The 144,179-nt window shown below is 42.4% G+C and overlaps 1 protein-coding gene across 1 annotated transcript; it reads left to right on the top strand.

Annotated features, from left to right (window-relative positions):
• Nucleotides 1–39,213: 39,213 nt before the first annotated feature.
• Nucleotides 39,214–124,238, top strand: CDH20 (cadherin 20). The gene is made up of 11 exons (XM_084850546.1): nucleotides 39,214–39,468; nucleotides 74,972–75,266; nucleotides 78,465–78,584; nucleotides 84,147–84,314; nucleotides 85,887–86,074; nucleotides 95,551–95,804; nucleotides 101,820–101,956; nucleotides 105,600–105,721; nucleotides 112,614–112,731; nucleotides 121,787–122,038; nucleotides 123,739–124,238. Exons 1-11 carry the CDS (start codon nucleotides 39,214–39,216, stop codon nucleotides 124,236–124,238), a joined length of 2,409 nt encoding a protein of 802 aa, XP_084706672.1.
• The last annotated feature ends 19,941 nt before the right edge of the window (nucleotides 124,239–144,179 follow it).

Genomic DNA, 144,179 nt, shown 5'->3' with positions numbered 1-144,179 from the left:
AAAATCATGTAGAGGTGTGATCTATTCTGAGAGGGTGGCAATTGAATGTCCTGATATATTTAGTCCCTTGAGGAAAAGAAAGATGGGATCATCCCATTGTTTATGCTACCAAAAAAGTACTTAAATGAATAACATTGGAAATGTTATCATCAGGGAAGGAGTAAATGCTACTTCCTGGCTAGCAAGGAGTGGCAGGAAAACACACCAGGAGAAAATTCAGGGATATCTTCACATGATGTCACTGGTTCTCCTTGGAAAAGAAAATGCTGTGTGAGAGAACAGAAAAGAGGGATAAAGGACTCATCAGTAACCTCTACATTCATATGAAATGTCTTTTGTTCATTGGGATACAGTAGTGTTGCTTTTGCCCACAGCACCCAAATGTCTATATGAATGTCTAATGTTTCTCATGACTGGGGCCTCATTTCTAATATTAGCATAAATGGTAGCATCAAAATCTGGCCCTTTGTGGTCTTCATGCTGTTATTTTCCCATAATAATTTGGCATATCCAAATGTTTACTAAGTGACCAGCTTGAGGTCACATGTTGCATGAAATTAGTAAATCCTTAGTGGCTGCCTTCCACAATCTTGAATGGATAGATTCTTAGCCTACAAGAACACTTTGACATTCTTTATCAGATTGGAGAGACTGTTTCAGTGCGATCGTGATGCAATACCCATTTCACTCATGAAAAGCGGCATGTCCATAACATGACTTTGCACTAGCTGTATCCAATCTATTTCTACGCTATATTGTCACCAGTTAAAATTGGTCTTGTTCTTCAGCTCTCTCCATTTTCCAACTGAAAGGGGAAGGGAACAGATAAGCTCCAGTTTAATTTGTTCTGGCAATTATTGGAAAGTTCCCACTGGGAGGGAAGCCATTGCCTATTGGTGTGGAAGGACGCTCACCCACACAGGATCCAAACAAAAGGAGAAGCAGCTTTTCTACAAGTGTATTCAGGCATGTGTCGACATATTGGCTAAAGAACCATCCCATTCGAATCCTAATGGGAAAGAGAGAGAGAAAAGAAAAAGAAGAACCTTTAAAAGTAAAGAATAAAAGCTATCAAGTGAGGACTAAAATTGAAGAAATGAGCTCAAATTGTGATCTGGTGAGAAAAGGGTTGAATCTGTTTTGTGTATTTACTTCCATAGATTACTACAATGCTTTTATATGTGATTTATAGCTATCTCAGTGATTCTGTTACTACTGATAAAGGTTACTCTAAGATTACTTTGGGAATGTGAACAGAAGTGTGTTTGCAGGCAGGGTACAGGTTAAGATTTCTTCCCTCCCCTTTTTCAGCAAATCAGAATTCCACATTAATTCAATCTTTTAAAAAGTATGTAAGGATAATATATTTCTGAGAAGCTTTCTAAAATATAATTCTGGCAAAACCCAAGTATTTTACTTTATTAAAAAGCCTTGAAATAGTCAAAAGGTGAAGGAAATATATTGGATGATTATGAAGAAAGGAACACGTTATTTAAGAAATCGCTGAAGTAGCAGTTCTTTTTAAATTGGCATGCAAGCGCTTTTTAAAAGTGTGATGACAAGGGTAGCTTTTTCCTTTAAAGCTTTTTTTTTTACATTCAGCTCCTGAGCAAAACAGGGGGGAAAGCTTTTGCCAATGAAATCACATGAAATTCTTGGTTTGTTCTGCTTCTGCTTGAATTTTCCTTACTTTCCTCCCGTTTAACAAGTTTGACAATTGTTCTGTCCATATGACATCCTGAAAACAGTTGTTAGGAAGAGACGTGGAAGTTAGGTTCATGACATACAAGTAATAGGCCCCCACTGTGCTAATACCATACATTTCAAAGGGAAAGCAGTGATGTGAACTGAAAGCTAATGAACAGAATCTACCTCCGTAGGAAACAGTGACCTCCTCCAAAGGCCATCAAAGTGACAAGTGAAACTTCCATCAGGCACCTTGTTTAGAATGATAAGCATTGCAATCTTACACTTTTTGAAGAGGGGGAGGAGAGATTACTCTATTTTAAATTGTAAAGTGTTTTACATTATCATCTGCCCTCTCTTCCTACAACCAAGATATTTCAAAGGGAGGGAACCTCCTAGTGATCCAGCCCTCTGACTGTCCTTTGGTCTATTTGTGCAAAACAAAAACAATCAAAAAGCCATTTCGGCTGAGCAGAAGAGAGCAAAGAATGTTCTCAGCCAGCTCCAAAAATGTAAGAAGGAACCTAGCAGAAATACATTTGATGCTGCTTTTAGTAACTAGTTTGCTTAAGCTTTCAGCGCCTGGGGGGAACTTAATAAACCAGTTCCACGCTGCTGTTAATGAGAGATTTCTCAGGGAACATTACTTAATTAACGATACTTTGAAAGGGCAGTTCAGCTGAGATGGCACATTTAGACTGCAATCTTATGGGCATTTACTGGGGAACTCAAATGGGACTTGCTTCTGAGTAGACACAGATAGGATTGCACTGTTAGTAAAGTAGGCTAGCTGAATGTTAAAAACTGTGGACACAGGAACAAGTTAATATTTGTTTCAGAACCAAACTTTGTCATGTGTGCAGACACATTTTCAACTGTGAAAAGCTTGGCCAAATGTCACAGAGGGCCAAGTTCCTCTTCTGTTCCGATAGTTGTGCAGCTTCTCAAGAAGGATGAGAAAAGATACATGTGCCCAAATTCCCTCCACTGCACAACTATTAAAGGTAGAGGAGACCTCTGCTACTGTTGCATCTGGCCCTCCCCTATTCCATGGGCTATTTTCTCTTTCACTGACAGCAGAACAAACTCCTGCTTAGTTTACACTTCAGTGTTTGCTATTGCCTTCTCATACTGATCAATCTATAAAGTGGTATAAATTATTTCCACTGGGATTACAGACTTGAATAGAGAATTATTGGGGCATCCTGTTTCTCTCTTTTTCAGGTCAAAATGGGGTAGCGGTTATCCCCACACATGCATTATTCATTTCCAACCATCTTGGCATAATAAAACGGTATCCTATTGTTCTCACTGTCCACCCAAGTGGCTTGTGTTTCATCAGCGTCTTCCTCATGAATGGCTTCTGTATACCTTGCCTCATGGGCTGCTGTATCCATTCAGTGTCTAGTGCTCCAGTAGAAAAGGAGGCAAAACCTTTGGATTAAAAATTCTTTTGTAGGTTTAAGATGATGCTTCCTCCCTGAAAGTGGACAGAGCCTTATATTACAAATGAAGCACTCTTTTTTCCCATTTTCTTTCTCTACTTGGTTAAAGCTACGGTGTGATGATAAAAAGAAAGAATTGCTGAGGCTCCTGCCAGAGAAGCTGTCGAATGAGGTATCTAACTATAACCCCAACTGCAGCAGTAAGTGACAGGAGCATAGAGAAAAGGCCAACAGAGTGACATCAGTAAAAGAAACAGAAAGGTATGATACAATGTTATTTTTGTCTGGCATAACATGCTCTGAATCCCGCCTTTTTCCAGACAAAAAATGTGTTAAAATTCAGTCAGTTGCCCAGAAATAAATGTATTTATTGAGTTTAACTATAAGATCCAAAAGAAGCTGCTGAAATAGTTTGTTTTTCTTTAATGTGTGTTAATTTTCATGCATACTAATCCTATGCAAGTTTATTGAGATATACATCCCACTACATTCAGTGGGGCTTAATCCCAATTATGTGTGAGCAGGAGTGCATCCTTAAATGGTCTACAAGCTTTAAGAACAGAAGTGCAAAATTTCTTTTTGAAATAAGATTTCAAAACTGCCAATCTTCCCTGGAAAAATAAGAATTTGGAAAGGAAACTGAAATATTTCTAGTGTTATTTCACTATGAATGATCACTTGGAAATATCCTTAAGGCTCAGAAATTATGTGCAAATTTCACAAAGGTAATACTTTGCTGTACAGAATCACCCAACTTTGTTTCAATAGGATAGACTCAAAAGTTTGAAAAGGTAAATGTGGATTAGATTTTTTAAAAATCTAAACAGTATCCAAAGAATCACCAATGTTGTAAGTGAAAGTCCTGTGTTTCGATAACTTACAGTGCATTAAGTTCTGAAATGTAAATATATGAATTGAAACCAGTTTCTCAGTTATTTCACATGACAGCCTGCCTGTATCCCACAGTTCCTTCGACATTGCAAATGGAGGAATTTGAGGCCAATAAGAAGGATCAGTGGTTGCTTGGTACAAAGAGATACATAGCCTACTAGCTATATATGCTAGGAGGCTATATATAGGAACTGTTAGATATGCTATGTTTTATATAAAAGCTTAAATCCAATGGTGTCCTGTATGAGTGCAACGGCACTCCCATTCATGCAAGGGAACCTGCCAGTTTTTTCCAATGTTTCCTCCTTGCTACACCAACTATGCCACATCTTGTGCAGTTCTGGAGGGTCTCCCAAATGTCAGAGTCAGGTCTGGGGGTGGGGGGTTTGCTGGAAGCAAGAACCAGGAAAGTCCTGTACTTATTTAAATATATATATATATATATATATATATATATATATATTTGAACCCCAGCATGTTTAATACAAAGGCTCTCACTCTGGCTTATACCAGGGGTGGGAAGAAAGTAGATCAGGAAGGTAGATACCTGGGTGATCTGTAGTAGATGGGGTTTCTGACTTGAAATTGACAATAGCAATAATTAAAAAGCTCTCCCCTCCCCCCCCCTTCAAAATTAGGTTGCTGAAAAAGAATGCTTGGGGGGAAACCAGGAATAGATTTCTGGGTATGGGGCAGGGCCAGCCCAAGGCATTTTGCTGCCCGAGGAGAAAAACAAGATGGCACCCCCTCCTATTCCATGTACAAAATTCGACTGGACTGGCAGAGTAACCTGTCTTCAGCGCTGATGATGAGACTGCATCCTCCACGGCAGCAGAAGGCCAGTGTGGTGTAGTGGCTAGAGTGATGAACTGGGAGTAGGGAGATCCAGGTTCTATTCCCCACTTGGCCATGGAAGCTCACTGGGTGACTTTGGGTCAGTCACTGACTGACTCTCAGCCCAAGCTACCTCACAGGGTTGTTGTTGTGATTTAGAAACTTCTTCATCTGACCTTCAGAAAAAATACAGAATGTAGCAGGATATTTTAAGTGATATTGTAAGTTCATTTGTTTTGCCATATTGCCTTCTTTTATCAGCAACTTCTTTGGTGTAATCCAGAAATAACATAAATTTATCTTGTTTCCAAAAAAGAATTCTGCCCTCTCTTGCCAAACACAGGATATAATTTTTTGTGGAGATTCTTGCAAATTGGACTATAATCGTATAACCAGTCCCTTTGGCATTTGACAGACAGAGTGCCTGCTCAATATCAAGTGAATAATCAGATGGCACAGGGAGTATCTCATGCAAAAGCTTATCTACAAAAGTAGACAAATTTACATCAGTAGGTAAATCTTTAATATCAATGATACGTACATTTGCCCTGTGCATAAAAGCCTCCAGTTGAGAGATTCTGACAGAAAAATTGTTGAAAAAAAGTTGTCTCATTCACTGCCACCCGATCTTGCAGTTCATTAACCTTCACCTCCATTTTTTTGCCAAAAAGTGTTGATTAAATCCACAGCCCCTTGCAGGATGGTGATGGAATTTTGAATTGTATCCAGCCTCTTAGCCTGTTCAGCAAATTGCGAAGACAAAGTTTTTTCAGAGGAAGTAACTCCCCTGTATCTTCAGTTCTCAGAGCCTTTGTCAAGGGAGGTATGGGGTGGGGGCTAGGCAGAGAACCTTTTTTTTCTCCTTGATGTAGCCATCCTTCTTTTCAAACAGATCTTGCAGGTCCTCAAATATTGTTGATATTTCTTAATCCATAAACTACAATGGAGCATGTCAGCCCTGATTTCTCCTAATTAGATAGGAAGTTCAAAACAACTTTGAACAATGATTAAGTTCTGGCAGACTAGTTTCGGAGCCCAGCCCCCCTGCTAATTCGCACAGAGGACTAATCTTCCAAAACTTCATCCAGATGTTGTTCTTGTCTCCCCTTTTAATTCCAGGGGAGAGATGAAAAGGTTTTTCAACCTTTTAAAAAGCTGTTTGAGATAGCATTCCATGGAGGCTCTACAGAATGCTGCCAGGGCGACATTGACTCCGACCGGAAGTCTCCAACCAGAAGTCTCGGGCTGTCTCCAATAATGTTGAATGACCTAGGGGTTATGCAACTTCTTTCCACACCATTGTTGCTCCTCCTAAAGCTGGTATGGGAAGGAACCTCATCATAGGCCCTTCCCTGTGCCCTAAATCTTCTGAAGTTATTGAAACAGTGTAGGAAAAGCACACACCGCTGAAGCTGTTAATGTTGCTAAGATAACATCAGAAGGAGCCTCAAGCTTAAAAACCATGACTCCAGTGCAAAGTTGCTCATGTACAGACTGTGTTAATACTATCTATGAATATCTCATCAGCCAAATAGATAATTTGTGGTATTAATTCTGACCCCCATTTTAGGTGGAGAGAGCAGTGCCAAGGTTTAGCTCCAATCCCCATTCTGACCCCCATTTTAGGTGGAGAGGGCAGTGCCAAGGTTTAGCTCCAATCCCCATTCTGACCCCCATTTTAGGTGGAGAGGGCAGTGCCAAGTTTAGCTCCAATCCCCACCCACTCACCTTTCGCACTATCGTTTTCTATGGGGATGACTAGATTCGAAAAGGAAAGCCATGTATGGAAGCCTCTTTTCAGGCACAGGTCATCCTTTTAAGATCAGAACAAACACATGTAGGCAAATGCTTTAGAAATCATGGGGGGGGGCCTTGGGGAGGGTTTGGGACCAAAATCATCAATTCTCATATGTCAAGTAAACTTAATGGTTGCCTATATTTAGAAAAATATTAGCAACATAATCCCCAAGGAGCTTCTCCAGCATGAAGCCTCCACTGGCAACAGGTGTGAGAACTGCACAAGAGCAGGTACCCCTTTACTGCATTCTTGTGCACAACTTTCCTTTGTTGCATTGGGGCTGGACACAAGAACATCCCCAACTGGATTTACAAAAGCACTGGTAAAAACAAAACAAAAATTGACTTCCAATGTGGATTTAGATTGATTATAATGACACAGAAATTCTCCATGTTGCATTTTGATGGCTTAAAGAATTTTTTAGCTGAATTAACTTCAAAGTAGCCCTTCCAAATAAATATGTGAGTGTTATTTTATCTTGGGGCATGCCTTGTTATATAGGATGTAATCAGGCTGATATGGTATCACACATGGACGTGTGCCTGTTCTTTTGAAATATGCCTCATAGCAAAAGAAAAGAAGGATATATAACAATGTATGTATTTCTTTGAAAAGGGAGACAAATTACAATGACTCAATGGAGCCCTGCTATGCTAATTAAACGTTAGACATTAGACTGGTCTTGAAATACTGAATACATAGGGCCGATCTACACTTACAGTTTTTTCCACCTCCAATGAGGTTCCACCACCCATCTTTCACACTACGCAACACCTCCCTCATGTTGGAACCAGAATTTCCCACTTCCGTGCTCCCGCTTTCAATACCCTGTTATTCCGGTATTTCCTATCAATGTGCTCTGCTCTTCTGTGCTCATTATCATATAAGGTCATAGTCTTCTCCCACGCCTGCCCATATACGGTGGTGTTTGTATTTCCCTCCTGTCCAATCACATCTGTAGATGCTCCCATGCGGTGTTCCTGCTACTGATTGCATAGGTTCCTCAGCACTCAAAGGTTTATCACCAACAAGGAAATGGCTGGAGGTGCATGCTCTTGTCTGATGTCGGAAGCTCAGCAGGGTCAGCTCTGGTCAGTACTTGGATGGGCACCCTGTAAGTGATCTTTAAAAAAAAAAAAAAATTAAGGCATTATCTTCAACTCTTCAGATGTTCAAATCTTCGAAGAATAGTGGCTTCTCCAGCCTGATTTCTCAGCACACAAGCATAATTTTTTTTCACTGGGCAGTCTTCAACGATGCAAGCAGCCCCCCCCCCCCGACCTGAGCATCTCCTTCCTCTGCATTTCTCAGTCGGAGGGAGAAGAGGGTAAAATGCCTCCCTGCAATGAAGGGAGACATGTCTGTTCCCTCACCCCACCAAGCTCAGAAGCAATGTCCTCTTTTGTTCCAGAGCACCTTATGGGGCTTACTCGAGGCTTGCAGACTTACAAGGTGATCTTATGTCTACTCAGTAATAAGTGCTATTGAGTTCAATGTGGCTTGCTCCCAAGTGAGTGCCCAAGATTGGGACTGCGAGAAGCACAAGTTAAGCTACTGGGAGAATGGGGGGGAAGGGTGGGGGAAGGCAACATCTGTAAAGGCACTTAGTTGTGATCCTTAATTTAAAAAAAAGAAAGGCAAAGCAAGGGATAGAAGGAGGTAAAACTTAATGTAATTTGAAGGGATAGGACAACGCCCTGTTCAGTGCAGGAAGCCTGATTCCCAGGCAGTCACCCATCCAAGTACTGACCAGAGCTGACCCTGCTGAGCTTCCAAGATGAGACAAGAGCATACACCTCCAGCCATTTCTTTGTTGAACCTTTGAGTGCTGAGGAACCTATGCAATGCCATCTCATGAGCGGTGGACAAAAACAGGGCAGTCTTTGAAGCTGTGCAGCTTTGAAGCTTCGAAGTTGCTCGCAGCTCCCCCACCCAAATCTGATTGCTGGGTGCCGTCGCCGCTGCCCCTCTTCCTCGCACCAGCTGCAAAGGGCTGGCACGGGGAAAAAGAGCATTGGGAGACACCTCCCAGCCTCTTGCCCTGGCCTCCAGCACATGGGGGGGGAAGAAGAGGATAGGTGCCTCCTTCTTCCCTCCACCCCCACCTGCTACAGTGGTGGCAGCAAGAGACAAGCTGGTCATTTTCCCTAAGGAAGGCCATGAAAAGTTATGGAAAACAACCAGCCTCTCCCATGCCACTGCCGCAGTAGCAATGATGGGGGAGGATGAAAGGCACTGCCTTCTTCCCCTCTTCTTTCTGAGGGAACTGGTGTCTGGGGGGGTGTATTGGCAACTTCTTGCCAGGCTTCAAGCCCCAACAGGATGCTCACACCATCCCTACACACACACACACACAGAGACACACACACACAGAGGGATAGAGGAAGAGAAGGACAGTGGACAGGGAATCAGCAGAAAGAGGAACAGTTTCTGCTCCTCCAATGAGAGCTGCCCTCTTTAAGAGCAGGAAAGCAGCACAGCACTCGAGTGTGAACCATGCTTCCACATTCGATGAAGTTCTGGAACGGGGAAACAGGGTGAGTGTGGATAGTCACATTTTAATGCAAGTGCGTTTAACCTGAGAGTATGCCGACTTCATTGCAATGGCAGGCACAATGTGGAATGGCCCATATAGAACAATATAGAAAGAAGTTTTACTCCCTTAATAAACTCTTTTAAGATTTTAATGCATTCTTTTGGTGTTAATTCCTACACTCTCCCATTCAGCCCTTAATAACTACCAAACTTAAGAACAAAAATTAAAACCTGGTCAAAACATCTAAATAAAACTTGTAACTAAGCTTCTTCTTTTAACATCTTGGTTTTGCTTTGTTTTTACTGGGATATACCCTGGGTCAGACTTTAATGAGATAATTCCAGAGATAATTCCCTGGGCACCATGGGTTATGTGAGGGTTAAACAACCCTCACATAACCCATGGTCTGTTGTTGGGTTATGCAAGGGTTTTCCCAGTAGTTCATAATTCTCAGAGGACTCAGTCAAGGGACCAGCTTCATTTTACTATAGAAACAGTGGGACATAGACACTGGTGCACACAACATAACCCATACTCAAGGGTGAGTATGGGTTGAGTGTGGGTTGAGTGCAGGTTGTCATTGAACCATGAGTTGCTATTGAAGCATGGATTGTTGTGTTTTGTGAATCCATTGTTTGTTAATCATGAACAAACCACAGTTCAGAATCCAACAACAAACCATGGGTTCTCTTCATGGGTTGTTCATGGTTAACAAACTATGGTTTGTTAGTGCAGCTGGGTTCAGACAACACAATAACCCATGTTTCAACAACAACCCACACTCACCCCAGACTCAACCCTTGAGTGTGGGTTATCATGTTGTCTGAACACAGCCAGTGACTGAGTAGGGAAACCTCAAGGGCCGATTCACACATGCACGCATGTACATTATTTGATAACTGGCCACTTGATTTCTCAGTATTTGGATTATGCATGTAAAGATGAAGATACACATTACATTGCTAATATGCATGCAAACTTATGAAGCAGGAAGGGAGCCTGACAAAAAATCCAGCAAATACATGTATGTGGCTAAGTAATGCATATGATTGAGCCATCACAGATCAGGCACTATAAACGGAAGTTTCAGATCACTTCTCATGACATCAAAACCAAAGCTTTTCAGCAGAGTTTATTCTCCCAGTGGGCTGCAAGTTACCAAAATGATCAGAAATCATTGTTATGAATGTGTAAGCCAGCACTTCAAAACAGGCATCTGAATGTGTGAATGGATACCACTGAATAATACAATGTTGGAGGTAACATTGGATGATGTGAAAGTTCTACCTGAGGGATTTTGATCAGTGATGGCTCATTCACCACACACAAGTTGCCCTTTGATGCTGCCATTATCAACTGATGTGCATGTACGCATGTCTGAACCAGCCCTAAGCTTTGCGATGTCCTGTGTTTTATTTATTTATTTTACATATTTGTATGCCCGCAATTTATATTGCCCAAAATTGATGTATTTGTTTTAATGGATCACTTTGCGGCAATCTAAATTGCAGGTGCAGGGCCCCCAATCTGGATCATGATCATAATGGGTGGCAGAGTGTTAAAGCCCACCTTCCTCCATATGAGGATCCTGATCCAAACTGGGTCCCTTGCACTTACTTCAAAGTAAAAGAAAAAAGAAAAAAAGCAATGTGTAGTTTGGCCCTAATGTTTTGTGCACCAGGCTCTCATTGGTGGATCTCAGGGTTCCAATAAAGAGCAAAGTATATATGGAAGCTTAAAGTCTGCCCACATATGTTCTAGGTATTGCAGATGCTGCCTTCTATACTCAGGCTTCATCCGCACTACCATTTTCACATAGTAAGGGTACCAGTAATTGATTAACTTTGGGAGAGAAGAATTAGTGGTCTTACGAATCCTCTGGCATGTGAGCACTTTGAGCAAATTAATACAATCACTAGAATCAATTTATAAAGTTCTGTCCATGCTACTTGAAACTGATGCGAGCATGGAATTGCATATTTTGATGTTTCCTCACAAGAAACTGCCAGCATGTAGAAATTTACCATGTTTGGCAGAAGAACTTTGCCTTTCTGCTGATATCCCATTTTTCTATTGCGGGCAATTGGGAGGAGGGAAGCATAACACACTCCCCCTTCACAGACACACACCTGCTATCTCAAGTAGTAGAATCCAGCAAAGCCTTTATCACTCATTTCTGCTGATCGTATAAACTAGCCCATTGTGGCACTTCCTGAAGGTTTTTGGGGGTTGTGGCACATCGAGGTTTTCATAATGGCAGTTTGTACTGTCATTCTCTCCTCCACACTCTGTCTGTCCTGCATTTGTGGCTAGATGGCTGATTTCGGCTGTCTAGCCAGGGTGCTCGGAAGGAGGGGGAGGCAGGACGGCACATAGGAGGCATCGTAACAGCACCTCTGCCTGCCCCGCCCCCAGGAATGTCCCCTTTCCCCACACACACACTTCTCTTACAAGTGCAGACCCAGGGACAAACTGCGCCACCTATGAGGCGGCAGGGGATGGGGCGGGGAGGTAGTTTTCTGGGAATTGACCTCGGAGCACTGGCTCTGAGCTCAGTTCCCAGAAAGTGAAAAACCTATGGCCATCTAGCCACTGTCTAGTGGCCATAAGATTGCACCCTAATTTAGCATGAATGGGATATAAGATCTGGATCTGGGAACATATCTTCAAATCTCTGCTGAAACTCATATGGGTAGCCATGCCAAATCACAATCTCTGAACTTTCATTTCCTCTCTTAATAGTAGCTGACTTCACAGTGCTTTTTGTGGTGAATGAGATAAAGCTCTTAAAGTGCTTTGCACACTGAGGAGCTAAGTAGAGCCAAAATGCTAGAGTTGGTTTGGTTTTTTTGAAGAAAAGTAGGTTCATGGAGGAGGGATTAGGAGTTAGCAGATGAGAATGCTTAAGCTTTCCCTGTCAACAAAGCAAATATTTTAAACCCTATGAGGGACAGGGGAAAGTAGTAGCTCAGAGGCTCATTTGCACATAATGCATGGTTAGCCCCTGGACATTTTACATGAAATTATTAACAATTCAAAACTAATTGATTGGATTTATATGGCCAAATATCAACAAATATTCTTTGGGCAGCCTACAGATCAAAACAGATAATATAAAATGTCACAACACAAAATCCAATAATTCAAAACAACAAACAATTAAAATGCGGAATAAAATGAAAACTTTCTGTCTAAAAGAGACATCATAAAACAATCACTCAGATTAAAAAAAAAAAAACCTCAGTAAAATGGAAAAAGCCCAAGGATTGTTTAAAAGGCCTGAATGAATTAAACACACACACGCCCCTTTATGCCTGGGTCCTTGCCTAGCTATCTGGTGAGACCATTCGGTGTTATGTGGCCAATTTAATGGAGCTTACTAAAATGATTTGAGTAGTGAATTCATGTACTCTAATAATCCTAGCCCTCACATTGATGGCCCTTGAAACAAGGACATGACTTCTGTCCGTCTTTCTACCCTAGTCCTTCCATTTGGGAGACTCAACTATCTGTTCCTGTACTGTTTAACATACCCCAATGGAAGCTCTACTATTTATGAGGCTTACAATATTCAGTCAAGGTCACTCTTAATATTATTTGAGCTTCTGACATAAATTAACCAAACTCCCATGCTTTCTTCATGCATTGAAGAGAAGTAATTATATATAATGCTATATTTCTGTAAGTTTTGTCCTCCTTTGCTTTTGTTCTTCCCAACAGTTTGCTGATGTGAACAAGGGCTGTGGGGGCATGTAATTTCTTAGAAAATGGCTAGTTAGTATCAAAAGCTCAATTTAGGTCCTCTTCCAGGTGCTTCTCCAAGTGAGGGTCAGAGGATGAAAAGGGCCTTCTTGGTGATGAAACACTGGTGAAACACTGTCCCCACTACCTGCCTGGCAGCAATGTTGTTATCCTTTCAGCAGCAGTTTAGGAGTTTCCTCTACTTGCAGGCATTTGACAGCATAAGCTTTTAACCAGTCCTGAGATTTCTACTGATGATTGCTAGTAATTGTTGTTGTATGTAAATGCTTTCTATATTATTTTTTGTATCTTTTTTTTCATATTGTATTTTTAAGGTTTTAATATTTTGTAAACTACCCAGAGAGCTTTGGCTATTGGGCAGTAAAGAAATAATAATAATAATAATAATAATAATAATAATAATTCAGTTGTTACCAGATATTGCCAACATTTGGAAGTCCAGATTACATGAGGTCACCCTAACTGCATCACTACCTGACAGAACTTGCCAAAAGTTAGTACTAAAGAAGGAGCAAGTATATAGGTTAGTGGCTAAGGCTGCAATCCTATGCATGCTGGGAGCTGTAGAACTTTTTTCTGGCCAGATCTCTACCTTGTGTCACATCATTACGATCCCATCATGGTAACACTATATCCCTCTTGTGCACTTATACCTCGTAGGATGCACAATGATATTTGTTGCAGTATTTTGGATAATGCGAAATAAAAAGCAGAAAATGACACTACAATACTGGTATATATCGCTCTATAGCTATAGATAGGGCCAATGAAACCAGTTTCAGGAAGGAGGTCCATAATCTGGGTGTCACTAATGGGAAAAACCTGCTCTCGTGTCCCCTGCACCTTTGAAGGCAGAGGAACATAGAGCAGGGCCTCAGATACTCAATACAGTGTGCCAGCAAGTTCATGTAGGAGGAAACATTCCTTGAGATAACCTGCTCCCAAGGCTTTTAGGGCTTTATAGGTAATAATAAAATATAGTTTGCATTTTATTGAAAGGGTTAGTATATTATATTCATGGGAGATATAGATTCTCCAAGGAATAAATTTGTTAGTTTTCTTCTCCCTGTGTGTATACATACACGTGATTTTAAAAGCAGTGGCATCCTACTTATCTCAATATATAAACTGTATACACACACACCCCTTTGGAGATAACCTACTCTGCTTTTCAACCTGGAAAAGTTAAGCAAAATGAACATAAAACAAGGTAGCATCAAAATTATTGTAATCCCAACCTAGTGCTACCAATTAAAAGATATTGTGCAGCTATTCCATCTTTTCCTTCTTAACAGATTTTTTTGTGGAAAGAAAAAAAATGGAAAAAGCAGTGGGTTAGCACAGGAGGTTAGAACATGACATTTGGACACACACACTCCAAATAAAATTCCATGAATAAGGCAGCCCAATTGCATGATAAAAGCCGCATCTAGAAGCACCTAATGTTTAGGCATTTATGTTTTCAGCTCAGCTTTACTAGATAAAAATCAACATGTGCAGTGGGATGAATTCTTTCTGAATAAATGCTATATCCATCTAATAAAGATGACTACACTGTGGGTTAATGTAATACTCTTATTTATACCGTTTACATGATCCAGACATTAGAATTACTTGTTCAGTGTGCATTTCCAGTAGACCCAATGATAATTTCAAAAACTGACATTTAAGCAGACACATCCTAATTCTATGAGCAAGTCATAGAATTATCATCTCATGTCATCCTTCAGTAGTCACCATTTCTGTCCTGATTGCCATGGTTCAGGAACAAAGCTTCACGGAATTAGTCAGGGTCAAGACAGTAGGCAAAGAGGTGGTACGCAAACACTGTTCCAGCACTCTGTGCCTAGCACTGAAGGCTTTTAAGCCTGAACATTCAGAACACTTCTGCATCTGACAGCCGGCTGAGCCTGAACCTTTAAACACCTGCATTCCCTGGGGCTAAGGGGCCACTTGGCATCTGCCTCAGAGTATGAGAGGGGGCTTTGTGTGTCATGAGGGGGAGGTACAATGGCCATCTCCCCTGAAGGTCCAAGATCCCTTTGATCTGCCTCAAGATACCCTGACACAGGCAGCTCCTCCGCAGTGTTGGGCTTGGGAGTCTTGAGTTCATCCTCCAAAGAGAAGTCCTCCAGACGGGGGATGGCAATTTCAAATTTATGCTCATCCATTTCCTCTCAATTTTTATGTTAGGAAAATAGAATTCCTACTCACATACACACACACAAATAGATATTAGAAATAAAGCAGGTCACTAGGCAATAAATAAGCAGCTAAAACTTTCTGAGAAGCGTGTTAAAGATACTATAACTGTAATAAATTTAGGGTGCAATCCGATGCATGTTTAGCCAGAAAAAGTCCTACAACTATGCTGGCTGGGGCATGCTGGGAGTTGTAGAACTTTTTTCTGTCTAAATATACATAGGATTACACCCTTAAAGGCAAAAGAAGGCAGGCATAAAATTGAAGATTAAGGGAAGCAGGATATTGTACCTTGTAGACATAGTCATCTTGATACAATGTCCACTTTAGTCTTTTATTCATTTTTACAGGCAGTACATTATGGAAGATTATAGCAATTATGAAGGGGCCTGTCTATTATCCATTCCTTATACTGAATGAAAGAAACTCACACCAGTCACAAGAGAAATATGGCAGGTGTTGGGTTTTTCCCCCAATCCACTTTTTAAAGTACAGGTGGGGACTACATTGCACCCTATGGCAAAGGAAACAAAGAAGTGGTATAGTTGAAGGTCTATACTGAGTCTAAGGGGAAATGGTGAGTTAAAAGAGAGGGAATGAGCATATTCACTACTAATGTTATTGTCAGATCTTAAACTTTCACCTGCTGCCCATTCAGTTCTTATCCCCAGGACAACTGATACTATTTCTATGTGTTCCATTAAATTCCTCTCTACTGTCATTGGTATACTTACCCTCTGGTGTGGTGTTTCTGAAGACACCTTTGCTAGAAACAGTTGAAAAAAGTTGAACACAGCATGTACAGAGCATCTTTGCTCATGGCATGCATGCAAATTAATTAGGCCTTATATGTTGTTAAGCTTCAGAAACCTGTAAAAGCAATTTGATCAGAAGTGCCAACAGGACAAAAAAGTGAGTGTTCACACCACTTGGCATTTATGATGGCATTATTTTATCATACTACCTTCAGCTCTCTTAAAAACCATTATCTGTGTCCTAGTTTCTCATAACAATCCAGCTTGACATTATGAAATCCATATCTCCACTTCAGCAGTACCATTTTATTCACTAAAGAGAGTGGAATAGTACATGCAACAGTTAATCATCTCTTGGCTGCTTTCATAGTTGGGTAATCCAGTGATGTGGTTCCACAGAATAACTCACTAGAGGTATAAGTAACATTACAACTGCAATCCTATACCCACTTGCGTGGGAGTAAGCTCCACTGAACACATTTGGACTTTCTTCAGAGTAAACATGCATAGGATTACTCTTTTGAAGTCTTAGAATATAAAACATTCAAAGAAATAGCTGCATGAAATGAGTATAAATAACAGTGAAGCATACAAATATAGGAAGATAATAGCACCATTTTCATGCAAATAGACTAAGGCACAAGAAATACTCTCAGATTTTTCAATGGCTTTTCAGTGTGTGTGTGTGTTGCTTGTGTCTGTATGTGAATGTGTTTAATGTCTTGGGCAAATTTTGTACAGCTCTGGGAAATACTATTAATTGTTGTTAATGGCCCTATTCAGGTGTTTGTCTACATCACACGTAGAGCTAAACTGGGGATGGAACGTATGTGAGCATGCATGCACCACCCCCAAGTGTCCCACAGATCTGGCTAGCCACTTTCCACCCTACATGCATTCACTGAACACCTAGGACCCCACAGCTTAAGAATGCAGGCTGTTTGCACAGGTATGGGTTTGATGTTCTATGTCCTCATATAATGTGCAAACCAGTTTGCATATTATTTGCACCTTATTTACATGCTAGATTGGATAGATAGGCCCAATACCAGAATACCTTTTAATGTATACAAACATCATGTAATTCCAACTTGCTCTTGGGATGTTAGTGGTACTTTAAAATACAATTTAAAACACTTCTACTGTACCCCCCCCCAAAAAAAAAATTCACATGGAGGAGGGGGAGAGAGAGAGAGAGCGCTTTAGGAAAAAGGCAAGAAATGCTGTACAATAGAAAATAAGCCTGGGTTACATACTCACTTTGAAGTGTATTTTTAGTGCTCATAATTTACAACCCTGACTAGGTCAGTTGTATATTACTTTGCGCACCTTTTCTCTAGAGCTGAGGCCACTGCTGAGCAGGAGGAACAAAATCTAGAGATTTCCATGCAAAGAGTTTTGCGGTGGCATTTGAATCTTCAGGAACATCATTTCTACAGCATTAGGACCATTCTGGGATGAATGGGGTCGAAGTGTCTTTATTTCCTTTTGCTTTATTCTTTTAGCATGAAAGACTGCTGTGAAGGCCATGGACTCATCATATTCCCAGAGGCCTTTTGAAGCCTGGATATAAGGATGAGTTAGATAGTTCTGTAGCACCTCAGATAGTTATACATACACTGTAAGACTTGCATTTCTATCCCAGGTTTGATTTCACAGACAGCTGAAAATGTTCTTTAACTTGTTGGCTAACAGTATTCCTTTATGGAGTTGAGGCAATCAGCAAGGTCAGGACGAGATAGTATAGATGTCGCTTCTGGCCAGCAGTTATAAATGTCAATTCCAAGAAAAGATAAATTAGCCCTGAGGTCACCACATATAGCAACACGGCAGGATGTAATAGCTGCAAACCTCAGATTGCAGTTCCTACACCAGCCCGCCCCTACATATAGAAATGTAAATACATAAAATAAAATGCCAGTACATATGCACAAGGTGAATGCTTGCTTGTACCTTGCGGTTATGAAAAGGAGATAAATTGCTGATAGAGGCTGAATCTACACAAAGCAGTTATACTGTTATCATACCATTATCATAACTATTGGTACACATGACAGCAATGGGCACCAATAGTTATGATAACAGTATGATAATGGTATAACTGCTATGTGTAGATTCAGCCAGAGTGGCAAGTTTGGAAACAGAAGTCACTTACCCCCACTCCACCTCAACCCACACTCACTTTCTTTTCAAAAACTATAGGAGATCTGACTAGGGTTGCCAAGTTTTCACCCAGAGAACCTTTATTTTTCTTTACCATCTCTGAAGTTGTTAAGGAGGAAGCAGGAATTACATATCCTGCCCTGCTTTCCCCCCCACCCAACTGCCCATTCTGCCCGCTCATCTACATGCTCGTGTGGGTTTGGAGACAGTCAGTTAGCCATAGAAGAAGACTCAGCTGCATCTTCCTTTGCATAGGATTGCCACATGAAGACTCTATTTAGTCCAAATGTTAACATGTTATGCAGTAGCCAGTGGAGGCTGGTGGCTCCAATGTTAGCGGGGCAGTAAATCTGCTCCGGGTTTCAGTCAGAACCAGTCAGAAATCTAAAGGAGCTATTGAATGTACTAAACCTATTTTGGAAGTTGTGTGCAGCAACTTGGATAGCACCTTTAGAGTTCTGACTGGTTCTGACTGACAACCAGAGCAGATTTACCGCCCCACTGGCATTGGAGTCACCAGCCTCCACTGGTAGTACCCTTTTAGTTGGTTTTTGTGGACTCATTTGGAGTTAATGTAAATTTCACAAAACCATTCAGACTAGCATAATGAGCTCTTTATTTCTTTGTTAAGTATTAGATGTATAACATTTACATTCACACACCCCTTCGAAAAAACCATCATTTGTAATAATTTCTAATTACAAGTCATGGTTCAAGTTACTGAAGCACCAATGCTAATCGGGTGAGTGGCAAAATGTGTGGTTGTTTTATCTTGCCTGGCATTTGGTTTGTCTTGAGTTTCTCCCTCCTGCTTGTTAGTTGTGTGTTATTGCTGTTTTTAATGTTCTGGGCTTAAAAGTGTGTTTTTTTAATTATAACTGACTCCATTCTGTTTCATAAATGCAAGCCACCTTGGGGGCACTTTTTAAGGTGGAAAGGTGGATTTTTTTATTTTTTAAGGTTAACGGTAACCAGGTTCCTTCATTATTATTGTTTGCAAATCCACTTGAAACCATGACTTCAAATACTGTTTTTATGAGACTGCCTGAAATTTGCACTCATCATCTGAGGCCGTGTTGCACATCCCACCTCCTAGAGAGGTGCGGTTGTTGGGCACTCATAGCAGAGAGTTTTGTGTAGCAGCACCCCAGTTCTGGAACTCCCTCCTAGGGAGGGTAGGCTAGCCTCCTCTGTAGAGTTATTTAGATGGTTGGTGAAGATGATATTGTTCTGCTGAACTTTTAACAGTTAATGCTTCTCTCTGTTTTTATCCTTAATCCCCAGTTTTAAAATATTTTTTAGGTTTTTGTATTTTATATATTTTAATATTTGTATTTTTACTGTATGTCACCTGAAGTGCTCATTGACTGAAGAAGCAATCCAAAAATATTCTAAATAAATATATAGTTTTTAACCATGGCTTAAGTCAGTGCGAGCCTCGTGTGGCGCAGAGTGGTAGGCAGCAGTACTGCAACTGAAACTCTCCCCATAACCTAAGTTCGATCCCACTGGGGAAGGCAATGGCAAACCACCCCGCTATAGTCTGCCATGAAAACGCCAGCAAAAGCGGCATCCCTCTAGGAGTCAGCAATGACTCGGTGCTTGCACAGGAGGAACCTTTCCTTTCCTGAGTCAGTTCACATGATATTACTCTAAACCATAGTCAATGACAACACGGGAAGGGAAATTCATTTCAGAGAGGGAAGAAGGGGAGGGAGGTTAGTTCCTGATTTGGAAACCATGGTTTCCAGAGAGATAGGGTTACATCATAAGCAGACCACTGTAGGAAAACTGACACCCTGGGTGGTTCAGCCTTTCAAATATAAGTCAGCAAAGGTCACTAGCCTGTTTGCCCACACATACCTGTGTTAGTCACACACATTCACAACCTAAATGAAAAGTGAGCCAGCTACCTTCTAATTGACAAAAGAAGTCTTGCCTGGAATCATGCATCATAGACTACTTGGCAAAGGACTATTTACAAGCTTGAACTGATGTGTAGGTATGCCTTCTTTAGGCTTAGACATTTCATATCGGATTCCTGCAGTGAAAAAGTCAAAACGGTATCCCCTCCACTGCTTGTGTTTTTCAAATGACACATAGAACAAGTAAGGTAGTCACTTGTGAATCACCAAAAAAAGAGCTCATGCATCACCAAAAAAAGAAGACAAAAAAGATGCTGATTTCCATAAAATTTACATATGTATAGATGCAAATTTAGAATTAATTATTATAATTTAACTAGAAATACAATATATCTCACCACAGTGTGGAAGACTGTGACCGGGTGACCTGTGTGCCTTGTTCAGTTTGCTGTTGATGGGAAACTTCAAGGCCCAGCTCTCCCTTCTGATGGTTCTTCATCTTTAAACTGGACCTGGGCTGGACAGCTCTTCAAATAGACAACACCTTCAAAATACAGGATAGTCCTTTAGCAGCCCTTTAAATACAGGACTGTTCTCTGTAAAAGAGGACACATGGCCACTCTACAGAAGAGAAGGCTGCCCCTCTAGAATACACCATCTGAAGTCTCTACTTCACCTTACTTCATACCTTCCATTTTCCTTCACCTCTTTGATTCTTGCGAGCCTATAATCTATATAATCTATTCTTATAGGCCTACAATACAGCTATTGTAACATAACGGCTAAACTGATCTCATCTCAACCATGAACTCACTTGGTAGCCTTAGGCATGTTACTGTCAGCCTCAGCCTCTCATATGAAGGATAATATGGAGATGATAATATCATTGATCTACCTTAAGAGAACTGTTTTAAGGATTAAAAGGTAATGTATGAGAAGGATTTGAACATTCTAAAATGCTATATGAATTCTATTATTATTAATCTGGATTTTGCAAATTATTTGGCTCCCAGACTTAAAATCACTTTAAAAATAGGTCAAATGAATTGCAAGTGTATGTACTATATTTCTCTCTGTCCGTCTCTCTCTCTATATATGTGTGTGTGTGTGTGTACACACAGAATACACACAAAGAGAGAGAATACACATACACACACATCTTACCAACCAACTCCCTTTTAGAGGACATTTGCAGGAATATTCTCAGCTGGTAAAAGTCATGACATGGCTCCATATGAAGAACTTTTGAAAAGAAAAGAAAAGAAAAAGTGATAATATGCATATGGTCCTGTCAGTATTCCTCTGGGTTTTATGGTTGTAAGAGGCATTCTCCCTCCCTCTCTCCCCACCCACACACACCCTTTTTAAAAATAGATGTAATACTTTGAATATTGAGTGGAATGAGTTCCTGATGTTTCCCAAGAGAATCTGCTGACTGATCTGTGGTTGTAACTTTGTGACATTGGATTATATCCTAAGCTAATGCTTATGCACCATATGGTGCATTGTCAAATTTCATTGTATTTTTCCAAGATCTTAATAAAGGAAAAAGGAGTTAAAAAAACTAAAACTGGTCTTTTTCAATAATGAGAACAAATGCCCTAGGATATTTTTTTAAAGGAACTCACACTCATATACAGCAGTCAACCACCTTGAAATAATAAGCTCCAGCACCCAATGGTATGAGCACACCAGGCAGTTGTTTTCTGGTGGGGGGAAGGTGGCACCATCCCTTCTTGGCTGTCCTTCTCTCAGATCCTTTTGCTTTTTGAAGGTGTGCAGATTGCACCTGCACTGCAAACAGCAGAACAACTTGTGTTTAAGTAGCCCAGTTGGCTATGGAAAGCAGAGGGCAGGGCACTGTACTCATGATGAGCAGATGTGTTGGTAGGGAGGACTCCCATTTAAAAGGGAGCCATTCCCAGCTAAGAGATTTGCACCCAGGAGAAGGCTGCTACAGATCTGCCTGATAGGGAGGGCTTAGTTTCAAGAAGGAGACTAAAGGTCTTCCAGCTAATGTGTTGGATCGAGACTTAATCAGGTGTAGAACATAAGAAGAGCCATGCTGGATCAGACCAAGGGTCCATCTAGTCCAGCATTCTGTTCACACTGTGGCCAACCAGCTATAGATGGGAAACCCACAAGCAGGACATGAGTGCAACACCACCACCCTGCCCATGTTCCCTAGAAACTGGAGTACATAGGTATAACACCTCAGGTACTGGGGGTAGCACATAGCCATCAAGGCTAGTAGCCATTGATGGCCTTATCCTCCAGGAATTTGTCCAATCCTCTTTTAAAGCCATCCTAATTGGTAGCCATCACTACATCCTGTGGTAACAAATTCCATAGTTTAACTATGTGATGTGTGAAGAAGTACTTCCTTTTATATGTCTTGAATCTCCCATCAATCAACTTCATGGGATGACCCTGGGTTCTAGTATTTTGAGAGGAGAAAAATATCTCCCTATCCACATTCTTCACACCATGTATAATTTTGTAGACCTCTATCATGTCTCCCCTTACCCTCCATTGATTGATAGATTGATTGATAACTCACTATTTTTCCTCTTGCAAAGAACACAAGGCAGCTTACATTATCTTCCTCCTTTCCATTTTATCGTCACAACAACAACCCTGTGAGGTAGGTTGGGCTGAGAGTCTGTGATTGGCTCAAAGTCACCCAGTGAGCTTCCATGGCCAAGTGGGGACTAGAACCCAGATCTCCCAGCTTCCAGTCCTACACTTTCACCACTACACCACACTGGCTTTTCCAAGCTAAACAATCCCAGCTCATAGGAGAGATGCTCCAGCCCCTTGATCATTTTAGTTGCCCTTTTCTGCACTTTTTCAAGCTCTATGATATCTTTTTTTAGGTGTGGTGACCAGAACTGTACACAGTATTCCAAGTGTGGTCGCACCATAGATTTGTATAGGGGCGGTATGATACTGGCAGTTTTATCTGGAATTCATTTTCTAACCTAACATGCAGTTTGCCTTTTTTTACAGTGTCCGCGCACTGGGTTGATATTTTCATCCAGCTGTCCACCACAATCCCAAGATCTCTTTCCTGGTCAGTTACCAGTAGCTCAGATCCCATCAGGCTATACTTGAAGTTGGGCTTTTTTGCCCCAACGTGCATCACTTTATGCTTGCTTACATTGGACCACATTTGCCATTTAGATGCCCATTCTCCCAATTTAGGGAGATCCTTTTGGAGCTCTTCACAATCCCATTGTGTTTTAACCACCCTAAATAATTTGATGTCATCCGCAAACTTGGCCACTTCACTGCTCACACCTAATTCCAGATCATTTATGAACAGGTTGAAAAGCATTGGTCCTAATACAGATCCCTGTGGGACCCCACTATTTACTTCCCTCTATTGGGAGAATTTACCATTTATTCCTGCTCTCTGCTTTCTGTTCTTTAACCAGTTACTGATCCATAAGAGGACCTGTCCTCTGATTCCATGACTGTTAAGTTTGCTCAGGAGTGTTTGGTGAGGGACTTTGTCAAAGGCCTTTTGGAAGTCCAAGTAAACAATGTCTACCAGATCTCCCCTGTTGACATGTTTATTGACACTCTCAAAGAATTCTAAAAGGTCAGCGAGACAAGACTTACCTTTGTGGAAGCTGTGTTGATTCTTTTTCAGCAGGGCTGGTCCTTCTATATGCTTACTAATTTTGTCTTTAATAATGCCTTCAACCAATTTACCCAGAACAGATGTTAAGCTAACCAGCCTGTAATTTCCTGGATCCCCCCTCGATCCTTTTTTGAAAATTGGTGTTACATTGGCCACCTTCCAGTCCTCTGGTATAGAGGCTGACCTTAGGGACATGCATATTTTGCGTATTTTGCTTAGAAGATCAGCAATTTCATATTTGAGTTCTTTGAGAACTCTAGGATGGATACCATCTGGGTCTGGTGAGTTATTGTTTTCAATTTATCAATAACGTTGAGAACTTCATCTTTTGTCACCATTATTTGCCTCAATTCTTCAGACTCTGTTCCTGAAAACATCAGGTATTTGTCCTATATCGTCTGCAATGATATAGGACAATTTGTGCAAGCTTGTGCTCCCCTTTGTTTTCCTCACTTGAGCAAGACTTCCATTTTCTGGTTCCTTGACCAACTGTTTTAGGGCACAATTGTTTGGGGCATTGAGAAATTTAACCTCTTTGTCATGGCAGGAACATGCCTTTATCCAATCAATGTGGGGGTAATTGAAGTCGCCCATTATTACAACACTTCCTTGTTTGGAGGCCTCCCTGATTTCGTTTTCCATCTCAAGGTCACTCTGAGCATTCTGGTCTGGGGGACAATAGCATGTTCCTAGCACTAAATTGGTTTTGGAGCCTGGTATTGTCACCCACAATGCTTCTGTGAAAGAGCCTACCCCTTTTAGGTGTTCTAGTCTGCTCAACACTGCCCTCTTTGACATACAGGACAATGCCTCCCACAGCACACCCTTCCCTGTCCTTCGTATACAGTTTATATCCAGAGATGGCTGTATCCCACTGGTTCTGTCTCCTCCACCAGGTTTCTGTATATCCAGGTTTTCCTTTAAAAGCAAGCACTCCAACTCTCCCATTTTGACTTGGAGACTTCTAGCATTTGCATAAAAACACCTATACATGGTATCCATCCTCAGATGCCTTTGGTGTGTGCATCTTTTGCTGTGGGACTTTGGCCCATTTGATTGACTATTATGTTCTACCATGTACTCCTGGCCTATTTCATCCCCTTCTACATCTGGGTAATAAAAAACATTGCCATCTTCATCCTTTTGGGATGATTTAACTTGAACTGGATACTTCCCAGCTCCTGTCAGCTTTCCCCCAGGATTTAGTTTAAATGCTGCTCTGCCACCCTTTTTATATTTAGTGCCAGCAGTCTGGTTCCATTTTGGTTCAAGTGGAGTTGGTCCCTCTTGTACAGGCCCAGCTTGTCCCAAGACGTTCCCCAGTGCCTAACAAATCTGAACCCCTCCTCCCTGCACCACCATCTCATCCACTCATTGAGACTCCTCAGCTTCGCCTGTCTAGCTGGCCCTGTGCATGGAACAGATAGCATTTCAGAGAAAGTAGAGTAGACCCATTGAAATCAATGAGATAAGTTAGTCATGGTTAACTTAATTCCCATTAATTCCATTAAGTCTGCTCTAAGCATGGCTAAGTCTGGATCTGTCAGCCTCATGGCTGACCCAATCTTAGGGGAGACCTCTTCAGAGAAGGAGGATTTGGATTCCTCCACAAATCCCACTCTCACAGAAGACATGGGGCAACTTGAGGAGTCTCATTGCAGGGATCTCTTGTCTGAGGTCCCAAAGAACCCCTTCAACCTAGGCTTGCCATGGTTCCTCACTTTCCTCCCTCGTCGCACAGCTGTCTGAAGCACCACCAGCAACAGACCAGGTGAGATGCCCAGAGCCATTGTTGGAGGGCCACCTAGCCACCAGAAGTCCCTTTCACCTAGGGTTTTCTTAGAAGCAAAGGTCTACTTGAGAGCAAGGGTCTGTCTACTCATGAGGGAAAAGACCCAGCTGAATCCAGTAAAGACGCAGACCCAGCTGCAACTGGTGAATCAGGGGAAACAAGTCCTCAGTCTTTCCCCAGACCTTTGCTGGGTTAGTAGCTCTCGGCTCCAGCTATGTGCTCAGGACAGGATCTAGCCCAATGGATCTAGGATTCCCATTATATCAATTCAGACATCACAGGGAAGTGAGTTCCTTCCATGAATAAAACAAAACCTTTTAAAAAAGTACAAGAAAATGTCTCTGAATTGGTGATTCTTTTGAATAGGAGACTTTCAATATCAGGTCTACTAAAACATGTGAACTGCTTCTCTTATGCCCAAGACCTCAATCCAGCTAAAGCGAGAGCTAAACCAGATGTATCATCAGGAGACCCACCAGCTGTGGTGTTTGTTCGGTGGTAAATGCAGATATGTGAGTTCCTGACTTGGCATTTTTAAGCACTCCTCCTTACAGCCACTTTCCCAATTGGAGCTGCACCTCTGCTGAGTTGTTGTTTGCTGCTTGAGGTGGTGGGCTCTCCCACACTGGAGGCATTCAAGATGAAGCTGGACAGCCATCTGTCAGGGATGCTTTGACTTAGATTCTTGCATTGAGCAGGGGGTCGGACTCAACAGTCTTATAGGCCCCTTCCAACCCTACTATTATATGATTCTACGGGGAGGGGGGGAGGACTCCAGATACCTGTATGGTAGGGGGATAAATAGTAGCTTGGGAGAGAGGTGCTATTTGATTTTGGAAAACTGTACAAGGGAGAAGGGGTAACCACTGTGGCACCAATCTGGTTCAGGGCTACTCATGATTTTAAAAACTTTTTAAAGAACCACAAGCAGTCCTGATCATGTATCTCTCACATCATGTTTGGTTGTGCCTGAATCAGGGTCATCTAAGATTTTTCCAGCACCTAGCCATAGCATTAAACAGGTTTAATAGTAAGCCCACAAGGTGGTTGAAATAGAAAACCTGGTCCAGGTTTATTCAAGAGCACCATTACAAGAACATAAGGAAGATAATTTGCAAAGCTTTTTTTTTTCCAAAATGTTCTAGCATCTAATGAGGCACAAGCAAACCCAGAAGTAGAGCGCTGATTTGTGACTGTACCTGGAAACTGAAGAACGTTTTCTATGACATATCCCAGAAAAGAATCTAGTGCAGCAAGCCCCTGACTTGCTGTGGATGAGACATAATATACAGTTTTCCAGCTATCCTGATTTGGATGGGCTGGTGATATTCAAAAGCATGGAAATTTGCAACTGACTCATTTACCTATCCAGCACTCATATGGAGCTTCTAGGTAAGAATTACAGGACAATGGTGTTAGCATTAAAGGGTATGTAGGAGAACAGCAAAAGTAAGGAAAATATGAAAAGTAAGCTATGTAATGAAGAAAAGTACTTACCCCCTGCTCTCAGTTTTAAATATTGCAACAAATTAAAAGGCAAAATAAACAGCTCTCTTAAAGCACAATCTGCACTTTAATTTTTTCCTACTGTGTTCATTACCAAGCTGTTTGCTTTCTTTAAGGCAGGATAAGGATGGGAGAGGAAATATCTTTTTAAAAAAGTCATTACACACACAAGTCAATCTCCACTAATGTATTCCTGCAACTATGTGCTGCTAGAAACTGCTTACTATGTAAATATATATAAAAATCAAATCTAAGTATAGATACATACATATGCAATTTTATAAATTTGATTGCATCCTTCTTTCTCCTTCTCACTGCCACTTGACTCAGCTGAATGCATGGTATTGCATAGCCCCTTCTCACTGGTGCTTTTGCCCTGTGGAGCCAACCTGATGTCCATAAAGTTCCACATACATATCCAGTCAAGGTATTCAAGCATAGGTGCTGATGGGAGCTTCGCTCCTGAAGCAAACGGAAGCTTTGAAAGAGCACTTTTTCTCAGGACTGTGTTGGGGAGGAGGTCTAAATTCATCCTACTCACCATGCCCTGCAGTCTCAAACCTGATAGCAGGTCCTACTATCTGCATTTCTAAAAATATTAATGGAGCTCAGTTAGGTCTGAAACAGCATTAACATTCGAATGGCACTTAGAATCGGGTTGGATATTCATATAATTAAAGATTGCCCAGAGCTTGTACAACCACTAGGCCTGTCTAAATTAAATTATTCTGTATTCTTCTCCACCACCAACTATTTGCTACTATGTTGTTCTACAGTTCCCATTGGGAAACTCCAGTATACAAAGACCAGGGTAGAATTTCTGATACTCATGTCAAGTTAGGAAGGGAGAGAGTGCTTGTATGAAGGTGAAGAATATCAGTGGAAATAAGAGGAGTTTCCCAGGGGCATTTTAATGGCATACGGTAGGATGGGAAAGATTTGAGCAAGCAGACCTTTTTAGTAGACTAGTAAATATATACTCCAAAGCTAACAAAACAATCACTTGTGAAAGTAACTCTTGCCATGATCGGAATTTTATAAAACTTTTGATGTAATGCTAGAAGAAGTGATCTGATCATATCAGCAAGAGCTTGCCTTTGACTTTAATGGATCCAAAATCTATTTCTCCTAATCTCTTCGTATGTTGAGATATTTCTTTGAGCCACTGTGACTCAATTTTTTGAATTACAGATTTAGATGAGTGGCCACAATCTAGAAAGGTCCTTGAGGGCACAATCCTATGCATGTTTAGACATTTAGGGAGCAATCCTTTGGCCACTAGACAGCAGCTAGACAGCCATAGAATGTGCTGTTTTCCGTGAACCAACCTTGGAGCTCGCGCTATGAGGTCAGTTCCCAGAGAACTGACCTCCCCCCACTTCTGCGCTGCCTCGGAGGCAGTGCAGAACAGCCCCATCCTCCACGCTCTCAAGAGGAGTGCGGAGAGGCCGAAAAGGGCCGTGGCTGGGGGCGTTCTGGGGCAGGGAGATAGTAACTGCCTGTATGACACATCCTATGTGTCGTACAGCAGCCTCCTTCCCCGCTCCATGCTCCCGCGGCTCGACAGCCTCAATCGGCTGTCTAGCCAAAAATGCTGGGCAGGAGAAGCATGGAGGGAACAATCCCCTCCATGCTTCTCCTGCCCTGCTTTGGATAGGCAGTTGCCTCGGAGTTCAGAGGCGGCCATGTATCTAGATAAGATTGCTCCCTAAAAGTCCTGCAACTCCTAGCATGCCCCAGTGATAGGACTTTTGTCTGTCTCAACATCCATAATATTGTGCTGTTACTGTGCCAAGGGGTTTACACACACCAGCTGGGCAGATTTCTTTTCCTTGAAATGTGTCACATCTCCAGTGTGCAATACTATGTGGTGCAATGTGGGGCTGCTACTTAGGTGTGAGACACTACAAGGCTTCTGGTGGAACCAGTTCTCTAAATCATCATCTCTATTTTTAAAAAAGGAGTGTCTGTTTTTGTGCTTTACATGGATTTATTATTCTCAAGAGAACAGGCTTTAAACTGAAATTGTGACCAGTTTTGTTCTTGCAGGTCCAAATCCATACAAACACACATCTGCTGAACCATACAGAATCTTAGTAAAAGAATTTAACAGAAGTGCATTTGAAAATCATAGAATCAGCTGCTAGTAAAAAGACAACAACTACAATACACATTGCTGTGTGTTTAATAAATATGATATGCTGATAGCGGTTAATTTAGTGACATAGGCCCCTTAAAAATGCCTAACTTGCAGTGTAGAAAACCTGTGCATTCTTTTGCAAGAAGGTAATTTATGGTTCACTGTGTGGTCACACACCAACCAAATGCCCATCATCCGGAAGAAAACCTGCAATTATTTTTATTTTTAAATTATTGCTACCCTTTCTTCCATGTGAATTGCAAGATCCTGCTTGCATGTGCCTCTAATTTATGGGTAGGCCCTATCATCTTATGGATGTGGGTGGGGGATGGGAGAGTGCTTTTAGCTCTGCCTCATAGCACTTGAACAGTAAGTAAGGATTTGCCAAATTAAGAACATCTTATAGCTGAGCGAGAGGACTCCATTTCTGAATTGTACCTAAAGGTAACATTGCTAAATGCAGAAAAGAATATGGCTTTTGCACACTAACCCATCATTAATGGTGAAGCTCAGTTCTATGCCGTTACACCCCTCCTAGTCCCAAAGATACATGATAATGGTCTGCTGAATATTGGCATAGTGGAAATGTTGCCAGAATAAACATTGCCTGCCACCACTTTAATGTATTTTTCCTCTCCTTTGGCAACATACATACAACATAATATGATGTCAATGCAAAAGGTTATTGTTTTTAAAATGATTATAAGAGTGTATGGATTGGCCTGCAATCGCTTTTTGTTGTTGTTCAGTCGTTCAGTCGTGTCCGACTCTCCGTGAACCCATGAACCATAGCATGCCAGGCCTTCCTGCCCTGCCCTGCGCTCTCTCCCACAGTGTGCTCAAGTTCATATTCATTGCATCGGTGATGCTATCTAGCCATCTCATCCTCTGCCGTCCCCTTCTCCTTTTGCCTTCAGTCTTTCCCAGCATCACGGTCTTTTCCAGAGAGTTTTCTCTTCACATTAGGTGGCCAAAATATTTGAGCTTCAGCTTCAGTATCTGTCCTTCCAATGAGCACTCAGGGTTGATTTCCTTTAGGATGGACTGATTTGACCTCCTTGCAGTCCAGGGGACTCGTAAGAGTCTTCTCCAGCACCACAGTTCGAAAGCATCAATTCTTCGGTGCTCAGCCTTTCTTATAGTCCAGCTCTCACAGCCATACATTACTACTGGGAAAACCATAGCTTTGATTAGACGGACCTTTGTCGGCAAGGTGATGTCTCTGCTTCTTACTAGGCTGTCTAGGTTTGCCATAGCTTTCCTCCCAAGGAGCAAGCGTCTTTTAATTTCATGGCTACAGTCACCGTCTGCGGTGATCTTGGAGCCCAAGAAAGTAAAATCTGTCACTGCTTCCATTTCTTCCCCTTCTATATGCCAGGAAGTGATGGGGCCAGATGCCATGATCTTCGTTTTTTTAATGTTGAGTTTCAAACCAGCTTTTGCACTCTCCTCTTTCACCCTCAACAAAAGGCTCTTGAGATCCTCTTCGCTTTCTGCCATTAGGGTGGTATCGTCTGCATATCGGAGGTTGTTGATAATTCTCCCAGCAATCTTAATTCCGACCTCTGATTCATCCAACCCGGCGTTTCTCATGATGTACTCTGCATATAAGTTAAATAAGCAGGGTGACAATATGCAGCCTTGTCGTACTCCTTTCCCAATTTTGAACCACTCGGTTGTTCCATCTCTGGTTCTTACTGTTGCTTCTTGACCCTCGTACAGGTTTCTCAGGAGACAGGTAAGGTGGTCTGGTACTCCCATCACTTTAAGAATTTGCCACAGTTTGTTGTGATCCACACCATCAAAGGCTTTAGCGTAGTCAATGAAACAGAAATAGACGTTTTTCTGGAATTCTCTTGCTTTCTCCATGATGCAGCGAATGTTGGCGATTTGATCTCTAGTTCCTCTGCCTCTTTGAAACCCAGCTTGTACTTCCGGTAGTTCTCGGTTCGCATCCTGCTGAATCCTAGCTTGTAGGATTTTGAGCATCAGCTTGCTGGCATGTGAAATGAGCGCAATTGTGCGGTAGTTTGAACACTCTTTGGCGTTGCCCTTCTTTGGAATTGGAATGTAAACTGACCTTTTCCAGTCTTGTGGCCACTGTTGAGTGTTCCAAATTTGTTGGCATATTGAGTGCAGCACTTTAACAGCATCATCTTTTAGGATTTTAAATAGCTCAGCTGGAATACTGTCATCTCCGCTAGCTTTGTTGTTACTAATGCTTCCTAAGGCCCACTTGACTTCACTCTCGAGGATGTCTGGCTCAAGTTCAGTGACCACACTATCATGGCTATCAGGGACATTAAGATCTTTCCTGTAGAGTTCTTCTGTGTATTCTTGCCACCTCTTCTTAATCTCATCTGCTTCTGTTAGGTCCCTGCCTTCTTTGTCCTTTATCATGCCCGTCTTTGCACAAAACGTTCCCTTGAGATCTCCAATTTTCTTGAAGAGATCTCTAGTCTTTCCCATTCTGTTGTTTTCCTCGACTTCTTTGCATTGTTCATTTAAGAAGGCCTTCTTGTCTCTCCTTGCTATTCTCTGGAACTCTGCATTCAGTTGGATATATCTTCCCCTTTCTCCCTTGCTTTTCACTTCCCTTCTTTCCTCAGCGACTTGTAAAGCCTCATCAGACAGCCACTTGGCTTTCTTGCATTTCTTTTTCTTTGGGATGGATTTCGTTGCTGCCTCCTGAACAATGTTTCGGACCTCCGTCCATAGTTCCTCAGGCACTCTGTCTATCAGGTTTAATCCCTGAAATCTATTCCTCACCTCCACTGTATATTCATAAGGGATATGATTTAGGTCATACCTGAATGGTTTAGTGGTTTTCCCGACGTTCTTCAATTTCAGCCGAAATTTTGCAACAAGAAGCTCATGATCTGAGCCACAGTCAGCTCCAGGTCTTGTTTTCACTGACTGTATAGAGCTTCTCCATCTTTGGCTGCAAAGGACATAATCAATCTGATTTCGATATTGACCATCTGGTGATGTCCATGTGTAGAGTCGCCTCTTGTGCTGTTGGAAAAGAGTGTTTGCTATGATCAGCGTGTTCTCCTGGCAAAACTCTATTAGCTTTTGTCCTGCTTCATTTTGTGCACCAAGGCCATGCCTGCCTGTTATCCCGGTGATTTCTTGACTTCCTACATTAGCATTCCAATCCCCTATGATGACGAGGACATCTTTTTTTGGTGTTAGTTCTAGAAGGTGTTGTAGGTCTTCATAGAACCGATCAACCTCAGCTCCTTCGGCCTCAGTGGTTGGGGCATAGACTTGAATTACTGTGATGTTGAATGGTTTGCCTTGGATTCGTACTGAGATCATTCTATCATTTTTAAGATTGTACCCCAGTACTGCTTTTCCCACCCTTTTGTTGACTATGAGTGCTACTCCATTTCTTCTAAGGGATTCTTGCCCACAGTAGTAGATATGATGGTCACCTGAATTAAATTTGCCCATGCCTGTCCATTTTAGTTCGCTGATTCCCAAGATGTCAATGTTCAATCTTGCCATCTCATGTTTGACCACCTCCAGCTTACCTTGATTCATTGATCTGACATTCCAGGTTCCTAAACAATATTGTTCTTTACAGCATCGGATTTTCTTTTCACCGCCAGACACATCCACAGCTGAGTGTCCTTTCGGGTTTGGCCCAGCTGCTTCACTCTTTCTGGCGCTACTTGGAAATACCCTGTGCTCTTCCCCAGTAGTATATTGGACACCTTCCGACCTGAGGGGCTCATCTTCCGGCGTCATATCTTTTAGCCTTGTGATACGTTCCATGGGGTTTTCTTGGCAAGAATACTGGAGTGGGTTGCCATTTCCTTCTCCAGTGGACCACATTTTGTCAGAACTCTCTGCCATGACCTGTCAGTCTTGGGTGGCCCTGCATGGCATAGCTTATGGCTTCACTGAGTTACGCAAGCCCCTTCACCACAACAAGGCAGTGATCCATGAAGGATCACTGCAAAAAATTGCAGTAAAAATTGCTTTTTACTACCCAACTAAATGGCTACATTAATCATGCATGCATACAGAGTGCATCTTACCTTTGCTCTGCTAATTAAACAAAACAACAACAACAATAATAATCATACTGATGTAGGAGCTTGATTCTATAAGGCGTATGAGTGCTCTGTATCCAGTCCACCAATGCACTGAAAGTTTCTCTTCAAGTTAATGCAGCCATTCACATTAACATGCAAGGTACTGACTGCTTGGTGTTTGGCAGGAATAAGCAAACATTGCACACATGAGACAGATGATTTTCAAAAGGTATGTGTAATCCAGTTAATCAAAGCCAATGTGTACTTATGCTCTTCTCAATGAGGTTTCTTGTCATGATGGATGTAAAAAAATGCATCTAGTTTTGTGTAAAAGCAGATTGTAGTTTTTAAGGAAACAGCAAGGCTTTTATTATAACTGGGTACAAAATATTTTACTGTATTTAAACAGTGAAACATTTACCTGGAAGTAAGTCACACTTTGTTCAATAGAGCTTGGAAAGGAAAGGTTCCTCCTGTGCAAGCACCGAGTCATTGCTGACTCCTAGAGGGATGCTGCTTTCGCTGGCATTTTCATGACAGACTGTAGCGGGGTGGTTTGCCATTGCCTTCCCCAGTCATGACTACCTTTCCCCCAGCAAGCTGGGTACTCATTTTACATTTTTACCGACCTCAGAAGGATGGAAGGCTGAGTCAAGCTGAGCCGGCTACCTGGGACCCAGCTTCTGCTGGGATTGAACTCAGGTCGTGGGGAGAGTTTCAGTTGCAATACTGCTACCTACCACTCTGCGCCACACGAAGCTCTTCAATAGAGCTTACTCCAAGGTAAATTTGCATAGGATTGAAACCTTAATTGAGATGACTGGGGGGAGGGGATCCTCATGACAATGGAATGAGAAGTGTGTTGGAGTATTATCTGGATTTTCATGGAATCAGCTTTGGCCCATCTGGGACATATGAAGCAAGATAAGCTGAGTGTAGCGTACCTTGAAAATTTGGTTTTCAGTGCTTGAATGGAACATACTTCCAGGTGGGGTAGGGGGAATAGAACTGAACATCATCAAACTGGCAGGGGCTGCTCAACCAATGAGTAGGGGTGAGCGGATCATTTACCCGGTTCTGATCCAGGGCATCTGCTGGGGGGGGGAGGCAATCCTCCCCTCCCCCCTGGAATCCTCCCCTCCCCCCTGGAATCCTCCCCGGCTGGTTTCGCTACGTGGCAAAGCTGCAGAGCCACCAGCTGGGGCCGGCCACAGCCGGACTTCCGGCTCCTGCTGCCGCGCTGCGGGCACAAATGGCAGCTGCTACACTGGCTGCTATTTGCATCCATGCCTTAGGCACGTATTTACGTAGCCTATCACGGCCTAAGGCACGGACGCAAATGGCAGCTGATACAACGGCCACCATTGGCAGCCGCAGCAGCCCGGCAGCAGCTGGAAGACAACCCGGAACCACCGCCACCGCGTCCGCCGCTGCCAGGTAGGTCCGTTCCAGGGGGGATTTCGGGGGGTGGCGGGGGGGTAGTCCGTTCCGTCATGGACTCCAGGAGTCCACTGGAGTCTGTGGCAGAATTCTCCAACATCCCTACCGATGAGAGAGGCTTGTTTCCCACCCCTTTCCAGGCTCCCCGCTGCTACCACATTATGAATGGAAAGCAACTAATTTTCGCCATGTGTGCAGATTTCTGTGAAGAAACCCAAATCCCCAGTTCTCTAGTGCAGCATCTGAAGGCTCCTGAGAGTTCTCGCTGCATCCCAGCAATCTGCTGTGGAGTTATTGCTCCCATCCTATTTTTCCCCACGTGTGCACTTTTGCCTATTGCTTCCAGCCCACCTTCTGCCCCCCTTTCTCCCTTTCTCCTTCTCCCTGCTCGCAGTGAGAAGCTGCCATAAACCTGAAAGATAGTTACTGTGATAAAGCCGAGAAGGGACTTTACATAACAACAGAGAAACTACAGAACATCAAAGAAGCACAACATCACAATAGTGATTTAAGAGAGTATCGGAGAAGCGAAAGAGCACTTTAGAGCAAGTTACTAAAGTTAGACTTTAACCCTGTCAATACAGGGGAGAGGGGTTTATTTCTTTCTTCTGAGTAAAAATGCACAGAAGGCGGGATATGTTAAAGATTAAAAGCAGGCTAACTAAGGTGAATGGGTGTCCGCACTACTGTGGTAATGTAAGAGCTCGCTGCTGCGCTCTTGGGGATCTTCTCAGTGGGAAAAACTACTTCCATTGCAGAAACAAGAGGGAATGGGGCATCTCACCCTCTTGACCACATCACTGCTAGGTCACAGACACATGCCCAGGATTTAATGCGGGGGGGGGCATGGCATAGTGTGGTAAAACCACCAGGGAGCCATTTTCAGCAAAAAAAGTTGGAGTAAAAGGAGATGCAGAAAATGTGGCTTTTCAAGAGGGAAGTGGCTGATTGGCAGCAGATTGGTGATGATGTCATTTGTCATGAGGGAACTCAGACTGCTCTAACTTCACACTAAATCACTCGTGAAGACAACCCCCAGAGACTGAATGCTTGCCTCTCCCCTCTGAGAAATATTGATATGATGATGGTGATGGTGATGGTGATGGTGATATCATCCCTTTGGCACTTTTAAGCGAACAGCTCTTGTCAACTAGATGTCATGGATAGACATTTTATTAAAGAAGTTAAACATATAGGGTAAAGTCTGCTCCTGAAGTGGCCTGCTAACAAATTCTGTTCCCACCCTCCTCAACCCTCTCTCACTTTTTGGATGGCTGAACCTATAACTAGGTTCAGTTATAACTATAACTGAACCTATAACTAGGCAGGCGGGGGGAGATCCGTTATGTATGCAGTTCTTTAAAATTATTTTGTTTTGTATATCCATACCTTAGTATGGATATACAATTTTAGTATGATCATGTAGTTATATATATATATATATATATATATATATATATAACAAAGAAAATTAGTAAAATATTTCTCTACGTTATTCAGACTTTATATTGTAGCGGTCCTGAAATGAATTCAACTAGATCGGAATTCCATGAGAAAAAGGTTGTTCAGAAATCTTGGGGAACTGGATTTTCATGGAGAATCCAGCCACAACCATTTATCCCTTGCTCAGTGATGCAACAGAAGAATCTGGCCTTGCTAAAACTCAAATGTATGGCAATTAACTTTACCTGCAAAAGAAAACAAACTAAAGCCTTTTGTTTCCAGAGAGAATGGATTTAATACTGGCTCATTTGTTTTCTTTATTATCCTACGCTTTGTTGATGTGCACAGATGTTCAATAAACAAGACTGCTTGCAAGACGACTTCAAGCCGAACCTCTGGCGACTCATCTTCTAAGTTCCCTGCACCATGGGATTAGTAAAAGGGTTATTGCATATCTTTGAACAAGTCTCTGTTGGGAGTACAATGAGTACAATCCTTATCTACCAAAATTGGTGGAAGTTTTGAAATAAATTTCTATAAGGGATGGACTACAAATGAATATATATATATATATATATATATATATATATATATATATATATGAATGATGCGTGCATATATATATATATATATATATATATATATATATATGCATCACCATATGTAAGAATTTTGATAGCCCTGTCAGTAAGGGAATCAGTGATGCTTGCTCACTGACTTGAATCACTGACAGAAGCATCAAAATTCTTAAGGCATTTCCACAACAGATAGATGAAATTTTATACATGCATGGCTCAACACATCATGCTTACTCAAAAAGCATGAAAATTGTGCATTTTTACCTTTCTCTTTCCAAACTTGGGACATGAATTCTGCCTCATGGCAACACCTAGCAATCCAATACAGAGCAACCTGAGTCACAGGTAAGATGGGATATTGGATCATAGGAGTTATTTTCATCATGCATGCTTGAGGAAGTTTTAGGGCCAAACTAAACGTTCTGTCTAATACACATTGTGGAGCTATGCATGCTAGTTTTCTTCATCTCCGTGTAAGCATCTGGCCCTGATTCAGATCATTACCATGGCACTCCAGGAGGGGGGATGTTAACCCTTTCCCCCCCACCCATGTTTTTTCAAGGAATTACACACGCATACACATGGTGGGAGGGACCTTAAAAATGGGTGGGAATTTTCTTCTTTTTTTTAACAACCCCCACCCCCAGTGGTCGAGTGGCATTTAAAAAAAAACCCAGGTGGGGTGGAAAGGTTTACCTCCCGCTTCCTGGAGCACTGTGGTCCCAATCTGAATCAGGGCTATGCACAGTTACACAGAAGTAAAGAAAACTAGCACATATCACCCCATAATGCAGGCTAGAGAGAACGCTTAGTTTGAGCCTTACATTGAAGGGGAGAAGAAGGATTCCAGGTGGCATCCAGGAATATGTTTGTGTTTGTAGAATGCAAGCTGTATTTACTAGTTCTGAAATTACTCCCCTTTGTAAAACAAATTCAGCCATGTTCAGTACTGATTGCAATCAATTTTTCCCTATTCATTGGATGTGGCTGTCACTTTAGGGAAAAGGCAGTATCTGGTCTCCCTGCAAACATCTGTCTCCTGACACCTAAAGTCTATGGATGTTCATAAGTTTCCAATTGTGTTTAAACATGTGTGCTTTTTTCTGTATAGCATAATCATTTCTTAATAGGTTTTGGTTCTTTAGAGGTTTCTGTTATGAGCATGATGGGGCTGGCATCACCTGCTGTTTTTTTTTTTTTATCAACTTCTTTAGATAAAACAATTCAGTGGGTAGTCAAATCAAATTTCACAACAGCAGGTAGAGTGAAATCTTAGTAGACTTTTAAGACTTTTTAATAAGATCAATATTAAACTTTCTAAAGAATGCACTTTGCCAAAAACCATGCAAACAACATTTTTCCTCCTACCCCAAAAGAACATCTGGAACATTAAGCACACATTAAGTACAAAGCGTCTTCTGGCACCTTAATGACTAATAAATTTATTCTAGAATAAACTTTTGAGGACACTGAAGTGGACAGTGTCCACGAAAGCTTATGCTAGAATAAACTGGTTAGTCTTTAAGGTGTCACAAGGCTCTTCATTCTTTTTGCTGCCACAAGCTAACACAGCTACCCCTCTAGAAATTAAGCACATGGAGGATGTTCTTTAACTGCATTGACAGAGTAGCGAACTGCAGTGCCACCTCATTAAACCGAGCAAAACAGTGAGAGAAAAGGCTGCTACAAAGCAAGGCCTGGAGAGAGGTCACCAGCTAATCTAACTTCATGACAACAAAAGATCTTTGACTGATGAGAAAGTGTCCTCTGCTGGAGGTCAGCATTCTTTGGCCCAAATTAGTCTTTCAGGCTCAAGGAGGAAAAATTTGTTAGCTTGACTCACTGAGGCATATGCCACAATAGCATGTGACTATCAGCATTCTAAGACCTTTTGTCGATGATATAATGATTAACTGACCATTCAAAATTCTAGAAATGTCACATTAGCTGCGGTGGCCAGTTCCTCAGAGAGCAGGCAGCAGGGTGTGAAGTCTGGCTTGAAGCAGCCAAAGGTTGGGCAATAAGAGAATAAAGTCAGAAATAATTTACAGCTGCTAAAATTAAATCAAAGTATTGCAATGTCTCAGTAATATCCACATGCATGTATATGCATGTGAGGTGACAGGGAGAATTTTGCAGAAGTAGAAAAAGCAGAGGAGACCCAAATCAGTACAGGGACATTAGTTATATATTATAATTTTTATGATGCAGATCCTCTTTCTAAATATTATCAAAAGCATTTGTTCATAAATACACACACACACACACACACACACACACACGTCCTGTTAACTCAAGTCAGTCAATAATATAGTGAAATCTGGCAGCGGTCTTAGCAAAGTAGCAGTCTTCCTTTCTAGCTATTCAATCATTACCTTCATTTAAGAATGTAGTACTGCAAGTTTTAAGCAAAGAGTCTTCCTTTATATGGAACCTTGTTATCAAATTTTTATGAGGGAGATCAAACACTCCATGACACAGCTTTCTTTTAAAAAAAAGAAAGAAAAAGAACTATAGTCAGAGTTCCTTGTTAGAAACTTGAACTGTAGATTTTCTTTAACTTTACAGGAGACCATTGTCCCTAACGTGGTTGGTTTCATATCACTGAAAAGCTGCTCTTGGAAGTTCCAAAGGCCTACCTATTGGATTCTTTGAAGGACCAGCTCTAAGTCTGAAAACTACCCTAGCATGGCAATGCGGACTTCATGCAGAATGGACAGTACGACGAAGTGGCTTGGATGCAGTATATCCTTAAGTTTTTGCTTAATGATGAACCTCATTACAATTGTATTATCTGGGAGCACCAGACCATCCAGCAAAGACCAAGGAGATAGCCTTTCAGACAGCTTGCTTCTTCATCAGCGAATGAAGAGGAGCTGGGTGTGGAACCAATTCTTTGTTTTGGAAGAATACACTGGGACTGACCCTTTGTACGTGGGAAAGGTAAGCAGCTCAACATGGGATGGGGTATTAGAGTGTTGCTTACATTAAACAAAAATGTATATATGGTACATAAAATGTTATTTATTTGTTATTTCTATAGTGCCTCTGATGGCACTTCACAGAGTAGCATTAGCCACACACATACAAATAATGCACTCCCATGAGGATCTAATAGCTGGGAGAAGCAAAGGTGGCAGGATTGATATATGCAAACAAAATTTACATGCTAAGGCTTAGTTTTGGTTCTGAGGAGGTGAGTTTTGAGGAGAGATTTGAAAAAAGAGGGAGAGGTGGCACCACACAGGTTTTCTGCTCCATTTTCCTTCTGGCAGTGTATTTGTGGACATCTAATTTATTTCAGTTCATGAGAATGTCCAACTAGTCTCACTTTGAACTGTGAATAATGTCTGTTTTGAGAGGCTGTCAATGATTTGCCTTTTTCATAAAGATCAGCACTAGCAATTATCAATGGTAATTGATGTCACCATTATAAAATCTCAAACAGTCTTTATAAGAACTGCTTCAGTGTCAGAATACAGACTGGTCATATTGATACAGAGGGATTAGGTAGAGACACAGAGGTTGCAGTGGCACAAGTGTCTATGGCCAAGGTTGATGGTAAACCAAAATAAAAAAAAAATAGCCAGCAGATTTTTAAGACCAGGGCTTCATCAAAGGACTTCCTAGTTCACTAGAGTTGCTCCTTATTTCCTCAAGAATGAATGCAGGAAATTTGTGACAAGGTAGCCTGGTGAGAAATGGGTGAGAGATTTGTTGGATGGGTGAGAAATTTGGATGAAATTTGAAATAAGGATGGGTGAGAGATTTGTTGGATGGGTGAGAAATTTGGATGAAATTTGAAATAAGGATGGGTGAGAAATTTGTTGGATGGGTGAGAAATTTGGATGAAATTTGAAATAAGGATGGGTGAGAAATCTGTTCTGTCTGGATTTTTATGCAAATTTACCAGATTTACACCTGCTGAACCAATGAGCCACCCAGAACAGAGTTGAGCACAAAAATTTGCACTTTACTGAATTTAGCACTACAGTTCTCAAATGCAAACGTGAGGGGAAGTGCACACAAAAACCCTTACGCTGTGGGGAACTATGCACTGAAATGTGCACAATAGTGGAAATTACACAGGGAAATGTAGCATTATTGGGAAAATAGCTTGAAAAATGTGTACATTTGGGGAAAGTGTGCATGATGATGCATGCAAATTTTTGTGTGGACTTTTAAAAATGCTGAATCGGGCAAAACTGAACCTAAGGTCAGAAAAATGAGAAATTGAATGGAACGGACAGACTCATTCATCTCTAACCTGAGGTCGGAACTACATGCTATATTAAATGTGCAACTGCTACTGAAAACAGCATCTAATTTCCCTCTATCCCTCTGTAACATCTATTTTATTAATTCATTTATTACATTTCTATACCACCCAATAGCCAAAACTCTCTAGGCGGTTCACAGAAATTAAGACCAGAATACAGCATAAAAGCAATACAAAATATAAAAGCTTAAAATTACAGTATAAAAGTACAATCAGAATTAAACTTAGCAGCAATGCAGAGATTTAAAATACAGTAACAAATTTAAAACAGCAGAGCTAAAAGACTGGAATGCTAAAATTCCTGGGAAAATAAAAAGATCTTCACCTGGCGCTGGAAAGAGCATAACGTAGGCATCAGGTGAACCTCTCTAGGGAGCTCATTCCACAACCAGGGTGCCACAGCAGAAAAGGCTGTCTTCCTGGTAGCAACCCACCTCACTTCATTTGGCAGGGGCTCCAGGAGAAGGACCACTGACAATGATCTTAGGGTCTGGGCAGGTACATATTGGAGGAGGTGATCCATCAGATAACCTGGCCCCAAACCATTTAGGGCTTTAAATGTTAATACCAGCACTTTGGATCGGTCCCAGATGTGGACTGGCAGCCAGTGCAGCTGGAAGAGTACTAGCATCTAGAATAACGTATCTGTTTCCAGGTACCACAATGCTTTGCATTTCCTTCCCCAGCAGTGAGAGACAATGAAACACAGCAGGAGAAGGTAAATGCATGCTATTGTGATATTAAAATGACTAAGTTGCTCTAGATGTTACTGGGGGTGAGGACATGCATGATGAAATTGTCTCTTTGGTACTGGAGTTTTTGGCATGTCAATGTAATGTGCATATCCAGCCTGATTTTTTTCAGCCTTCATATGCTTTATGTTGTCCTTTCATTAATGAAAGCAAGCACGGTGTACTTTTCTGAGTTTGAATGAAAATAATCATAGTTCCTAAATGAACGGTTGGTTGGTTGGTTGGTTGGCTGGCTCAGAGGTCTGATCCAGGCCTACCAGTGGAACCAGCACACAAGCACCACCTCTGCTGTAGGCCAAAATCACACTGTCGACTGCCAAAACAAAATCCAAAAATTGACCATATGATTCTGGCTTATGCACGTATGAGTTTACATACGTAGGGTTCATTCAGACAGGCTATGCCTGTGTAGATCTCAGATCAGATCCTTGTAGCATTGATTGAACAGGCCCAGTGTTAATAATAGTGGGGAATTAGGTACAGTCTATTCTTTACTCATAAGCTAGTTATGAAACACCAGAGCCTATTTTGAGTCGTTGGGGTGTGACCAGCACCCCAGTAGCCCATTCACTCACATTTAAGGTCATAACCATTTCTAATAAGACGTTGCATGCTCCTGGGGTAGCTTAGATGGAAACTGCCACCCACTGGGAATTAATCATCATGAGGTATTTTCCTGCTTATAGAGAGAAAAATAATTTTACATTTAGGAACTGATTTTATTATTTTAAAAAAATATTTTAAAATAGTGGTTAAAAACATATAAAATTATGAAAATATTCAGATAGATAGACAGACAGAAGCAGCAGCAAGTATGGAAAAGAAAATACTCCGAGTTCATTTGTCACAAAACAGATACATTATCAGGCTCGAGTATAGAATAACACTTCGACCAAAGAGTTTTGTAAGCCACTGCTGCCTTTCTGATAAAACTCCAAAAGATGACAAGACTTGGTAGTTTCATGCAGGCCATTTCCCTCAGGCTCCCATCGCAAATCCATAAAATACTACTTCCTCAGCTCTGGTCAATTGTTTTACTTGATGCTCAAGGTCTTGATAATACTTAACATTCTCCTCAGCAACCCTCTCCAGTCCTCCCAGCAGATATTCCCAATGTAATGTTACAACTACAACTACTGCCTCATTGTTGTTCAGTCGTTCAGTCATGTCCGACTCTTCGTGACCCCATGGACCATAGCACGCCAGGCCTTCCTGTCCTGCGCTCTCTCCTGGAGTGTGCTCAAGTTCATATTCATTGCATCGGTGAGGCTATCTAGCCATCTCATCCTCTGTCATCCCCTTCTCCTTTTGCCTTCAGTCTTTCCCAGCATCAGGGTCTTTTCCAGAGAGTTTTCTCTTCGCATTAGGTGGCCAAAATATTTGAGCTTCAGCTTCAGTATCTGTCCTTCCAATGAGCACTCAGGGTTGATTTCCTTTAGGATGGACTGATTTGACCTCCTTGCAGTCCAGGGGACTCGTAGGAGTCTTCTCCAGCACCACAGTTCGAAAGCATCAATTCTTCGGTGCTCAGCCTTCCTTATAGTCCAGCTCTCACAGCCATACATTACTACTGGGAAAACCATAGCTTTGATTAGACGGACCTTTGTCAGCAAGGTGATGTCTCTGCTTCTTACTAGGCTGTCTAGGTTTGCCGTAGCTTTCCTCCCAAGGAGCAAGCATCTTTTAATTTCATGGCTACAGTCATCATCTGCGGTGATCTTGGAGCCCAAGGAAGTAAACTTTGTCACTGCTTCCATTTCTTCCCCTTCTATATGCCAGGAAGTGATGGAGCCAGATGCCATGATCTTCGTTTTTTTAATGTTGAGTTTCAAATCAGCTTTTGCACTCTCCTCTTTCACCCTCAACAAGAGGCTCTTGAGATCCTCTTCACTTTCTGCCATTAGGGTGGTATCGTCTGCATATCGGAGGTTGTTGATAATTCTCCCAGCAATCTTAATTCCGACCTGTGATTCATCCAACCCGGCGTTTCTCATGATGTACTCTGCATATAAGTTAAATAAGCAGGGTGACAATATGCAGCCTTGTCGTACTCCTTTCCCAATTTTGAACCACTCGGTTGTTCCATCTCTGGTTCTTACTGTTGCTTCTTGACCCTCGTACAGGTTTCTCAGGAGACAGGTAAGGTGGTCTGGTACTCCCATCACTTTAAGAATTTGCCACAGTTTGTTGTGATCCACACAATCAAAGGCTTTAGCGTAGTCAATGAAGCAGAAATAGACGTTTTTCTGGAATTCTCTTGCTTTCTCCATGATCCAGCGAATTGATCTCTAGTTCCTCTGCCTCTTTGAAACCCAGCTTGTACTTCCGGTAGTTCTCGGTTCGCATACTGCTGAAGCCTAGCTTGTAGAATTTTGAGCATCACCTTGCTGGCATGTGAAATGAGCGCAATTGTGCGGTAGTTTGAACACTCTTTGGCATTGCCCTTCTTTGGAATTGGAATGTAAACTGACCTTTTCCAGTCTTGCGGCCATTGTTGAGTGTTCCAAATTTGTTGGCATATTGAATGCAGCACTTTAACAGCATCATCTTTTAGGATTTTAAATAGCTCAGCTGGAATACTGTCATCTCCGCTAGCTTTGTTGTTACTAATGCTTCCAAAGGCCCACTTGACTTCACTCTCGAGGATGTCCGGCTCAAGTTCAGTGGCCGCACTATCATGGCTATCAGGGACATTAAGATCTTTCCTGTATAGTTCTTCTGTGTATTCTTGCCACCTCTTCTTCATCTCATCTGCTTCTGTTAGGTCCCTGCCTTCTTTGTCCTTTATCATGCCCGTCTTTGCACAAAACGTTCCCTTGAGATCTCCAATTTTCTTGAAGAGATCTCTAGTCTTTCCCATTCTGTTGTTTTCCTCGACTTCTTTGCATTGTTCATTTAAGAAGGCCTTCTCGTCTCTCCTTGCTATTCTCTGGAACTCTGCATTCAGTTGGATATATCTTCCCCTTTACTCCTTGCTTTTCGCTTCTCTTCTTTCTTCAGCTACTTGTAAAGCCTCATCAGACAGCCACTTGGCTTTCTTGCATTTCTTTTTCTTTGGGATGGATTTCGTTGCTGCCTCCTGAACAATGTTACGGACCTCCGTCCATAGTTCCTCAGGCACTCTGTCTATCAGGTTTAATCCCTGAAATCTATTCCTCACCTCCACTGTATATTCATCAGGGATATGATTTAGGTCATACCTGAATGGTTTAGTGGTTTTCCCTACGTTCTTCAATTTCAGCTGAAATTTTGCAACAAGAAGCTCATGATCTGAGCCACAGTCAGCTCCAGGTCTTGTTTTCACTGACTGTATAGAGCTTCTCCATCTTTGACTGCAAAGGACATAATCAATCTGATTTCGATATTGACCATCTGGTGATGTCCATGTGTAGAGTCGCCTCTTGTGCTGTTGGAAAAGAGTGTTTGCTATGATCAGCGTGTTCTCCTGGCAAAACTCTATTAGCTTTTGTCCTGCTTCATTTTGTGCACCAAGGCCATGCCTGCCTGTTATCCCGGTGATTTCTTGACTTCCTACATTAGCATTCCAATCCTCTATGATGAAGAGGACATCTTTTTTTGGTGTTAGTTCTAGAAGGTGTTGTAGGTCTTCATAGAACCGATCAACCTCAGCTTCTTCGGCCTCAGTGGTTGGGGCATAGACTTGAATTACTGTGATGTTGAATGGTTTGCCTTGGATTCGTACTGAGATCATTCTATCATTTTTAAGATTGTACCCCAGTACTGCTTTTCCCACCCTTTTGTTGACTATGAGTGCTACTCCATTTCTTCTTAGGGATTCTTGCCCACAGTAGTAGATATGATGGTCACCTGAATTAAATTTGCCCATGCCTGTCCATTTTAGTTCGCTGATTCCCAAGATGTCGATGTTCAATCTTGCCATCTCATGTTTGACCACCTCTAGCTTACCTTGATTCATTGATCTGACATTCCAGGTTCCTAAACAATATTGTTCTTTACAGCATTGGATTTTCTTTTCACCACCAGACACATCCACAGCTGAGTGTCCTTTCGGGTTTGGCCCAGCCGCTTCACTCTTTCTGGCGCTACTTGGAAATACCCTGTGCTCTTCCCCAGTAGTATATTGGACACCTTCCGACCTGAGGGGCTCATCTTCCGGCGTCATATCTTTTAGCCTTGTGATATGTTCCATGGGGTTTTCTTGGCAAGGATACTGGAGTGGGTTGCCATTTCCTTCTCCAGTGGACCACATTTTGTCAGAACTCTCTGCCATGACCTGTCCACCTTGGGTGGCCCTGCACAGCAAAGCTTATGGCTTCACTGAGTTACGCAAGCCCCTTCGCCACAACAAGGCAGTGATCCTTCGCCAATGCCTCATAGTCATGGACAAAAATTAAATCCAGCTTTCTAAGCTGTTCATGCCTATTTCTCAAGTGGGGCTCATAATACACTACCCACTTGAGTTTGGGGCCCCATCAGCAAGGAGATGACCCCGTTTGTTGTGCCACTGAATCCTGGCATCCTGCACAACTGGACACTGTCCCAGTATGTGCGGACAAGTCTCATACTGAGCTGGGCAGTTTCTACAACTTCTCACCGTGGAGTTGTTTCCCCTGCTGAGGAATTACCTCATTGGGTATACATCAGCACGAAGCTGAAGGCCTGTTATATAGTGTGTCAGTTGTGCCCCTCTGTGACTTGATCCAGTCATTATTAACTGTATCGTTTCAAAAGAAACCTACACTGTTCCCTTGGCATGGATATTTTTGCCACTCCAGAAGCTCTGTCACCTTGCAGTCTAAGGGACTTGGATAAATCTTCCTCTTCCTTGATCTAACACCAGTTTCCAAATACCCCTCTCTCTTTTCCTCCACTGAAACTGGCCACCAAATATCTGGCATGTGTTCCTTTTCCCCTCCAGCCATTAACAGGAGCTTTTTCAACACTTTCCCCAGACCAAGTTTTCTAGCCATCTTTTGTGTAATATCATCAGAAGAATCTGCTATTCTCTGTAATAATTTGGCCTGGATTACTGAAATACTGCTTTCTAGTCGACGCAGACCCAACCCCCCATCTTTGTTCCATACATACATAAGATTTGAATTTAGCTGATAAATTCAGCCACCATTTGACTGCCATTCTGACTTCGTTATCTATCCTTCTTAGTGCAGTTTCCTTTGAACCTGCATGGTTACTAAGAGAGGTCAAGTGGGCAAGCATATATCTTCGTATTGACTCCAGCCACTGGGTTGGTTTTAAGGCCACCCTCTCAACTCTCTCCAGCCAGTTCCTCACCTCAGCCTCATCATCCTATTTGCATAAACCCACCCAGGGGTCCAACTTGATGCCCAGATATTTCTTGACCTCCCCTGGCTGGATCATATGCACCTCTTCTCTGTCTCTCTTCCATGCTGGACAGTTGTTAATTACATACGATTCCTTCACTGGCATAATGGCAAATCCGTGGCACTTCTTGGACTGTATCTTCAGAACAGAAAACTGACAGAGGCTCTGTACTACTTGTAGATTTGTTGTCATACCTTTGTAGCTGTTGCTAACTCTCGCTAGGTCATCAGCGGATGCAAGAGCACATAGCTCCCAATCTGCCCTTTTCACCTACTTTCTCCAGTTTTGTTATTAGCAGATCCATGGGTAAATTAAATAGCAGGGGAGACAATGGATCTTCCTGTTTCACCCCTGTCTGAAGTCTAATTGGTGGGGTATTCTTTCCACCCACCCTTAAAGTTGTTGTCACATCTGTGTAAGAGTCTACAATTAATACTATTATGTGGTCATCCATCTTCTGTTGCATGAGAACCCATTCAATACGATCATGCAAGATTGAATTGAAGGCCTTTGCTTTATCGATGAGAACAACTTCAAGATCCTTTTTGCAACCTTTTGTCCACTTTATAAGATGTGCCAGCCGTAGATTTTATGGACAGTTGGCCAAGGCAAAAAAGCCATGTTGTCTCTTATTATAAGGCATGCACTCCCAATCCTTGCCGTCAAGATCTTCAAAAATAACAGTAATAACAAAGACCCAATAGTTAGGGGTTTCCATTTCCCAATGGATTTCAGTGTTTTCATCCATTGTCTTTGGGATTAGCGTCGATTGATTAGTTTTAATAACTGAAAACTAATCACCCCTATTACAAGGCATAAGTTAAATAGCTCGGCCAGTTTTCCTCCATAAGGGTCATATTTTTTAGATCTTTCACTGTAATGCCATCTGGCCCTGAAGCAGTTTTCCCATTTATCTCACCTGTACACTCTTCAACTTCCTTGTTTGTAATTAGATCTTGAAAGACCATATTGTCTGTTTCTCTCCACAGATAGAAATCTTCCAGTCCACAAAGAGGTGTCACTGACTCTCACTTGTTCTTACAAGCTGTATACACTTCCTCCATAGGAACCTCACACCTAGCCTTTCTTCAGTTGTCCAATATATAGGTGGCTAATGCAGCCCTGTCCATAGAAGGCTCTTGCCCCTGATTATAAGTATACCTCCTCACAGCCCTTTCTCAACCATTTATATCCTTTCTTTCCTCATTTTCTCTTAATTCTCTTCTGTTTCTATTACTCCCTCTCCTAACTGGTTCCGTCTTGGCCCATGGTTGTAACACTGCCAAGGTAACTTCATTAACCAGAGTTCGTATATTCCCACCACCCTGTAGCCAGCAATTTAGCACCACCCCAATACCAGCATGCTGGATTACCTTCCTTTAAGCATCTCCTTAACCTTCCTCCTAAAAACTTATCCTAAACCTTCTACCACTTCCACTGTCTTTTTCTTCTACTTCCCTTACCTCACAGGCTCCTCCACCCTCCTGCTTCTTATCCACTTTCGCTAACAACCTCCTCTTCTCAGATATCTGTTTCGCTGTCTTACACTTCATTTCATCTTCAGTCATCTTACTGATGTTCCTACAGTCAGGGCCAGAAATATTGGAACAAGGATAACTGTTTTGGCAGGTGGCCTCTGTACACCACCACATTGAAGTTGAAAGGAAACACACCCAGATGGGAGCGAAGTCAGGACTGTCACCTGTAATTCAAGGGGTTTGACAAAAGTGAGGCACTAACCATTCAGGATGTACAGCCAGTGGCATGCACACACACACACACACATCGTTGGGGGCTCAGAAGTAATGGAACGAATGGCTGACAAGCAGCTGCATGGCCAGGTGTGACCTGTTTCCTGGGTACTCCATGACCAATCAAGCAGATAAAAGGCCTGGAGGTGGTTCTGAGTGTTACATTTGCATTTGGTAGCTGTTCACTGGAACTCCCAACATGAGGTCCAAAGAGGTGTCCACATGAGTGAAGGAGGCCATCATTAGGCTGAGGAAACAAAATAAACCCATCAGAGAGATAGCAAAAACAGTGGGAGTGGCCAACACAACAGTTTGGAACATCCTGAAAAAGAAGGAATTACCTGGCAAGCTCAGCAACAGCAAAAGGTCTGGCAGACCACGGAAGACAACTAAAGTGGCCAGGACAAGAACGCTCTTGAGGAGGTAGGCATGTCCTTGTCAACATCTACAGTCAAGAGAGGGCTTTATGAATGTAAATACAGAGGCTCCACAACAAGGTGCAAACCACTGGTAACGCTCAAGAACAGACAGGCCAGATTAGCCTTTGCCAGCAAACACCTAAAAAAGCCTGCCCAGTTCTGGAATAAGATTCTTTGGACTGATGAAACCAAAATTAACTTGTACCGGAATGATGGGAAGAGAAAAGTATGGAGAAGGAAAGGAACAGCTCATGATCCAAAGCATACCACATCATCTGTCAAACCTGGTGGAGGCAGTGTTATGGCATGGGCGTGTATGGCTGCCAACAGAGCTGGGTCACTGGTGTTTATTGATGACCTGACTGCTGATAAAAGCAGCAGCAGGATGAATTCTGAAGTGTATAGGGCTATACTTTCTGCTCAGATTCAGCCAAATGCTGCCAAACTGATAGGACGCCGCTTCATATTGCAGATGGATAATGGCCCAAAACATACAGCAAAAGCTACCCAAGAGTTTCTCCAGGCAAAGAAGTGGGCTGTTCTTCAATGGCCAAGTCAGTCACGTGATCACCCAATACAGCATGCTTTTCACTTACTGAAGACAAGACTGAAGGCAGAAAGACCCACAAACAAGCAGCAGCTCTAGACAGCTGCAGTAAAGGCCTGGCAAAGCATCTTGAGGGAGGAAACTCAACATCTGGTCATGTCCATGGGTTCCAGACTTCAGGCAGTCATTGACTGCAAAGGATTTTCATCCAGGTATTAAAGGCGATCCTTAATTTTGAGATGATGTTGGTTTGTTCCATTACTTATGAGCCACCAACGATGGGTGTGTGTGTATGCCACTGGCTGTCCTTCCTGAAGGGTTACAGGCAGCCCCACTTTTGTCAATCCCCTTGAATTACAGCTGAAAGTCCTGACTTCGCTTCCATCTGGGTGTGTTTCCTTTCAACTTCCATGTGGTGGTGTACAGAGGCCAACTGCCAAAACAGTTATCCTTGTTCCAATATTTCTGGCCCTGACTGTATAACCTTCATGCTTAGCACATAACTGAACCAGTATCCCTACCTCTTCCTCAGTCCAGCACTCTTATGCTTCTCCCCTCTGACTGATCTTAAATTCCTTAATTCTTTCCTCATTCTGCAGATTTGGATGCATGTGTCTCTTATGCTGCAACAGTCTACTCTTTGTTCTAAAGTTATCTTCACACAAGTCACATATAAAACTCCCTTTTGAGCTCTTATCTTCCTTTACATGTTGGAATGTGAGTTGATATTGAGTGCACCTTCTCATATAGGCAACAAGACATAGAGAATTCAGTGTTCCTGTGCACTCCTCTCAGGTATCTGTCTAGGGCATTGGGCTTCCCAATTATCTCCTGACTTACCGGACATTTCAGTTTATCATCTGGGAGCCAGATTATTTTAATTAGATCTTTGTCTTCTACTTGCTCTTCTTCCTGCTCTTCCACCTGCTCTTCTACTACTTCAGTCTTTTCTCTCCATTATCATTTGCATCAGTCCTAATAGTCACATAATCTTGATTGATGTTGGTATGTCTTCCCTTGATTGGCAGGAATCTGGTCTGGGCTCATCACTGTCTCTGGGTCTTCTGTATTATGCTCCAGTCTGGAGAGTCCATTCTTCAGTACGCCTCCCAATTCCATCATCAAATGAGTTTCCCTCTGCATGATGCTCCCTTCATACAGCATCCAATTGGGGCTTCCAGCTTGTATTCCCACCAATCTCCATTGATTATCAAGCTTAATCAGTACTCTGTCACTTCCAATATCTGCCCTCTTCCACAGCAGTGAGGCAGATATGCCACCTACCTTCCTAGCAAGGTATAAAGACATAGACACCATACTTGCTGAATTAAAAACAAGGTGGGTGGTGCAATCATTCAACTTGGCCGAGTCTTTTAACAGGGCCACAAAGAAGCAGGGCCACAAGGAGGTAGAGGATCAAAATTATTGGCACCACCCAGTAACTAAGAGAGTCATACTTACTCCTGCCATTACCACCCCATTCTGTTCTCTAATAAAATTCTGTTAAGTTTAAGAATGACAGAACAAATTTAAGAACGTAGTTCAGTAGAGCTCAAGGTTTGCTTCTAGCCTCTATGAATTGATTAGGGATGGATGAATCCATCTATTTCTGATCTGTGTCACTTTCACATATGTTTACCCATAAATCTGCTGGGGCAGGGTTGCTTTAATCTGGAAATTCTCATTGAAGTAGTATTTAAATATGTATTTTAAATTGTATTTTCTCTCAAAATATGTTTTTCCTCAAAATACACATTTATAAATGTATTTTGAAACTGCCAAGAACTGTGTTAGGATATTCAGGAATTGCAAAAGCCCATCATAACCAAGTTCTGATTCACACCTTAATCCAGGAGATACAGGTCAGGTCAGTTAACATCGGAATTCGCAAATATTGAATTCTACAAGTATCGCTACTCTAGATGTAAAGAGTGAGGATCTCTAAGGACCATTCCAGCCAATCTTTATATGCTTCAATAATACACAATGGTATCTAATTTGTGCAAAATCAAGATGTCTTCCTTGCACTAGAGATCTCTTGTAGGGATATTGCATTTTACTGCACGCAAACAGAAATATGTTGCTGGGAGATATGATTCTTCCACAGTTAGTGCATCCATTACTCTTGAGAGAAAGAAAAGTGGGAACTCACCAATCACAGGGAAAGGAAGGAAATAGACCTCCACATGTGTATATATATATATATACACACACACACACACACACACACCAGTTGAGCCTAATGTGTTTTGAAGAGAAGTCTTCCTCAGGGGCACACTTCAACCATTTTGACTGGCAGCACAGCGCCAAACAGGTTTCATGTTTTTACCTCACTGTATAGAAAGGTTTCTCCCCATTGCTTCTTTTAGAATTAAGTTACAACAGTGTACAGGTTGAAATTGATTGTTCAGGAATGCCCCGGAGGAAGACCTCTGTTCAAAACATTGGCTTCCTTTCTTCTTTTTCCTCCGTTGCTCTTGAGGCTGTTGTGCAGATCGAGGTTGCATGAGTGTCACAGGAGCCCACTGGATAGTTCCAGTGACATCACTGGTGATGGGCAAATCAGCATCCCTTCCTTCATACCTGCACCACATTTCTTTTTCTTTTAATATTCCCACAATGGCTGTGTGCTCCTTCAATGTGTTACTGCAGACCTTGAGCTCTGATCTTACGCTTGGCAGCACTGCTACCCTCTCTCTAAAGTTGCTAGTATGTGGCAGCTTAGAACAACCTTTCTCAACCTGGCAACCTCCAGATGTGTTAGTCTGCAGCTCCCGTAACTCCCAGTCTGTATGACCATCAGGGTGATAGGAGTTGTCATCCAACACATCTGGAGTGCACCAGGTTGGGGAAGGCTGGCTTAGAGAGACAAAACACAGCTACCAAGTACCCAGAACAAAAGCTAAAGATCACAAGTTTTTGTTCTGTCCAATCCATGGGCTGATGGAATATTATTAATTGCTAATATATAAAATTATGTGGAGAGAGGGACTAGTTGTCTGAGGCCAAACAAGAGGGGAAGGCCATCATATTCATGCCCTGCTTCTGAAGGCATCCAGCTGTTGCACTAGAATCCAGGGACTAGATGTTGTTATTGTTTATTCGGTCAGTCGCTTCCGACTCTTCGTGACTTCATGGACCAGCCCACACCAGAGCTTCCTGTCGGCTGTCGCCACCCCCAGCTCCCCCAAGGTCGAGTCCGTCACCTCCAGAATATCATCCATCCACCTTGCCCTTGGTCGGCCCCTCTTCCTTTTGCCTTCCACTTTCCCTAGCATCAGCATCTTCTCCAGGGTATCCTGTCTTCTCATTATGTGGCCAAAGTACTTCAGTTTTGCCTTTAAGATCATTCCCTCAAGTTGAGCAGTCTGGCTTTATTTCCTGGAGTATGGACTGGTTTGATCTTCTTGCAGTCCAAGGCAGTCTCAGAATTTTCCTCCAGCACCACAGTTCAAAACCATCTATCTTCCTTTGCTCAGCCTTCCGTATGGTCCAACTCTCACAGCCAAAGGTTTTTAGGGGAATACCATTGCTTGAACTATGCGGACCTTTGTTGTCAGTGTGATGTCTCTGCTCTTCACTATTTTATCAAGGTTTGTCATTGCTCTCCTCCCAAAAGTAAACGTCTTCTGATTTCCTGGCTGCAGTCAGCGTCTGCAGTAATCTTTGTGCCTAGAAAGACAAAGTCTGTCACTGCCTCCACGTTTTCTCCCTCTATTTGCCAGTTATCAATCAAGCTGGTTGCCATAATCTTGGTTTTTTTGAGGTTTAACTGCAACCCAGCTTTTGCACTTCCTTCTTTCACCTTCATCATGAGGTTCCTCAGCTCCTCCTCGCTTCCAGCCATCAAAGTGGTATCATCTGCATATCTAAGATTGTTAATGTTTCTTCCAGCGATTTTAACTCCAGCCTTGGCTTCATCAAGCCCAGCACGTCGCATGATGTGTTCTGCGTACAGGTTGAATAGGTAGGGTGAAAGTATACAACCCTGCCGTACTCTTTTCCCAATCTTAAACCAGTCCGTTGTTCCGTGGTCTGTTGTTACCGTTGCTACTTGGTCGTTATACAGATTCCTCAGGAGGCAGACAAGATGCCTTGGTATCCCCATACCACCAAGAACTTGCCACAATTTGTGATGATCCACACAGTCAAAGGCTTTAGAATAGTCAGTGAAACAGAAATAGATGTTTTTCTGAAACTCCCTGGCTTTCTCCATTATCCAGCAGATATTGGCAATTTGGTCTCTAGTTCCTCTGCCTTTTCTAAACCCAGCTTGTACATCTGGCAATTCTCGTTCCATGAATTACTGGAGTCTACCTTGCAAGATCTTGAGCATTACCTTACTGGCATGTGAAATAAGCGCCACTGTTTGAAAGTTTGAACATTCTTTGGTGCTTCCCTTTTTTGGTATGGGGATATAAGTTGATTTTTTCCAATCAGTTGGCCATTCTTGTGTTTTCCAAATTTGCTGGCATATGGCATGCATCACCTTGACAGCATCATCTTGCAAGATTTTAAACAGTTCAGCTGGGATACCATCATCTCCTGCTGCCTTGTTATTAGCAATGCTTCTTAAGGCCCATTCAACCTCACTCTTCAGGATGTCTGGCTCTAGCTCACTGACCACACCATCAAATCTATCCCCGATATTATTATCCTTCCTATACAGATCTTCCGTATATTCTTGCCATCTTTTCTTGATCTCTTCTGCTTCTGTTAGGTCCTTGCCATCTTTGTTTTTTATCATACCCACTTTTGCCTGGAATTTACCTCTGATGTTTCTGATTTTCTGGAAGAGGTCTCTTGTCCTTCCTATTCTATTACCTTCTTCCGCTTCTGCGCATTGCTTGTTTAAAAATAATTCCTTATCTCTTCTGGCTAACCTCTGGAATTTTGCATTTAATTGGGCATATCTCCCCCTATCACTGTTGCCTTTTGCTTTCCTTCTTTCTTGGGCTGCTTCCAGTGTCTCAGCAGACAGCCATCTTGCCTTCTTGGTTTTCTTTTTCTTTGGGACGTTTTTTGTTGCCGCCTCCTGAACAATGTTGCAAACTTCTGTCCATAGTTCTCCCGGGACCCTATCTACTAAATCTAGTCCCTTAAATTTATTCTTCACCTTCACTGCATATTCATGAGGAATATTAGTGAGCTCATATCTAACTGATCTGTGGGTCTTCCCTATTCTCTTTAGTCTGATTCTAAATTGTGCAATAAGAAGTTCATGAGCAATTCTTATGGGGATCTGATCCTCAGAATTACTTCATCAAGCCTGCAATTCAGACTACCACTTTCTGTGCTTGTTGATGGCTCTTCTTGTCAACTTCACTTAAGTGTCATTGTACGGGGAAATCTGAAGGCTAAAATTTCAGGGTCCCTGTTATTGGATACCTAGGGACACTTATTTTAGACAGCCTCAGCTTGGCCAGAATTTTGCAGGTGAGGCTCCTTCAAGAACTTGAGCTAGAATGTTCATGTCCATTCAGATTTACTTCAATTCTATAAATAAGGACTAAAACAATGACATAAGCTAAATGCATTCATTAAGAAAGATAAAGGAAGTTGAACACACTTGCAAACCTTTCAGCCAAGCCAAACAAATACATACTCACACATCCTACAGCTGTACGCGTGTCATTCACACCATACTTTACCAGTAAAGGAAGGATCTTCTCTCACTGGCAAAGGGAACCTTCTCACAATACAGGACCCCCAAGGGGCCCTGAACTGGGAGGGACTCATTTTTGTCTTCATTATACTCAGACTTAAATTCATTTCCAAACTTGGTAACCTCCTTATTACATGTTATAAAATTCTGAAATCGATTGGCCTGTGTCACATTTAAGGTCCCTCTCTCTTCATAATTCAACCTTTCCCCAAAGTACTCCTCCCTATTTCTGACCCATGTTGTTCTAGACTTAGTTCTGCTTTCAGCTTCTTTTTACTTCTCTCTTTTTCCTAGACAGGGGATTCTGAAACCACAATATGTTCTTTTCTATGAACCCTTACCTGTTACCTAATTCCCTTATAAGGATACAGACAGTTGGAAGGTTATCAAGACATCTGTTATCAATTTATATATAGCATCTAGCAAGCTTCTAATACAATAACTCTTGTTCCCCTATCTGCCCCGTTACACATTAAAGCATTACCTCCACTTATAGGTACTATCTCTTAATCCCCCTTCAGCATGCTCTCACAGCCCTTAAACCCCCCTGCACCCCAAAAGCTGTGCCTCCCCCATATATGCATACTCCTCATAATTAAAAAAAGGTAAAGGTGTCCCCAACCAGTCGTGTCCGACTCTAGGGTGTGGTGCTCATCTCCATTTGTAAGCCGAAGAGCCAGCGCTGTCCGAAGACGCTTCCGTGGTCATGTGGCTGGCATGAATGAACACCAAGGTGCACGGAACACTGTTACCTTTCCCGCTGAAGCGGTACCTATTTATCTACTTGCAATTTCTTGCTTTTGAACTGCTAGGTTGGCAGAAGCTGGGACTGAAGACGGGAGCTCACTCCGTCACGCAGCACTCGGGTCTCGAACTGCTGTCCTGCCGACCTTCCGGTCTTCAGTTCAGCATCTTAACCACTAAGCCACCGTGGCCATACTCCTCATAATAGCTCTATATTAAATGAAAAAAAAAAAACAAGGAACAAAAAATCCTTACATCATGGATTAAATTCTGACTTAGCACACCAGTATTAAAACTTCAAAATTATGATTTGGTTGGCACATTATTAAATTAGAATCAGTTGGGTGAGTTGATATAACTCTCAAATGACCACCAGGCAATGAAAATAAACACAAAATATGATAGTTTGGATCACCCCAGATTGCATATTCCTTCTCCTTTTATGAATGTTTGAGTTCACTTTATTCTTATGACAGCAGAATCCAATTCAGATATATTACTTATGACAGTACTTTTGTGTTCTGCATGCAAAATAGAGGATGATTTTCCACTTAAGTTTTATTTTGAGACCTAGGAACAACACACACTGTGTTTCCTATATAATTTGGAAAGTGTTTAGATAAAACTAGAGCTAGGGTATTTTTTGTTTGTCAGCCAGCTTCAATTCTTGCCTTTTTGTTCCAAGACTCAAAAGTCTTGCCTAGTACAAACATCGCATGCTTGCTTGCTTGCGTGGTGGTGGTGGTGGTATGTGTGTGTGTGCATTGCAGCATTCTTTTTTTATAACAAATATGCCCTGAAAACCTACATAGTTCATTTTACAATCTTGCATACTGTTTGCCAGAGCAATCATCTCATAAATTCTTAGACTGTATTTTCAGCACATACTGGGATCATAATATGAACTAAAAGGCATCTGTACGATTGCTTTATTTATATATTATACTAGTGTTGTGCCAAAAATTTCTCCCACATTTTTTTCGACCATTCTCATTCAATTTGATAGAGAAGACATTGCTTTCAAAAAGAAATTCAAAGGAGAAGAAATTTCAGAGAAATTATCATGGGTTGGGTTTGGGGTTCTTGGGCTTACCTTACTTACAGCATGGCTGAGGAGTGTGCATGAGTGTCCTGTCTGTCATTGTACAGTAAACTCTGTGGCAGCCTGTAGCCTCCTCAGCTTCAGTTGAAGCCATCATGAGGCTATTCTTCCCATGAGGTCTTTTCAGTTCAGGAAATGCAATGGCCTGGGAGGCTGCAGAGCAATGGAAAGACGTGTAACACAGAGAGAAAAAACACAGAGCACCCTCAGCCATCTTGCAGTGGTTAGGTAAGTTCAAAAATACCACCAAAAGAAATTCAAAATTCTGTCTCAGGAAACTGGGAGCCTCAACACAGTTGATGCCTTTGCCACTTACAGAAGCAGTGCAATAAACAAAAAACACTTAGGGAAAAAAAGAGAAGCTGTGCTACAAGCCCTGCCAATAGTGAGCCGTATCTGTGAGAAACTGCTGGAGAATTTCTCCTCCGCCAGGAGAAATGCAGTTCAATTGTCTCCCCAGTTTCTCTGCCCACAAATAGGCTAGAGAATTTTGAGAGGCCATTTGTGCGCAGCTCTATATTATACGAAGGATGGGATACAAAGATCTATGTAAGGCCTGCCAATGGGCCTGAGTGTGTCTACTGAGATGGTGTGTGTTTTTTCTTTTAAAAAAACAGCTTTGGAAAGTTGCCTTCTACATTTCAGAAGTGGCTCAATATGGAGCATAAGAGGCTGCTGTCCAAGAAACACAAGCCTAAAGTCTCCTTGGTCATGTGGCACTAGTTGTGTGGTTCTTGGGAGCCAGGTTCCATCATTAGCATCTGAGTTAAAAGGATCTCGAGTCCTGGGGAAATAACTCTGCCTGAGCCTTGGAGAATTGCTGCCCATCAGTCTAGAGAGTATGGGGTACCGGACACCATGGTACAGCAGCCTTCCCCTGCTGGTGTCCTCCAGATGTTGTGTACTTCAACTCCCATCAGCCCCAGCCAGCATGGGCAATGATCAGGAATGTTGGGAGTTGTAGTCCAGAACATTTGGAGGTCACCAGGTCAGGGAAGACAAAGACACTCTGGGAAGGTGCAGAGCAGATCCTGTTCTGCTAAAGTTCACATGAACAAAGAGTTCAGGAGTAAAAGTATATTAATACTTGATTGTGTACTCCTCTTCCCCTGTTGGGACTTGAAGAGATATGCAGTGAGAAGGTGATACTCAAGAATACTCCTATTAAGGCGACCCTGGACATCAGCTGATCACAATGCCACTGTTCTACGCCATGTATACATATACTAAGATGACCCTACTTTTCAAGATCATATATGATCATGTTTACTAAATTCCACATAAACAGTAATAGTGAGTCATTTTTTAAATAGAATTACACTTCTGTAAAACCTATCTCACAAAACCCTTCATCTGGATGTATCCAGTATTACATCAAAGGCTGGCTTGGTTAAAAATAAACCCCCAAACCAACATTTTTAAGGCTTCTTAATAGAACAAAACAAATCTTACTGTATTTCTTAATGGGTCATGTCCTCCCCACAGATTACTCAAGTGGTCTTATTGATTTTAAATAGAGTTCTTTTCTAGGACAGCAGATCAGCAGTGGCTATTTGCTTCCGTGATTTAAGTGCAGCATTAAAACCTTCTAAAATACTGGCTACACAAAGGCATAAAACAGTGGCTACATAGAGGCATAAATATAAATAAGTGTGTGTGTATTGATGTTTTTTTTAAAAAAAATCACAGGTGGACACTACTATGGCATCAAAATTGCTGTAACAAGCAATTTTGTAAAAAAGCATGCATAGATTTACTTTTTGCAAACATAGCTTTTCTTCCCATTTTGTAGCAGTACCTGTGTATGCAAATAAAAGTGTTCACTAATATTGAGAAGGAAGCTCATTCAATTTTTATTTTACCAGAGTTTTCATTCAATTCTGAAGAGAAATGCCTGAATTTAACCCTGAAAGCTTCAATATTTCTACAATATGATCGAGACAAAGCTACTTATTGGGGGTAAAATCCAATTAACTGAAAGAATGGCTTCCATCAGCAGAATGGGGAGAGAGGCAATTCCCCAGTCCACCTTCAAAAACTTATCTGGAGAGTTGGGGGACCCACCAGGCCAGATTTGGGGGAATTTGGTGGTTGTGGGATCATACTTACTTTGCCAAAAAAAAAAAAAAAGCTCTTCCCATTCTTAGCAAAACACATTCATAGTTTTTCAGTACTGTTCTTCACAGCACCATTTTCCTTTTTCTTCTTTGCCCTCTTTTTACCCACATTAATCCTATATTGGCTTTTGCACCCCACATAATTTCATCAATAATACCATGATGCTGCATATGAGGCCAGGGGAACCACGGGGGACTAGACTGGGACCCCAGGAGGGCAAGATTTAGTTTCCTGGCTTGAGGTTCTTCACCCCTGCATTTAAGGGTGGTGGGTACAAATAAGAATGAAAATGGTGCCAAGAAAGAGCCTTAGAGTATGTGGGTGCCAGATGTTCCTATTATGTACTCGGGCACCCGGCAAAATGATACAGGGTCCATAGCATCTGGGATGCTGCCATTTCTGGAGATAGGAAGCAATAAAGGTCTCTATTTCACTGCAGCTAGATAAAAGAAGGGGCAGTTGTGGTGGCAGAGAGTGATGACAACAGGGTGAGTTCCTGATGAGCTGAGCCTAAACCTTGTTGTAGTTTGGGCTTGGCTTGTAATTAGTTTCAAACTCATACATTCACCATTACAAGCTCCCTAATTTCAAACTGTACTAATTATAAGATGTCACTACCTGTATCCTGCACAGGGGGCAGTCAGTATTCGAGTGCCTGTGTCTGGCTATTCAGCATCATAGATTCATAAGCTATGTCTGTGCTGCAGACCACGTTACTGCAGTTTAGTTAGCTGTTGGTTCAAATAATAATAAACAAATACTGTCAATAGCCAATTATGTCCATACATGCTTGAATCCTGTCAATTACAAAACAGAACTAGATTCTGCATACTAAAAGGAACACCAGTAGTTTTTAACAGCCTCAAGTGAAAAACTATAGCAGCAGTGAGTATGATGAAGACTTAGAGGGGAGGGGAAAAGAGGGAAGTCATTGTAGAAGACCTCCTCTGGCAGAATTGACAACACTTCCATCACATTCCTCCTGTTTATCTCAGTAAATTGGAGGGCCTTTCAGTTTCACAAGAAAGCCTGAACTTGTAGAAGACTCAGTTAGTAAAAGTTCAGTACTTAGAACAACAACAAAAAGTTAGAAGAAAAGTTTGAATACAGTTCCCATTATATGTTTGAACCGTTACCACAAAATAGAGAGGCAGTACAAAGGGTTAACATTCTGCCCAGTAGTAGAGCTGGATGATATCAGGATGATGTCATCAAGAGGACCATGACATCAGCCTTGTTTGTGACTTAGCAAAGCACTTGGAAAAGCCAGACCTATCTCTCTTAATGATACAAATGCCATTCTCCCAACCTTGTTTCTTTGCTAAGGAAACTTTTGAGACCATAGGAGGATCTTGTATGCTTGCAATTGAAGGGGGGAAAGACAAAGGGTGGGTGGGGTTTTTTTTCCTATCTAGGGACCAAATTTCATTTCATTACATTCTACACACCTCGGCATAAGAATTGTCTTCATGGATCACCATCTAGTCTACCATTTTGTCTCTAATAGGCCATCCAGATACCTGTGAACACTCAGAACCAGGACACAGTGGCTTTTCCCTGTTGTTACCCCCAGCAACTTGTATTCAGAAACAGACTGCCTCTGACTTTGCCCCATGTTTTCTGCCTCTAACCCATATCTCCCTGGTAAAGTCTGGCTAAAAAAATGCATGATGTGGCAGCATCACATTCAGTATTTCCTTCTCTTCCATAGAAGACAGGAGAGCACTGAACACAAAAACATCCAAACATTACCTGGAAAATATAGTATGTAGATGGTAGGAATACATGGGTTGGTGGCATCCATTTGTCCCCCTGTCAACTCTAGTTCAGCCCAAAGTCATTATAGGCCAGCGGTAGGCAGCCCAGTGACCTGATGTTTTGGACTACAACTCCTACAATCCCTTAACATTGTCCTTCCTGGGAATTATAGCCCAAAGGATCTGGAGGGCCCCAGGTTGCTTACCCCTGCTATAGGCTCTTTTATGAAAGGAGATGTCAGCTCTAAATGTAGAACTAGTAGTCTGCCCTTCATCTATTCCTGTCACTAGCTCTTCTTTTTTTCCTTTTCCTTTTTGGTATTTGCTGGTACAGCTCAGGTGTTTATGATCGTGTTTTGAGCCTTAGGGCCAAGCAATATGTGACTGTAACTGTATAGTTCAATGCTCTGACTTGGTCTAAGAGAACTTCCTAATCCACCTTGAACTTCTATATGCAGCATATCTGCTGGGGAGGAATCCAAATAATTTTTTTCTCTTTTTTCCAAAGAGCACATACTCTCGCACTGCCTGAACGCAACAGAACTTGTTTGGAACACAGATCTCATAATGTGGTATAACCTTGATTGCAGAGTAAAATGCTGATCCTACATTCTTATTTTGACATTTTAGTCATCTTGATCTATTCCAAGGGAATGCACTAGCAACGAGCTTAGAACACAGGCCTTAGCTAAACAGAAATATATGGAGTTTTGTAATATATTTCCTCAATCCCAGCTGCAGTATTGCTGATTCAGGGTATGACCTACACAATGTCTTCTGAATTCAATAAAAGCAGGAGCAGAGTTTATGTGGACCAAAAGCAGGATGTGGATTGGTTGGGAAGAACAACATTCCCCAAAGATGCATTGAGTCATTAGGTCAGGCCTTCTGCTTACCGTGACTTGGTATTCACCTCTTTCAGTCAATAAAACCCCACCGTCACAGAACCAGTGATAATTTGATCCCTCATAGGGATATAAGGATGATCAGACAAGGGGTATGATGCAGTCTATTGGTTTATGAATCAGGAAAATTTGTAAAATTATTTTGAGTCTGATTATAAGTGTCCCAAGAGATGTGGCTATACATTTCTTCTTTTTTGCATTAGTATTTCATAGTCTTGGTTTGGTTCCCATTTTCCAGCAGGTTTTCTCCTTCTTAAGTTCTTAAGCCGTTTCCATAATGTAGCATTGGTATGAATTTACCTCTCATCTCCTCCTCTGTGTTTCCTGCATTTGGGACAGCATGCTGTTCTAAGGATATGTTGAAAGTTGTTATACAATGGCTTATTATATGGGATGCAAAGGACTGAGCATCCATTCTGCGCCAACCTCCAGTATAGTGGGATGCTTCATTCATGTAATCCAAAGGACTGGGGGTGGGGGGAGAGCCTCATTCATATGTAATTCAGATTTAATAAATAAATATTAATAAATAATAAATAAAATTAACAAGCTTAAGCTTTTCTTCTTTTAGATTTCCCTTTCAGAATTATTGCGCTTCAGTTTAATGGTTTGTGTTGCATTGCTTGGCAGCTGGAAAAAGTTGAAACAATGGGTCAGAAGTTCCATAAAGGGGGGTGGGGAGACACAGCCCTGAAAATGAGGAAATTCTTCAGTGTGCACCAGGAACACATTTGCCTCATTTGTACCTAAAAGGTCCTGTCTGGGAGGTATGTCTCCTGTCACAAGGTATGCCTCCCAGATCAAAAGAGACATATCCCTTTCTCCTAGTCTCATCTGAAATGAATAATGTGACCATGTAAATGCAGCTACTATAGACTTTATTAATCCTTGTTACAACATAGGATCATTCAAGTCAGTAGCTGCAGGATCAGGATCACTTCTTGGGAATTATAATAAGTAGTTGTAGGATAAAGCCTAAAATCTCTGGAGCAATAAAGTGGCTGCAGGGGCTAGGATGAAAAATCACAGAGTGTGGTAAGTAGCTTCAGGACCAGGATGGATGCATGCTGGGTGATAAGGGTAAGTGTCTGCAGGATCAGGCTGGATGCCTATTTCATAATACAAGTAAGTATTGACAGAATGAGGATGATGTCTACAGTGCAGGTAAATAGCTGCAGGGCTAGAGTAAATGTTCATGGAGCAATAAAGGTAAGTAGCTGTAGGGTCAGAGAGAAAGTTTACATAATTATGCTAGATGTTGATGAGTAGCTGTAGAGTCAGGATGATGCTGCTGAGCATGCTGGGGAATTGAGCAAGTCTTTTTGTTGTCTCCTGACTGCGCTGGAATGCCTCTCCTGTGTTTCCTAGCAGCTGTTCCTCTGCTTCCGCTCTTTGGCCTTCTAGGGAGCCAGCTACTCTTTTCCCCTTTCTATTATATCCCTCCTTACCTTCTGTTCTTCAGCTGCACTTTCCAGCCACTCCTCCTCAGTCTTTTTGCACTAGCTCTGTCATTCTTCTCTCTCTGAACTTCTAGCATTCAGAGTTTTATCCTGTGCTTCTGCCCCATCCCCTCCTTCTCCCTCAGAATCCTTGAGCCATTTAAAGATTCCCTGCCCTGATTCCCTTTCCTTCTGTTTAACTAGCCCTAACTGTGGCTGGCTACATTTACTGGCCAACAAGGAATACCTGGGGGATTGTACAGTGACCTGCAATGGCTCCTCACAGCCTTCAAATACCTGCTAGATGAAGAGGGCTTGGTTTCTCATTAAATGTAATCATGTTTACGGGAACTTTTTCTCCATCACCCCTAACACTGACAACGTAGCTCCAATCTTTTCCAAATGTGGGAGGTATGATACTCAGAGGGACTACTAGAAGCCCCTGAAAATATGTCATTTGGATGCAGAGCTCCAAAGTTATATATCCATGTCAGTTCAAAGAATGATAGCCAGACTAATTCATTCCCTGAACTTTTCACCCAAGATTTCAAGCTGAGAAAATTAAAAGGTTTTACCTCCCTCCCTGCTTTGTCTCTGATATGAGCATTCCTTGTCTGATCTTTCTGAAACTTGACAGGTATGATGCTGTTGTTGAGTATTGCAAATTTGTTGCCATTTGGGTGCAAACCTCCAGAGCCGTACATGGCAAAATTGGCTTGGTCTGTCATTGAAAATAATGCGTTTCTGGCTATTACCCCTTTTTAATTGTTCCTCAGATGGGGGACTTTTTCTCTATGCTCCCTGATGTTTGGCAGGCATATAGTCGAACACCTGCAAATTTCATTCCATTCATATTTGAAATGTCAGAGTTATAGGTGGTAGAAGATAGGATGGATCTCCCATTGAATATAATGATTTCCCCGAAAAAATGAATTGAAATCCTAATGATAAATGAAGTAATACCAAATTAAATAACTACAAATGAAAATCTTATAAATGAAAGAAATTATAAGAATACTTTTAAATCCAAAAAATGAAAGGGGGAAAAAACAGAAAAATTTCCAGTGCACATCTCAACAGTACACATACATATACACATAAATTGGGTGAGTGCCAGCATCTAAACTAGGGCAACCTAAGACTTTCCAGATGTTTTGACCTACCATGTTTCTGGGATTTGGATGGCAGCATTTAGAGGTTGATTAAGAAATGGCTGAAACATTTGCAGTTTATGAGTTTTGTAGCACACTTCCTTACTCCATATCCCAGGCCCATTTCAGAGTTTAGAATAGTTGCAATGGTAGCAGACACACCAAGCAAGTGGAAACTACCTTATACTATGTTTCTGGATTTCAGAGGAAAGAAGACAGTTCTCTAGAATGAGTCAACCGATGGGTTCTTAGGAAGCATCCTTGCTAAAATCTCTGTTTGGTACTCATAGAAACTGAAAAAAGGCCTAACAAGCTGTGTACATTTCGCTGCTCGGACTGGGTGGTGGGACCATTTGACCCAGCAGTTTTATACACCCATTTAATTGTTCTAGGCTGTGCTTCGGTGAGGCATTTCCATATGTGTGGCTGTGTCTTCCTCAGTCTTCACTGGCAGCTACAGCAAGGTTCTGTGTATTAACAAAGCTCCATCAGACGGATTGCATGGACACATCAGACCTTGTACAGTGGTCCTAGAGGATTGTCTAGACTAGCAGCTGCCCTGGGGTCAATAGGATGTAAACAGATTCTCTCCCCTTCTCTCAACTCCACTACCAGCAAGCCACTACTTGGAACATCTTAGGGAGAATTAGCTAAGTGGAATGTGTGCCAGAACCTTTTTAGAGTAAACATATCTCTGAAAGGTACCTGGACTGTATGGATGTTTATAGACAGGCAGACAGACAGACAGACAGACTTCTTCTGATGGAGAAAGTTAGAAGTGAGGAAACAATCCAGTAGAATATGTTTTACCAATATTCAGTTCTCAAAGCATTGTTGCTATTGTTGACAGCGACCTGGTGCGCACAACATGATAGCTTAATCTAGCTGCGGTGGCTACTATATCATGCCAGGTGCCCATGGGCACCCCTGCTTGCCATGGTTTTCTGTGTTGTGCGTACCCAGCATCTTGGGTTGTTTGACAGGTTAGGCAACACTCAAATAACCCTAAAATGAGGTATAGGTTTTTTGTGGGTTGTCTACTGCCTCATACAACTCAAGACACTGGGTTTGCATGACATGGCAAGCTATGAGCCCGCCGCTACCACTATTTACATATTCAAAATGGTGGCCAGCATGCTCTGCTAAGCCCCATGGGGAAAATAACCTATAGTGGCTTAGTGCTAGATGTGAACAGCCCCATTGACTAAAGGCCAAACTACATGTTATGAGAATTGCATAGCGTGTAACTATGTGTCATAGTTTTCTTTATTCTCGTGTAAATTTGTGTGGCCCCAATTTGGATCAGGACCATGGCACCCCTTTCCCCACACATACCTATCTTTTTCCTGAAATTCCACAACCACCACCCCATGGCGGGGAAAGGTGAAAAAAGTCTCCATTGACTCCAATGGGGATGGAATTCTACTCCGTGGGCATAGAATTTGGGGGGAAAGCAGGGGGAAGGTTTAACACTCTCCTCACAAAGTGGCATGGTCCTAATCTGAATCAGGTCCATGCACACTTACACAAGAGATTCCAAGAAACTGGAGCAATGCTGGCATGAGAAGTAGAGATATACAGATTTTGTTCAATCCATTCTGTTTTAGTGTCATGGATTGTCAGGTGACTTTTTTCTGTTGTCTGTTCATTACCAGAATTGAATTTTTTGTATGAGAATTTACTTGGTTTGCAAATGCACATTTGCACTAAGGCAACCCAGCACTAATGCACATTAGAATAAGGGTGCATTTGCAAATGAATAAATTGTGTGAATCCCCTCCAAAAGTTTTTTTAAAAACCCATCCACAAAATCCACATGCAGCTTCACTGAGGAATCCCCAGGTCAGATTCATAGAAATCCGAATTCATTGGAATCCAATGCAGCTTTCTCTGACATCCCTAATGGGAAGTAGATATGAGTCTGCCCAGGTTTTAAGGTATTTGGGACAGGCCCTTCTGTCAGTTGCACCAACATCAGAGACATGTCTGGTGCAGACATGAGAGAGGGCCTTCTTGGTGGCTGCTCCCAGGCTCTGCAACTCCCGGCTGAGGGAGGGTTGGCTCCCTCTCAACTATCCTTCCACCAGCAGGCAAAGGTGGTTTTATTCAGGTAGACCTTTGGCATGTAAAGTATGCTGCTGAAGGGGCCTTTATTTGGTTGGGTGCTGTTTATTGCTTTTACTGTTGTGTTTTTAATTTATTTGTTTTAAAGTATGTTTTAATTAGGCTTTTGTTTTAATCTCAATTTTATTGTTAGCACTACTGTTACAGCCAGTGTGGTGTAGTGGCAAGAGTGTTGGACTGGGAGTTGGGAGATCCGGGTTCTAGTCCCCATTCAGCCATGGAAACTCACTGGGTGACTTTGGGCCAGTCACTGCCTCTCAGCCCAACCTACCTCACATGGTTGTTGTTGTGAGGATAAAATGGAGAGGAGGATTATATACACTGCCTCAGGTTCCTTAAAGAGGAGAAAAGTCGGGATATAAATGTAAAAATAAATTTTGATGGAAAGCTGGGATATAAATTTAATAAAAACAAAATAAAAATGTCATCAGCTCCTCCCATGTGAGCTCAGGCTTACCAGAGCAGCATGCAAAGGAGCTGGGCTGCAGCAGCTCCCAAAGCATTGAGATAATGTTGGGACCAGCCCTTAAAAGCCTAACAGCAGTTCCTTCTAATTGCACAAAGAGCCACTTATTTGCAGCCTACAGTCATTTGCAGTGAATTAAAATGGACAGGCATGGGCAAATTTAATTCAGGTGACCATCATATCTACTATTGCGTGCAAGAATCCCTTAGAAGAAATGGAGTAGCACTCATAGTCAACAAAAGGGGTGAGAAAAGCAGTACTGGGGTACAATATAAAAACAATAGAATGATCTCAGTACGAATCCAAGGCAAACCATTCAATATCACAGTAATTCAAGTCTATGCCCCAACCACTGATGCCGAAGAAGCTGAGGTTGATCGATTCTATGAAGACCTACAACACCTTCTAGAACTAACACCAAAAAAAGATGTCCTCATCATAGGGGATTGGAATGCTAAAGTAGGAAGTCAAGAAATCACCGGGATAACAGGCAGGCATGGCCTTGGTGTACAAAATGAAGCAGGACAAAAGCTAATAGAGTTTTGCCAAGAGAACACGCTGATCATAGCAAACACTCTTTTCCAACAGCACAAGAGGCGACTCTACACATGGACATCACCAGATGGTCAATATCGAAATCAGATTGATTATGTCCTTTGCAGCCAAAGATGGAGAAGCTCTATACAGTCAGTAAAAACAAGACCTGGAGCTGACTGTGGCTCAGATCATGAGCTTCTTGTTGCAAAATTTCAGCTTAAATTGAAGAACGTAGGGAAAACCACTAAACCATTCAGGTATGACCTAAATCATATCCCTTATGAATATACGGTGGAGGTGATGAATAGATTTAAAGGATTAGACCTGATAGACAGAGTGCCTGAGGAACTATGGATGGAGGTCCGTAACATTGTTCAGGAGGCAGCAACTCAATCCATCCCAAAGAAAAAGAAATGCAAGAAAGCCAAGTGGCTGTCTGATGAGGCTTTACAAGTCGCTGACGAAAGAAGGGAAGCGAAAAGCAAGGGAGAAAGGGGAAGATATATCCAACTGAATGCAGAGTTCCAGAGAATAGCAAGGAGAGACAAGAAGGCCTTCTTAAATGAACAATGCAAAGAAATCGAGGAAAACAACAGAATGGGAAAGACTAGAGATCTCTTCAAGAAAATTGGAGATCTCAAGGGAACGTTTTGTGCAAAGACGGGCATGATAAAGGACAAAGAAGGCAGGGACCTAACAGAAGCAGATGAGATGAAGAAGAGGTGGCAAGAATACACAGAAGAACTATACAGGAAAGATCTTAATGTCCCTGATAGCCATGATAGTGCGGCCACTGAACTTGAGCCGGACATCCTCGAGAGTGAAGTCAAGTGGGCCTTAGGAAGCATTAGTAACAACAAAGCTAGCAGAGATGACAGTATTCCAGCTGAGCTATTTAAAATCCTAAAAGATGATGCTGTTAAAGTGCTGCATTCAATATGCCAACAAATTTGGAACACTCAACAATGGCCGCAAGACTGGAAAAGGTCAGTTTACATTCCAATTCCAAAGAAGGGCAACGCCAAAGAGTGTTCAAACTACCGCACAATTGCGCTCATTTCACATGCCAGCAAGGTCAAAATCAAAATCAAAAATGCTCAAAATCCTACAAGCTAGGCTTCAGCAGTATGCGAACCGAGAACTACCGGAAGTACAAGCTGGGTTTCAAAGAGGCAGAGGAACGAGAGATCAAATCGCCAACATTCGCTGGATCATGGAGAAAGCAAGAGAATTCCAGAAAAACGTCTATTTCTGCTTCATTGACTACGCTAAAGCCTTTGATTGTGTGGATCACAACAAACTGTGGCAAATTCTTAAAGTGATGGGAGTACCAGACCACCTTACCTGTCTCCTGAGAAACCTGTCAAGAAGCAACAGTAAGAACCAGACATGGAACAACCGATTGGTTCAAAATTGGGAAAGGAGTACGACAAGGCTGCATATTGTCACCCTGCTTATTTAACTTATATGCAGAGTACATCATGAGAAACGCCGGGTTGGATGAATCACAGGTCAGAATTAAGATTGCTGGGAGAATTATCAACAACCTCCGATATGCAGACGATACCACCCTAATGGCAGAAAGCGAAGAGGATCTCAAGAGCCTCTTGTTGAGGGTGAAAGAGGAGAGTGCAAAAGCTGGTTTGAAACTCAACATTAAAAAAATGAAGATCATGGCATCTGGCCCCATCACTTCCTGGCATATAGAAGGGGAAGAAATGGAAGCAGTGACAGATTTTAGTTTCTTGGGCTCCAAGATCACCGCAGACGGTGACTGTAGCCATGAAATTAAAAGACGCTTGCTCCTTGGGAGGAAAGCTATGGCAAACCTAGACAGCATAGTAAGAAGCAGAGACATCACCTTGCCGACAAAGGTCCATCTAATCAAAGCTATGCTTTTCCCAGTAGTAATGTATGGCTGTGAGAGCTGGACTATAAGGAAGGCTGAGCACCGAAGAATTGATGCTTTCGAACTGTGGTGCTGGAGAAGACTCCTACGAGTCCCCTGGACTGCAAGGAGGTCAAATCAGTCCATCCTAAAGGAAATCAACCCTGAGTGCTCATTGGAAGGACAGATACTGAAGCTGAAGCTCAAATATTTTGGCCACCTAATGCAAAGAGAAAACTCTCTGGAAAAGACCCTGAAGCTGGGAAAGACTGAAGGCAAAAGGAGAAGGGGACGACAGAGGATGAGATGGCTGGATAGCATCACCAATGCAATGAATATGAACTTGAGCACACTCCGGGAGAGAGCGCAGGACAGGAAGGCCTAGCATGCTATGGTCCATGGGGTCACAAAGAGTCGGACACGACTGAACGACTGAACAACAACAACAAAGCAGCATCACACCTTCCGTTTCCTGGCATGGCAATAGTTGCCTCACTGAGTGACAGGAGGACACCATTGTGCCTCGTCTTCAGGGACCATCATGTTTCAGTGTCAAAAAACAGGAGAGAAGATATTCTCAAGTGCCTGAAAATGCTTCAAGAAGCCTGACGCATTTCGGAAAGATATTTCCTTTCTTAAGGGGTCAAATAAAATTTCATTGCAAACCATTATGGACATTCTAAAACCATACTAAAAACTAAAAATATATGCAAACTTGCAACAATTAATTTTCATAACTCCATCTGAAGTTCCTATTGCTGATAACCCATGTTAACAAGTGACGGAGAGAAGGTGGAACTACTCAACTCCTACTTTGCCTCAGTCTCCTTCTGAGACATGCCTGGCTTATCAAAGCATTTTCAGGCACTTGAGAATACCTTCTCTCCTGGTTGTTTTTGGGGTTTTTTTTTTACATAATCTGTGCCTTTCCATCTCATTGGGTTTGTTTGTTTTTTCTTTTCTTCATGCTTCAACAGTCATGTGATTTCACCCTCTTTTTCTGCCTGACGCAAAAGACACAATTGTCCACACACACCACCATTCCATGTACAGAAGCCAACTTGTACAGGCAGTTGACTCTTCCTTCAACAGTAGCAACAGGATAGCATCCTCCACTGCACCTGGAGGCAGCAAACTAGCTTAGGGGTTGCATGGCACACACAGCGCTGCCTTCTAACACCTCACCATTTCTCCCCACTCCCACGTCTGCTGCCTGAGGCAGTTGCCTCACTCTGCTTAATGGTCATCCAGCCCTGGGATGAGGGAGTCACTGAAGCATGTGGCTCACAATGTGTGGGTTAATCTACCTCTTTGTGAAGATAAAATGGAATCACTCCTATGTACACTGTTCTAAGATCTTTGGAGGGAAGGTGAGATACAAATGTGCTAGACAACCTGCTGACCTACTCTGGTTATGTACACTGGTGTAGTGGAGGCAGGGCTCACAGGGACACCGCCCTGGCACTTTCTCATTAGCAGGGACTCTGATGTCATTTGCCACCCCCCTCAGAATTCCCTGTTCCCTCTGAGCTTAGCTGCGATCCTCACTGTAGCTGTGGGGGGAATGAGTTTTCCAAGCAACAATATATTGTTCCATGTTGGAATGCAAAGTATTTGGGATGACTTGGTATGGAATGGGCAATTAAGACTTATTCGCTTTACCAAAGACATGTTCCTGGTGGAGATGAAAACTCCTAGAACTGGTTTGTTAAGATGGATCGACACAGCTGCCTGAAATTTTTGGACTGCCCTTGGAGATTGTCACAAAGAGCTCCTGCATTTCTAAATTTACCACTTCACCACTGGTTATGTAAGAAGATGTAGGCCATGTGGAAGATGTGGTTCTCTCCTACATCAGTGGTGTACTTCTTGGGAACTGGGGCATTAAGAAGGTGTTTCTTCCCACATTTATTCTTTCTTTCTTTTCTTTTATTCATTATATTTTATATTTCTCCTTTCCTCCAACAATTTCAAGGTGCATACATGGTCCTTCCCTCCTACCATATTATCCTTCCAACAACCCTGTGAGGTAGGTTACACTGAGAGAGAGTGACAGGTCCAAAGTCACCCAGTGAGCTTCATGGCAGAGTAGGGATTTGAACCTGGGTTTTTCCACTCCTAGTCTACACATGGCCTAGAATCTACTGGAGTGGGGAAGGGAAGGCACGTGTTGCAATGAAGTTATCTAACTGGTGATGGGTGTTCTGTCATATCAGGGACACCACAGCTACAGTAGTAAAAATGCACTTTCAAGGAAGTGAGTCCCACTGATCTCAGTAGAATTTACATCTGAGTAAAACTATTCAGGCTTTGGTTTTTCCACTTTTTCCACTGTTTTTTTTCCAGCCCCACCAAGAAAAGCAGGCAGGTTTTACAGGGAAGAAATCTTCCTGAACTTATTCTGACTGTTGCTACTTGTGGTTCCATAAGCCATTTGATGAAGCCTCAAGTGATTTTGCTCTTAATATTGTTCAGTTATTTCGCAAGGCAAAGGTGTTTAGCAGACTTGTAACTAATTGAATCATTATTCTTGCCTTTTATAAAAGATAATTGATACTGCATTTGCTTGTCTGTGTTCTGTTGCCTCCCAAATTATCAGTGCCTACTCAGAACTAATTAGCCACCATGCAGTGCATTAATTTGCTAATTCCCTTTAATATTCTACGATGCATTATCATCTCCAGCAGCTGTGCTAGTGTGTATATTCAGATGTTCCAAGCTGCTTACCTTGGCCTGCTCTTTTACAGTGTCTATATTATAACTTTCTCATTTCATGTAGTCAAGCTGTATTTTTTCCCTCCCATAGTTATCATGAATTTATTTTATTGCTTTAATGCTGGAAATCACCCTTAAACATATTTCTATTTAGAGTGAGTTGGATCCAGCCAGTTAGTTCCTGTTGAAATGAATGGTACAAGTTAGTAATCACTGAACTTAAATCCCATTAATGTGCAACTAATTTAGTCTGCATCAAACCCTTTATGTATATATTTATATATATATGAGAGAGGGCAGTGGTTCCCATCTGAAATAAGTTGCCTTCTGGAATCCACCAGGCCCCAACAGTTGCAGGCTTTCTCAAAGGCCCTGAAAACTTACTACCCTACTCTGGGTTTCCCCTGATTATGTTTTATCAGACTGGGTTGTGGCTTCAGTTGTGTGCTGTAAGTTTTATTTTATGCTGGTGTTTGTTTTTTAGAATGTCTGCTGCTGTTGCTGTTTTTACTGTTTTTATTACTGCACTGGTTTTTATTATATGTTTTATTGTTGCATGCCACCTTGGGAGGGCTCCTGCCTTGAAAGGCAGCCAATAAATAGTTTAAATAAATAAATAAAATATTGAAGGGAGGGATATAAATTCATAAAATTCAGTAAGGAGGCAAATAAATATTCACCAAACTGAACACAGCCTTCAGGTCCTAGAGAGGAGAAAAGGAATGCTTCTCCCCATTCCCAATCCAGGCATTGGGTTACCTCTTTCCCTTCTGTCCCAGCCTGTTTTAGAAAGGGCAGAGTCAGAGAAATGCCCTAACCCCGGCGCCAGCTTGTCTGGCAAAAGGGGGGGATGTTGCGGGCGGGTGGGGTGAGAAGAGGTGGCTGCTGCCTATTGGGTGCCCCCCCCATGGCACCACCAGGCAGGGGAGGGGTCGGCAGAGCCCTCTTAAGCTCTGCACCCCCTCCCAAACCAGCTCTCGCGGCTCCCTCCCACCCTCCCTTAAGCATTGTGGGCTTATGCCGGTTGCACTTTTGGGAGCCATGTAGGAATTTTTGGCTCACAGTTAAAATTGGCCATTTACTGTGTGTCTTTTTGCCTACTTCACACTATTATTGGGGCTAGGGTGCGTCCAGTAGGCGAATACAGTCCAATCTCTCATAGGTCACATTTCAGTTGGCGGTTAGGACGGGCAAAAGCAGAAAGAGATTAGGGACGGTGTGCATGCAGAGGCACCTTATGGTGACAGGTGATGCCTGAGGCCCCCCGAATGGGTTGTGCAGCTCGGCGGGGGGATAAGGGTTGCCTGGGAGACCAACCCTCCTCACTCACCCAGGTGTTGTGCGGCACCGGGTTGGGGGTGACAGGGGAAGGTCTACCTCCCCCAGAAGGGGCAGTCCAGAGGGGTGGCGAGATCAACGAGATCAGGCTGGGTGTGCTTTCGCCCAAGAAGTGCCAACTAGTCGCTGGCACAGTCAGCTGCCCTTCCTAGGTTCCCCTTTGCAGATATTTTCAATAAATGTGGCCCAATTTTCAACCCAAGCCTTGTTGTCTGACTCTTCTTTGACCCATCTCCGCTCGCAACTACCAGCCTTAGAGCTGCCTTCAGGAGGAGAAGGTGGTAACTAGGTCACCCAGTGACCCGGATAGTGAGCAGCTTTTGTCTCCACCATAACGTTGTTCCTAACTGCCATGTTTTGCTATCCTGTATAGGAATGACTGACTGACAGCCATTCATTAAACTTCCTCTCTGTTCCTAGTGAGCCCAGAGAGAAGCAGGCTTTTCCCCAGCTGTGTTCCAGATTGCAGCCTATTTACTTTGTTCCATAGAACCTAGCCATCTCATATCTGCATCCTGACCATTTGTTATGTTCCTTGGTTACACTGCAGCGTGACAGAATGTTGGCAGACTGGGATGGAATCTTGGGAACTAGTTTTCATCCACACAGGTAGATACAGCACCACCAAAATACATGTTGCTTTACAGCATCAAAAACAATGAAAAGATAGATCTCTGGTCCAAGGAACATACAAAGGAAACTTTGCTAGGGAGGTCTGCAGAGAACAGGGGATAGGAATGGCAAGGGTAAAAAGCGGTTCCATAAATGTGAGCAAAAGCAACTACAGGTGTTTAGACTTTGTTTTGCTTGGTGATGGGCAGTCAAGGAAAGAATATTCATTTTATTCCCTACCTCATTCACCAGCATAATGAACAGCATCTAAAGCTTAAGTGTTTAGATTTTCTGAATTTCTAAATTTTATCTGTGCTTTGTCATCCAGTTCCACATCAGGAGAACACTATGAAAATTCTACTTCCATTTATTCAAATTTCTATATCCAAAGGTTTAAGAACAATCACAAAAGTAGGTTTTGTACCTTGCCTTGAATCTCTCCTATCTCACCCCACCCCACCTGAACTGAAACACAAAATAGCACCTTTGCAAACATGGGGAAACTGAGTGTAAATCCCACTTATGGATGGCCTCAGTTCCCCATCTGTAAAATGGGAGCATTAATTATTAATCTCAGTGTGTGTTATAAGGGAGAGTCATGAGTGCAATATAGATTAGAAATCCGCTTGTCAGCTAAAACAAGTGGCATAGAGATTATGGAGGTGGTGGTGGTGATGATGCTGATAAGAAGATCTAATGTTATTAGGCTTTCTCTACCATAAGATCAAAAATGTCCAGAAGCAAATCCATTAATCATTTCCCCAAATATAATGTGTGCTAAAGCCCCAACTACATCTGGTTACTTTTTGCAGCTCCATTCTGATATGGACAGAGGAGACGGATCAATCAAATATATTCTGTCCGGAGAAGGAGCAGGTGTTGTATTTACCATCGATGACACTACTGGGGATATCCATGCCATTCAGAGACTAGACCGAGAAGAGAGATCCCAATATACTCTAAGGGCTCAAGCCTTGGATAGACGGACAGGCAGGCCAATGGAACCGGAATCTGAATTTATCATCAAAATCCAAGATATCAATGACAATGAACCCAAGTTCCTGGATGGACCATATGTTGCTTCAGTACCAGAAATGTCACCAGTGGGTAAGGGGGACTTTAAGAACACACTTTTAATGCATAATAAACTGGTCACTAAATACATTAGAGTATTTGTTCAAGTCCTTGGTCTTTGTTCAAGCCACTTAACAAAAACAATGCAGAAGGAAGGATGGAGATTAGATGTACAATTAGACTTTAATTTCAGCCAGTCAAAGCACAAAGCAGGAAGTGGGAGATTTTTTGTTTGTTTGTGTTTCCCCCACTCCATACTCTGCTTTTCCTAGCAATGTACAAGAGATGGGGAAGGACCAGAAAATGTATGACCCTAAACATACAACACTTTCCCATCAGCAAAACTGGCTATTTAGTTTGGGTAAAGAGGTTACTGTGACCCAATGCTGCTTCATGCTGTGTCTGCTGATGTGGGAAGCCTCTCCTGATGTGGGGGTGTAGGGATGACCATCATGGGGAAATTCACCCCTTTGGGGGCTCGTCGGATTTCACTCGAGTCCCTGGCTTGGCTTGTATTTGCGAACTGGGGGCTTTTTCCCCAAAATCTATGAACCTTCTTTTTTTTAACTGCCATTTACACAAATTGCAGGTGCGATTTGTTTAATTTGCACAAAATGCAGCCATAATATGCTTAATTTTGTGCAGATTGCACCCACAAATTGTACAAATTGCAGGCAAAATTTCTGCAAATTAAGCATATCACAGCTGCAATTTGTGCAAATTAAGCAAATTACGGCCAAAATATGTGTTAATTACACAAATTGCAGTTGCAATTTGTTTAAGTGACAATTGTAAAAAAAAAAAAATCCAGAGATCCGTGAGCTGGCCCAACGTGATACAGGTTGAGTCAGACCAGCTCACAGATAAGCAAGCCAGAGTCCAGGGACCGGGGGCTCTGTGCTTTCTCTTTTGCCAGCAAATTCTATAAATTGGACTTGTGTGGCTGTGTAAAGGCAAACACATCCAACAGGCCATGCTTTGGGTGCCCTGGGAAACAGCCCCCTCTGAGAAGCCAGGGGACTGGATGTTCATTTGAGCCTCACCCCCTTTTTTCTCACCGCATCTTGTATAATTTTTTTTCTCGGTTGGGGTGTACCATTCATCAGTGTTGATTTGGCTCCTTCTATATGTGAGAGTTGAGACAATGCCTCCATTGCACCACCTTAATAAAGGGCCTGGAGCTTGAGCCCCACACCTGTCCTGAAGTTCCAGGCAGATGGCTCAAACATAGGAAGTTTAGCAAACCACCATACATTCCAGGGGAGGGGGAGATAGTTAGTTGTGTTCTGCTTCTTGATTGCACTGGTCTGCTATAGGCTATGGCTACAGACAAGCACTAGTCTGCTGTAAGCTATATCGGCTAAAAGGGATGCGGGGACACACTCTGCTGCTCAGTCAGGGGATGCTGCTACCTGCCATCCATATGCCCACAACAAAGCGCAAAGAGCCATAAGGACAAGATGAGACCCTGGAGATCTGTAGCAACAAGCTTTGTGCTCCATTGATTTTCAAGCTGTTTAGCAAAGCCCAGGGGCCCATCATCATCCTGTGTAAATTAGATCAGTCATGAGCCTTGGCCAGTTTTACACCAGGAGCTAAAAGAGACTTTGACTGCCCATAGATCAGGGAAGAGCAAAGGTGCTTTTAAAACACCTTAAACATGGAAGGTATATGAGATAAGGAATCCACGGGTCTTTTTGAAATATCAAGCATAGAACAAAATGTAACCTCCAGACCCTTCACAGTTTCTAAAACAATATTGAAATGCTGCCTTCCTGATCTCAAATACTATTCACATATATCATATATTATCATAAAGAGGGGCACATATGATACATAATTATAGTTTTACATTAATGTTTCTTATTTTTCTCACTACATTTCTGTTCCTATTTACGGTAGCATTGGCCAAGTCTACATGCATGTGCATTTTATGATAGTGTGAGCCCATTCTCTTCTCCAGCTTCCAATTTGTTGTTGCTTTTTTTGTCCAACATATGCTTAAATGTTCTTTGGAATGATGACTGTGTGATTGCTCTGTTAACCACCAGGCATGCTTATAGTTTTGTGTATGCCTGTGTGTGCTCTTATTAGAATCCCACAAAACCAACTTTTGCATTTTAAAAGAGGTTCTAGTCCCTAAAATTGCAAAGATAAATTTGGGAAAAGGCATGCCCAGAAATACTACGTACTGCTACACAGTATTATGTAACGCAGCCAAAGTTAAGTACCTTTGATTTGAGTAGGAGAAAATTGAACATATGCTCAACTCTGTTATTAACCAGTGAGACTTAAAACTGCTTATATTTGTCTGGATCATGTCCCACAAAATTACTAGCATTGCAGGTGTAATATTAGTATTCACGCATAAAAATACATTTTGACAGGGTTGCCAGAGTCCAGAACGAATAAAAAGTCCCCCCGCACGCACGCACACACAAAGAAAATGTGCAATTCTCAGAATTCTAATCTTCACTTAAATACCAAGGTTTTTCAAAGACTAAGGCTACAATCCTATGCACACTTATGTGGGAGAAAGTCCCATTGATCTCAATGGATCTTACTTCTGAGTAGATGTGCATAGAATTGCATGGTAACTCTTACATTTTTTCACATTCTGAGGATGACAAAATGAGTAGCAATAGCTTGGAATAAGTGCAATTTATCCACCAGCTGTAATTTGGAACCTACTATATTCATGGTTTTGAGTTTACATTCCTGAAGGTATGTTTCACTGATATTTCACGGGGTAGGGGTGGGGGAGAGTTAAGAGGATTTTGTTCACATACCTTTTTCTTCCCCATCACAATCTGTCCTTCAGTTCTCCTTTCTTCTGCAACATATAATTTTCAGTGGCCTATCCCAGCAATTTCTTCTTTTTTCCCATTAGCAAAATACTGAGTGGATTTTTAAAATGTATTTTAAAGCTGCAAGACATACAGGATAGAAAGAAGGTGGCAAATGAACACCATGTGATGCTTAAAAGAATGCCAACAAATGTTGTTTCTGTACAGGTCATTTACTGTCCCACTGATTTCTGATGGATTTGTGTCTGTCACTCCCATTAGTGCTAATAAGTTGTATGTGTTGATCCCTCAAACATCAGAAAGAGATAGGCTCCTAAGCAAAGGTTCTGTGCAGCGGAGCATTTATAATTCACTGAACCTCATTAGATCCGTGTCCTCTCTCCACAGCTACAAATCTAACAAGGTTCTGCACTGTTTTTCTCAGGCACCTCTGTTATCCAAGTGACAGCAACAGATGCTGATGATCCTACCTATGGGAACAGTGCCAGGGTAGTCTACAGCATTCTCCAAGGACAGCCATATTTCTCTGTGGACTCCAGAACAGGTAATTTCACTCAAGAGAAAAATCCGCCAAGAATGTGACATTTTCCATTTGCTTTCATTCAGGATTCATCTTAGGATTCATCTTCAAATATCCGAGTCATCAATGCCTGTGCATCCCATTGTTTTTCAATAAAGCACCATTAAAAACATGAATGAGAAACAGTGTGTCTACTCAAGCAACAATTGTAGGCTGGTGCAGTGGAACTATTAACTTCAGTGGACATTGCACCTCACTCCAGGAAAGCAAACGCATAAGTAAAATGAAGGTTAAAAAAAATCAGGGCTGTGCACTGTTGTTGTTGTTCAGTCGTTCAGTCGTGTCCAACTCTTCGTGACCCCATGGACCGCACTGCTTCGGTCCAAATTCCAAATACCGAAGCGAAGCCAGCTGCTTCAGAGGTGCCTTGTTGTGATCTGAAATGGATCAGAACAGCACCAAGGCTCCCCAAAGCAAAACGGCTCATCACCAAGGTGCCTTGGAGATTTGGAGCTACTGAAGCCATTCCCAGACAGTCTGTCTCTCAATGTATCAACTTGTGCAAGATCAGGGAGGGCGCAAGAAGGAGAATGGAGGGAGGGGGGGAGGAGGGAGGGGAAAATGGTGAGCCTTGGCAAATGGTAACTCTAGTTGCCAAATGAGAGCTGAACTTAATGCAACAGTCTCCAATCCATAACAGTGGTGGAGGAGGAGGGGGGAATACTGCATATATTGGAGAGATCAGCCTGCTTTCATTTCATTGTGTGAGACAGAGCACTGGTTAGAGTTGGAGGTGGTGGTTTACTTGTTAGAGGAAGTTGGCTAGGTATCTGTGTGTGTGTATGGGGGGTTATACTGCAGCGTTGTTTTTCTTCTTCCTTCCCAATTCAACTTTTCCCTTTCTTTTGTAGATTCTTTCTTTTAAAAACCAAAAATTTAAAAAGTACTTAGTTTGAGTATCCTCCTTTCCTTGCCTGGTTCTTTGTCACCCCACCTTCTCTAATAGGTTTTACCTTTCATTCTTTTCTTGATTGTTTATTTAAAAATTTAAAAAAATTAAAAGTACTTTAGTTTTCCTAGCCTTACCTTGTTCTTTAGCTTCCCCACCCCCACCCTTCTCAATTCTCAACCTTTAGTTTTCCCTTACTTTCTATCTAGTGTATATATATAATCTTTCCTTGTTCTTGGCTACCCTCCACCCACACCCACACCCGCCCTTCTCAATTTGTGTATTCCTTCCCTTCCTAATTTTTTATCTCTTTTCCCTAAAAACAAAATTAAAACCCCTTTTCTCTTCTGTTAGGATTATAGATAGTCCTCCCCCCATGCTTTGCTTGTAGGTAGTTCAGTATTTGCTTTTCTTTTGCTCGTGTGTATGTGTGTGTGCTTGCTTATGTTGTGGACAAGCAAACAGTGTGTGGCAAAGCACTAAACAGTCCACATGTCAAAAAACAGTGAGGAAAGCACCACACACATTAACATATATTATTTAAATTTTATACTACACTGTGTGGCAAAGCAAGCCCAATATGACGCAACTTCAGGGCCTTGGCAGGGGCAGAGGTGGGCAAGGTGCTGGTGGTACCAGCAGCACTGGTAGCCAAGCTGGGTCGCCCCCAGTCTGGATAGTGTGTCCTGGTGTAGGGCAGCAGAGTGCCTCTGTCAGTCCAGGAGACAACTGTCATTGCTCTCCATTCAAGTCAATGTGCCTGCCTGACAGGGTGGCTGTGTTTGCTTCCCGCCTACCAGCCACTGTTTTTCCAGGCAATTCAGTCAAAGATAGCCTGAGGTCATCAACTGTGATTCTGAATAGGAAAGCAGTACTAGGGGAAAGGGGTTGTTTTGTACTTCAAAGAAACCTATAGCAGCAATTAGGGATAGTGACCTCCTCCTAATCACTGCTTCAACCCCTAACTTCTCTGCCCTTTATGCCCTTTGGTTTGAGTTTCTGAGAACAGCACATTTTATCTGTGCCTAGCACAAAAACTACTGGGCCAGACTGTCTGGAATTTGGCATGTAGAATCCCCTCCATGAGGGCTGACAGGTTGCCAAATTTCATGCACTTCTGTGGAAACAGTAAAAAGTTATAGCTCTTTGTTTTGAGAGTTTTTGTTGAAAAACTCTAATTTCACCTGTACCTAACACAAAAACTATTGGGCCAAGCTATCTGAAATTTGGGAGGTGGGATCCGATCCAAGGGGGCTCCTAGGTCCCCACATTTCATGTATTTATCATGAAAACTGAAAATGTTATGGCCGTTAATGTTTTCCAATGCAAGTCAATGGGAAAAGTCAAATCCAAATCTCACTTCGGATCCGAATGTGAAGCAAAGCGAATTGAGTCCAAATCAGTGCAGAGTGGGGCTGCTACATGTACCGGCACAATCTCAGTTCCATATCATGGGTTAAACCCAGATATGGGTTTAATATGGGGTCCACAAATTCATAGCAGTCTTTCACTCATATGAAGGGTTGCACCTAGTTTTCAACTACAAATTATAGCACAAACATGTGTTCAAGTTATTTTTATTTCCAACAAGTGAATAGCAGATATATTTGATATTAAAGAGCAGATAACAAAATGATCTAGTGTAGTTTGGTGGCTACTGAGTATTGAGTTTTTACAGGGGGAATCCAGGTTCATATCCTACACAGCCATGAAGCTGCCAGGGTGGCCTGCTACTCACTGTAGGCTAAGCTGCCTCATGTGGCTGGTGTGAGGTTAAGGCATCTTGGAGGAATGATGGATCACACACATCATCAGCATCAAACACCAAGCCAATTCAATGAAGATGTAAAGTCCATAGACATTTGCTTTAATTCATTGAAAGTTGAAAGTGCACAACAGTTTACCTGAGGACACAAAAACTACAAAGATTGTAAGTAGGAAGGTTGCTCTACGTGCGAGTTGCTTTTTTAATTCTTTCCTTTATCTGAGATTATTGTGGCTTGCATGATAACATTTAACAGCTGTTTTGTCACATCCACAGATATTGTGTAAAAAAAAATTAAAACAACACTTTATGTTTTATATTCTTTGTTTCTTAGTTTTGCTGGACATAGTGGAAGGTTTATGAAAACCCAGAGAGGGAGAGGGGTGGAAAGAGAATGAAGGTGGTTGGAAACTAAAGTGAGAACAAAAGTAAACAGATCATCTATTCCACCAGGGTCCTTGGAGCATGAGGCAAAAAGTGAGATAATAAAATATTACCTGGAAGTCCAAACAGGTTTAGACCTAGGAGTCTACACTTCTACAACAATGAGCAATAGTATTCAGCAAAGGTAGTAATTGTACTTGGAAGCTCTTGACAAGCTTGATCAGAAAAACCTTGCTGCCACCTCATGTTCTGTTTCAGTAAAGCTCTTAGAAAGGAAAATTGATTTCACTGACCCTGGATATTAACAGGGACGAGGGAACCCTGTCTCCATTTCTATGATTTTTTCCATCTTCACATATCCACAAGAGTGGCTATGCAGTTTTTGTAGTGCACATCCAATCACTGTTGTGCATGAAATGTCATGCTGGATATCTATTACCTAGTATCGGAGGCAGTGTGCTTCTGTATGCTAGCTGCTGGGGAAGACAAGTGGGAGGGTGTTATTGCATTCATCTCCTTCAAATGGTTTCCCACAGGCATCTGGTTGGCCACTGTGTGAACAGAATGCTGGACTAGATAGGCCTTTCCAGCATGGCTTTTCTTATGTTCTTATGTATATGTTAATTGCAATTGGCTTAGAGCGCAATCCTATGGGTTGTGCCCCAGGTACTCATAAACCCCTGAACTCGGAGGCTTCTGAGTATCCTATACAGAGAGGGAGGCACCTCACGCCTGCCTCTCTGCATTTTAGATGGGTGGGCAATTTTGCCCATCTAGCAGAGGCTTTGGGCAGGGAGAAGGAAGGAGGCTGGGGAAGCCATAGGGAAGTTTGTAAGAATGCCACCCCAGTCTCCTCCCCTTCCCTCCCCCAGGAACGCCACCTTCTCCCCATTTCTGCACTCCATTTTATGAGTGTGGAGAAGCAGCCAGTGTGGTTCTCTCCACGTTGGCTACAAGGAGGAGGGGGAGTCAGCAGGGAGCGCAGTTTCCTGGCTCTAAGCTCGCAGCCCTGTCTCTGAGCTCGGAGTCAGGAAACAGAAAAAATCTTATGTTCCCCAGACACTGTCAAGGGGACATAGGATTGCTCCCTCCATTGCAATCATGTTTCATGTTGAAAAGCACAGGCATCTCTTGAAGCAGTACAATAAAGACCTGAATGAATGTTTCGCATTCGGCGTACAACTGGTTTAATTGCGTAACAGCTTGCGCCTCCAGTCGCTCCTTTTCATGGATCTAGCAATCATGCTCTGTAATGTGCTTGCAACAACAAATATACACTTTTTATGTCAAGAGCACAGCATCACAGATACATGCCTAGTGTTAACATGATTACAAAAGAGTAATTACTGGAACTGCCCAGTGCCCACCATTTAAATTATTCTTGCTGATTGAACAATTTGCCTTTTAACAAATTAATTGATTAATTCACTGTTAATTTTAAATATATTTACATATTATCAAAACCTTGTTGCCACTTTTTAGATATTGCAGTGTGAGATAACTTAGGGCTCAGTCCTATGGGTTGCATCCTGGGTGCTCATAAGCCCCCAAATGCGGAGACTTACAAGTATCCTATGCAGATGTGCTGCATTTTAGCTAGATGGGCAATTTTGCCTGTCTAGCGGAGGTTTCAGAGATGGGGAGGGAAGTAAGCTGGGGCAGTGATAGAACAAGGCATAAGCCAGCCACCCTGGTCTCTTCCCCTCCCTGCCCCAAGAAATGCTTTCTTTCCTCCATCTCCATGTTCCATTTACCAAGCGCAGAGAGGCAGCCACAGAGTTCTGTCTGCGCTGGCTACGAGGAAGAGGAGGAGGGGTGGGGAGTGTGGTTTCCTGGTTTCGAGCTCAGAGCCCTGTCTTCAGGCATGAAGCCAGGAATCTGAAAAATCCTATGCTCCCCAGATGCTGTTTAGGGGACATAGGATTGCTCCCATAAAATGTCAGAAATAGTAGCTACTGCTCAATGTTAGAAGGAAACGTTTCTAGTTTTTTCTTTTGCATTCCCTATTACAGAACTAGAACAGCCTCCAAAAAAAAAAATAGACACCTGTTCTTGCTCAGCCTAAAATTGTCCCCCCCACCCCCGATCCAAATTTATGACAAAAATATATGAGCGAAGAATGAACTCTTTCCTACTAGCATCTCTTAAAAAGCAAAAGAAAGAACTGGGGCCAACTTCTTCTTTCACTAACTCTTGAGTGCATCCTTCACAGCAATTTCTTCAATGAATCAAGAATGACATCAATGGAGGTCAGCACTGACATCTAAGCCATGATGATCTGAGAGCACAGCCTGTCTTTATTCTGTAAAGGGGCAGACCTTTCTTGGAGGTTGCCAAGAAATCTTGTTGTTTTTTTCATTTTGAAAAGGAAGTCTTTTCAAACAAATGTTAGTACATTTATTATCTAGTCTGGTATTATTACACTAATAATTTTTATTATCAGTGAAATGTCTTTTTGTTTCTTTGTTTTACCCTGCCATTTTCATAGGCTTAATTAGGACAGCACTAATGAACATGGATAGAGAAGCAAAAGAATATTATGAAGTGATTATCCAGGCCAAAGATATGGGTGGACAGCTGGGAGGATTAGCCGGAACAACTACAGTTAATATCACTCTCTCTGATGTCAATGACAATCCACCCAGATTTCCACAGAGTAAGTGCCCACTATGGCTCAGAATTCTGGGGTGCCCCAACTGAGATTTCTCAATTCCGGGACAGACCTCACCTGGTGCACTATTATTTCCCTACCCAGCTCTCCTCACAGTAAGTATTGGCCGTAATATGCAGATATCTGGAATATTACCCAAGTAAAAAGAAGTGACAAAATACTTGCACAATAAACATTTGTATATATTAGTTATTATTTATAATATATTACCATCAGTCTGTGTAACAAGACAAATCCCTACACCAAGGAGCTTACAACATGTCCTCCTCTGAAGGTCCCGTTTCCCCACCCCTGCCATGTAGTGGCAGAAAGTTCCATCAGTATCCTGCCAGTGGTGGGGGCTGAAATGGGGCATTGGGGGGGGGGGTGTCGGGGAAGACTGGATTCACAGAACCCAAAGCCTTCTCATTCCCCAATACACTCCCAAACAGGCCCCCAAACTATGCCAGCCCTGGAGCTGATGTAGTTAATTCCCTCCCATTGCAGTCAAGGAGGGGGCCAATGGAGAGGAAACAGAAATGGAAAAATAGAAAGAGCCATACCCCACTTCCTGCCCTGGCTGGAGCAGGCCAGCAGGGCTTGAGATACGATATTTGCTCCACCACAGAATCATCCCACCATTTTAGGATTGCTCTCTTCCTGTAGCATCAGTTTTTGAGAACTAAGCCCACTTTGTCAGTTTTGGTACTCGTACCTGTTTCAGTGATGTAGCAGAGCTGATGGTGAGAGGAGAAATACTTATGTGGTTCTCATGGGAAGTTATGTGATTTCCAGTGGGAACCAGCTCCAAGCCTAAATCCCCTACATTTAAAAATAGCATCGCTCATCTACATTTTAAAATAACATCGCTCATCTGTCCCAACTTTGTTTTCTTTTCAGTAAAATAATTCTACTTGGCCATTTCCCCCTGCTGTTTTCTAGTCCAAGTTCCTATAGTAATAAATCATATCATTGTCAATGTCTGAAGACAATAAATAGTGCAGCTCTTGAGTTAAAAAATTGTATAACAAGAGATGGTAGCAAAAGGAATCAATTCAAACTACAGTGTATTCATAAGAGTCAAGGGGGGCTTTTAACACTGTAGATTCATCTTTCCCCAGGCCTGCCATTAGAACAAATCAGTTATGCATCAGTTTTGCTCTCAGTTCAAGTTGCCACAGGAAGCATGGATGCTTTGATGAGAACCATTTAAATATGCCCCTGATATGCTGAAATGCTTATTGAATCTCAGCAAGGGAAATTTAAATTTGTTTGGGCTTTCTCCTCTGGAGCTGACTGTGTGCTTTCTCGGCCCAGCATAAGGAACTTTCAGATCTAATTCCCTATGGACTTCCTGACAGTGGCCAGTGCATTTCATTTCTGTAAGACTTTTAATTTATTTATATATTTAAGGCACCATCCAGCTAAATTTAAGCACTGTTCGGGCGTATTGATTTAATTTTCCCATTAAAATCAACATGGGGCTTTAAAGTGTTTAACCTTTGCTGTATTATTCATTTTTTTATTTGTTGTTTGCACTCATTTCTTTTTCTTCCATAATTAATGTCTTTTTTCCAGAACATTATCAGATGACCGTACTGGAGTCTGCTCCAATCAGCTCTACCGTGGGCCGTGTTCTTGCTAAAGACTTGGATGAAGGCATTAATGCCGAAATGAAATACAGCTTTGTCGATGGAGATGGACTGGATGCCTTTGATATTACCACTGACCCTAATTACCAAGTTGGCATAATTACAGTGAGAAAGGTAATAAGTATATATATATCAGCAATGTACAACTTACATTGCTTACAACAATTACTGGACAGAGCTGTCTGCAGCAGCTGGGGGCTGGGGTCGGTGAAATTCAAGTAGGCATTTTTCTCCCTCTGAGGTTGTAGCTTTGTCTATGGCCTGGGGAGAAGAAATCCATACTATCCCATGGCTCCTGGGACACTCTCCCAGGGACCGCAGGATTACACTCTAAAAGGATTGCCCAAATGGGAGATTATTACTTTTTCCTTAAACTCCCAACAGCTTTTGGCATCTTTGGGTCTTGCTAGGGAGGTCATTCCATTACACTTCTGTTACTGCTGACAGAGCTGTCAATTAGTTTCTCTAACTGAAAAGCTCTCTTCATGTTATAACAGCCCTGTAATAGGGCCTGGGGCCTCCTCTGGGGCTGCAGCAATGGTATGGCTCACTGTTATGTGTTGTGTCTCCATCTTTGATTGCCTTTTGCTGACTTGTAAGACCTCTTTAATTTGAGAAGACTTTTAATTTATCAGGTTGAGTTGGTCTTAGTGCAAAGTTGTGTTCTCTTTGCTGTTCCTGTCCTTGTCAAATGCTGATATGGTTGTTATACTTTGAATTTGTAATTGACATGTTGTAATTTTTCCATTTCCATCTTGTGTAATGCATGTATATTAGAAAGGCAGGATATAAGTGTGTGTGTGTGTGTGTGTGTGGTATGGACAAAACTACCCTAGAAGAGAATTATGTTATCAGCCTCCCCACAAAAGGCATCATGGTCAGCAACCTTTTAAATAAATCTGTAGGTGATTGGTTTGTTCAGTATTTGCATTTGAACTGTATCCACATTTTTCATTCTAGTGGCAAATAAACACTCATAAAGTGAGCCATACAGTTAAAAATAAACCTGTAAAAACTTTGTTTAAAAAACCTGAAACTTGAAGATTCCTAATTGCCAATTAGGCTAAGAGATGCTTACTGTCTTTAAGCTGTGAACTGCTATTATGTGGTGCTGCATACGCGGATACCATTTGTTAAGGCTGCCAGTCCTCTGTTACCGATCCTCAAGGCAGTTTAATACACTAACATGTTATTTAGGGCTGTGCACTGCCTCATCACAAAGCCCAAATAATGAGGCGAAGCAGGCTTATTTGGAGCAAAATCCTCATGATACGAGGTGGGTCAGAGCAGTACCGAAGCACCCCAGGACGAAGCGCCTCCCTCCCTCTACCTCGTATATTCAGAGCTCTACTTAATACTTGAGCAGTCCAGACAGGCTTTCTCCAAAATTTATCAATTTCTGAAAGCTCACATGGTGGGGAGGGAGGGGGAAGGTGGGGGAAGGCAGGGAGGCAAGTGCAAGAGGAGGAGGAAGTGTGCTTTGGCAAATAGGAACTCTCAGACAGAACTAACGCCAGCAGTCTCCAATCAGAGAGAGTGGTGGAGGAAGGGGGTATATATACTTCAACGAAAGGCTGCATTTGGTTATTGCTCTAGGTGTGTCTTTGGACAAGGGCTGGTGTATGGGTAGATGATCGTGTGTGTGTGTGCATGTGCATTCCTTGGAGTTGTTCCTTCTATTTCTTCATTTTTGATCACCATTAGGTTTTCCTCAATATTTAAATTAAAAGGAAACAGCTTGGTTATAGTGGGATCCTTCCCTTGCTCCTTGCTCATCTGTCCCCTTTGGGACGGTGTCTTTGCAGCACCCCTTCCAGCCACCTTTTCCTATTTCTTTCTACCTCAAACTCATTCGTTATTTGTATTAGATATATTAATCTCTCCTTTCCATATTTTTTCAAACTAACATAGCTTTTCCTCACTTGTTGCTGCTGCGGTCCCCCCTCCACTGCCATTCCTGTGTGTGTTTGTTTGTTTATGTTGCTTGGACTCTGGAAAAGGCTGCGTTTGTTGTTTAAGGTCGACCTCACTTCTGCTTTCTCCATTCTATTTCCTTACCATTTTTGTCTGTCAACTCTTGTCACTTTTAGATTTTTTAAAACCCAGTCTTATTTTGATTTTTAAAAGCAAACATTGACTTCTGGGCATGTTCCTCCTCCTCCCTCCCCTTTTAAGTCATATTCAAGCATTTAGTTTTTTCTTGCTTTCTAACTTCTTAAAGGAAGGCATATTATAGCAGCCTATGTGTGTAGTGGTTGGTTCCCTCCGCCCCGCCCTGTGCTGAAGTGAACCGTGTGTGTCTTCTCTGTGTTAATCCTCCCAAAACAGAAAATAAAGAAGCAGTGTTTTTTTTGATTATTGTTCTCTTGCTCTTGGCTCTTACCTTATTGCCTGTGCTGTCATCCTGTATTTCTTGAAGTTACCCTGCCTTCCATAAAATAACATGAAATATAAAACAATAAATTAAAGACACCCATCATTTGCTTAGGTAGTTCTGCTTTTCTTTAGCACTTGTGTGTCTGTGTGTGTGTGTGTGTGCGCGTGCGCGTGCATGTGTGCGTGCATGCGTGCTAGGTTGTTGTTCCACCAACACATCCAAATTTCAAGACAGTGTTGAACAAGCATAACACACATAGTATTTATATTAATTACTTTCTTATTCCAGTAATACTCCACTGTGTGACAAAGAAATCCAGTGCAATATGAGGCATCTTTGGGGTGTTGGCAGGGGCAGAGGTGGGCGGGGTGCTGCTGTCAGTAGCAGCACCATTAGGCAAGTTGTCTGTCCCCTAGTCCAGATAGTGTGTCCCAGTGCAGTAGGGCAGCAGAGCGTGGAGGCCAGTTGCAGTGCTCAGAGGTCACTGTTCATAGAGGCTGGCATGGGCAGGTGGAGTAGTCACACTCTTGCCCAAGGCGGAGCAGCATCTCCTTCTGTAGTGGAAGAGGGGAGCCTCCTGATGGACATTAGGTCAGAGGTGTCTGACGTCCTCAGTGTGGTGGAGGGCGAAGAGGAGGAGATGCTCCAGGGTGTGTTGGAGGAGGAGGAGCAGGCACAGGCTCCAGCCCCCGACCCCTCTTCATTGTCCCCCTGTTCATGTGGTGCCCTCCCAGAGTCAAGGCAGGCAGTCTGCCTCTCCCCCTCCCCCAAAACATCAGGGCAGCATTGTGTGGGACCACTTTGAGTTGGGAGTGGATCCCAGCACTGCCATGTGCTGCCACTGCAAGGTGACTCTGAGCAGGGGAAAACATCCAGGGCACTACAGCACCAGCAGCCTGCTCCTGCACTTAAGGAGGCAGCACCAATCGTTCTTGCTCGGGGAAGAGGCCCCCACATCCCAGCAGGCAAGCAGAATGGGCAAGCAGAAGCCTGGTAGTGCCTCCAGAACTCCTGTAAGCTCTCCATCTCTCACCCCCAAGAGGTTTAGGCAGGCCACTATGGAGGAGATGGGGTGGGGGAAGTATGGGTCCACCAGGTGGAGGTTTCCACCATTCAAAAATCAGTGGCCCTTCTGGGATAGGCACAGACCATGTTCATTCAAGATATATTCAAAATACACATTTAGTGTGTGCTAGAAATAAACAAAAGCAGATAAAAAATGACCTCTTCCAGCCTGCCTGCCAGGTAATGTATGCATTCATTCAGCCATAAAGAGGCTGAGCCAGTGATTCTTCTGAAAAAGGGGCGTTTTGCACTTCAAAGAAACCTACAGCACATCCTCTCAAACCACACTTGCTTCTCAAACTGAGACAACCACTTAAAGAAGCCCACATATTGTTCTGATCAATCACAAGGATTCCATTTTGCTAATATTCAGCACTAAACTACCCATTATGTAAAAGTAAAGAGCATATAACCGTTGCATTCTTGGAAATTAAATTATCAGCAGGCGGCCTCATAATGTTCTATAAGACTCTTGCAACCATTTCCATATCCACTTTTATGAAGTTTCTTTGGTCATTCCTAGGCCTTGCTTTGCTGTTGTCACTAACTTTCTTTTTAATTATCATTTTATCGTTACACATAAAAGGCACACATTAAGTATCACTGCAGTACAATTATCAGCATTGATTTCCTTCCTATGTAAAATGTACCCCTCCCCCAAAAAGGGCATGAAAACTCAGCATGGAACAGAATTTCATCTGCAAAAGGGAGATGTTAGCGTAGTGCTTTCCAGGATCAGATTTGCTATGTAATAAAGGCCTCCTCTAAAATTTCAGCAATAATAATAAAGTGCTTAAAACCACGCAAAGTAGAACATATTTGAGTCTCACTGATTTCAGTGTAATACTCAAGCTACCTAAGTATTAGATAGTTTAACTATCTCACACTGTAACTATCTCACACTGAAATCAACAAGATTAACAGTGTTTAACCATGGGCTGGATTATAGCTATTACAGTATAATATGTCATCTATCCCCTTCATGGATCACTGCCTTGTTGTGGCGAAGGGGCTTGCGTAACTCAGTGAAGCCATAAGCTATGCCGTGCAGGGCCACCCAAGACGGACAGGTCATGGCAGAGAGTTCTGACAAAATGTGGTCCACTGGAGAAGGAAATGGCAACCCACTCCAGTATTCTTGCCAAGAAAACCCCATGGAACCTATCACAAGGCTAAAAGATATGACGCCGGAAGATGAGCCCCTCAGGTCGGAAGGTGTCCAATATGCTACTGGGGAAGAGCAGAGGGTATTTCCAAGTAGCGCCAGAAAGAGTGAAGCAGCTGGGCCAAACCCGAAAGGACACTCAGCTGTGGATGTGTCTGGTGGTGAAAAGAAAATCCGATGCTGTAAAGAACAATATTGTTTAGGAACCTGGAATGTCAGATCAATGAATCAAGGTAAGCTGGAGGTGGTCAAACATGAGATGGCAAGATTGAACATTGACATCTTGGGAATCAGCGAACTCAAATGGACAGGCATGGGCGAATTTAATTCAGGTGACCATCATATCTACTATTGTGGGCAAGAATCCCTTAGAAGAAATGGAGTAGCACTCATAGTCAACAAAAGGGTGGGAAAAGCAGTACTGGGGTACAATCTTAAAAATGATAGAATGATCTCAGTACGAATCCAAGGCAAACCATTCAACATCACAGTAATTCAAGTCTATGCCCCAACCACTGAGGCCAAAGAAGCTGAGGTTGATCGGTTCTATGAAGACCTACAACACCTTCTAGAACTAACACCAAAAAAAGATGTCCTCTTCATCATAGGGGATTGGAATGCTAAAGTAGGAAGTCAAGAAATCACCGGGATAACAGGCAGGCATGGCCTTGGTGTACAAAATGAAGCAGGACAAAAGCTAATAGAGTTTTGCCAAGAGAACATGCTGATCATAGCAAACACTCTTTTCCAACAGCACAAGAGGCGACTCTACACATGGACGTCACCAGATGGTCAATATCGAAATCAGATTGATTATGTCCTTTGCAGCCAAAGATGGAGAAGCTCTATACAGTCAGTAAAAACAAGACCTGGAGCTGACTGTGGCTCAGATCATGAGCTGCTTCTTGCAAAATTTTGGCTTAAATTGAAGAATGTCGGGAAAACCACTAAACCGTTCAGGTATGACCTAAATCATATCCCTGATGAATTTACAGTGGAGGTGAGGAATAGATTTCAGGGATTAGACCTGATAGACAGAGTGCCTGAGGAACTATGGACGGAGGTCCGTAACATTGTTCAGGAGGCAGCAACGAAATCCGTCCCAAAGAAAAAGAAATGCAAGAAAGCCAAGTGGCTGTCTGATGAGGCTTTACAAGTAGCTCATGAAAGAAGGGAAGCGAAAAGCAAGGGAGAAAGGGGAAGATATACCCAACTGAATGCAGAGTTCCAGAGAATAGCAAGGAGAGACAAGAAGGCCTTCTTAAATGAACAATGCAAAGAAATCGAGGAAAACAACAGAATGGGAAAGACTAGAGATCTCTTCAAGAAAATTGGAGATCTCAAGGGTACGTTTTGTGCAAAGATGGGCATGATAAAGGACAAAGAAGGCAGGGACCTAACAGAAGCAGATGAGATGAAGAAGAGGTGGCAAGAATACACAGAAGAACTATACAGGAAAGATCTGAATGTCCCTGATAGCCATGATAGTGCGGTCACTGAACTTGAGCCGGACATCCTCGAGAGTGAAGTCAAGTGGGCCTTAGGAAGCATTAGTAACAACAAAGCTAGCGGAGATGACAGTATTCCAGCTGAGCTATTTAAAATCCTAAAAGATGATGCTGTTAAAGTGCTGCATTCAATATGCCAACAAATCTGGAACACTCAACAGTGGCCACAAGACTGGAAAAGGTCAGTTTACATTCCAATTCCAAAGAAGGGCAACGCCAAAGAGTGTTCAAACTACCGCACAATTGCGCTCATTTCACATGCCAGCAAGGTGATGCTCAAAATCCTACAAGCTAGGCTTCAGCAGTATGTGAACCGAGAACTACCGGAAGTACAAGCTGGGTTTAGAAGAGGCAGAGGAACTAGAGATCAAATCGCCAACATTCGCTGCATCATGGAGAAAGCAAGAGAATTCCAGAAAAACGTCTATTTCTGCTTCATTGACTACGCTAAAGCCTTTGATTGTGTGGATCACAACAAACTGTGGCAAATTCTTAAAGTGATGGGAGTACCAGACCACCTTACCTGTCTCCTGAGAAACCTGTACGAGGGTCAAGAAGCAACAGTAAGAACCAGAGATGGAACAACCGAGTGGTTCAAAATTGGGAAAGGAGTACGACAAGGCTGCATATTGTCACCCTGCTTATTTAACTTATATGCAGAGTACATCATGAGAAACGCCGGGTTGGATGAATCAGAGGTCGGAATTAAGATTGCCGGGAGAATTATCAACAACCTCCGATATGCAGACGATACCACCCTAATGGCAGAAAGCGAAGAGGATCTCAAGAGCCTCTTGTTGAGGGTGAAAGAGGAGAGTGCAAAAGCTGGTTTGAAACTCAACATTAAAAAAACGAAGATCATGGCATCTGGCCCCATCACTTCCTGGCATATAGAAGGGGAAGAAATGGAAGCAGTGACAGATTTTACTTTCTTGGGCTCCAAGATCACCGCAGATGGTGACTGTAGCCATGAAATTAAAAGACGCTTGCTCCTTGGGAGGAAAGCTATGGCAAACCTAGACAGCATAGTAAGAAGCAGAGACATCACCTTGCCGACAAAGGTCCGTCTAATCAAAGCTATGGTTTTCCCAGTAGTAATGTATGGCTGTGAGAGCTGGACTATAAGGAAGGCTGAGCGCCAAAGAATTGATGCTTTCGAACTGTGGTGCTGGAGAAGACTCTTACGAGTCCCCTGGACTGCAAGGAGGTCAAATCAGTCCATCCTAAAGGAAATCAACCCTGACTGCTCATTGGAAGGACAGATACTGAAGCTGAAGCTCCAATATTTTGGCCACCTAATGCGAAGAGAAAACTCCCTGGAAAAGACCCTGATGCTGGGAAAGACTGAAGGCCAAAGGAGAAGGGGACGGCAGAGGATGAGATGGCTAGATAGCATCACGGATGCAATGAATATGAACTTGAGCACGCTCCGGGAGAGAGCGCAGGACAGGAAGGCCTGGCGTGCTATGGTCCATGGGGTCACGAAGAGTCGGACACGACTGAACGACTGAACAACAACAACAACAACATGTCATCTATATAACATTTGTGCAATACACTTAAAGTACTTAACAAACTACTAGTAGTACTCATTCCTACTAATGCTGAACTCATTCTCCAAGTGCTGCCCCTTATCTAACCAAATTGGCAGCATCCACGTGCAAGTGGGAGGTATAAGCAGGCTTGGGGGAATCCAAAGATTTACAGAAGTACCAAAAAATAGGGGGGGGGAGAATCCTAAGAGGGTGGGGGAACCTCAAAAACATTCCAGTGAGGACTGAGCAAGCTCGGTGGCCAGAGGATATTAAGAAAGTTGGAAAAGAAAACCAGGGGGAGGGGGGAATGGAAGAGGCTAGTGAAGAGGAGGGTGTGTGTCCACGGCAACAGATAGGCAGGAGAGAAGGCAAGAAGCACATAGGGAGTAAGGAGGATGAAAGTGGAAGGTAGATGGTTATATCTCTGCATCTCTCCCTCTGTTATCTTTTGCTCAGTTTCTCTCCTCTTTCCTTCTCCAAGATAAATGAACAAAATACGGTGAAGGGTGAGACACCTAGACATTTAAAAAAAGTAGAGAAAACCATCTCATTGTCTGGATAGGTTGCCTCCTTATTCACACTGAGAAGTTATTCTAGATGTCCCCAGTATTTGAAGTGAGAGCTACTCATAGAAATCAAAGGAGAAATCCACAACTTTAATATGGCTGGGACGGGGCACCTTCCCACATTCCACCCCCTACCCCCAAAAAAACGAAACAACCCAGAGAAAGGATCTTGCTGTTTCTAACTCGGTTCTTGTGGAATGTATAAAACAATAGTCATGCTAATGCAAATTCCAAAGCAAATGCAGTTCATGGTTCCCATATTACAGTTGGAAGGGGCTGTGGCTTGGAGAGAGAGATTTAAGGCAGCCCTACAGTTTAATTCTCACTGAATAGTGCAGATCACGCTCTGACTGGTTTACAACAACCCTCCAGTGTTATCCAGATGTATTAGTCCCCCTATTCCCGTTTGGGTTTAAGCTGAGAGAGTAGCTTACAACAACCTTGCAATGTTATCCACTGCTTTTATTCCCACATTGTAGATTAAGCTGAAGGGAGAATGCAAGAACCCTGCCATGTACTAAGTTCACTGTTATACCCCTATTACATTTGGGGGGGCTGTGCTGAGAGAGAAGAGCTTACAGCAGCCCTGCATTGTAGTCCACACTAATATTGCAATTCAGAGGTGGGGCTGAGGCTGATTCAATTAGCATAGCAAATGTATGCAAATCCATATCTTGTGTTCTCTTTTTGGTGAAGCATTTTCTCTTTTTTGGCAATATGAAAGTGGCCACCAAAGTAACCAGTTACTTCTTGCCTGCACATAAATTCCTGAATAGGAATCCAAAGTGTACATTGTGTTTTTCTACAGGCAAATGCTCCTATCCAACTAAGGAGATCCATTCATGTCAGCAGACATCGACATGCACATAACTTGCTGAATCAGGAATTGTGGGGATAAATTGAATGTGTATCCAAATGCACATCATACAGATATTGTCTACCACATTACATTGCTTTCAGTGTGGTATGCATTCAAATATGTATTCCCATTTATATTCTCAAGTAGCTGTGCACAAATACTTCTTTAAGTAATGCTGAAGCTGGATTCGGACAAAAGCGTGCAAATCCAACCTTGATATACTCTGATTACTCACATAATAGTCCCCATCACCTCTGTCTACCACCACCAAATTACACCACTGACGGTTACAGTATTTTCAGGAGTGCATATTGATAAAGTGGAAGAACTACAATTGTGGGGATGCTATGTTTATCTTGCTGTTTATACAACTCAGCCATACAGATTTAAATGAAAAAATGTTTTATTTTAAGGGAGTTGGATGATATGGCTCACAATGTTCATTTCATTTTGAGAAATTGTCTTCTAATTGTTTCTTCTCCTCCTCCCCTCTTCTCCTCCTCCTCCTCTTCCAGCCATTGAGCTTTGAGAGCAAGAAAAGTTACACTTTAAAAGTGGAGGGTGCCAATCCCCACCTAGAGATGCGTTTCCTGAATCTAGGCCCATTCCATGACACCGCCACTGTGCATATCAGTGTGGAAGATGTGGATGAGGCCCCACTGTTTGAGCCTAGCTTTTATTTTGTGGAGGTGCCTGAAGATGTGGACATTGGGACCACCATACAAATGATTTATGCCAAGGACCCTGATGTGACCAACAACTCAATCAGGTTTTTTTTTTTTTCCACCACTCTCATATCCGCTATGTTAACTGCTAGGATTGTTTTTCTTTGGATGAGTAATGCTTCTTCTGTTTTTGATGAGTAATGAGGATTCTGAACTTCGGAATGCCAAACCCAAATAAATCCTTAGATACTAGCAAGTTGTATGGTCTTTGGTCTGGACCAGTTTGTTGCAGTCAAAGTCTTCATCTACCTGCCTTTAGAATCAAGACTTACAAAAACCTGGTTCTTCAGCACATTCTTCCACCAGCTTAGCACAAATATCATGGAGTTTCTGTGCAGAGGCTACAGATTATTATTCAGTTCCAGTGTTAAGAGAAAAGAATTATACTAGCCCACCTGGTGCCCTCCAGATGTTTTGGACCACAAATCCCATCATCCCTGACCATCAGCCATGCTGGCTGGGGTTGATGTCAAAAAACACAAAGAAGTCCTACAACTCCCAGCCTGCCCCAGCCAACATTGGGAGTTGTAGGACTTTTTCTGTCTTAACATTTTTCTATCTAAACATGCATGGGATTGCACCCTTATGCAATCAAAATCTCCTTCCACATAATACCTCCCTGGGGATGCATTTACGTGGTCAATGTAATGGGCCAGTTATCTTCCTATACACAGGTAACAACAACCCCTTCAAGTTCCTAGCTTCTTTCTCATTTCTCACATAAGTAAACTAGAATTTTCTTAATTGAGACTACATCTATATAGTAAAAAAAGGGCTGTCAAAAACAGAGTTAGAAGGGCTGTCAAAAACAGAGAGAGAGAGAGAATGGTGGTGGCACAAAGACAGAGGGGGAAAGGTGGTGGCAGAAAGAAAAAGAAGGGCATGGCAGATAAAGCGAGAGAAAAGGGATGCCCCCACCCATTGGCAGCATATAGCCCCTGACAGATGACCATTAAGGGAACATGGCCATTGAAATTTTTAAAAAGAAAAGTTCCATACCCCTAAATAAAGGCATTGCCTTCTTTGGGTTTAAAAAAATCCTCATGGATCAACATGGCTACTTTGGTTTGTCGTATTATTGATGGTTTAATTAACTCCTCTAGTCTTAACAGATCTTAACAAGATTAGTATGCTTGCCCAGCTATATAGCACTGGTGGTGCTGAATTATAACTGATGTTATTTGGTTGTGTATATGCAGCCTCATAATAACAATAATAATTCCACCACAAGATGTTTTGAGATTCCACTGATTATTTGGATCAGAAGTCGCAATCTGACATTTGTCAATGAAATTTTAGAAAGCCAGACCATGTTCCCAAAGTGCTCATGGATGTTGGAAACTTTCAAATCCTCTTGTTTTTAGGTTGCTTGACATCTGGATTGCCCACGTTGGGAGAAGCTGATTTCTGAAAGCATGGCCTGATTAATTCAGAGTGACTAAGGGAGATTATGTAAACAGTTCAATGGAATGCTGTTGAGAATCAGTTATTAATAATAGGCAAACATGTGCAGAGAATGCAATACAAAGTCTCCACCTGTGGCACATGACACCAGTGATTAATGCTGCACCACTAATCACAAGGCCCTATTCAATTTCAGATACAAGTTAGCCTTAAACTGTCACAGGAGGGGTTTTTTAATAGGCCTTTGCAAGAAAGATCATTATTTCACAATCTTTCAAAGCTTTTTGTTCAGATTTCCTTAATAAATTTAGCACCCTAGGAAACATCTTTATTTTGAAAGGGAGAGAGAAGTCAATGATAATGATTTCTCCTTATTTCTTATGCAAAATAAAGCTACTTTTCCCCTGCAAACTGCTTTACAATGCCATGTACCATGAGTTTTCCTTGTCATGTGCTTCTCCTGCATAATAACGCATTGTTTATATAGCACTTACTCTGCTTTCTCAAAGCCCTCCACATGTGTTTTCTTAGTAATCCTGATAACATCATAAGGGAGGCCAATGTTATGATCCCCATATTACAGTCTGGGTCCCTATGCACTCTTGATCAGAGATTTTCACAGACCCCAGAACTCAGACATTATTGACAAGAAAGTCCACTGAATCTAGGTTTATACTGCTTTCTCTAATCAAGAAGGACCACATTAAATTGCAAGGTTGATTATATCAGCTTCATTTATGTACGTCAGTTCATACCAATCCCATATCTTTACTGAAAAAAGATAGTTATGTTATGATCCTTACCAGTTTTATTCCATTCCCATTAAAAGCACAGCATAACAGCTAGATGCAGTCTCAGGCATATTTAGAGTAGCGCCATTGAAATCAGTGGGACTTTAATTAGTCATGACTTATTTAAGCCCCACTGATTTCAGTGGGTCTTGTCTAAGAATGACTAAGGGTGCATCCAACCTCATCCACCCCGGGTACTTGTATGCCTCTGAACTTGGAGGCTTACAGGTATCCAATGCAGAGCAGGAGGCGTGATGCACCTCCCACTCTGCTTTTTAGCTAGTCAGGCGATTTCTCCCATCTAGCAGAGGCTTCGCAGAAGGGGAGAGAAGGAGGCTGGGGATGGCTGGGGATACCTCATATCTCCATGTCCCTAGTCTCTTCTCCTCCCCTCCACTGGGAACTCCCCCTTTCACTCCCTATGAGCTCGCATTTGTGAGGTCATAGCAGCAGGCAGCACAGTTATCTCAGTGCTGGCTGTGAGGGGGTGAAGAAGGAAGCAGAGGGCACAGTTTCCTGGCTCTATCCTCAGAGCCAGGAAACCAAAATATCCTGTGTCCCCCAGATGCAGTTTAGGAGGCATAGGATTGCTCTTCCCATCTGCATCCAACCTAAAGTATTAAAAACAAAGTGTTAAAAATATAATGAGTCTTTCTCCTCAAATTCAGTAGGCCTAAGCCAAGATGTAAAAATAATTTTCCCTGTCTCCCTAACTTGCAAGCCCACAGATTCTAACAGCCTAACTAACATCCTAGCAGGCACTCATCTTGTTGTGCAAAAACTCTTCCGCTTCCTTCTCATAACTTCCTAGCAAACAAATAAATTTATGCAGTTACTATGCAATTCTTACTAATTTTTCATGCCAGCTCAATGTCTAATCTCTCTGGGAGGGAGGATTGATATGTTTATATCAATCATTAGTCCTTGGTCCATAGTGAAAGTCTCAGCCACCATCTCCATATAAGGCCTGTGTACTTCAAAAACTTCAGGATAGTCACTAGACCCAGAGTTAAGTCTGTTAATATAGCTTACTGGACATTCTGGTTTATGGAGCAAAGCCAGGCCAACACTGTCCTTTGTTCTCGTTTCTGTTAAAAGTCGGGACAGTTACCACCAGTCTTTTAAACAACATCCAATAAATAACTCAGGGGTAGGCAACTCAGTACCCTCCAGATATTTTTGACTATAAGTCCTATAATCATTGACTATGTTGGCTGACTTAACCAACTAGAGATAAAGTTGGTGGCTTTCCCTAAGTAGGCGACTAAATTCATAGCAGAGCTGAGACTGAAGCAAGGAGTTCTCTATATTTAGCGCTTTGTATAGCACTTTGTCTAAGTGCCCAAAACACCTTTCATACGTTATCTTAGTAATCTTCACAAGATAGGACTGCATAAAAGGACTGCATCTCCATATTATAGGTGGGAGTCTGAGCAGAGAGACGATAGCTTGTCATGGTCCATCTAGAGTTCATGATGGAGCTGAGATCTGGAATGTCCCCCTTATGCTCTTAACCACTTACTCACACAAGGAAGTGGACTGATGTTGATGACTAGGGCAGTTGTTCAGAGCTCCGCCACATTCTGGACTGGGGCTGAAATCCCCAAACCAAAAATAAAGACTTTTTTGTTGGAGGGCAGGAAAAGCACTAGGATAAAGCATGGGAACACCAGAGGAGGAGGAGTTGTACATGCACATACTCCCCAGGGGGCTACTCTTTCAGGATAGGGGTATTCTCCAACATACCCTGTTCCCAAAATGTCTTAGGCCTGTGGACAAGCTCTATTGTAACTCTGATAGCACGAGAGCACCATAAATCAGGAGACACATTGGACCAGACCAACCTTCTTTAGATACAGAATTCAGTTAGAGTTTGATGCATAACTGTTAAACTGAGCTCCCTAGATTTAAGCCAATTTAGTTCTGTTGTGGATTCTTGAGCAGAATGCTGGGCCAAGCTATTTGTTTCCACTGTCGTAGCCCTATGTTGCACAACACCTTTGCCAAAATAGGCAACATTTGATGAATTGAAAGGTTTGCCCTGGGTTTACTGCAAATATTGGTAATGGACATAATATCATTTTGATCAAATGAACAGTTGTCTGGTTTCATAAATAAGCACATGTGTCATGGTAGTAGTCAGTCCCTGATTCTGAACTATTAAGATCACTGCACGTTTTCCAACTACGTCACTGGGGTCATATTGAAGTTGTGATGGGAGCATGTTAATTCCTAACTGCATGCCGCCACAAAGTCTTTCTGAACAGATTCTACCCTTCCATCTCCTATCCTCCAACCTATTAGCAACATGAACCTATTTTAACTACTGATAGTTAAAACTATCCAGGCCTGGATGAACTGAAGTAAATAGCATCAAGCCTAGAGGGAATACAATTATCTTTTATATGACAATTTCTGATATAGAGAGTAAATGAGATACTTTGCTGGCAGCAATGTTTCTCTTGCTTGGAATGCTTCTGCAAAAAGATACCATGTAATCAGGGAGTCAGGATGAACCAGAGTCCAAGCATTCAGGGAAGTATTTTTCACTGAACTAGAACTGAACCTGAAACTAAAATATTTCAGTTGCCGATAATCTGCACTGGAACTAAACTCCTAACTACACACACACACACACATAACAGTGTCCAGTTCAAAATAAGTAGTTGGACATTCAGAAATCGGAAATGGCCCTTCTGTCCTAGACAGATCAACAAAAGAATATATTTTGACAGAAACCACCAGAGAAGATGCGGGAAGCAAGAAAAAAGCCGTTTCTAGGACTGATAATTCTTCTGAATTATCTAATATGCTTTTCTAGTATGACAACGAAGCAAGCCAGCTACTTAAGCTGTGGGCTTCAAAAGAATTTCAAAGGATTTTGCATGCAATTCAGCTAAAGTTAAGTGGCTTGCAATCCCATTGGGAGTCAATGGGAGAAAAATGTTCATGTGCTTAGCTTTCCCATTTAAATTAATTAAACCTAAAAGTTCTTAACTTTTAGGTTAATAAGGGCTGGATTGTACCCTTATATTTTAAATAGTGAATAGAACAAGGCTGATTTTACAATCCAAAATGTCTGGCTAGTTCATATTATGACCTTGAACTACTCCACAGTATGTGAGAGTTCCAAGAAGCAAGAGACTCACAACAAAGCAGCATTCACAAACATATTGGTCCATACCTGAGTTCTTTTTTTCAGTGGGCTTCATCTCATTGAAGATGAAAATATGTATGAGATGTATGAGAATTTCGTTTTTGTGGGCTCTGAGCATGAACTGAAAATATTCACAAATTGTTGAACACGTGCTCACATCTGTCCTGTTCCCCATTCCAAGGTCTATTGGCTCAAATTTCCTTAGTAGACTGAATCAACCCCACTTTAGCCTCGCTATCCTGAGTCCTGATCCAGATTGGGACCCTGTGCATATGCATTTGCATGTTGATTCAGACATAATTCCCTCAGGGGTAAGACCATATGTGCCTTAGCCTTTCCTCATAGGACGGTCCAACAAACCCTCCATCATTTTAGTTCTACCCCTTTTGAGATGGAATAGCCAGAACTATACACAGTATTCCAAGAATAAATGCAACACTGCATTATACTTGCTCTTCGTTGTCAGGAGAGACAAAGGAACAATGCCTAAAACTCTTTTCCTCTATTTCTGCTACACTAATCAGCATTAAAAGACTACTTGGGGATTAAAGTGGCTGAACTGGTTATGAAACCACATTTTCAAGTTACTATCTGAACTGAAACAAAACCAGAGATTTAAAAAAAATACTAATGAAGCTGAACTGAACTCAAATGTTTCATGGCTTGACACTGTGAATATAATACCTTCCAAATGTGTACTTTTACAGATATTCCATTGATCGAAGCAGTGATCCTGGACGCTTCTTTTATGTTGACATTACAACTGGTGCTCTGATGACTGCAAGACCTCTGGATCGGGAAGACATTTCATGGCACAATATCACCGTCTTGGCCATGGAGATGAGTAAGGCAGACAAAAACCATGGATAATATGGAAAGGGATAGCATGGTCACCGTTGACAGATTTGTTTCAACTGTATAGGCTGGTGCAGATGTAACACTGGCTTCACCCACATCCTCCTTTTAATTATGTTTTTCTGGGTTTTAACATAGATATTCAAGAGATTTTCCAATATCATAGAAGCATATTCCTAGTGTTTCAGTTTTGGTTTCTCAGTTTTCTTTTTTCCAATCCTAAATTTGGTTCATTTCAAACTTTGAGAATTTCTCCAGTCTTAAATTCTGTTCATCCCAAACTTTTTTTTTGGGGGGGGGGGGGTAGTTTGCATGAAGATTCATAAGCATTGTGTCTACATTTCTCCTAATACATGCATTTCATATGCATTTTTGCCTAATATCCATATCTTTTGTAAGCAATGTTCTTAATATAATGCATTTCTGAATGTTATTTTCCCTAACATACACATTTTTGCACACATTTTTTTAATTGGAAAACTCCATTGCAAAATTTGGAGAAGAGTTTCAAAGTATAACTGAGTTTCAGTTCACATAGTGTTTCAAAAGTGCAAAATTTTGTAACTTTGCATTAAAATGTGAACCAAACGAATTCTCCCCACACCGCTCCTATTCCTAACCCCAATTACCTACCCATATATCCCATCCATCCTTCCTCTTATCCTTTTATTGTAATACTCATATATACACTTATTCCTATATTGCAAATTATGTTGGTAACAGATTCTTAACACTTGGAGGTAAAACAAATATTTACACCTGTACAAATAATGTGGGAAAACTGTGTTTGATCACACAGTTCTTCATAATCTCTTCCCTTTATAATTTATAATGCATGTGTATGCTACAGTTAAGAGTGAGAACTGGCTATGGATTGTGAACACCATCTCCCTTCCCCCTTCCCCCTTGGGAGAAAATTCACCCCTCCTACCTAAACCGCAGTTAAGGGATACATTAGGACTAACCTTAACCACAATTACCATTAACCAAGGTTCTCATTTAATTAGGGTGTAATGCTAATTAATTAATCCCACAACCAGCTCTCAAATCACTTAACTGCAGTGAAGAAGAAGCCAGGGTTAAGTCTTCCTCCCGTATATGGCATGCATATTTATATGCATTGCAGTGGAAATTGGAAAACACATTTTGTGTCTGATTGAGGGAATGAAATTCGCATTTAAGTTTTACACTCCTGGGGGGTTCTGCAAATTAAATGTGAAGTTGTTTACTCAAATCATTAGCATGTAAGGGAATTATTGTTTCAGTTCTTTTTCTTTGCTTTTTTTCAAAATGCAGTTCAGATCAGAGCAAGAACACGCACTCTCTCCAGGAACTATTAGTAGCAAAAACAGATGCTCTGAATATTGCAGGCCTTATCAGAGTGGAGAGTGGCATTATCAGGAAGGATTGTATGGCTCAGGGAATTGCTAATGAGCTCAGAGCCTTTCACTTCTAGGTCACTGGTTCAAACCCTCCTTGAGCCCGTAGCAAGTGGCTGTCATTACCATCTGCTTGCTTCCCCCACACACACACCTTTTTTTTCCTGGCCTGCAGAAATGATTTTGTAATAAACCTTGTTTAGGGCCAAAAAAGTGGCTTGCAAGTTTCTCAGATATGTATAAAAACTTATTTTTGGATCACTGTGACTTTAGAATGAATGTGGCATTTCTGAAAATCCCTCTGCACCCATCTATGACATACTGTAGGTGGAATGAGATGTTATGTTACAGCAAATCAGATAAGGGGCATCAAAAAAACATACTTTGTGTCAGGTTTTTGTCCTGTTCCCTGTACCATCTAGTGAAACGCACTGTGGGACATGACATCATCATGTTGTGAGTTTCCCCATTCCTACTGACAGTGTGATGATATCACATGTTGAGTTTCACTAGAAATGATAGGCAAGACTGGAAGAAGGAGAAGGAGAAGTCGTTATCCACAGCAGGCATGGGACTACAACAAAAAAAGGCATCCCCATGACTTCTTTCTTTCTTTCTTTCTTGTTTGCTTGCTTGCTTGCTTGCTTGCTTGCCTGCCTGCCTGCCTGCTTGCTTGCTTGCTTGCTTGCTTGCTTGCTTGCTTATGTATTTATTTGTAAATGTATGAGTTGCCTTTCAACCCAAATAGGGTCCCCAAGGCAACTTACAGTTAGGACTTGCAAAACATGGAACAATTTATGCACTCCCCATAATGTCTAGTGAAACTCAACATGTGAAATGAAGTCATTGCCTTATGAGGGACAAACTCGCGGCATGGTGATATCATGTCACACTGTATATTTTATGTTGAAAACATTGTTTGCAATCTGAACTTGAACATACATGGTCTGATTCAGACAGTCTGTGACACCCATCTGATTGCTTATGGAAGTCCAGAAGGCCAGTGATGGGCTAGTGACCCAGAAGAGATTGTGTGGAGGTGCTCCTTGTTTGAATCACCAACTCCACATACAGCCTATATAAATGGCCACTGTGATTTGCCAATTATAAAGGTCCATTTTTGAGCTACTGAAATTGTACAAATCCTGGTGGTTGCTTGTAGACTACTTGAAGAGGTGCTGGTTTATACAACTGGCACCTCCATGAAATTCCAACTGGGTGTGTGGCCACTGGTAGCCTCACGCAGTCCCATGTGTGATTACATTGGGGCACCAGCTATCTCAAACAAGCCAAATTACATATCCCTTAAAAATTGATATTGGTTTTCTAAATTCTTTGAACTGGAAATACAGTTAGGATGTAATCCTATGCATGTTTAGATAGAAAAAAGTCATACAACTCCCAGCATTCCCCAGCCAACAGAATGCTGGGAGTTGTAGGGCTTTTTTCTGTCTAAACATGCATAGGATTGTGCTCTTTGAGATGTGTGAATCAGCAAAATCTGAGCTCATCAAGGTTCTCTGATTTCCACCTCAAAGTGTGTTCTGACTTTGTATCAGATTGTAAGCTTTGTGTTTTTCTTTTTGCAGGAAAAAATGTGGGTGTTTTCGTGCACATTTCTCCAAATGTACACATAAGTTGTACACATTTTTAAATGTACACATTTTCTCCCTCTAATTAAACCATGTTTCTGCACATTTTTGAAATGTATGCATTTTTTCATTTGCATTTTGGAAATGCATACGTTCTTCAAACACATTTTTTTAATGCTGTGAATTGCACCGCAAGCTCAGAAATGTACACATTTTGTCCATAGATTGTGTTCAGATCTGACTTCGGGTCCAGGAGGTGTGAAATGGATAAATTCTGGTAAAAAAAAAAATGATCTGGAATGAATTTCTCATACATCCCTAAATACAATATAGTCAAATCACTTTGATGCTAAACACAATCGTTTTATCAATCCAGGTAAAACAAATGATAAAGATGTTTAGCTGTTAAGAATCAAACTTCCAGAAATAAATGCAACAGATATTTTTTTATATAGATGGCTGGCAAGTTTTCATTGACACAGAAGTAATTAAATCAGAGCCTCAAGAGTTCAACATGTATGCCATAACCCATTGCTTGCCCACCTGTTCTTCCTGGGCAGTGTATTCTCCACTAGAAATCTCTAATGTAATTCACAGTCCCAGAATTAATTTATGCCAACACCGATCCGTACTGATTTTAATTTTTTCTACCTTATTTCAGACAATCCCTCACAGGTTGGCAGTGTTTCAGTCACAATAAGAGTCCTGGATGTGAATGACAATGCTCCAGAATTTTCCAGATTCTACGAGGCTTTTGTATGCGAAAATGCAAAAGCTGGACAGGTGAGAAACTAAGAAAACTCCTGTATGTATAAGGCTGGTGACATCATCTATGGCTCTATGTGAATACTCCACTGTACAGCCTTTTTGTTGCTCAGTCGTTCAGTCGTGTCCGACTCTTCGTGACCCCATGGACCATAGCACGCCAGGCCTTCCTGTCCTGCGCTCTCTCCCGGAGTGTGCTCAAGTTCATATTCATTGCATCGGTGATGCTATCTAGCCATCTCATCCTCTGTCGTCCCCTTCTCCTTTTGCCTTCTGTCTTTCCCAGCATCAGGGTCTTTTCCAGAGAGTTTTCTCTTCGCATTAGGTGGCCAAAATATTTGAGCTTCAGCTTCAGTATCTGTCCTTCCAATGAGCACTCAGGGTTGATTTCCTTTAGGATGGACTGATTTGACCTCCTTGCAGTCCAGGGGACTCGTAAGAGCCTTCTCCAGCACCACAGTTCGAAAGCATCAATTCTTCGGCGCTCAGCCTTCCTTATAGTCCAGCTCTCACAGCCATACATTGTTGTTGTTGTTGTTGTTCAGTCGTTCAGTCGTGTCCGACTCTTCGTGACCCCATGGACCATAGCATGCCAGGCCTTCCTGTCCTGTGATCTCTCCCGGAGTGTGCTGAAGTTCATATTCATTGCATCGGTGAGGCTATCTAGCCATCTCATCCTCTGCCGGCCCCTTCTCCTTCTGCCTTCAGTCTTTCCCAGCATCACGGTCTTTTCCAGAGAGTTTTCTCTTCGCATTAGGTGGCCAAAATGTTTGAGCTTCAGCTTCAGTATCTGTCCTTCCAATGAGCACTCAGGTTTGATTTCCTTTAGGATTGACTGATTTGATCTCCTTGCAGTCCAGGGGACTCGTAGGAGTCTTCTCCAGCACCACAGTTCGAAAGCATCAATTCTTTGGCGCTCAGCCTTCCTTATAGTCCAACTCTCACAGCCATACATTACTACTGGGAAAACCATAGCTTTGGTTAGACGGACCTTTGTCAGCAAGGTGATGTCTCTGCTTCTTACTATGCTGTCTAGGTTTGCCATAGCTTTCCTCCCAAGGAGCAAGCGTCTTTTAATTTCATGGCTACAGTCACTGTCTGCGGTGATCTTGGAGCCCAAGAAAGTAAAATCTGTCACTGCTTCCATTTCTTCCCCTTCTATATGCCAGGAAGTGATGGGGCCAGATGCCATGATCTTCGTTTTTTTAATGTTGAGTTTCAAACCAGCTTTTGCACTCTCCTCTTTCACCCTCAACAAGAGGCTCTTGAGATCCTCTTCGCTTTCTGCCATTAGGGGGGTATCGTCTGCATATCAGAGGTTGTTGATAATTCTCCCAGCAATCTTAATTCCAACCTGTGATTCATCCAACCCAGCGTTTCTCATGATGTACTCTGCATATAAGTTAAATAAGCAGGGTGACAATATGCAGCCTTGTCGTACTCCTTTTCCAATTTTGAACCACTCGGTTGTTCCATGTCTGGTTCTTACTGTTGCTTCTTGACCCTCGTACAGGTTTCTCAGGAGACAGGTAAGGTGGTCTGGTACTCCCATCACTTTAAGAATTTGCCACAGTTTGTTGTGATCCACACAATCAAAGACTTTAGCGTAGTCAATGAAGCAGAAATAGACGTTTTTCTGGCATTCTCTTGCTTTCTCCATGATCCAGCGAATGTTGGCGATTTGATCCTTTGTTCCTCTCCCTCTTTGAAACCCAGCTTGTACTTCTGGTAGTTCTCAGTTCGCATACTGCTGAAGTCTAGCTTGTAGGATTTTGAGCATCACCTTGCTGGCATGTGAAATGAGCGCAATTGTACGGTAGTTTGAACACTCTTTGGCATTGCCCTTCTTTGGAATTGGAATGTAAACTGACCTTTTCCAGTCTTGTGGCCACTGTTGAGTGTTCCAGATTTGTTGGCATATTGAATGCAGCACTTTAACAGCATCATCTTTTAGGATTTTAAATAGCTCAGCTGGAATACTGTCATCTCCGCTAGCTTTGTTGTTACTAATGCTTCCTAAGGCCCACTTGACTTCACTCTCGAGGATGTCCGGCTCAAGTTCAGTGACCGCACTATCATGGCTATCAGGGACATTCAGATCTTTCCTGTATAGTTCTTCTGTGTATTCTTGCCACCTCTTCTTAATCTCATCTGCTTCTGTTCGGTCCCTGCCTTCTTTGTCCTTTATCATGCCCGTCTTTGCACAAAACGTTCCCTTGAGATCTCCGATTTTCTTGAAGAGATCTCTAGTCTTTCCCATTCCATTGTTTTCCTCAATTTCTTTGCATTGTTCATTTTCATGTTCATTGTTCATTGGGTATATCTTCCCCTTTCTCCCTTGCTTTTCGCTTCCCTTCTTTCGTGAGCTACTTGTAAAGCCTCATCAGACAGCCACTTGGCTTTCTTGCATTTCTTTTTCTTTGGGATGGATTTCGTTGCTGCCTCCTGAACAATGTTACAGACCTCCGTCCATAGTTCCTCAGGCACTCTGTCTATCAGGTCTAATCCCTGAAATCTATTCCTCACCTCCACTGTATATTCATCAGGGATATGATTTAGGTCATACCTGAATGGTTTAGTGGTTTTCCCTACGTTCTTCAATTTCAGCTGAAATTTTGCAACAAGAAGCTCATGATCTGAGCCACAGTCAGCTCCAGGTCTTGTTTTTATTGACTGTATGGAGCTTCTCCATCTTTGGCTGCAAAGGACATAATCAATCTGATTTCGATATTGACCATCTGGTGATGTCCATGTGTAGAGTCGTCTCTTGTGCTGTTGGAAAAGAGTGTTTGCTATGATCAGCATGTTCTCTTGGCAAAACTCTATTAGCCTTTGTCCTGCTTCATTTTGTACACCAAGGCCATGCCTGCCTGTTATCCCGGTGATTTCTTGACTTCCTGCTTTAGCATTCCAATCCCCTATGATAAAGAGGACATCTTTTTTTGGTGTTAGTTCTAGAAGGTGTTGTAGGTCTTCATAGAACCAATCAACCTCAGCTTCTTCGGCATCAGTGGTTGGGGCATAGACCTGAATTACTGTGATGTTGAATGGTTTGCCTTGGATTCGTACTGAGATCATTCTGTCGTTTTTAAGATTGTACCCCAGTACTGCTTTTCCCACCCTTTTATTGACTGTGAGTGCTACTCCATTTCTTCTAAGGGATTCTTGCCCACAGTAGTAGATATGATGGTCACCTGAATTAAATTCGCCCATGCCTGTCCATTTGAGTTCGCTGATTCCCAAGATGTCGATGTTCAATCTTGCCATCTCATGTTTGACCACCTCCAGCTTACCTTGATTCATTGATCTGACATTCCAGGTTCCTAAACAATATTGTTCTTTACAGCATCGGATTTTCTTTTCACCACCAGACACATCCACAGCTGAGTGTCCTTTCGGCTTTGGCCCAGCCGCTTCACTCTTTCTGGTGCTATTTGGAAATACCCTCTGCTGTTCCCCAGTAGTATATTGGACACCTTCCGACCTGAGGGTCTCATCTTCCAGCATCATATCTTTTAGCCTTGTGATAGGTTCCATGGGGTTTTCTTGGCAAGAATACTGGAGTGGGTTGCCATTTCCTTCTCCAGTGGACCACATTTTGTCAGAACTCTCTGCCATGACCTGTCCGTCTTGGGTGCCCTGCACGGCATAGCTTATGGCTTCACTGAGTTATGCAAGCCCCTTCGCCATAACAAGGCAGTGATCCATGAAGGGGTGTACAGCCTTAGCTAACAAATAAAAAGAGGGATTGGACTGCACTACTTATGGATCCATGCGCTGAGGATATTTGCAATGCCTATAATGGAATCACAGTAGCAATTCTCCTATTTAGGAGAATGTTGCTCCTGAGTCACTCACTAATGGGTTGCGGAATCATGGTGGGTGAATCGACAGGCTGTCATCATGGGTACTAGAGAAGATTGGTGCAATCTCCACTGTGCCAGGGGAGAAGTTCCTGGGCTACACTCAACAAAGACAGAATTTAGACACCTGATGCAATACTGATATTGTCATTCGAGGTTCCAGTAGTATGACCCCTGAAGTGATGGCTCTGATAGATTCTTTTTCACCCCTCAAACACAATTGGTATTAACAAAATGCAACCAATTTTTATATCTCTGCTGCTATAACAGAACACAGAGTGAACCCCCCTCCCAAACCTGCTTTATTTTCTCTTTCCCTTTCATCTGTGTGTCACACTAAAACCACTCCCACTATAACTGCTAACTCATTCCTTTGCCCTGCTTCTGGTCTCAGTGCAACTGTCAAATCATTCCCCTTACTCCATAAGAGAATCAACCTTTAAATTTCCAATTGGTGCCACTGAAAACCCCATTGTTTCCCTGATATTTCTAAAAAATTATTTTCAGTAGAAGCCCAATATGATCGTTACAGCTGCTTGCACAGCCCTAAATCAACCACAGGGGACAGGAGTTCCAGGGAAATGCTAGCTAGGGGTGCATGAATAATATCCCTGAAGTCATCCTGAAAGGGTTCAAGGCTTTGTGGGCGTTCCCAGGGAATGCATGCAATGCCTTTGGAGACACTAAAGAAGCACCTGCTCCAGCTCCACATCCCACTTCTACTGCCGTAACTCAATCAAAATTGAGTTTTGATTGAGTTAATGTCTTGTTTCAGTCCTTGGCATTGCCCAGGACCAGGTAGCAGGTAATGGGAAAGGCTTTCTGACTAAAATCCTGTAGAACTGCTGCCATTCAAAGTACATAACACTGAGCCAGATGGACAAATTGTTGGTATAGGACTGTCACTATGGTCTTATGTTTCGTAAGGTGAAGAAACGTATCTTTGGACTAGCCTTTGCCTTAGCAGGAACAGCACATAGCATCACTTTCCCGCTTGAGTTGCTATTCTCCTTGGAGGGAAAAGATGTTCTGCCAACACTGGGAGCAGTTGCTGATGCCAATTCTCTCCATCTGTCCAAAGGTGCATTTCTTTGCCTTCAGGCATGGGGAGGTGGAGACTTGTGGTATGGAAGGTCAAGGTGAACACATCTCTGTTTGCAGCAGGCCGAGAGCAGGGCTCTGGTTACCCTGATCCTGCTCATGCGAACTTTGGGGAGGGGTATTTGCCTAGGAAAGCACCTCTCCTCAAATGCTCATGACATCTCTAGTGTCAACCTCTCCCTAATCCACCAAGCACTGTTCTGGTGCAAATTCAACTGAAACGTTTAGGGTTTACATAGAAACTCTGTTTACAATCTAAATTGTTCCAAAATATCCTATGAAAAGCCAGGTAAACAAAACTGTTTCCCCCATTTAGAATAAGTTCACTGTGCTGGACTCGGAGAATGAGAGACATACCAGATAGGTTGAAATGGTTGCATTGATCATACATAGTGATCTTGCACCATGATATTGACAGAAAACTTGAGGGGCTTTCCCTCGCCTCCAGTTTGAAATATTATGTCCTTTTCCCTTCCAGGATTGCTGTGCAGACATTGGGCTGTGAGCAGGGTCTGGTTGTACAAGTGATTGAGCAGCTGGCTGTGTTCCTGGACCGGATAGTCCAAAGAAATTTAATTAATGCATTTGATTGACTTCATTTTGGATCATTTCTCACTACTCAGTGCAGTCCTGCATACCTCATTCACAACTACAGCTACAAGATGCCACATACATTAACCTTTCCCTGATATGCTCTGTCGTTAATTTTGACTGTGAAGGTGGCCTCCACATAGACTTATTTTATATTCAATCACATATTGAAAAGAATCTTTTTAAAAAGTTGTTCACAATGTAGTTAAAGATAAATCTGACCATATATACTGCCTTTGTCTGAAAGCTTTAACTGTAGGGGATAGGGGAAAACAATGAATGATAGGGAAAAGTCATTACAAGGTGACTTTTTTCTGCTTCTTACATTTTTTTAGTATGCAAGTCTTTGAATTTGCAAGGCTCTTCTTCAGGCAGAAATTGTACAAATTGAACATAATTTCTTCTAGAAAAGAGTTAAAAGTTTCTTTAAACAATGTTGCCAACTGCTCTTTCAAACTTGGTGCAACCTGAATCTGGGAACATTGTCTCATTTATTTATTTTTATTTAATGTGTTTGTTTAAGTTATTTATACACTTTTCAAACTAATTTTCCAAAGTGGCTTACATTAAAAGAAACACATTAAAACAACAATATAATGCAATATTAAACCTCAGATAAAAGGCTAAAAACACACTGCAGCATTAAAAATAGAGTAAAATTAGCCATGCTATAGCCCACAGGCTGTAACAGCTCCCTACCAAGGAAGGAGGCAGGAAAACAGGAATATATACAGGACCTAAAATAAGATTTTGAAGTTGAAATTTGAACATATATAATTCAGAGCAGACCCACTGAAATCAATGGGATTTAAGTAAGTTATGACTGACATCTCATTGATTTCAGTGGATCTACTCTAAGTATGACTATGTCTGGATTCAGCCTATTCCGTTGCGTTATACTGAGTCAGGTCATTAGTTCATCTGGCCTACTGTACTCTAACTGGCAGGCACCAATGTAAATCCTGTACATAATAAACTGGTAGCATCTTCCCAAAATTTCAGAGAGAATTCTTTCCTGGCTCTGCTACCTGAATTTCTTTCAGCTGGACCTGCCAGGGATTGAACACAGCACCATCTGTATGCAAACCATATGCTCTACCACTGAAGTATGGGTCATCTGAATTTGTCCTTCACTGAATTTTTCCTTCTCGTACTTTGGCCCAATTAGGTTCACACACTTTGTTCAACCCACCATTGGTCGCTGAAACGTTTTGATTGCCTCCATGGATCTCTCTCCCTCTACAAGATGCTGCTGTTCAAATGCTTGGTTTGTTTTCAGTGTAATCCTTAAAAGCTGTTTTCTTCCTCCAGCAGAGCTGATATCAGCCTCTTTGTTTTGCTCTTCCATTCTACAGCTGATTCAGACAGTAAGTGCAGTAGACCAAGATGACCCACAAGAGGGACAGCACTTCTACTATAGCTTGGCTCCCGAGGCAGCTAACAACCCCAATTTTACTCTTAGGGACAATCAAGGTAATTGGAGTGGACACCCATTTATTTTGCTAACTAATGTCTTCTACAATGAGTTGGACTTAAGAGGCTCTGGCTTAATACTACGTCATGAGACTGTCATGGCAAATAATGCCAAGTGACACCTGCTCCTTAAAGGCAGCAATAAAATGCCATATTATTTTACACTTTGAACATTTATACGGAATTTGCCCCTGTATTCATATTTCCCAATGACAGGTTCTTTTATTTTGAGGAAATATGCCAGTGTTGTGCAAATCCAAACCTTGTTGTCATGCTGTGGGCATCTTCTGTGAATGGGACTCTGCCCAAAATTATTTAAAAGTCAGGTTTAAAAATGGAATTGGGTGGTAGGGTGAATAAGAAGGATATTATTTTGTTCTTTTTGTACCCTGAGCTTTCCTCACACTCCCTCCACAAAGGAAAGGTTATTTTCTTAATATTACAGCTGCTTTCTTTCTTTTTCTTTGTTTCAGTTAGTTTTATTCTTCTTTAAAGTTGTTTATCTTTAAAATCTAAGTGACTTCATATAGGAAGACATATGACACAGAGGTAAGAGGCATTTTTACAATATAAAAAAATGTAAAGCTAGAAGAAACTCCTAGCCATGAGGAGACACAAATTGGTCCCAAGTGTCATGAAGTTATCCAACTAAGTATGGAGAGAAACATATGCTGCCATGTTTGGAATGATAACCAGAATGTAAGAGAACCAGACAGTTTGATACATGGGGGTTTGTGTGGCAGGATCAAGCCACTGATGTTCCAAAATATAAGGTACTTAGAGCTAGGAATGGGGGAGAAATTTGTTCACCAAATTTCACACTTTTGAACCACCATGCAAATCAAAACTCAAGTTACCCTTCAAAATTCATATTCTCGGATTTTTGCAGTTGGGTTCTCCAATGAAAAAAGGCATATAAAAATGCACATATTAGTGGAAATAAAGCTACAAATGCATTAGCTCAGGAAGATTGATTGCAAAAAAGGGGATAGTAGACAAAATGAATACAAAAAAATGTGCATTAGGAGAAATGTGCACAAAAATGCTTTTGAGTTTTCATGCAAACTTTAAAAATTCTTTTAGTTTGGGATGAACTGAACTTAAGATTGGAGGAAATCTCAGTGTTTGAGATGAACTCAACTTTGGATTGGAAAAATTAGAAACTGAGAGGAACCAAAACTGAGAGATTCATCAATCCCTACTTAGAGACAACCTTCATTCAAATAAGCTATATAGATGGATTTAACCCACTCAGATATAATTAAATCTAATTCATATGTTACTTATGTAACATGGAAGCTGCCAAAATTTGGAAGCACATGGGTGCTGTTACATGTAGGTATCTATTTGTGTCTGATGTGGCACCCATTTGGTTGCAGCGTGGTTGAACAGATTTTTTCCATAAGAGAATAAGGGGGATGAATTTATATGGTGAAAGACACACCCTGCCACCACTACAATGGTTTCTATACATTCAGGGCACTCAAAAATAGGATAACAAGAACTGTAGTATATGTGGTGTGTGAAGATGGTGGGGGATGCCAAATTCTTCCCTTTGTCCTTCTTTCTGCATTGATGTTAACTCTCAGAGAGGCACCACTGGAAGCCCATTTTGCCCAGAAACTACATTATAGTGGGAGCAGATAATATCTGGGCCTCTCCCCGCCTCAAACAGGGGTTTACAGGAATCAAGGGGATCTCAATTAGTCCATCAGAGGAAGAGTAACAGCTTTATGTAGCTGCATTCTAGGGACAATGATCACAGAATGTTTATGATATTTTGAGAGGTTCCAGTATAACCAAATTTTTATTTTTATTTTATTAATTCATTAAATTTGTTAGTCACCCTCCAACAATTGTTCTCAGGTTGATGATCAAATCATAAGAAAATAGACAAAATAAAGAATGGATGAAATAAAATGGAGCACATCATTAAAATGATCAATTTTTTAAAAGAGAGACTAAAATCATAACATGCATCAAACAACACAGATCTAAACATTTCACAGAAAAAAAACACCTTAAAACATCCTATGGCAATGAAACAACCGAAGTTTAAAGGGCTTGTGAGAATAAAAGGGTCTTTGCCTGGCATCAAAAATACATTAAAGCAAGTACCAGGAACACCTCTTTTGGGAAGGGCATTTCATAACTGGGAGGGGCGAGCTACAGCTGAAAAGGCCCTCTCTCTTGTGGCTACTATGTGAGGGCACTCAGAGCAGGGCCTCTGTGGAAGATTTCAGATCTCAAGTAGGAATATATAGGAAGAGGCAATCCATTTCTAGTTTCTGTTGCTGGCAGGGGTATGGGAGTTTATACTCAAAAGTATTTGGGGGCAACCCTATAGGTTTTCTGCCTTCATTACTGTCACTGAAAATAGTTAGGGCGCAATCCTATGCATGTTTGGATGGAAAAAAGTTCTACAACTCCCAGCATTCCCCAGCCAACAGAATGCTGGGAGTTGTAAGACTTTTTTCTGTCTAAACATGCATAGGATTGTGTCCTTAATGATGTGCCTATACCTATCTTCCTTGCCACCCCCCAACCTGGCCAGCCCCCTTTCCTATCTACAAAAAAAAAAATGATTTGAGCTCAGAAATAAACAAGTGGGACCTGCAACGTGCTTTTGTTCAGAGTTCCAGCTAGCCAGTCATGCCCTCTTTGAAGATATTCCATTCCATGCCCACTCCCCTCTGGTTTTCTAATCCCTGCTCCAAATTTCAGCCAGCGTTCCATGGTCATGGAGCATGCTCAGTTCTCATTGAGCAGTTTTAGGTGTATTTTCCCCTTTGAGTTTTTTTTCCTAAAAATTTTTTGTACCTGTACAAACCTTGGGGTTCCCCCAGCCTGCTGATACCTCCCTCTTGTGGGTGGCCTCTGTTGTTATAGCTGCATAAGGATCTGCACTTGTTAGGACTGAGTTTGCTAATAGTGCATGTGGAGTGGTATAGAAATAAATAGCACTGTAGCATCATCTAGTGGTAAAAACTATTTCAAAATCAGAAGAAGCGGGGATGTATAACCCTCCAGTTATTTCCATGAAAACTTTCACCCCATGAAATGTTACATGTTTAGGATACTTTATCCACAAAAGCAGATAGATAATTTCCACATATATGATTGTCTCTGTTAATCCAGATGGTGTTTTTTGTTTTTTAACAATTTTCATCCCGTTGGAACCGGTAGGATGGAAATTATGTACACCAGCTCCATCACTTTTGTACATTTCCCTCAGATTAGGGTCATCTTTGTGACTGGGGGGGGGCCTTTGGATGCTGTCGATGTGCCGCCTTTTGCCTGTACTGACATCTGAGCTCTGAACTCAGAGAAGCAAGGGCTGTGGAGATGACCACAAGAGCTGGAAGGGGGTGTCTGCGGTCCAATCATGCCCTCCAAGGACGGACCTCTCTCTCCACCAAACTAACCTATGGCTGCTGAGACGCATAGGATTATATGCATCCAGGGATCATAGGATTACAGCCTAACTAAATATACATATTGACAGAAATCTTCATATAAATGTTTTTAAAGTAAATTATAAATATGAGTGGATCTTCTCTTCTTCAGTGACAAACCTGGAATCTTTAAAAGGCTGCAGCTTCCAAGAAACAGAGTGCTTTCTCAAATCAGAATGTAATTTTATTTATTTATTTATTTATTTATTTATTTATTTATTGCATTTATACCCCGCCTTTTTTCCTCTTGGAAGGAACCCAAGGCGTCTTACATTCTCCTCCTCCTCTCCATTTTATCCTCACAACAACAACCCTGTGAGGTGGGTTGGGCTGAGAGTCTGTGACTGGCCCAAAGTCACCCAGTGAGCTTCCATGGCCGAGTGGGGCTACAACCCGGATCTCCCAGCTCCTAGTCCAACACTCTTGCCACTACACCACACTGGCTCTCAGTTTAATAGCAGTAAACTGCCTGTATTGGTTATTTGGAAACCGCTCCTGCCATTTTCAGGGCATTACATTGTGAAACACACTGTGAACTTGTCTTCTTCTTCTGAACATGCATTGCTGTTGAAGTTAAAAGGAACCGTTTGCTGAATCATTTGGTGATCCAGGCTCACTAAATCCTTGAGGCATCATGCTAAGAGAGAGAGACTTGGGGAAAATTCTCAGCATCAGATGTACTTTTTATATATCTTAAGTCAAAATACAGTGTAATCTGGAGTGACAGCAGTGACTGAGTTGCTATTCCTTGTACTTTGTTGTCAAAGAGCAGTTTTTAGGCATTTTATCCATCAAAAATAGACATTTTATAGGTGTATGTCAGTTATGAGAGGGTTCTGCCCTTTGGCATTTAATGTCTATTTAAACATTAAACCTTTTCCATTTTTAATGGGAACCTTTAGAACTGTGAATCAGAAATATTTTGCTTTAGCAATGCTAGAGGTCAGAGTAAAATAGGAAGTTTTATATTTATTCTGTTATTATAAGCACAGTAATTAAAATGGTCTGTAATATTTTAAAAAATCACAAAATTAACCCAAATACTAATTTGTTCCTACTAATCCCATTGAGGTGGAAGATGATGATGATGATGATCTATAAGGTGATGATTCCAGCCCACTGATTATTTTAGGATATAGTTCATGAGATTATTTTGGCCCAATTAGTGCATTTGGCCCAATTCATGCATTACCACGGAGTTGCAGCTGTCACCAAACAGCCACTTCCCTATAGTCAGGATCCATGTTCCTGCAGTAACATAGGCAAATACTTGAGTAACATAGGAAATTACTGATCATAGGGACCATCCAGATTGGGTGGTTGCTACCCAAACTAGTGCTACCCCATTATGCCTGCCCCTGGTATGGGATGTTACTACAGAACCCCTGGACAAGCCATGTGATCATCACCTGCATCTGTTACATCTGTGACCTGATCATCCAGAAGCAGTTTTTGATGGCGTCATAGCATGTGTGAATGGAGCATTTGTCATGTAAACATCTCACAGCAGAAGTCACTTTTCTATACTGTATAGAGAGTGGGCTGATAAACATAGTCGACATCTAACTTCCATGTGAAAAAAACAGTGTCTCTCTTAAGTGGTGGAATATTGCTAGTTCTTGAGGGTGGAAATGGGAATGCTCTGGATTTCCGACATCCATGTCTTATCCCATAGTTATTTATTATTATTATTATTATTATTATTATTATTATTATTATTATTATTATTACATTTCTACACCGCTTCTTAGCCAAAGCTCTCTGGGTGGTTTACAAAAGTTAAAACATTAAAATACAATATGCAAAGCTTAAAAGCCATTTACATAAAAGCATACCGACAATATATACAAACAACTTTGAACTAAAAACAATTTAACAAAAAATAAAAATCCAACAATAAAACAACACAGCTTGAAACAACACAGCTTAAAAACAGTACACATAAGTCAGCGAAAGGAACAGGAGTTCTGAAAAGGGAAGGCCTGCCGGTATAATAGCATCTTCAATGCCTGCTTAAAAACCTTCAATGCAGGTCATTCCACAACTGAGGGGCACCATCATGTTTCTTGCAGCCAATACTTACAGCATCAAATTGCTCTGGCATCTTGTGAGACAAGCACAAACAAGGTCTGGCACAAATGCATTACACTTGCATCGTCAATTTGTCAACAAGTCTAGAAATTTCTGTAGGGGTGAACCAGATGTCTGCCCTTACATTAAACTAGTCACACTGGATGAGCCAGTGTGGTGTAGTGCCAAGAGTGTTGGACTAGGAGCTGGGAGATCCGGGTTCTAGTCCCCACTCGGCCATGGAAGCTCACTGGGTGACTTTGGGCCAGTCACAGACTCTCAGCCCAACCCACCTCACAGGGTTGTTGTTGTGAGGATAAAATGGAGAGGAGGAGGAGAATGTAAGCCGCCTTGGGTTCCTTGCAAGAGGGAAAAAGGCGGGGTATAAATGCAATAAATAAATAAATAAATAGTCAAAGAAGTTAAAGGATGAGGAAAGCATCGATGTTACTGGAAAATTAGACTCGAAGAAACCACTTAGATGTGGTTGTTTTTTATCCTTCTTAGTAAGGAAATTAATAGCAGCAGGAAGCTTGCAAGTAAATCAAACTGAACATCTAACCCAAGCCTTTTACTGCAAATACCTCCAACATTTGAAAGAAAAATAGAATCACTTTCTTAATATTAAAAAGAGCAAAGGATATTTAATCAGAATTTCTGAAACTTTATAAATCCTTGGGTTGGATCCTGAATCGGCCTTCTGTGAGAGGAAGGGATGTTTATGAGAGGAAAGGTTCGACTCACAGAAGATCTGCCCAATTTGGGGGGATTCCCCCTCCCCCACACACCATGGCTTGCCCCGATCAGCAGCAGGGTCTCCTGACTTACTGTGTAGCATTTTTAGGGGGCTGGAGGAGCTGCCATGGAAGCTGAAATCCATGAGTGCAATTGATCCAGTGTAAATTTGGATACAATCCCCAGTGTCTTAGGACTATATCATTCTCTAGTTTTTTTTAATCACATTCTTCTTCTCTCCTTTCACCCTTTTCTTTCTCTTGTTCTTTCTAACCTCTGTTCTTTTGTCTCTCCTCTTTTCCCCTTTTCCTTGTCTGACTCTCTTTCTTCATCCATCTATTTATCTGTACCTAAGTTGATAAGAGGCTATTAATCATGGTTTCATCTATACTGGCTCTTGATAATGCCTTGATAAAGTTTACATTTTTTTTTTAAGTTAAAGAAACCAAGGGATTCATAGCATGTATATGAGCAAGCCACTTCTATGTGGTCTCGGGATCAAGATACACAGACAGAACATTTATAAAGTTCAGCTATTATACTTTGTTTGTTTGTTTGTTTGTTTTGTGCACCATCCAACAGGCAAATGCCTTCAGGGTATCATAAGATTAAAAACACCTACAACAAAATAACCAAACAAAAATACAATAAAAGTATCAAAATAATACAATATTAAACATTTAAATATTTTTTAAATATTAAAAAGCATTAAGGAACCAACTGTAAAATTAATCATCAGAGCAGCAGAATAAAGATTAAACGCCTGTTTGAAGAGGAAGGTCTTAACCTGATGTCTAAATGTATATAATGTTGTCTGGTTTTATTGTCAAAAGACATTTCTCGAAATACCTCAAAATATATAGAAGCTAAGTTGTGGGAGTTACTTCCAAAGACAGGGAAATACTGTATCAGTCAAAATAGGTACACATGCCAGTAAAGTTCCAAAATTAGGTACAACTTATGTGTATATCAGTAGCTTCTATCCAGCAGGGGAGAGCCATGTGCAGAAACAGGACTTAACATGCATATTGTCTCCACTTGGGAAGGGTAACCACTTCTGGGTATGCACACACAGTATTCCCACATTAGTTGTGTATTTCCAAATAAATGATCAGCACCATCTCTGATACTGTGTTCTGACCCTATGTTTGAAAAGTGGGTAACTGAATCCTTTCTCTCTCTGAGCTATAGCGCTTGTATAGCATTTTTTCAATGTATGGAACCCAGCTTGCCTTCAGCAATGGAAGGACCTGGGATTTGAACCACAGCCCATGGGTGCACTCCTAATAAAAGCACCAGAATTGAACTACAGAGGGTGCAATCCTATGCATGTTTAGACAGAAAAAAAATCGTACAACTCCCAGCATTTCCCAGCCAGCCAGGACTTTTTTTCTGTCTAAATATGCATAGGATTGCACCCTGAGCCACATTTTCCGAGCAAAAGGGTTAAATTAAAACATGACTTTCTTGAGAAATCAAACCCAGGACTTCTTGCACCCAGAGATCCATGACTCTAGAGTAAATAAAGAACCCTAATTCAATTCCGCAGGAACAAACAAACAAAAACCAGAGAGGCAGAGAAAATCTGCTAAGGAAAGGCAACCCAGAACTATCTAGGTTTATCTTGCTTCCTGACAGTAATTCTGGTGAGGCTTGGCCTCTGAGCAGGCATATCTTCTAGGGGTGGATGAAAGTCCCTTACCTGTCCTCGAAGCTTTTCACGGTGGGGGGGAGGCGCTTCGCTGCTCCCCCCGCGAAGTTCAGGCCGGGGGGGAGGCTTCCCGCCTCGCCCGGCCGAAATTCAGGCCGGGGGGGAGGCTTCCCGCCTCGCCCGGCCGAAATTCAGGCTGGGGAGGAGGCGCCTCGCCTCGCCTGGCCGCGAACTCAAAAGTTTTTTTTTCTAAAAAAAATCGCCCCCGTGATAGGCTACGTGACGATTACCGTAGCCTATCATGGCTAGATCTTCAAAGTCAGCTGTGATAGGCTACGTTAATCGTCACGTAGCCTATCATGGGTGACTTAAAAAAAAAAAAACGCGTACGCAAATGGCGGCCCCCATAGGGAGCCGCCATTCGCGTTCCTTATTTGGTCGCTGTAGTCTACGTAAATCTTTACGTAGACTACAGTGACCAAATAAGGAACGGGAATGGCGGCTCCCTATGGGGGCCGCCATTATCCGTACGCGCTTTTTTTTTTTTTTAAAGTCACCCATGATAGGCTACGTGATGATTTACGTAGCCTATCACGGCTAACTTTGCAAATCTAGCCGTGATAGGCTACATTAATCGTCACGTAGCCTATCACGGGGGCTTTTTTTTTTTCTCTTTGATTGGAATGGCGGCGGCAGCAGCCGGTCAAAAGACCGGCTGCCGCTCCCGCCCCGGACGAACACCCGCCGAACCGCCGGCTGGACCCGCCGCCGGGAGGGACATTCGCCAAAGGTAAGTCCCGTCCCGGGGGAGGTGCGGGGGGCAGGGGGGCAGAGAATTTCTCCCCGAAACTTGTTCGGGGGGCCGAACACGTTGGCGCTCAGCCCCCCGAAGTTTCGGGGAGAAATTCTCCACCATCCCTAATATCTTCAGGGATCAGTTGCCCCTTTTTGTAACTATGCGTAACCCCTGCAAATGTATGTTTCAAATACGTATTTGCAAGGTATATTTATTGGGATGCAGGTTCCCACCACCTCCTGATTTTTCCCCTGCATCCTTTCCTACCAGTTTTCTTTTCCCCCTAGCTGGGCTTATGACATTGCAGATAAATATCAGCTTCTTTGCCTTTTTTTTAATGTACTCTAGACAACACAGCTTGGATTTTAACCAGGAGATCAGGCTTCCGGCAACATGAGCAGAACACCTTTTACCTTCCAATCTTGATAGCTGATAATGGGCATCCCATGCTGAGTAGCACTGGAACTGTAACCATTCATGTCTGCAAATGCGATGAGAAAGGTCTTGTGATGTCCTGCAATGCAGAGGCCTACGTACTCCCCGTCAGCCTGAGCAGAGGAGCACTTATTGCCATTCTAGCCTGCATCTTTGTCTTGCTGGGTAAATATGCAAACCATTGCTTGAACGGAGAGTAAGACCACCTGTACTTCAGGCACAATAGGGGAGGCTATCATACTCACTGGGTTGGAGAGCCAGTGTTCATCCAGGATGGAGACAGTTTTAATGTTAACAACTGGATTTCACAGTTTCAAAAATGGACTATCAACAATTGTTTGCTACTTTCTTGTTCCTAGTGGTCCTAGGGGCACTGAGACCTAAAACCAGCACATCATTTTGCGGAACCCAGTTTGAATGTCTGCAACCCCTCCTCTTCCATATCCGCTTTAGACTCTGACTATGCAGGCATCTGCATAGTCAGCCTTCTTTTTCTCCCCCTGCCCACTTCCCAACGTGCTTTTTGTAACATCTGGCCGAGATCTGGAGATATTGAAAGCCCACACATTTGGTCTAATAAAGGGATTACAACATGTGGATTCTAGAAATATACAATAAGCCTTTGAAAAGGCTATATTTAACAGGAGGATCCTGTTAAAGTTGTGTGGGAGTTTTTGTTAACATTTCCTGTAAAGTCCTGTTTTTATTCAGTTGACTTGTAATTGATCTAGAGCATGTACCATCTGCTGCAGTGGCATTTACTGCCAGTGGTAGGCGGAAGTTAGATCAGGATATATTGGTAGATCTCTGGGTGAGCTGCAGTAAATCAGTAAGGGTTTCTGGCTCCCAATTGTCTTAACAATTGTCTTAACAATAGCAACAATTAAAAACTCCCCCACCCAAAAAAAATAATAATTATTGAAGTCCAGGAGTGGATTTTGTGTAAAAGGACTTCTGAGCTTAGTTCTGGTATAGCTCACAACTTCCTACGGTTGGGATTTGCTCAGAGGCAACCACTTCCTTAATTCTTAGAATATGTCCACCCAAGCCAATATTTTGCATCTAGCTCCAGTTGGTGGACCTCTAGTAAAACAACAACAACAACAGATCCCACAAGCCTGAAGTCTGCCCACCCCTGCCCTAGACAAAGGCTAGTGATGATTCACCATAGTAGGGTAAGTGAATTGTGCAGCACTTAAGATGGTAGCAGTCATTATGAACTTTCCAGTTTTCCAGCTGGCAGTTGCACCTCAGGCTCTTTTTTCTTTTAATGAAAACTGGGCTATGTGCACAATGTTAGCGAGAACCTTGGGCTCCAAAACATACATGCTTGGAAAGATAAAAGAGCGACAAAATTCAAGCTGCCTGCCCATGCACTAGATCAGGGATCGATTGCATGTGTCCCCCCAGCCATTTTTGTGGGCCCCACTGGCACCATTATGCAGTGTGACCCCCGAAGGGGCAATGGAAGTTGCCCACCCCTGCACTAGATACAAGTGAGGATCTCACTACCAGAAATTAAAAATATAAGAAGAGCCATGCTGGATCAAACCAAGGGTCCATCTAGTCCAGCATTCTGTTCACACACTGGCCAACTGGCTGCCGACCAGGAACCCAGAAGCAGGACATGAGCACAAGAGCACCCCCACCACCACCAATTTAACTGTGGTCAGTGCTACCTTAGCATAGCACAGAAACAGGTAGCTGCTGTTCCCAGGGCAAAGTCTCCAAATGATGAAATGTTTTCACAAGCCCATCAGTCTTGACATCTTTCATATCAAGGTCGTTGATAAAGAGACTCTGTGACAGTGACTGAAAATAAAATATTCTCTAAAAGTCTTGTGTTGTTTGCTTTCTCCCTCTAGTGCTGGTGCTACTAATCTTATCCATGAGAAGGCACAGGAAGCAGCCTTACATCATTGATGAAGAGGAGAACATCCATGAGAACATTGTCCGATATGATGACGAGGGGGGTGGGGAGGAAGACACGGAAGCCTTTGACATTGCGGCCCTGTGGAACCCTAGAGAGGCCCAAGTGGCGATGAAGAGTAGGCAGGACATGATGCCAGAAATCGAAAGCCTCTCCAGATATGTACCTCAAGCCTGCACGATGGACAGCAGTGTTCACAGCTATGTGCTGGCCAAGCTCTATGAAGCTGACATGGACCTCTGGGCCCCTCCCTTTGACTCTCTCCAGACCTATATGTTTGAGGGCAACGGCTCAGTGGCAGAGTCGCTCAGTTCCTTACAGTCTGTGACTACGGACTCTGAGCAGAGCTATGACTATCTGACAGACTGGGGGCCTCGCTTTAAGAAACTGGCTGAAATGTACGGTGCCACAGAAGGGAGTGGGGCCCTTTGGTAACGAAAAGGCGAAGGCCGAGTACTCAGTACTCAATGCAGCCATCCAAATTTGTACTCATCAGATATGAGGACATGGGTGAGATGGCCTCCTACAAATAGCAATATGGTGCTTGAGGGAGAATGCAGAAGAGGAGTGCAAATAAATAAAAGCTCTCTCTGGATCAGCTTTACTCAGTTACATTAAGCTACATTTGTAAACGATGACAAGCAGAAAAGAAAAGGGGTGGGAAGTATTTCCTGGGTGTTTTGATTTTTTTTAATTATTTTTTTATGGCTACACTTGAAAGCTTCGCTCCTGGACTAGAATGACATTATCATCTTTTGCTGATTTTTTAAAAACATGACAGCTAATAAGTTCCTTACATCGGGGTACGAAGACCCGTAATTTTCAGTTCTCAAGGAAATTGTCTGCAGAAAGCCTTCCCCAGTGGATGGTGCCCTTCTCTCCTATCTCTGTTCATAAAATAATTGCTTGCTAGCAAATTCAAGAAGGCACAAAATGGAACAAGGCAAAACACAAAACTAGGGGTTTCTGTCACCAGCAAGAGTCTTTTAGCCCTTATAAAGGGCCTGACTTTTGCCACCTTGCACGGCAAAAAGGTCTGATTGAAGATGCTGGGGGAGAAGCAGTTGAATTGCTCTCAGTTTGAATAACATCTGACCTGTGTCTCATTGGCATTAATACTAATATCAAATTAGTGTATGTTGAGTCTCTCTCCTCAGCTTTTAAAAATGTGGTTCAGAATTCAACCAGAAAAAGATGCCTCTTTTGCACTGTAGATATTTCTTCCACGTGCCAAATGTGAAAATCAGATGCTACCAGTAAAAGCCAAATAAAGTTTTAAAAATATATTGATAACTATATGGGGTTAGAGGGGCTTTCCCAAACTATGCGAGATCAAACTGAGGGAAGTTTACACTGTACGTAACCTACTTGAACAAATGCAGTATTATAGAGGAATAAATGGATGTAATAAATATTCCATATATAAGTTTTGTATATTTGTTAATAATTTTGGTAATAAATATCATGTACTGGATACAGTACAGTACCTTAGAACCTCTTTTAATAAAAGTTAAACTGAAGGGAAAATATCTGTAGATGATGTTTTGGATGTCTTATCTATTGTCTACGAACTAAAGAGATGCTTGCCTCAGGCCACCATCTTCCTTCCATGCCATGTCACAAATGCTATAGAAGAAAAACAAATCAAATGAGCTCCCAATGAGTTAGTCTTATTACGTGTTTTTCCAACATTGTCCCATATTGGGTGTAGAACACCAAAGCTCCTGAAAATCAATGACATTTATGGAAGCAATTTTACTTTCACTTTCAATTTCACTTTAAGGCCTATTGATTACAACAGGATAAAGAGCCACATGCAAGCAAGTTCCTACGCGCATGTAAACTGCTGCATGTAGAAGCTACATAGAAATATTTGGAAGCCACAGTCACTTGCGGCTTTGCAGAGTCTGTATAGATAATGCTCTGCAGACATACAGAATCATCACATGACAGTCTACATATCAGATTTGCACAATTCCCTATAAAGAAGTGACTCCTGTGTAGCAATTTTACAACATCTGAAGCAGCCCTAAAGTAACCTAATATTCTCTGCAGAGATTACTTGCATCACACAAGCAACATTTTAAACTCTGGGACCAAATCTTTCCAATAGTTGTCCTTGCGGGACCACTCATATTTGTGATCAAACTTGTATTGCAAACATGACCACCTTGATCAAGACTTAGTCACACTTTTGAAACATATTTACATATAGCTCGCTGTCCAGACTGTGAATGGAGACAGGAATTTGGATGATCCTGGACAATCTGTACAGTGAATGAAAAGCCATAGACAACAGGTTCTTTGGGGAAACTCTACATTAACCTTTCCCAGTCTTCAGATATTTGGAACTACAGGTCCCATCATCCACGACCATTGGCCATCCTGGCTGTGTCTGATGGATGTTGTAACCAAAAACATCTGAAGGGACCCAGATTGGAGAAGGCTGCTCTTGATCATCATTGCTGGAGTGTAGTGTAGCCACTCAATTCTGCTTCAGAGAGGATAGCCCTCAGTTGGAAGGCATCCTTTATTTGAATGGCTGTCCAGTCCAAGTCCAGTTCAGAGATAAGGAACCATAAGAAGAGATAGCAAAAAAAGGAGCAGGAGAAGGTAGATCAGGGGCCTTGAAGTCACCCTCGTCACAGTCTTCCCCACTATAGTGAACTGCATTGGATTTCTATTGAAATTATTGTAATTACTTCTAAATTTGCATCTATACATATACATTAGCATATGCAATGTTTTAATTCAAATCTGAGTTCTCCTTTGTCCTCTTTTTTTGGTGATGCATTTCCTCCTTTTTGGCCATACTTAAGTATCCACTGTACTGGAGTGGCTCGGTGTTATATATGACAACAAGCACTGTGTCACAATATATAGAAACAATTTGCACCATAACAGATTCTAATGATGCCTAACAGATACCAGCCCAAGAGGCATCCAGGTGGTAAACAAGGTCCCAATTAAATGCTGCACTCTGTGACAGCAGCAGATTTTCAGCTTTTGGCGGGAGGGCCATATTCCATTATACACGTCCTAAATCTGGAAGCTCCCTGTGACATGTTTGATTACGTACAGCAAGCCATCTCATTTTGTTCCTTTAGATGTTAATGGGCTGATGTTCAGTGCACTAGAGAAAAAATGCCCCCAAAATTGCCCCTGCCCAAAATTGTCCCTTCTACAAAAAATGCTGCACCTATCCTTCTGATATTTTGCCAGTTTCTTAACCAGGGACACATCTATGATGTATTCTAATAACTGCTAGTGCCATAAGACTATGCAGAATCGGCACAAAAGTCAGAGCCACCACAGTGCTGAAAGAAAGTCCAGTGAGATAGTAGATGGTGAACAGTGAATAACAGTTGCCCACAAAAAGCATAGGGAGATAAGCACATCCCTTTTTGGAAACCCCCAGACCTGTGTGTGAGCTGTACTACCATAAATGCAGGTGGGGAACACCAAGTACAACTGCTTCACACTTCCAGTTCCTGAGAGTTCTTTTGCGCAAGTCAGAATTGCAGAGGAAAAGAAAGGCTGAGGCCATTTCAATTATACCCTTCATATTTGGAAGTTGCAAAGAGTCTTGTGTTGTCCTCAGAGAACAGCACTGCCCCCCACTCCTGTCCCCTTGTATAAAATGCTGCTGAAGAATGATGGTTTGGTGTCATTGTACTGACTGTATGCCTGTTTATATACTAACATTCTGGCTCACTTTTCTCAGTCACTGAAGTTACAGTACCATATTTGTACCTCTCTCTTTTTTAGAACACTGTCACATCCATGTATTCAAAGACAGCAACTGCTACCAAGCAGCTGTTCTCCCTAAAGAAATGAATCACAACCACACAAAGGTCAGACAAAGGTTTTCCCCTCTGCTAGAAACTATATTTGAATACAGAAGCATTGCAAACTGCGGTGTTTTACACGTACCATTTCCTATACAAATTGAAACTAGGGGAAAGGGCTTAGGACCAATCTACATGGCCAATTTAGTGCAGAGAGACAGGACATCAGGGTTGTTCGCAACAGATGACACTGTCGCCGATACGCAGCAACTTTGCAGCTTCCATCTGGAAAAGGCACATTTTCAGAAAGTCCTCTTAATGCATCTTTCCTTAAACACAGCTCCCACATGGGTCTGCTGCAGTGTGCCCCGGCCCCCCGCATTATATCATTGATTTCTGTGATATGGCTGTGACCTGGCAATGACCTGGTCAAGGGGTGGGGCCTCCCCCTTTTTTCCCTCATTCCCTCTTTTTCCCCATTTCCAGTAGGGCTGCTTTCTCATTCACAACATCTAGCCTCTTTTTCCCATTCACAATATCAAAGTATTGAACCAGTATTGTTTCAAGCATCCACAATAGCACAGTAGCTGCTTTCCCCGTTCATCATATGTAGCCTGTTTTTTTTTCCATTCATAAGAGTGCAGTAGCACTGTTTCAAGCATTCGCAGTAGCTGCTTTCCTCATTCACAGTATGTAGCCTATATTTCCCATTCAGAAGAATGCAGTAGCACTGTTTCAGGCATTTACAATAGCGCAGTAGCTGCTTCACCCATTCAGATTATGTAGCCTGTTTTTCCCATTCACAATAGTAGTATCTTTTAATCTTTCACAATATCCCAATGGTAGATGAGAGAGGAGAAGTGCGGGGTAAACTTCAGGGGCTTAATTCACTGCTTCCAGTAAACTTCCCTGAGTAGGGGAGGGTGGACAGGGGTGTGGAACAAGCCTCTCCTATTTACTGAGTAGCACCTATAGGGTTGATAATGTTCAGTTCTACTCCACCCACCCAGTCCCGAAGTATGGGAGTTTCAAGTGCTGGGTGACCTGTGAAAGTGGGTTTTTAGAATCATATCATAGGGTTGGAAGGGGGTTCGACTCTATAAGACCATAGAGTCCAGCCCCCTGCTCAATGCAGGAACTCTGATTCCCAGGAGGTCTCCCATCCAAGTACTAACCAGGGCCGACCCTGCTTAACTTCAGTGTATACTCTGCTTTTCTTCTTTCGTGTGCCCTTGATGGACCAAAGCGATTTCATGAAAATCCAAATGTAACTAGAAAGCACTTCTCATTCCATTTCCATGTAGATGGAGCCCTAAGAAAATAAAACATTCTAAATGGAAGCTACAATAGCAGTTGCATATTCTTCATTGTTTCACTCCCCTACCCCTACCCAAGAGTCCTGGTCTTCCAAATTCACAGTTCACCATCTTCTACCTCCATCTCATTGGCTCTTCCTCTTAAAGGCACTCACAGATGTTCTGCTAATCAGTGATGGTGGGAAAAGTGCAACCAGAAATGCCTCATAAAAGAGGTACTTTTTGTTGTAGGGGGTGGTTGTTTCAGCACTGTGGTAGCTCTGATGATGGTACCAATCCTGCTTAGTCTGATGGGACTAGCAATTATTGTGTGTCACCATAACTCTGATTCAGTGTGCCAATTTCCCACAAACCTGCTGTTGTGGGAATGCTCCGGCCCCAATGTCCATTGAGTATGCAAGGACTGCGTAAGTGATTTTCATTTATTCTTCAAGCAAAAAATCATTTCCAAACATTTCAGCATGTTCCCACTTTCACATTAAAGTCTCACAACTGGGACCTGAAACAAAATGTTGCAATATATCCTCATGATTTAACTTTTTTTTTTTTGTACTTCTGCAAACTTCCGAGTTCCCCCAAGCATACTAAAAGCCTCCTCTTGTTTCTCAGTGGCCCCATTTTGGCTCCAATCATGTTGGCACTCACCATCTGAGTTTGCTGTTATAGACCAGCCCTGTGTCATGAGTCTATAGTTGGCAACATCTTATTTCAAGTCCTTGCTGAATGCAGCTAATGCAATAGATTGTATAGTTTCATCCTACTGTCTATGAGAAGTGCTCTGTGGTTCCTTTGGTAGCATTTTTAGGGATGTACAAATCCCTTACCTTGCTCCGCTCAGGGGCATCTGCAGTGGGGGGGAGGCGATCCGTCCCTCCACCTAAAATCCTGCCCGGCTGGCTCCACTCTGCGGCAAAGCCGCAGAGCCACCAGCCAGGGCTGGCCACAGCCGGACTTCTGGCTGCTGCTGGGCTGTAGCCACAAATGGCGGCCGCTACACCGGCTGCCATTTGCATCCCTGCCAAGCCGTGATAGGCTACGTAGCCTATCACGGCAAAAGGCAGGGACGCAAATGGCGGCCACTACGCCATTTGCGTCCCTGCCTTTTGCTGCAATAGGCTACGTAGATACTTACATAGCCTATCACGGCTTGGCAGGGACACAAATGGCAGCCGGTGTAGCAGCCACCATTTGCGGAAGACGAACTGGAGTCGCCGCTACCGCCGCCACTATCACCAGGTAGGATCCGTCCCAGGGGGATTTCGTGGGGTGGCAGGGGGGATTGCCCCGTTCCGCCACAGACTCTGGGGGGCCGGATTCTTTAGAGTCCATGGTGGAATTCTCCAACATCCCTAAGCATTTTGTACTCAGGGAATCTGTCAAGCGCAAAATATACAAAAAGTACAAAATGGTTTGTCCATAATCATGAAAATAGTATACAAGAGAAAAAAAAGAGTTGACTGCTTTTATTGTATGACTATGGCAACACATACATTCACAAATATAATAGCTTCATACATTATCTTTATGTAATGTGGACCTATTCCAAAAATATTCCAAACAGCAGTATTATCAAATAATATACATTATTTTGAAAATCAGATGAACAGCTCCTCCAAGAGGAATCATTAAATAAACAAAGGTCTTCACAAGTAGATTTCAAAGAAGTTGAAATCTGGACTGTGAATCTACGGGCCAAACTAAACTTTCTGCTAATCACGCATAGCAGAGGTTACATGATTGGCTTACTTTAGTATATGTGTGTGCAGGCCCGATTTGGATTAGGATTGTGGCAATTCAGGAGGGGGGATTTAAGCTGCCCCTTCCCATTTTTGGCCCAAAATTCCACACATGCATGGGCGTTTAAAAAAGAAAAAAAAAAACTTTTTTTAACCGCAACCCCCAAGGGGTGTGTTTGGAATTTCCAGCTGAAAACAGGAGGGAGGAAGCTTAAATCCCCCCTCCCAAATTGCCTGATCCAAATCTGGGCCCCATGCACTTACACTAAAGTAATTAAGCCAATTAGCAGAACTTTCAGGCATTCTTAAAAGGGTTAAAATCAATGCATTAGGAGAAGATGTGCTCCAGACCCATGTCTCTCTAGCATTCCGGCTCATCTGTAGAGTGTCCATGGATACAGGAGGCTGACCTCATCAGACTGTCGCCTTCCACATGTTGAGTGCGACAAACACTAAGGGGCAGTGGGGTGGGGCTGGAACGCTCCTTCTCCTCACACTTTGATTTTAACTAGGGCTGTGCACAGAACCCTGGAACCCCGCTTCACTACAGATGGCACTTTGGACCTTCCAAAGCAGCCCTGCTTTGCTTCAGACCAATTCGGTCCCCATCCGCTTCTCTTCGGATTCAGATCCAAAGTGAGATTTGGATATCTTAATCATTCTGATGTAATGTTTTCCCATTTACTTCCATTGGAAAATAGAAATGGCCATGACCTTTTCAGTTTTCATGATAAATACATGACATTTGGGGACCTCTCAGCCCCCATGGAGGGGATCCCTCTGCCAAATTTCAGACAGTTTGACCCAGTGTTTTTTGTGTTAGGCAGAGTTAAAATTTGATTTTTTTTTCAACAAAACCTCTCAAAGCAAAGAGCTATTTTGACTCTTTCCACAGAAGTGCATGAAACTTGGGACCTCTCAGCCCCCATGGAGAGGATCCAACCTGCCAAAATCCAGACAGTTTGGCCCAGTAGTTTTTATGCTAGGCACAGATAGAATGTGCTGTTCTCAGAAACATAAACCAAAAGGCATAAAGGGATAATCAGAGAAGTTAGGTATTTAAGCGGTGATTAGGAGGAGGTCACTATTCCTAATCTCTGTGGTAGGTTTCTTTGATGTGCAAATAACCCTTCTCCCCTAGTACCACTACATTTGGTGATCTGGGGCCAGATAAAGTTGGCATCCAGGCTGTGGACTGCCAACTTGCCATCTTGGACTTAAGAGGTGGTTGATTCATTCAACTGCCCTGTGGTAAAAATTTGCTGGATTTCTAAAGTCTGGTCAACTTAGGGCGCAATCCTATGGGGATAGGCGGCTGCCTCCGAACTCGGAGGTGACCGCCTATCCAATGCAGGGCAGGAGAAGCACAGAGGGGATTATTCCCTCCGTGCTTCTCCTGCCCTGCATTTGTGGCTAGACAGCTGATTTTGGCTGTCTAGCCACGGGAAGGCAGATCGGGGGAGGAGGCTGCCGGACGACACATAGGATGTGTCGTACCAGCATTTCAGCCTTCCCTGCCCTGGAAAGCCCCCTGGAATGCCCCATTTTGGCCACTCCATGCTCCTCTTCTGAGCACGGAATATGGGGACATTCTGCACTGCCTGCAAGTCAGCGTGGAAGGTGGGGAAGGTTGGTTCCCGGAAAACCACATATCCTATGGCCATCTAGCCATTGACTAGCTATAGGATTGCTCTTTTAATGTGCCTAGCTCCATCTTTTCTAAATCCATAGAACTTCCTTCTAACTCTCTCTCTCAAGTACTCTGATTGTAACAGTAGGGATGTTGGAGAAATCTGCAACGGATTCAAGTCCCCCAAAATGCCTCATATTGGGCTTGCCTGCTTTGCCACAATAATAGATGCAGTGCTTTGCCCATTGTATTTTGAAATGTGGACATGTGTAGTGCTTTGCTTGAACACAACACAAGTGCGCACATGCACATGCGTGCGCACACACACATGAGCAAAAGAAAAGCAAATGCAGAACTACCTACAAGCAAAGAAAGTGGTATGTATGTATGTATGTGTATATGTGTGTGTGTGTGTGTGTGTGTGTGTATGTATATATATATATATATATATATATATATGGAAAAGATACAGTGTTCAAAAATGGGAAGGGGAGGAATTCAGGAACTGAGAAGTGCGGGGGGCAGGGGGGAAACCAAAAACAAGGAAAGTGCTTTTTAAATTTTTATTTTGTAAAGGATCTAGCCGGAAAACTACAAAGAAAGAGTGGGAAAGAGTCTAACACACACACACACGACAGATCTAGCCAAATAACTTCAGAGCTCTCTCCAGTAACACTACCAGTTCTCTCTCACACAATGAACAAATGCAGGCTTTTTTCTCTAATATATCCGGTGGTCCCGTCCCCCCCTTCCACTACTGTCACTGATTGGAGACTGCTTGGTTACATCCAGCCCTAATTTGTCAACTCAAGTTGCCATTTGCCAAAGTTCACTCACTCCTCCTCCCTGATCTTTCTCAAGTTGATACATTTTCGAGACAGGCTGTGGAGGCTTCAGAAGGCATCAGAATAGCTCCAAATCTCCAAGGTGGACCAAGGCACTTTGTTGCTGACCTGCTTTGCTTTGGAGCACCTCAGTGCTGATCTGTTTTGCTTCAGATCGCACCAAAGCACCCCGATTCACTTTGGGATTTGGATTTGGCACCGAAGTGATGCACGGCCCTAATTTTAACCGTTTTTTGAATGCCTGAATAAGGCTTTAGTTTGGCCCTTTATATAGTATGAGCTTCAGGAAGTGCTAGAGTAAAGGGGCAGTAGAATGCATAGTACCACTTCAGACTGAGTGGATTATCACTGTTTTAAAAAAAAAATTCCCCTACATTGGTGTTGTAGTTTTAAAACTCTTCACAAATAGAAAACCAGCTAAGTAGGACACATGGTCACCCAAGCGATCATGTTTTATCAAGTGATCTTATAAACTTGCCCAAAGTTAGGCCTCCCGCATTGTTCTCTCTGTCACTTCAATCCAATAGGAAGAGACTTGTGTACACATGACCAAATGCTGTTTGTGCATTTCCACCTATATTAAGGTGAGGCATCTATATAGTCACTGCCGCTGTGTGGGCCTTCCATAAGACCAACTTGCCCCATAATCAATATCCAAAGAACTTTCCTTAGAATAATAGACTTGTATTTGTATACTATGTATACAAATTATTGTATACTATGGAGAAATATCACTGGGAACGTTCTGCACTGCCTGCAGAATGTGCATCAGTATTGCTGATGTGTTGAAACTAAGGTTATGATTCCTTTTTGTTTTACAGTCCAATACAGTTTAGTATTTTTAACATAAGCACATATGCCACACTTTCTCAAAAGGAAGGAAAAGTTCATGGTGTTTGCTTTCCCAAAAAAATGGGAAAGAAAAATGTTTCACAACAGAAAATGAGAATGAAGTGTGTATGTGTGTGTATATATATCTTAAATGGCCTCAATAAAAGATATACTGGGCCTTTTCTGATACAATGTTCCTGGCTTAATAAACCATCATTTACTAAACCACGAATGAATGTGAGGTCTATGCACTTCCCCTTCCCTTCAACTCCTCTATTTGCATGCTGGCTTTGATGTGTCAATCCTGATCTGTTTAACCCAGAGTCCCCTGCAGTGTCCAAAACAGTGGCTTAATTTTGGTTTACTAACCAGATCTTAAACCAGGATCAAACCATGGCTTTAAAACCTGGTTAATAAACTGACATTAAAACAGAGTTCCACGCTTAGGACATAGTTGGGAATTTTGGTTGAAGCAAATGAGGATTTGAAGCACCAAATCTGTTGCATGACGGGAGGAGGGGAGCAGAAGGGAGGACAAGGGTAGAACATGTGGGCCTAACACTCATTCCTGGCTTAATAAACTATGGTTTCTTAAGCCAGGAACATTGCATCTGAACTGGTTCACTAACAGCCTCTTTTCAACAACTACGATCACTTTTTCAAGAGCTGGAATCACACTGGATAAAACCTTGATGGCTAGATATGAAAACTCTTCAGTGATGTTGAATCAGTCAACCAAGATCTAAAGGGCAGCATCTGTAGCCTGCCACATCTTCCATACCCCTTCCTGTGTGGGCTTGCTCCATGCGCGTTTCCTGCCACCAAATCCCCATTGGCAACCTTCCTGTGAGTGGAGAACTAACCTTACAGGAGGACTACACATGCCTAATGGGACAAAGTGGATTGGTCTATTACTTTAGAATCATCTGCTCATTACATGAAACCTGTATTTCGGTCTTGTTTGAAATACCAGGTTGAGGAATTTCTCATTTTTGCTGAACCACAGTGCCACCCGGTGGTGAAATGATATACTTCCTATTTCAAGAGCACAATTGTCTTGTTTGAAATTTGTATTTTATTCTAGTGCAATCCTACCAAAATCATTGATATGCAATAGCATTCAAGTATGGTTTGAAAGCAAACAAAAAAGGAGCCCCTCTGCCAACAGATTTCCCTCAACTTTTCCCAAGGCAAAAATTAATAGAGCAACCATTAGTAAAAGCGAAAAGAAACATATGCTGCTTTCCCATCACGTGTGTGAGAAACTTTATAAAATGATAAGCACAGCAATCCTGTGCATGTACATGTGCAAGTAAGTTTCATGGACGTCAGTGTTACTAACTCCCAGGTGCATGTGTATAGGGCTTACTTCTGAATAGGGCTTACTTCTGAAAAGGGCTTACTTCTGAGGAAATACCCATAGGAATGCACTCTAAAGATAAATACACTTACTAGGAAGCAACAGCGCAATCCTAACCCCCACCGGAGTTAGGTTTTTGCGGGAGGCAAAAAAAGGACATTCTATGGGCAGGTCTGAAGCAGCCTTGCATCTGCTGGATTTGAAGCCCTCTTGCACCCCGGTACAGAAGCTGGTGTAGTCAGTTTCTCTCTCATTGGTTCCAGTGGGAAAGGATTAAAACAACAACACTGGTTTAAACCCCAAGAAAAATCCACCCCTCCACCTCCTGCAGTGGCCACAGCAAACCAGTAGGGTTTAGGAGTGGCTGATCTCCCACCACATAACTCCCCCGCAACTAGAATGGCTCTGCAAGTCCCGATGAAGATCATGGTGAATTTTTGAAATGGGACGCTTACAGGTTTCTTTTCAAAATTCATGAATACTTACTGTAACATGGAATGGTAGCTTCAGCTGCATTATAGCTTCAGTTGCATCGACTCCATGTGTCTGTGCCAGTGAACACACAAATCTGGGCTTAGGTCCACCACTCTGCCACTGACAGCCACCCAGTTCCAAAGTCGTGGTGAAACTGGAAGTAGCCACAGCAAAGGATACCAGACCATATCCATATTGCCTAAATAATGCATCTCTTAAGGACATGGCCCTTAACAGCTGTAATTTCCTTGCATTTTGGAGCTTGAGTGAACATGGAAAGCCCTTAACACAACACGTTAAGCCAGAAGGTTTTTTGTTTATTGATCACTTGCGATCGCTTGAACAAGGGCTGTAGCTCAGTGATAGAGAGCAGGCTTGGCATGGATAAGGTCCCAGTTTCAATCCCTGGCATCTCCAGGTAGGGCTTGGAAAGACCCTTCTCTGAAAACCCGTATAGACACTGCCAGTGTAGACCAGCCCCGGTGCAAGCTCTCCAATTGCCCAAGGCAAGCAAGCACATGCACCACCACATCACAGCCCTGCAACCCCCTTCCTCTTCCCTTTACTGTGTCGTGCCACCCCTTCTCCTTCCTGCCATCACATCACACCCCCATCCCTTCCCTTTACTGCATCACACCCCTCCTACCCCCTTCCTGCATCATGCCCCCTTACAGGCGATCTCCTGGGACACCACTCCCAAGCCTGATTCTGAGGAAGGACCCCCTCAGCACCAGGCATTTTGGCCAGGCGGGCTCTCTGAAGAGCCATGCTGGCTGCTTCCTCAGCCATCGTGTCTCTCCAGAGGGCAGCTGCTCCAGAAAGCCATGCCAGCCGCTCTCTGAAGCACCCGCTGGAGGAAGTGGCAGCGGGCCTTCCTGGCAGGAGTTGAGGGAGTGCTGCCATTTGCTACTCTTCCTGTTCTACTGCCTGAGGCAGGGGGCTCACCCTGCTTCATGGAAGGGCCAGCCCTAGTGTAGACAATACTGAACTAGATGGGCCAGTGGTCTGACCTGGTATAAGGCAGCTTCCTATGTGCCCCAAGGAGCTCGGACATGCAACTCAGTGCCAGCCCCACCTCTGCTCCCCCTTCCAAACTCACAACATGAAAAATAAATAAGGGGCTCATTTATTTGCCAACCTTGCCATTTCTTCTTCACCAGTAGGTTTCTTGGCATTTATGTATCATTGCTACAGCCACAGCCTCAATTACGAGATATCCATTTACCCCCAAACATGCTCTCTGCAGCTCATGTGACGTCACCTGCTGTTTTCCTACGTGCTGCTGGGGCACTGCAAATAAAAATAATAATAATGGCATTAATTATTAACAGAAAATCAGCAGTATAATCTGCCTCCCAACCCATGAAAGGGGAACGTTGATTTAAATAGGGAAGTGTGGAAAGAAAATATTTCAGCTTGCCTCAACTAGCATCTGGCTGGCTGCCATTGGAATACTGGAGAGATTCTTTATCTGTTGGATGGCAATATATTACATATTAGGTCTCTGTATTTGCCCTTGCAACCCAATGGATTAGATACAAATATATAATACAAAATGGGGTTCAACGTGCAGGGGATCATCCATCTTAAAACGTATTTCTCAATTTGATTATGTCACATGATTGTGATGATGACCAAAGGTTTTTAGCTAATCAATTGACTGGCTGGCTGGCTGGCTGGCTGGCGACCTAAAAGAGACGAACTCTTGGTCTAATTCAGCAAAATTGTTCTGGTGTTAATCTACCCACACACAGAAGAAGGAGGAGGAGGAGGTGGAGGAGGAGAAATGTAAATTCACACAACCAAGTTTTTCCACTGAGAGCTGAGTCTCTCGGGTCACATCACAATGGATATCAATGTCTTATAAATATCTGGACAGCAGTTGCGTCTGAGTACCAGGCTAAGCTATGTCTGGAAGCCTTTCAGCAAGTGTTGAATGCCCACAGAAATCTGCCAGGGATGGAAAGAAAGTGCAAGGGGCAAAATCAAATGACTCTGCAACAGCAGGAGTCATTGTGCTAGAACAGTCATGTGACTCGATCCTTCGTCAGCAAAGAGCACATCCACCATGAGAAGTGGGACCTGCACTGCCATTCAGTCAGTCAACATCCTGTGATCACTGAGCATGCTCAGTCAACTTTGGGACTGTTTTTGGTGTTGCACCCCTCCCTTAGGTGTTTTTCATTTCTAAAGGAGTTTTTCTGTACTTCTGAAAAGCTTGGGGTTTCCAGACGTCTGCTGATACATTTCCCTTGTACATGAGTTTTACCATTTTGGATAGATAATTAACGGCAGTCACAGCCTGAATTTCGGAAATAGATGGAAAGATCCGGCAGCCCAGTGACAGACTGGGGCTCACTGTATAGAATGGAGGGAGGGAGATGAGTACGCAGCAGAGTGTTTCCAAAGCGTGGTCAGACTGTGTAGAATGGGTGATAAAGTGAGCCATGATCAAATGTTTCTGGAGGGAGATGGAGTTCTATTTCAATAATGTGTTGAAAATGCCAAAGTAACTTAAGAAAATCTCTGCCTTAGAGTATATAATATCAAAGTACTATTACATAAATAAGGTTTTAAAAAATCCAGTGGTCAGGCTAAAGTTGCCATCGCATTTTTTTTTCTTGTGACCTTAATATCTACGTGACAAGCTGAAATTCAACAGGTGTACCTTTCTTGGGCTTTTACTTTTTCCATGTTTGGACAGTGTGATTTGTTAAACTGTCAGCAGGGCTTGATTTGTGCCAGAGCTCATACCGGCTTGCCATCTGTTCTCTGTTGCCGGGCCCAGCTCTAGAACACGTGAACAAAACAGAATGAGCAGGGCTCAAACTGGATCTCTCTCGTAACTGAATAACCGAGTTGGTGCCAAAACCTAAAATGGTTGGGTCTGCTTGGCAGACCGGGGGAGCTGGTTTTCGTTTCATTTTTGTTTTGTTCTACAAATGCTGGAATGTGATGTAAAACAGCAACCTATGTCTGGACTACCTGAGGACTCTTGACCTCACTGCACATCCAGAGCTACCATTGGGTACAGAAGGGGCCCAGAGGCTTCTGTGTCTACCCTGCCACAGATACACACCCCTTAGAATGGACTAGATCTTCCCTTCCTCCATACCTCCTGTTGCCATGGAGTCATCTAAGGAGCTAAGGAGAGCACTATATAATATTGGGAGGGATGCAGAGGATGTAGAAGCCCCCAGCTCCCTTGGACACCTGCTGATATCATCTTTCACATGAAGGCTCTATGACAGGGGTGAGCAACTTGTGGCCCTCCAGATGTCTTGGCCAAAAACTCCCATCAGCCCTAATCAGCTTAGCCAGTGGCGAAGGATGATGGGAGTTTGGCGAGGGGGCATAGCACAAGTGGTAGAGCACATGCTTGGCATGTAGAAGATCCCAGGTTCAATCCCTTTGGCCTACAACTCCCATCAACCCTAGTCAGCTTAGCCATGGTGAAGGATGATGGGAGTTTGGGGAAGGGGAGTAGCACAATGGGAGAGCACATGCTTGGCATGCAGAAGGTCCCAGGTTCAATTCCTGGCATCTCCAGGTAGGGCTAGGAAGAAATCCTTCCTGAAACCCTGGAGAGCTGCTGCCAGTCAGTGCCGACAATACTGGACTAGAAGGATGAAGGGCCTGACTCAGTCTAAGGCAGCTACCTATGTTCCTATGAGTTGCAGGCAAAAATATTTGGAGGCCCACAAGTTCTCCATCCCTGGTGTATGCCAGTTTGTATTTAACCTGGGAACCCAGATTATTCCAGTTTTCCTGGATTCATTATTAATTGAACTGGACGAAGGACCAATGTTTGCCCATCACTGTTAAATAACTACAGATAATCTCCATCCCACTAGATAGAGGGGGAGATTTCCTGATTAGAGGGGGCTTCCAGTTTGGGGGGGGGGGGTCCTAGCACTAACCATCAGAAGGCATTGTGCAGCTATTCCAATGTTGTTGTTGTTTTCCTTTAACCGATTTTCTGCGGCAAGAAAACAAGATGGAAGAAGCAGCGGGAAAGCAGTGGACACTGGTGACATCTGGACTCCCTGGAAAATTCCATGAATGACAATTGCACAATAAGATCCTCATCTGGAAGCATCCAGAGGGTGACACTTACAGGCAGACTTTGGCTCGAGCATCTATTTGTGTCGAAATTAAGCGCTGGCTGTTTGAGCGACATGGAAGAAGATTGTTCAGAGGTCTGAACACATCACTGGAACAAGATACAAGATAGTTCACCAAGCCACAACTGGAAAGCTTGTAGCTGCTTTAGTATTATTTCTGTGTTCTTATTAGCAGCAGGAAAAGGCCGTGACATAGTCAACACAACATGTTTCCTGAGGGAAAGCTTTAATTGTGTTAAATTGAAAGACACAAATTAAAGAGGAGCTGAAGTGACCCTGCTGTCCAATTTTAATTGTGTTGGTTCCACAGTAGCTATTACCCATACCAACTGAGGACATCTAGGATTCATTAGAGCTTTCTGGTGTTGGGCTGCTTGCTTATTTCTCAGGAAAGACGGGCAGGTTGATACTGCAGTGGAAATGCAGTATGAGCAACAGGACAATGGAAAGTTCTTACTCTAGAGAAAATGAGACAGTTCCATGCCTAGAACATAAGAATGCAAGAAGAGCCCTGTTGGATCATACCAAAGGCCTATCCAGTCAAGCATCCTGTTTCTGTCAGTGGCCAACCAGATGTCTCTTGGGAAACCCCAAAGCAGGATGTGAGGGCAATTGCACTCTTCCATTGTTACTCCCCAGCAACTGGTATTTAGGGTGCAACCCTAAGCATGCTGAGACAGAAAAAAGTGCTAAAATTCCCAGCATGCCCTGGAGCATGCTGGGAGTTGTAGAACTCTTTTCCATCTAAACATTCATAGGATTGCAGCCTTAGTGGCATAATTCCTCTCACTCCTCAGAGCTTTTCTACACAAGGCATTTATTGTGCACTCATCATTCCGTACTTGTTGTTTACTGGTTATTTAGTCAATGTTGTGACCCTCCAGTTTCACTTCTATTTTTAAACAGCACTTACTGTTGTTGTTGTTGTTTCTGAGCAGGGAAAATGAGGTATTATTTATGAAAGAAAACACTTTTTCCACTTGTGTAATTGTGCTATTCTGCTATACTACAGTACCACCTAGAGGTTATGTAGCAGAAAGGCAGCAAAGGAAAAGCTCTTGGTATAGAGCTCAGATCTCAATTCTACGACGAAACCAAAAGTAGATACAGCGGATTAACAGCCTCATGTAGAAAGTGCTGTTTAAAAACAGAAGCAAAACTGGAGGGTCACGTAGTCATCTAAAGAACCCATAAACAACCATGAGTAAGAAATGATGAGCACACGATAAATGCCTCGTGTAGAAAAGCTCATGGTCAACATATTGTGCTATTGCTCATTGCAGAAGATCAGCTGACACTCTTAAGTGGGTGACATTCTGTACACTTCTTGGAGGCAGAAGCTATTAATTTACCACAAGTTCTTTTATCACTGCTGACTTCCTCCTCATTCTGGGCTGCATTCCCTTATCTTGCCTTCAACAGCCCTTTAATCAGCACTTCTATAAAATGCAATCAATAGCAGTATCAAGCAGTGTGATTGCACCAAATGACTTATTTACCAACACAAGAATTAAGAAGCACAGTGTTTAATCTACACTCTTTCTATGCAGAAGGAGGAAAACTGAGAAACAGACAGCTGTGGCGTCCTAAGGAACAGACTTGGCATCTGATTGGCTGTTATGTAAAATGACCTGTGCACAAATGCCCATCAGCTTTCCAATAATGTCACTATGGGAAAATTCCCATGCACCCATTAACATCCAGTGTTGAAAATTACTATGTCTGCCTCATTAATCATTTGGCGCAACAGAACCAATTTCCTTGGATGTTATTTTGGCATCAGTTGATCATTACCCTATAACAAGAGGCTGCCGAGTTGTCATTACATCTTGGGTATATAAGTAATTGGAAATGAAGTGGATATTGTAAAATTGTTACGAGGCGCCACGTTGAAAGACACGATTGACATCAATATTGGCTCGTTATGTTACGTTCCATTTAAGCTGCTGCAGTAGCATAATGGAGTGTCATTTTAAATCAGGTCTAACCATTTGGTTACGTTGGTGGCAGCATAATTACGGTGAGCAGATGCAAATGAGAAGGACAAGGCATCGGTATCTTTACCATAACACAGTGTTTTTCAAATGTCTAATCCCCAAAGCACCCTTTTTCCTGAATTAAAACTGGAAGCACACATGTCACTCTTACACCCCTATGAGGCATGACAGGCATAACCAGGCATGCGCTGAAAGCTTTGCACTGTCAATGCAGACTGCATTGCTCCAGATGTACTAAGTGAGAACCATGGAGGTGGCTAGCACCATTCTGTATACATCAGGTTGCATCCATCATCTAACTTCCACAAGAGGAGGTGTTCTGCTCTCAGAAGGCCTCTCTGCCCAATTTGTGTGCCTCCCCCATACACACACAGCTCACCCCCTTCAGCAGAACCTCCTGACTCTCTGTGTAGCATTTTCAGGGGGCTGGAGGAGCTGCTGTGGGAAGGGGGAAGGAGGAGCCAGCATACTTGATCCAGCATTAATCTGGATCCAGCCCCTTGCATGTGTGTTTGTTCGTCTCCCAGATGCAATGCAGACAAACCAGCAAACCCAGAGTAGAGGCCAAATGGTTCCTGTTTCAATCCAACAGGGGGTTCACTACCCTGTCCACACATTGAACGAACGCAGGAGGGGTCATGCTAGTAGCCCTGTGTTCACCACATGCACCAGCCACACATTCAGCAACTTCTAAGAAGGAGGCTTGTACATGTGCAGGGCATAGAGTTCCTCAACATGAAGGGAGGATCCTGGGTCAATGATCTTTTGTGTGAACCCTCCTCACGACTGCCAACAATTTTCCCCCAGACCCAGTGGGGGCCGGTGGCTCAGATGTCAGTGGGGTGCTGAATCCACTCCGGGTTTCAGTCAGAACCAGTCAGAACTCTGAAGGAGCTCTCCTTGGAGAGCTCCTTCAGAGTTCTGACTGGTTCTGACTGAAACCCGGAGTGGATTCAGCACCCCACTGATATTAGAGCTACCAGCCTCCACTGCCCAGACCATTTCTACAGAACTGTAGCATCTTCGGGGTCAGGTCCTCCTAGGCAAGTAGGCTGAGGCACCGGACAGCATATCCTTCAGTCTCTGGGCAAGCAAGAAAACACCTCTGTCACAAAGGGGGAAATAATCTGCACATGCTTAGGAACAATCCACCCTTACATGCTGTTTTGAAAGAGACCTTTCCCACAGAAGGAGAAATCCGCACATGCTCTGAACCGCTTGTGTAGGCTCCCCACATGGCATAGAAGTGATGATAGAACTCTGATTTTCCAGGGTTCTACATTGCATGGAGGAGCCAACAGGGGTAGAGACACCTCCCCACTTCAGGTTATCCCTCCCACTCATGCAGGGGTGATGGGAGGCAGAGCTGGGAGTGCTTGTGGCAGCTCTATCCCCACTTGTGTTGATGCTTCCCCAAAGTCAAACGCCTGAATGGGACTAACATTTGACTAATATTTGAGCAGCCAACTGACCAATTGGTTTTGATTGGTCAAATGCTAACTGTTCATAGCATAAAGTAAACATGAAGAATTGGCTAGAAATAAATACATTACAGGGAGTGACCAATAATAATGGGTAAAGGTAGCAACACATATCAGGAGACTTTATTTTTCCTGTTTCTCCTTCCTCTTCTTTGAGAATTGCTGATGGTAACAACGTTACAGGGCTTCAGAGGAATCGCGCCGCAGATGCCAACTAATACTTCTGATTAATTTTCTATAACACACTGAGCTGTGGGCAGATGGATTAAAGAGCCATTTGATCTTGAAGAAGAGCTTTAGAGTACTTTTGATGAATAAGTGCCCAGGGGATACAATGGATTATCTCATACAAAACATTGAGAGAAGAAAGGGCATTTAAATACAGATAGAAATAAAAGTGTATATTTATCATTTTATGTATGCACATCAGGTTTGGGAATGTTCTGATGCCAACACCCACCAATATACACTTGCGTCCCTTCACTCTCGCATTTACAAATTACATCCCACTCCATTTATACCAATTAAACTGAATAATTGCTTTGTGTAGGTTGTACATGGGGGAGGGCATAAGATCATTCTCCCCAATCACTTATACGACCTTGAAGATGAGCAGGGAACTATGCGCATCGATGCCCATGCAGGTTTACTAACATGAATTCCCCATCCCTGCTTCACAATGGATAGACTGCATGATTGGGAACAGGCACATGGGTGTTAATGCACATGGGGCCCTGTTTGTATTCAGGGCAATGTCTAGAACAGCTTTCCTCAGCCTGGTGCCCTCCAGGTGT

The sequence above is a fragment of the Heloderma suspectum genome, chromosome 4 (genome assembly GCF_057233095.1).
Source record: "Heloderma suspectum isolate Gila_16-S chromosome 4, 16-S_ref, whole genome shotgun sequence".
Taxonomy (NCBI): Eukaryota; Metazoa; Chordata; class Lepidosauria; order Squamata; family Helodermatidae; genus Heloderma; species Heloderma suspectum.
Note: the sequence above shows the minus strand (reverse complement) of the source record. Positions and strands in the feature narration are given on the sequence as shown.

Bases quoted from the DNA above. Each gene is read 5' to 3' on its own strand.
- CDH20 (XM_084850546.1), top strand. From the start codon at position 39,214: ATGGCAATGCGGACTTCATGCAGAATGGACAGTACGACGAAGTGGCTT. The intron at 86,075-95,550 runs GTAATAAGTATA...CTCCTCTTCCAG, and splicing joins GCATAATTACAGTGAGAAAG to CCATTGAGCTTTGAGAGCAA. The intron at 122,039-123,738 runs GTAAATATGCAA...TTCTCCCTCTAG, and splicing joins CTGCATCTTTGTCTTGCTGG to TGCTGGTGCTACTAATCTTA.